The following is a 124,629-nucleotide window of genomic DNA, read 5'->3' as shown; positions in this document are numbered from 1 at the left end:
GTGAAGAAATTATGATGACGAATGCTGTCTGTTGGTCTGGTCTGGGAGGACGTGCTGTGGTCCGTGCAGAGGGAGACTCAGAGGATGTTCCGTCTCTGGCACAATCCCATGCGGCCTGATAACAGCCCCCCAGATTGTTCCTAGGATGAGACATCTAAAAATATGCACAAGTTGAATATGATTAGACGAAGAGACAGGTAGAGAGGATGAGGGGATGTTGGGTTAAGAGAAGGGAGCAATGAAGGAATGTAGGGATTAAGGAATGAAGGAATGTAGGGATGAAGGAATGTAGGGATGAGGAGATGAAGGGATTGGTGGATAAATTGATAAGGGAAGCGACAAATGAAGGGATAAAGGGATAAGGGGATATAGGGATAACAGAAGGGAGAGGTGAAGGGATGAAGGGGTGTAGGTATTGGTGGATGAAGGGATAAGGGAAGGGAGGGATGAAGGATTAAAGGGATGAGGGTGTGTTGGGATAAGGAATGTAGGGATGAAGGGATTGGTGGATGAAGGGATAAAGGAAGGGAGGGATGAAGGGAAGAAGGGATGTAGTGATGAAGGGATAAGGGAAGTGAGTGAGGAAGAAGAGATGAGAGAGTAAGGGATGAATGAATGTAGGGCTGAATCGATGAAGAGGGTCCATGGGTGAGGGGATCAAGGAGTTTGGCTAAGGATAAGGTAGAAAAAGGAATGTATTGAGTGGAAGGGAGAGGGAGGGTGGGTTGAGAGAATGGAGTCAAAATGTGGCCGGATGTTTTGGCCGGATATAAATAGATCTTGCAGTGATTAGAGATGGGGTTAAGGGGTGGCCATGCTCCTGAACCTTAGTTAACAAATTAACTTCATATACATATATTATCAGCATTACCACAAGTTTGTTACAGTTACACTTATACAATATACATTTGTGTCAATACTTTTATATCACATTAGTTTACCTGAATCAAGCACAATCACATCACTGCACAAGGCTGCATACACTCGGCACAGTCTAATAAGTTATGCCTTTACACCTTTTTTGTTTCTCATAAAGAAGCTCTGAGCTGTCCTGTGAGAGCTTTACTCATGTAAATGTAACTTCACCTTCTTAATAATAAAATTGGCATTGCACATGAGTCACATGAATCATGAAATGACAGGTTAATTAAATACAAGAAATACAAAAACATATAAAGTGCTGTTGCAATGTTGGACAATGTTATCTCCATTACCAGGACCAGTATTACTTTGGATCCCACAACAGATACCTCCATATTGAACAATAGGCACGCTGGTTGAAAGTGCAACATACCGGGTGTATTCGATAAATAAGAAGATCAGAATACCTTTATTAGTTGATTTACATTTTTACAGTAAAATTAAAATATTAATTAAGAGGCTTGCATACACAAATTAGAATCTACAAAAGTACCCATCCAGGTGGACAACATTGAAGGTGGAGTATGTAATTCTGGAGAAACCAGCTCGTGTGCGCTAGAATTTGAAAATACACAGCCGGAACAAATCTGCCACTTTCTTACAGAGCCCCTCCTCCAACACACACACTGTAAGAAACGTACCGTGAAATTCACAGTATTTAACTGGCAGCAATTAATAAGTTACTTACTGTAATTCATTTTACAGTATTTAACTGGCAACACTTGACAAGTTACTTACTGTAATTCATTTACAATTGCTGCGAGTTAAATACTGTAAAAATGAATTACAGTAAGTAAATTGTCAAGTGTTGCCAGTTACTTACTGTAAAATGAATTACAGTAAGTAACTTGTCAATTGCTGCCAGTTAAATACTGTAAAATTAATTACAGTAAGTAACTTGTCAAGTGTTGCCAGTTACTTACTGTAAAATGAATTACAGTAAGTAACTTGTCAATTGCTGCCAGTTAAATACTGTAAAATGAATTACAGTAAGTAACTTGTCAATTGCTGCCATTTAAATACTGTAAAATGAATTACAGTAAGTAACTTGTCAATTGCTGCCAGTTACTTACTGTAAAATGAATTACAGTAAGTAACTTGTCAATTGTTGCCAGTTACTTACTGTAAAATAAATTATAGTAAGTAACTCGTCAATAGCTGCCAGTTAAATACTGTAAAGGAAATCACAGTATTTACAAGTTTTTATTTAAAGTAACAGTGTAAAATGAAACACAGTAACTTCCAAGTATTGTATTTGTCTTTACGGTAATAGTGTTTTAACTGTAAAATGAAACACAGTAATATTTAATTACTTTATTTTTTGTTACAGCAGTAGTGTTATAGCTGCAGAATAAAACAGTAATTTCGAAGCATTTTATTTTTGTTTAAGCTAATAGTATTTTAACTATAAAATAAAACACTGCCATTTAAAAAGTACTGTATTTTTGTTTACGGTAATAGTGTTTCAATTGTAAAATAGAAAGACTAAATGAATGCTAAAATGTAAAGTTACAGTATCAGTATCGTAACTAACATTTATTATAGTATACTTCATGTCATGCTGGTAATTTACAGATTACCAGAAATTCTTGACAAAATGTTAAAGCTCACCGATAACTGCAGGGAGACAGCAAACAATACATTTTAACAATGTGTTCTTAATTGTTGAACGGTATCAAGACCATGTATTTTCTTGTGCTAAATTATAAATATTTTCATCCATAAAACAATCGATATTAATATCCAAAAACATGGAGATTGCATTTTTAAAACAGTGTCGATAACAAAACACAAAGAATATGAAGCCATTTCTTCTGCCAAGCCATTTTAGAGACGTGCTGTAGTTGAAAAGGTGTCACGACCTCGACACAAACTGGAGAACCCAAATGCACGACCCAGAGACATTTTCTTGAATGTAACAAACATTTTCTTTTTAATGTCATTGAACAGAAATTCCCTCTAAAATAAACTTAAACTAACAAAACAACAGAACCTGACAAGACTGGAAACGATCCTCTCTTTGCTGAGGCCTGGCACGACCACATGTGGGAAGAAACATGAACTGACACAGGACAGGGGGGAGACAGGACTATTTAAACATGAGGTGAGTGGGAACAGGTGGAAACAATCAGGGGCGGGGCAGACACTGATGATGGCGGGAAAACACAAAAAGGGAGGAAGTAAAAGGGCCTGAAATGAGAGACAAGAGGTAAGTAGAAAATGAAACAGGAAATGGAAAACGAGACACGACATGAAACACAGGGACTTAACTAGAGATGAATGACATAAATAGACAGACCTGTCATGACGTGAATAAACATGAAAATCTTACGAAACGTCAAATGGCAGACATAATACATAAACATAACCAACACATTTGACGAGACACAACAAAAGGCACTGTTTGGCAAATACATTATCACTATTCTTATATAATACACAATATTTGAAAACACTTTGAATACAAACAACCAAATGCATGTAGGAATGGACCCAGCACACCAACATCAAAACCTCATCCCAACTGTGAAATATGGTGGAGGGAGCATCATGGTTTGGGGCTGCTTTGCTGCCTCAGGGCCTGGACAGATTGCCATCATCGACGGAAAAATGAATTCTCAAATGTATCAAGACATTTTGCTGGAGAACTTAAGGCCATCTGTCCACCAATTGAAGCTCAACAGAAGATGGGTGATGCAACAGGACAACGACCCAAAGCACAGAAGTAAATCAACAACAGAATGGCTTCAACAGAAGAAAATACGCCTTCTGGAGTGGCCCAGTCAGAGTCCTGACCTCAACCCAATTGAGATGCTGTGGCATGACCTCAAGAGAGCGATTCACACCAGACATCCCAAGAATATTGCTGAACTGAAACAGTTTTGTAAAGAGGAATGGTCCAAAATTCCTCCTGACCGTTGTGCAGGTCTGATTTGCAACTATAGGAAACGTTTGGTTGAGGTTATTGCTGCCAAAGGAGGGTCAACCCGTTATTAGATCCAAGGGTTCACATACTTTTTCCACCCTGCACTGAGAATGTTTACATGGTGTGTTCAATAAAAACATAAAAACATATAATTGTTTGTGTGGTTTTAGCTTAAGCAGACTGTGTTTGTCTATTGTTGTGACTTAGATGAAGATCAGAACACATTTTATGACCAATTTAAGCAGAAATCCAGGTAGTTCCAAAGGGTTCGTTCACATACTTTTTCTTGCAACTGTATATAGGTTCCTTGGGTTTTCATTTTAGCAGGTCAGTTTGTTGAGTTAACACCTAAGTGTTAAGTTGATGCTATGTTTCTTTGAAGTATTGTCTGTTGACCTCTTTTATAGGCCTAGTTATTAGAAATGATTGGTTTATGATGTTTTCTGTGGACTTTTGGGTAAATAAAAAACCCTGACCCCACAATAATAATACAAATGATGATTATTACCTTACTTTTGTCTATTTGTATTCCTCTGTGTTGCGTTTTTAAGGTGCAATGCCAAGACACATTCTTTGAATCAGCACCACATTTGTAGTTCTTCCAGTTTTCGAAGACATAGGGTTTTACAAATATACAGGGGCGCCGCCAGGGATTTTGGGCCCCATGAAAAGATATCACATTGGTTACTTAAACATTTTTTTCTTAATGTTCTAAAATTGTTTGGGCCCCTGTCAGTCACGGGCCCTTGAAATTGTCAAGATTATATATATTAAGAAAAATATGTTGGTTTATTTAAGATATTTTAGCTATAAACGGGTTTTTTCGGTTGGTTCTTTCTTTTTTGGTTACTGTGATGTTCTACAGTACATTCTTGGTTACTGTGAATATCTACAGTACATTGTTGGTTACTGTGATTATCTACAGTACATTGATGGTTACTGTGATGTTCTACAGTACATTGCTAGTTACTGTGATGTTCTACAGTACATTGTTGGTTACTGTGATGTTCTACAGTACGTTGTTGGTTACTGTGATGTTCTACAGTACGTTGTTGGTTACTGTGATGTTCTACAGTACATTGTTGGTTACTGTGATGTTCTACAGTACATTGTTGGTTACTGTGATGTTCTACAGTATGTTGTTGGTTACTGTGATGTTCTACAGTACATTGCTAGTTACTGTGATGTTCTACAGTACATCGTTGGTTACTGTGATCATCTACAGTACATGGTTGGTTACTGTGATCTTCTACAATACATTGTCGGTTACTGTGGTGTTCTACAGTATGTTGTTGGTTACTGTGATCTTCTACAGTACATTGTTGGTTACTGTGATCATCTAGTAAAGCGGTCGGGAACCTATGGCTCGCGAGCCATATATGGCTCTTCCGGTGATGGCATATGGCTCCCAGACAATTTTGAGTTTAAAAAAAAAAAAAAAAAAAATCAGTTTGGAACTGATTTTAAAATACTTGTGATATTTCTTAATAATACTGTGTAATTTTAAAGTAAACAGAAATTAGTTTTGAAGATAAATTTCACGGGTCACGGGTCACCCGTGGGTCGGGTCGGGAACCAATGGCTCGCGAGCATGCCGGGTCATTGTAAAGGTGAAGAAATCAATTTGATCAGATAGCCAACTAGTTTATCCGCTTCAACCCTTGAAACGGAAAATATGGCGAAAAGAAAAAAAGACGATGATTACCGTGCATTCCAGGCTGCGTGGACAGAGGAATTTGCATTTGTGGAGAGAGCAGGATCTGCGGTATGTCTAATATGCAATGATAAAATTGCATCGATGAAACGGTCAAATATAAAGTGGCACTTCGATACGCACGTCGCACCATGCTTCATTTGCATCGAAATATCCAGCGGGGGACAGCAGGAAAAGGGCATGCGAGGAGCTAGGGCGGAGAGTGCAGACGAGTCAGCAGCAACTACGTGTGTGGACCAAGCAAGGTGACGGGAATTCCGCTAGCTTTGCGGGAGCTTTGGCAAAAGTAAGGGATGGAAAGCCATTCACAGATGACGAGTATGCCAAAACATTCATGCTTGATGTGGCCAATGAACTGTTAGATGACTTCCCAAATAAAGACAAGATAATCAAACGAATAAAAGACATGCCCCTGTCAGCAAGAACTGTGCACGATCGTAGCATCATGATGGCAAATCAAGTCGAGGAAACACAAATTAAGGACATAAATGCCGGGACATACTTTTCTCTCGCGTTAGATGAGTCAACAGACGTTAGCCATCTATCTCAGTGCAGTATAATTGCCAGGTATGCTGCAGGTGACACACTGCGTGAGGAAAGCTTGGCTGTTTTGCCAATGAAAGGGACAACAAGAGGAGAGGATTTATTCACGTCTTTTATGGAGTTTGCTAAAGAAAAAAAACTACCGATGGATAAACTTATTTCTGTCTGTACTGATGGTGCACCCTGTATGTTTGGGAAGAACAAAGGATTTGTAGCGCTTCTCCGTGAACATGAAAAGAGAGCCATCCTAAGTTTTCATTGCATCCTGCACCAGGAGGCGCTTTGCGCTCAGACGTGTGGCCAGGAGCTTGGTGAGGTGATGTCGCTGGTCATTCGAGTGGTCAACTTTATTGTTGCCCGAGCTTTAAATGATCGCCAGTTTAAAGCTCTGTTAGAAGAAGTTGGGAATCATTATCCCGGTCTGCTTTTACACAGCAACGTGCGTTGGTTGTCAAGGGGGAAGGTGCTCAGCCGTTTTGCAGCTTGCCTGAGTGAAATCCGGACTTTTCTTGAAATGAAAGGCTTCAAGCATCCCGAGCTAGACAACACTGACTGGCTCCTGCAGTTTCACTATCTCGTGGACATAACTGGCCATCTGAACCAGCTCAATGTGAAAATGCAAGGTATTGGAAATACAATCTCATCCCTTCAACAAGCAGTGTTTGCATTTGAAAGCAAGCTGGAAGTCTTTCTCAGGGACATTGAAACAGGTCGTCTTCTGCACTTTGAAAGACTGCAACAATTTAGAGATGCATGCTTAGCAAGTGACTCCACTCAACATCTGGATCTCCAGCAGCTAGCTGGCTTTACGTCCAATCTCCTGCAGTCATTCAAAGCACGTTTTGGAGAATTTTGTGCGCGCACTGGTCTTTTCAAGTTCATCACTCATCCACATGAGTGTGCAGTGGACAAAATCGACCTGACATGCATCCCCGGGGTCTCTATCGGAGACTTTGAGCTGGAAGTTGCTGACCTGAAGGCATCAGACATGTGGATGAGTAAGTTCAAGTCACTTAATGGAGAGTTGGAAAGTCTTGCGCGACAGCGAGCAGAGCTGGCGAGGGAACACAAGTGGACAAAAATGAAAAATCTTCAACCTGAAGACCAGCTGATTCTTAAAACTTGGAACGAGCTTCCTGTGACATACCACACAATGCAGCGTGTGAGTATTGCCGTATTGACCATGTTTGGCTCTACATATGCATGTGAGCAGTCATTCTCGCATATGAGGAACATTAAGACCAACCTACGCTCACGTTTAACTGATGGAAGCCTCAACGCCTGCATAAAGCTCAACCTCACCACGTATGAACCAGACTACAAGGCCATCAGCAAAACCATGCAGCACCAGAAGTCGCATTAAAAGTAAGACATATTTAATTTATTATACGTTAAAAATACTATATGGCTCTCCATGAAATATATTTAGAAATATTTGGCTTTTATGGCTCTCCCAGTCAAAAAGGTTCCTGACCCCTGATCTAGTACATTGTTGGTTACTGTGATCTTCTACAGCAGGGGTTCCCAAAGTGGGGGTCGCGAGACCCCGAGTGGGGGTCGCGAGATTATTACAAAATAAAAATGGAAAATTAAAAAAAAAGAATTATAAAAAAAAATTGATAACATTTTTTTTAAAATAATTTTTACAAATTATTATTAATAATAACGTTTGCATAGAATTTTTTTTCTTAGACAATCCACTAGAGCAGTGTTTCTCAAACTATTTTTTTTTTTCTGAAATGTATTCACTAGTTATAAAGCGGTATATATTGCACATGAGTGATAGTGCGCAACATAGATTTTGTAGTAGTCTTTGTTGTTATAAAGAATACATAGTTAGAAGTTGTGACAAATCAGTGTTGGACAGTTACTTTTTATACAAGTGATGTACCTTACATGGATTTTTATTTTCCTGCTAGAAATACAAATATTTATATTCTCTGGTGGTACTACTTTTCCCAAAGTATATAACTGGCTACCTGCTCCACCACTGTGATTAGGCAATCCCTCTCATAGAACAGCAACAAATCCTAAGTGTATTCCACTGACTGCATATGACTTAATGTACACATGTGAGCATGTGTGCATAAATCCATCCTGCACATGTATGCAGCAGTGTGTTTGAATATGCTCTCATGGGTGTACTGTACATGTATAATGTGATTGCCTGTGAGCGTGCATTGAATGGGAGGAGAAATTAGGAAAAGATTGCATAAACCAAACACATCATTTCACCCTGCTGCCCGCTTCCAAAGTGGCCCAATCGCAGGAAATGGGTGTAAAGGAATGACTCAGCTTCACGTTGACCTCCACCACCCCTCAACTCCCTAACGCCCCCACCCTCTCCTTCAGGGCGGCTTTAATTAGAAAAGCAACTTGTTTGTTTTTCTTCGTCTCAACACCCAGTCTGCCCCCTCTCTCCGTCTCTGCCTCTTAAAACGAGCGCATCCCAAATTTGCCGATGACTCATAGCTTTCTCCTCCACCCATCGCTGTCGTGCACCCTCGCTCTTGCTCAATTGGCCTAGATTCCGCATTTGGTGTTGGGGTGGAAGAAAAAAAACAGCTGTCACACAGATGTATGTATCATACCTGCTCAGGTGTGTCGGATCAGTAGAACACTCGAAGCTCCAACTTTGATACCGTCATGCTGAAACGTTTACGTTTTCACCCGGGCTCGGTTGCTCAAGACCAACACAGTAACACACACTCATGCGCTGGGCTCATGCACGTACACAAATACTCAACTGCTTCAAAGGATGCAGTGTCATAAACAGAGGGACTGAGAAGGAGGAATGTGTTGTTCATTGGGGAATTCAGAGCCAGTGGGGAGAGGAAGGAGGGGTGGGGGCACACTGACCTAATGTCCCTCGGAGTAGAGGCAATGGAGGAACAGGCTTATTCTCTGCTGTCATAACCCTTGTACGTCCATCAGTACAGCTGAGAGCCCCACTGACACAGGACATCATGGCTAATCCAAAACAGACCCTATACCAAGCTAGCAACCCCCTTACCTCCCATGTATCCAATAAGGGGAGTCAGGTTACCATGCGATGCAGACAATGTGTGTGAATGTGTGTGAAAGTGCGTGTGTGTGTGTGTGTGTGTGTGTGTGTGTGTGTGTGTGTGTGTGTGTGTGCGCGTGTGTGTGTGTGTGTGTGTGTGTGTGTGTGTGTGTGTGTTAGTGTGCATTCACAGAGCAGGAGGATGATATTTCTTCCCGCTGTGTCAGTTTAACCCAATGTGTGTGATTTGGAAATGCCCTGAGGTCCTCTTCAGCTGGCTTTTTAAAAATTCCCAAAGTTCCCCAAAATAAAATGGGCGAAGCAGCTTTTATGAACAGACTACAACTATACATCAGAGAGGCCAACTCAGTGGACAGCTGAAGACAAATCTTTTAGATTAGCTTTTATTAGCGACACCCCCCTTTTAACTGATCTTCAATTGGACCGCTCAGACATGTGTAACACGATATAACACAGTACAGGAAAGGGAAAACCCCAAAAAGCATAAAAGGGCCTCTTTAACAAACCTAGTTTCCAGAAAACCAGAAACCTTTTAATAAAAAAAACATTTAGTTACACACTAGGGCAGTAAAGGCTAGCGAGGTTCTGCTAAAGAAAGTTATTGGGACCCTCAAACCTCACTAATTCTCCCCCCCTCCCACTGTCACCATCACCCTTGGGGGATGTGAGAATAAACTGCTATTTAGGATATGCCTCTCCCCTGGGTGTAATCTCAACAGGGCCAATGTTGTCTTTTTATTACCGGGGACGATGGTAGCTGTTTATGAGGGTATATGTGTCCCCTTGTGTCCATGGAAAGGGAAAGGGAGAGAGTAACAGAGAGAAAAGATAGAGACGCAATCAGAAAATAGGAAACGGAGCGGGGGGCGGGCCTGTGAGACGGAGCCTGTCCAGATATACATTTAGTACCTTTCCTTATTTAGGAAGATGTTTCTTACTTACTGAGGTCCAGCAAATGAGTCAGGGCGCAGCATGTTTTATAACCACACTCACATGGTTCATCATACTTTCCCTTTGTAGTTTTCACTTTGAAGAGTTTTTCTCTTTCCTCCTCGGCGTACGAGGCTAAGATGTTAGCTACTGGTTATGTGCATGACAAAAGAACATAGCCAGCATTTGGAGAAAAGGATTTGAGAGACTCTCATTTGTGAAAATGTTGTTGTTAATGCTAAAACACTTAAGTTAAATGGAGAAGAAGTGTGTGGTCTATTATTCTCTGTTCATTCAGTCCCACATCTGCTTTCTCCCCTATTACCTGCCTTGATTGGTACAGGTGGTAACTCCACACGGCCAGGGGGGCTTCAAAGCGCTGGCAGGGGCTAAAGATGAGAGAGGACAAGTGAGAGAAAGGAAGAGACAGAGCAAGAGATATGGTCGGCTGACTCAGACTGTGATAACCATCTCGGCTTAAACTGCAGGTGTGAAGGGGGAGGCACGGCGGTAAAGGTGAGACAGGTGGAGTGGGGGGGGAACCTGTCAACTCACCGTTGACCTTTTTTGCACATTCAGCAGTTCAGCCTCCACACAAAACTTCTCAATAATCAATTAATGTGTAGACACTGCTACACATTTCCAAAGCCAAGGTAATAAGGTGTGTGTGTGTTACAGTTCTTATATTGCTATCTTTGTGGGGACCAATCCAAAGTGAGGACATTATTTTTATCCGGTCCCCACTCCTCAAAAAGGTGTGTAGCCTATGTGTGTGTGTAAATATTCATGGTAGGAAATATATGCCTTATACTAATAAAAAGCGTAATGAAATAAAAAAACAACATCAATGAAAACAATAAAGACAGCATTTGAACCAAAATATATATTGCCAAACAATGACATGTAGTAAAACGTAATCGTTTTTTGTAAGGATAATTAATAAGATAGGAAAACAAATGTAGTGAAATTACTCAGTCTTCATAAACATTCAAATGAAAAACGACTCAGCAATCAAAATAAATAAACATTTGATAATAATAATAATCAGAGCAGAGTTTTAACAGAGAGTAGGAAGCCATGTTTGTCGATGTGTGAGTATTTGTGTGTGCATGCACAGAATCAGCACCTGGAGCAACAATGGCTGTGAGCAGCTGTGTGTTTGAGGAGCAGCAGCAGGACACCACAGTGTGTTATTAAGGTCGCAGTCAGCTCTGTCTGAGCCCACAGGAATTACACCAGGTCGCTTCAGAGATCTACTTTTAATAAACAGTTGGCGCAAAACATCAGTGGGCATATAATTGCAAATGTCATATGTGTTGTAATAAGATAGAACCCAAAATAGCATTTCAAGACGGGCGGCGTGGCTGATCCACTTAGATTGTAGCATGTGCATGTTTTACGCAGCCTAACATGAAACAAAGCTTTTACAGATAAAAAAGCATGTGCATGCAATTAAAGGGTGATTTATAACACAATTGACTTATTTGCTCTGAGGAAGTGCAACAACAGAGCAATTTTCGTATTACTCATGAAGTCATATAAACTCTGCACGTGGATCGCATTAACAGTAGGGGAACACCTGCTTGACCCTGAAATGCTGCAGGCACCTGTCTTCACTTTTTCTCTCTCGTGTAACACTCGGTAAGGAAGATTCAAGTGCCTTTTTTCTTTGGATGCAGCATTTTTTAGGAAGTGCTTCAGTATGTAGCAGGAGGTGTCAGCAGCTTGCTTCAGTCCCATAAAAGCCAGAGGGCTCGGGAGGAAGCAGCTGCCGAGAAATGAACATTGGTTTGAAGGACAAGCCTACTTGAGTTTGACTTCCCTCTGGGACTGTTCCATTAACATCCTGATAGATTTATGAGCCTCTTCTTACTCTTTGTTTGGTCATTACAGGGAAAGTAAAGCAGGTGGAAGTGCTGGCATTTTTAGAAACATTTTAATGATCTTGTCTCCTCCAACACAACTCATGTTTAACTTGTTTGGGGTTAGGTAATGATCTTACTTTCTTGCAGAAAAAAAACCTTTTAACATTCCAATTACATCTGCTCTGCCAAGATAAAACAGTACGTACTGTGCCTCGGCACCATTAAAAATCAAGACCTGGCAAGGGATCTGTGTGGACCACGTTGAGAGGTGAGATAAAAAGAGATTCAATTATGTTGATCATGTTTCATTTTTACTTTGTTTATCCTCCTTTAGAGAGCTCTTTCCAAACAAGGGATCTCTGTGTTGAAGATTCTTGCACTTTGCAGAAGAACCCTGGGTAACATGACCAGCTTTGGAACAAGATAGCACAGATCACTGTCGCTTTGTTTGCAGCATCCCCCACAACCCTCGGGAGCACAAATCTTATGTAAAGTATTTGACGTGTTGTGCTGGAGCCGCGGCTGTGTGTCAGTGGGTTCAGTGTTTTCATGTGCATGTGTACAGTATGTGTGTTTAATTTTCCATGTAGTCACTGCCCTTAAGTCTGGGACTTACCAACGGGTCTGGACCTGCTTTCCTCACTCCCAATTCAGCCTCGTGGGCTGCCAGTAATCCCTTGAGTACTGAGGGAGAGGGGTGGGGCTGGCAGGGTGGGGGTGGACGAGGTGCCTCGAAGATAGTTAAAGAGATGTTGGTATGGTGTGCATCCCTACATGTAAAAGCAGTGCCAAGAACGGGGCTTTGCGTCCGGGAATTGGAGCGCTGCCTCAGGTGCTGCTCTTCTTCAGTCAGTCCACAGCCGTCCAGAGTAAACACACATCCACTGCTGCCCAGAAATAGACCACACGCACCTGGCATTCACCAAGCTTTTCCACTGGTAGATCTGACATTGGACAGTCATAAGCGCACAACCTGGTTTTATAGAATTTGCTGAAAGAAACATAATATTTGTTCTGTGCATGCTGTATGTCCCCACCAGCAAAGGAAATACACGAGAGATGTTTAAGTAGCTGAAAAGTTGTGGGATTTGTTTAAGTCACAAAGCAAAACATCCCAAACACTGACAAGATGAAACATTTCATTCATGTTCCCTCATGATGATGAAGACAAGAATGCATGTCTAAATGTTATCGGTTTACACACACTTCACAACACAGCTCTCTGACGAGTGATACATTGCATGTGGTTTTATTCTTCTTGGAAAAAATATTCCACCCTAACGTGATAATTTAACAACAATGTTTATTTAAAATTGTTAAAATATTTACAAATACAAATTTCAAATGGTAAGTGCACTACAAGAAGAGTATTTTTTTGAAGTGTAAAACAAGCTGAATTCGTTCTTGAGTTGTGCGAAAAGCATCACACTACAGATTAAATGAAAAAGAACTGTCCTGGAATAAAAGGCATACATTGCCTCTTATTATAACTTACTATGGCGTTATAAAAAACAAAAACAAATCTCTGTATTGAGTCTGTATGGCTTCCCTAAAACCAACACCACAACCACAGCCCCTGACCCTCACCATCTAAAGACAACAAGCTGGCTGTAAATCCTGAGAGAGAAAAACAAGGTGTCATCACTCTTACAACCACTGATATTACTCATGGCTCTGACAGCACAGGAGGCTTCATGAGGAAAGACTGACATTTAACTATGTATTAAAAAAGCATTTTACAAATCACGTGGGCTGTAGAAAAGTAAAACTGAAGAACGGTTGTCGTGAAAGACTTCTCTGTTTGCTGATGACTCCAGATTCTTGGTTGGAGGGAGTTCCCAGGCTGGACTGTCTGTTCACCTTTACGGTTCTCCAAAAACACCTGGGGCATTGCTTTCCAGGAAAACCCCAACACCTGGGATTTAGCACCTTAAACTGAGACCCCATTAGGAAGATTATATGGAAATAACCACTTATCCCAGACAATCATCAAGGTCATTTTGGTCCTCGTATCCTTTGGAATTCTTCCTTCTTGTTTTTATAAAAATCCTTTAAATCTGTCCAACTTTTACACATGTATATCACTTCTTTAAAGATCTGTCCCTCCAACAAATAAATTAATTCATTTTAAGACAGATATTTCAACTACTGCAAGGAAAAAGTATATACACATAGAAAAGAATATGGATAAAAGAAGTCCATGGTTTGTGCGTTCAACATGACAATGGTGGCTCTCAGGAAAAAGGTTGGACCACAAAGATCCAGAAGACTTTACATTTGTTGTTCTCCATGTCCTCATTATTCTGCTCCTTATTCACCTCATTGTTTCCGTTGCATGCCCCTCTCTGTGGCCTCAAACACATCTCGGTTTATGTTTGAAAGGACGCGGAGCAGTGTGCCATGTCATATTTTTTAGCTACACTTGCAGGACTTCACAACCATGTTGGACAGCTGCTCCACCTGAAAGTGAAAATCAACAGTAATGGGTTAACTCATTGGCAAGTGTGGCTTTCACATGAAATGTTCAGTAAATACTTCAGAATGGAGGCTACATGGCTGCGGTATGGATACCTTGTGTTGCCTGCCCACGTAATAGAGGATTGGCAGTGGCTCCAGGGCCTGGGGAACGCAGCAGGGCTGAGCAGAGGCTCCTGGGTTGTGATGCTTGTACAGGGCCAAAATCTGCAAACAATTATAACAAGGGAAGGACATGAGAACAGCTGAATGGTTACAGCGCATACCACATAACCGCAACCCTTTCCATTCCAGGACCTTTGTTTTGCGTGTCATACTGGGTTTCCATTCTCTTTCTATTTTTATTCCGTCTCTGCCAAATAAAGGCAGAATGCCAAAGAATGATCCTCAAAAAGTGATCTCAGCTCAGTATTTCATAATCCCACAATGCATTTGTAGTAAAAACTGATTGTTACAAGCTTAAGTTACCAGAGTGTTTATGTTAAAATATTGGTATTGGCAACAAAATGTTGAATGGGAAGTATTGTAAATGAAAACATTTCACATTGATGTCATAGTAATCCATCTCGTATGTGCTTTATTATTAGAAATGGGCGTGTAAAAAATTATTTATGTCATTAACAATTACAATGATATATATTTGTTTACGTTTTGTATTGTATAATCTTTCAAATGTGAAAAAAAAATCATCAATGAAATGGCCTTCCATCAAAATCATCGATCAGCAAATTCTATTTGGAAGCTCGAACCACTAAATGTTTGACCAAAAATAATTATCAATTATTAGAATTGTTCCTTTTCTGTCTACCAACTAATGGAGGATCGGCTCAGCAGTAATTTTAACCCTCTTTATGAACAGTGACAACACTTCCACAATCCTGGTGTGTGAATCAAAGCAGCCCTTTAGAAGCCATAAACGGAAAAACATTAAGTTCTAAGAATTATTGCGTCTGAGCTGCCGAACCTTAACTCTGCTGTGCCTTAATTTAGCCATGGAATCAGAAATAGATAGTCCACTACTTTGAGGTGTATACCTGAGAATATTTGTTTTCAGCATTCCAGATGTAGGTGCAGGACCCCATGCAGTAGTTAGCATTGTAGCCCGTTGGCTTATGAATCCACTTCCAGCCTAGATCTTTCCTGAAGTCGATGTACAAACTTCGCACGCAGCAGGTCTCCGTAGTACTGCGTAAAGTAAAAAAAAGGAAACTTTTTTGATGAGAAAGCGTAGCAGTTTTCAGTTGTTGCTGAAAAGTTGCTGTGGCAGGGAAATCTTCAAAATCAATTAGTTTTTAAAAAATAACAATTTAATATAAGATTGCTCTCATCCCATCAGTGTACACTTTGCAGGCACATAATGAGAGGTCTATCCCACACTAAGTTAGGGTTTAGTGTCCAATAAAGGGCAGCAAATCTAATCAAAAGTGTAAAATACGATGTGCTCAAGTGCAGCTGGGGTTCAGTAAACGAGTAGTTTGCAGGAGGAGTCTGGACCCCAGTTGCTCCTAAAAGCCAGACAGTGTGTGTGGACAGCCTGGTCTCATAAAAACAACATTCTTGTACAACAAAAATGCGTTTTCAATAACGTTTCAAGGCAAACCTATTTTCTCCCAGATGAGGCTTTGTTTTTGATTGATGGAGTATGTTTCTAATCAGTGGAAGATGCTGTTGGGGTGAAGTCTGGTTTGATGGATGGATCAAACATACACAGGACTTTCACCCAGAGTAGGAATATACTAGCCAAACCGTGATCTTTCCCTAAAACCGAACCAAGTACTTCTGATGCGTATTTAATTTGTTTCAAGTCATAACGTTAAACACATGTTAATAACTGTGACTGTAATCCAGAAGAAAATATGTTTCCCTTGAAATGTAATTGAGAGTGCAGTTAAATTGCATCGGACCATCATTTGTAGGAGACAGGGTTGGTGTAGATAGATTAAGTACTGAGGCCTACTGGGGTTGAGAAGCGCTGTACAAATACAGTGTATTTACCACACAGCTTTGAGTTGTGCTTTCACCTGTCCCAACGTGTTAAAACCAAGCCTCCAGGAAGTGCTCCGGACGTTGAAGCAAATCTTTGTAGTGGCCAAACGGTGGTACTACGACTTGTGTGTTAGTCTGTGACATCATTGGGCCCGAAAATACTTTTTCCCATTGACTTACATTGAGTAAGAGACGTCTGTTAATCAGCGGGTAATATATTAAAACAAAATCAACCAAGTGACCGCTTTTATAGCCCTTTAAAAAAGTCATTAGGGTCTAAAAGTTTTCTCTCTACATTCATTTGACGTAGCCGAGAGCGGAAGATTGGAGGCGGGGCTTGAAGGGAAAGCTAAACTTTGCACGCTCAATGGGCCCAGGTCCGGGTACTTTTGCTCTCAAGAGTCCATGTGCCACTGAGCAACTTCCATAGGTAAGAACGGGGTCCCGCCTCCAACACTGTATCCAGTTCTCTTCATACATCCATGGTTAAATCTCACAATGGGTAGCAATGCCTGATTCAGCTTCAAACATGTTATTGAAATAAATGACAACAGAAAAATTTGCTATCTGCAGGATTGCTTACGCTGTACAGATATCTTTGGTGTCCGTGGAGCGTTTTCGGCGCGAGGTGAGGTGGCTGCTGCTGTTCTGAGGGATGGACATGGTCAGGATGTAGGGTGGTTGCTTTGTCAACAGTTGCATAGTTGATTTGTCTCCCCTACTGTTGTCAATACCGGAGATTTTAAAACCAAAGACTTCGGAATTGTTCAGGCCGCATTCACAGAACAGCCGAAGTTCGAAGCCCTGCTCATCGTCTGGTGAGACAGAACAGTTACAGCTATTCAAAACTTTATTGGTTAAGGTAGACATCATCTTTAGTATCTGCAGACAGGTGGAACTAAAGAAATGAACACGCGTCATATCAAGTGCAAATAAAGTTATTTTTTCTCACCAGTCCCTTTGAGCCATGTCTGCAGGCTCTCAGTGACATCAAAGGACATCCACTTGTCTTTCCAGTGATTGGAGACGAAGCGGGAGACGAGGTGGCGACGCGCTTCCCCCAGACCCTGGTACAGCTCCACCCGCTGCTCCTTTTCTATGCTGGTGCTCTTGATGAGTATCCGTAGCTCCGCACTGGTCAGCAGGCGATAATCCCCCACACTTTTACGTATCTCCGACAAGTTGAAGATCATCTGGATCATTTTTTTTGTTCCTGTCCCTGTGTCATTTTTTTCTGTGGGATTTAAAACAGTAACTGATGATGAGATTCAAAAAACAAGAAGGAATCTTATCACCAATAAGGACTTTGGATGCATAAAAACATAACATGCCATGTTTAAAGGCGGAATATAAAAGGCACTGTATGTGTTACTGGCTTTCAGAAAGGTAACTATTTTGAAATGTAATTAAACATTTTAAAACTGCGTCTTTTTATGGAGGAAAATATATAATTGGCTCGTTGTCAGCAGATAAATATTAAACATTTGAATCTGATATTAAGGCACAGACAGGTGTTGCTTCCATTCTTTCATTATCCTTTGCTCCCTAATTTACGAGAGATGGTGGAGATCTGACATGTTATTCTTATATTCAGTGGGGGAAAGTAACATTAACTCAAGTACTGTACTTAAGTACACATTTGAGGTACTCTGAGTACTCTGAGTTTACCCAAGTATTTTCATTTTATACTTCTACTCTACAACACTTTGGAGGCAAAATTTGTACTTTTTACCCCACAATATTTATTTTAAAGATGTATTCACCAGTTATTTTTAGGGCTGTCAAGTTAACGCGTTAATAACGCGTTAACGCAAAAAAAAAAATGAACGCCACTAATTATTTTAACGCGATTAACGCAAGTGTATTTTTTGTCCTCGGCCGCCCCGTAGTTTCAGAGCGCATCGAGTTTAAAATACCGTCTACAAGCTGATGATGCCGTCCGCTTGCGGCAGACCACACTTCCACGCTCACCGGCAGGCACCGACTGGCCAACGGGAGGACCGGGAGGGTGTCTGTATGTGTGGCGCGAGAGAGCGAGGCACACCTTACGTGTATTGCTGTTGTTAGCATCTGGTGCTAGCTAGCTGCGCTAACGGATATAAGGAGCTGTTTCAATGAAAACAGAGGAGCGACATTTCGCTGACAACTGCGCCGACCACTTGACTTTATGCAGGCAGCCAGACATTGTGCGAAAAGTCAGCACACTCAGCTCGGATAGTGCAACATGATTGCAGCGTCCAGGCAGCTCCCGTTCGAGCATATGCCTTGAGTTGCACATAGCTCCAACGATCCATCACGCACGCACGCACTTGTTATTGTATTATTGTATTGTAGGTTCCAGGTTGAATTGAGGCGAATATTTGTAATGTTCAGAGGTTGTTGTGTTTAATATTCATGAGAATATTTCTCAATGTTCAAATGATAATAAACATTTGCATAAAGCATATTTGTCCACTCATATGTTGATAAGAGTATTACAAACTTGAAAAATATCCCTCTAAGGTAAATTTAGAACAGATAAAAAGTGTGCGATTCATTTTTAATCGACCGACAGCCCTAGTTATTTTATAAATTCGGATTTTGGCTCACAATACTTGGAAGAAATGTTTAAAATAGGATTTTTTGGTATAGATTTAACCCTCCTGTTGTGTTCGGGTCAAATCTGACCGATTTACTACTTTCATCAATCATAATTTTTTGTTTTACATTCGATTTAAGGCTTTATGATATCCTCCACAGTAGACATTTGAACATATAACATTGCTGATCACCACTTTCATTGAATTTTACACACACACACACACACACACACACACACACACACACACACACACACACACACACACACACACACACACACACACACACACACACACACACACACACACACACACACACACACACACACACACACACACACACACACACACACACACACACACACAAGATGTGTTTCCCCCCCCACATGGATCACACCTGGCACACACAATACATGTTCAGTGTCTATCGATGATCATCATATTTAGGTTACTAAATAAATAATCTAAATCGTTTTTAGTGGTGCTTATATAGTTAAGCAATAGCTCACGACAGGCCGTGGCAACATGAAAGAAAAATACACACTCTAATTTAAATAGTTTTTATTAGTAAATAATGATGTTCAAAATAAAATAGTCCCTCCGTTGCCTTCTGCACAAAACATAATGCGAGATGGTTGCTATGCAACAACACTAACAGCTTACGAACATATTAGACAGAGAGCGTTGATCCATTATTTGGCTATTTATTTACATTCATTTGTATGTTGCCGTTTATTGTGCAGCCACTGAAAAACTGTCCAGCATCAGTTGAATGGCTTACGTGGTCACTTGTATAGGTTGAGGTTGTTCTAGGCTGTTGCTTGGCGTGGCGAAAATATTGCTCCACTTTCTCCGGTCCCCGAGATTCGGCTTCCAGTAGCTCTGGAGAGACCTTTCGCACCTGTGGCCACTAACGGTCATAATTTCTCTGCTTTGTTTCAAGACCCGCATCAGAAAGCTTTTGAATGCGGGTACTTTTCCAGTCTTTGCTCTTCACGTAGCTCTGCATGTCGTTGTTTAGGTGCTTTTTTTTCTGGAGATAGGCACTGCTCAATCCACTCCTCCATAGTAAGACCCCCCGGATGTCGAAGTTAATCTTAAATGTTTCCATCTTATGCTCTGTAAGTTTGTTTCGTAACAGAAGAAATGTAAATATATTTATAAAACTGACAAGTCAAATCAAGCAATCTGATTGGTCGATAGTGTTTTTGCAGACCTCTTTGATTACAGATTTGAAAACATCGTTGCTTGCTTTAAAAGTAGCACAATTCATTATGTCAAACCTTGGAAAGTATCTAGATATCCCTGCCCTAATGCCAAAGGAACTGCACACTGAATATGTTTTGCCGTTTGATGTTTATGTCTGGACCGCTGCGTAAAAAGGAGGTTTTCTGCCCCGTTACTTCTCCGCTACTTTCTTGTTCCAGTATGAAAAGCAAACTACAAGCAGTTTGCTTTTCAGCCCAACGGTATACTGTTTTTTTCAGGCGCGGAGGGATACTGACTTGTTGTGAAAAGTACCTTACAATTCTACCCGTGGTATACGCTCAGTATATCACGGCTAAGAACCAATCAGACTGCTTGATTTGACTTGTCCGTTTTATAATCATAGTTATTGCACAAAAGATCATTTGCTGTACAGGTCATATCTCTTTGCACAGAAAATGTTTCATTTTTTTCCTGGACTCTTGACACTGCAGTTACCACATAATTGAACTACGCAATCTTTATTATTCAGAATGATGTACTACACGCACTAATACAATTCCATCCATCCATCCATCTTCTCCCGCTTATCCGTGGTTGGCTCGCGGAGGTAGCAGTTCCAGCAGAGTGCCCCAAACTTTTCTTTCCTTGGCCACATCAACCAGCTCTGACTGGGGGATCCCAAGGCGCTCCCAGGCCAGCGAAGAGATTTAATCCCTCCACCTGGTCCTAGGTCTACCCCTTGGTCTCTTCCCAGCTGGACGTGCCTGGAACACCTCCCTCGGGAGCCTCTGATCCCCCCTTCTGGCTCAGCTCTCTTTTTGTCACAACGGTGCTGTAAAGCGACTGCAGTACCGCTCCCGCTGCTCCGATTCTCCGGCCCATCACAAGCTCCATTGTTCCCTCACTCAAGAACAAGACCCCGAGATACTTGAACTCCTTCACTTGGGGTAAGGACTCATTCCCTCTTTGGAGTGGACAGTCCATCGGTCTCCTGCTGAGAACCATGGCCTCAGATTTGGAGGTGCTGATCCTCATCCCAGCTGCTTCACACTCGGTTGCGAACCGATCCAATGAGTGCTGAAGGTCGCAGACCGATGAAGCCATTAGACCCACGAATATGGTTACAAGCCCTGGCGGAGGCCAACCTTCACCGGAAAAGTGTCCAACTTACTGCCGAGGACCCGGACACAGCTCTCGCTTTGGGAGTACAGAGATTGGATGGCCCTGAGTAGAGACCCCTCACCCCACACTGCTGCAGCACCTCCCACAGTAACTCCCTGGGAAACAGGTCATACGCCTTCTCCAAATCTACAAAACACATGTAGACGGGATAAGCGTACTCCCAGGCCCCCTCCAGGATCCTTGCAAGAATAAAAAGCTGATCCGTCGTTCCACGACCAGGACGGAATCCGCATTGTTCCTCCTCAATCTGAGGTTCGACAATCGGCCTGACCCTCCTTTCGAGTAGCTTAGAGTAAACTTTCCCGGGGAGGTTGAGTAGTGTGATGCCTCTGTAATTGGCACACACCCTCTGATCCCCCTTTTTGAAAAGGGGAACCACCACCCCGGTCTGCCACTCCTTCGGTACTGTCTCCGACTTCCACGCAACGTTGATGAGACGTGTCAACCATGAGAGTCCCTCAACTCCCAGAGCCTTCAGCATTTCTGGGCGGATCTCATCCACCCCCGTGCTTTGCCACTGTGGAGTTGTTTGACTACCTCAGTGACCTCCCCCCGGGAGATTGGTTGTTTCTTCAATTGTGCCATCGACTACTCTCTGTGATAAGTGTCTTACATTTTTTATCGAAAAAGTATCTGCACTTAGGCTAGCCCACACTAGTGCTACCCCAGATCCTGTTCCTTTTCTGTGCCCTGCTGTCCTCGACCACTTTGAGCCTGTATCCCTCTCTTCTCCCTCGGATGTAGTCAAGCACCTGCGACCGACAAACTGCACCTCAGACAGCATTCCCTCTCGCCTTCTCAGAGATGTTTTTCGATTCAGTTGGAGCAAGTGCTTTATTGCTTATAAACACCTCTCTTAGCTCAGGATGTTTCCCAGCTGCCTTCTAACATGCCGTGGTGCAGCCACTGCTTAAAAAGAAAAATCTCGACCCCTCCATTCTAGCAAATTTTAGGCCCATCTCCCAGCTACCTTTTTTTATCTAAAGCCCTGGAGCGAGTAGTCTATGTCCAGTTGCAGTCTTTTTTAACCACGCATGGCATTCATGAAAAGTTTCAGTAACCACAAGGTTGGATTATTGCAATGCTTTGTATGTGGGTATGGACCAGGCGTCAATTAGAGGACTGCAGCTAGTGCAGAACGCAGCTGCACGTCTTCTGACTGGCCACAAAAAGCGTGACCACATCACCCCAATTCTGGCCTCACTGCACTGGCTTCCAATTCGGTTCAGAATTGATTTTAAAATCCTTTTCTTTGTTTTTAGAGCACTAAATGGGCTGGCTCCGGCCAATATAGCCGAACTCCTCCATAGCTACAACCCAGCCAGAGCTTTAAGGTCTGCTGACCAGCTGTTGTTGATAGTGCCCAAGACCAGGCTCAAAACCCGAGGGCACCGAGCCTTCGCAGCAGCTGGCCCCAGGCTCTGGAACACTCTGCCATGTGAGGTCGGCCCAGACCCTAGGGGTTTTTAAATCAACACTAAAAACTCACTTCTTTTCCCTGCGTTTTAGTCAGAGCGGAGTACGATTCCTGACATTTCCCTGTGTTTGATTTTTATATTTGCTATTGTAATTTATTGTTTTCTGTTTTGCTATTGTAGTAATGTGTTATTTATTATTTGCATGTAGAGCACTTTGGCTCGACCAAAAATCGTTTTAAAATGTGCTTTATAAATAAAACCTTATTTGATTTGATCCCCCGTCATACTCCAGCTCTGCCTCTACCATAGAGGGCGGAGTTGTCGGGTTCAGGAGTTTCTCAAATTGTTCCTTCCAACACCCTAACACTCCATCAGTTGAGGTCAACAGCGTCCCATCCTTACTGTACACAGCTTGGATGGTTCCCTGCTTCCCCCTCCTGAGGTGTTGGACAGTTTTCCAGAACAACTTTGGTGCCGCCCCAAAGTCCTTTTCCATGGCTTCTCCGAACTTCTCCCACGCCCGCTGCTTTGCCTCGGCCACGGCTGAGTCTGCTGCCCTTCGGATCTGTCGGTATCTTGCAACTGCCTCAGGACTCCCCCGGGATAACATATCCCTGAAGGCCTCCTTCTTCAGTCGGACGGCTTCCCTGACCACCAGTGTCCACCAGGAGGTTCGAGGGTTACCGCCCCTTGAGGCACCTAAGACCTTGAGACCACAGTTCCCAGCAGCGGCTTCGGCAATAGAGGCTTTGAACACCGCCCACTCTGGTTCAATGTCCCCAGCCTCCACAGGGATACCCAAAAAGCTCCGCCAGAGGTGTAAGTTGAAGGCCTCCTGAACTTGGGCCTCCTCCAGATGTTCCCAGTTCGCCCGCACTACACGTTTTACCAGGTCTGTCCAGAGGCTTCCCCCACCACTCAACCCAACTCACCACCAGATGGTGATCAATTGACCACTCCGCCCCTCTCTTTACCCTAGTGTCCAAAACATACGGCCTCAGGTCCGATGATACGATAACGAAATCGATCATGGACCTTTTGCCTAGGCTGCTCTGGTACCACGTACACTTATGAGTAGGAATGGGTATCGTTAGGATTTTATCGATACCGATACCGATACCGGTACTGCTTATCGGTATCAGTATTTTTCGATACTCTTATTGATACTTTTCAATAATTTGGTGCTCAAAATTATAGACATGATTACAAGATGTGAAGATTAAACAACAGTCATTTTATTGTAATTTATTTGTATTTATTATTTAATGTAACTTTTTCAATGTCATACCAAGCAGGTATGAGTGTGTTTGACAGTGTGTCTCTGGAAGGGGGGCGGTAATTAGGGGCAGTGCATAAATTCATAAATTCATGTAAACATGACCATTATTCAGTTAAAACGAGACGCTGCGTGCGCACCTCCTAAACCGGAAGCTCGGGTCGGCTAACCATTATATTGCATTCATTATTTATAATTGTAACCCCTAGTTTCCACCGGGTCCGTCTGCGTCGCGTTACCGTTACGGCCGCGTTACGGCTGCGTTACGGCTGCGTTACGGCTGCGTTACGGCTGCGCCGCGGTGTCCACGAGGATCGCGGCCACTCTAGTCAATGGGTGCTATTCCAACAGACGCGCCGCGTTACGGCTCAGAAGCGTCCCAGAAGCGTCTCGCCGCTGGGCTCCGCCTCGAAATAGGATTGAAGTCTATTTTTCGACGCGACGCAGCCGTAAGGTAATGTCGGGCAGGCAGGAAGTGGAACGTTCAGAGCATATATAGCATATATAGATATATATATATATATATCTATATACACACACACAAACTAATTTTGCAGACCCTATCCCTCCGTAGTATTTCAAGTAGGAGGAGAAATGCCAGCGTTCTCCTCCGGTTTACAGGCACTGTGTAAATATATATTGAATAATTATGATGATGAATGAATTTTTTTAACACTAAAATACAGCATCACATCTTTGATTAATGTCGTTTATAACTGGGATATTACAATTATGATTAACTTTGTCTGTACAAAGTAGTCTGTCCAGGAAATATGCCCAAATCAACTAAAACTGCGAGCCGGCAGGCAAGACGCTCCGCTTCTGAAATGCTTCTGAAACGCGCCCGGTAGGGTATGACGCCGGAGGAGGCCGGACCAAAACCGTGGCGCAGCCTTTACGCGACGCAGACGGACCCGGTGGAAACTAGGGGTAATGATGGATTATCAGTAATCATTTTAAAGTTACACAGAGACATTGGATTAACTGTTTTTATGCCCTTAAACACAACTTTTGATCACAAAACAGCAAAGGTAAGACATAACTATCATCATGGCTACGTAAAGTGAAGATGTTTCTCTTGCTCTTTCCTGGCTGCTAGTTCAGTGAGTTTTGGTCGTACAGTGATGAGACTTACACCAATCGAATCAGCTTTCATGTGATATGTTCTTTGTGCAGATAAAATGACGTAGAAAATATCGCTTTTGCCAGTTATGTGCTAAAGTAGCCGTTAGCCCGTTTTGCTAAGTGTTGATTTAGACTCTTGATGTTGGACTTCGGTTCCGTGTAGCTCAAATGGTTAATATCGTCTGTTAGCTGAGTTTTTCCCGTTAAGTGGGTATGCATCATTAATATTTTGTTAAATGTTAAGAAGCCTTGAGACGCGGTTTCTAGCAAGATGTTGCGTCTGTCCCTATGGTCTGCCCCCGGGAGTCTCACAATAAAAAGAGCACTGTTAGGAGAGATGACGAGTGGCATTCACAGTGGCCAATCAGTGGTATACGTCACACAGGATGAGGGTTCCCAACCAACCAGAATTGTTTAAACTAAGGAAGTAGCATAATTGATATACCGATAGCAGCACCGTTTGTCCAGTGGCTTAACGGTATAACAATACCGTCCAATCAGGTACCGGTACTGACTTAGGTTCTCGATACCCATCCCTACTTATGAGCATCCTTATGTTCGAACATGGTGTTTGTTATGGCCAATTCATGACTAGCACAGAAGTCCAGTAACAAACCACAACTCCGGTTCGGATAAGGGGGGCCGTTCCTCCCAATCACGCCCCTCCAAGTGTCTCCATCATTGCCCACATGTGCGTTGAAGTCTCCCAGTAAGATTAAAGAGTCCCCTTCAGGAGCCCCATACAGGACTCTTTCCAGGGTCTCCAAGAAGGCTGAATACTCTGAACTGCTGTTTGGTGCATAAGCACTCACAACAGTCAGAGTTTTCCCCACCATAACCCGCAGGCATAGGGAGGTGACCCCCTCGTCCACTGGGGTAAACTCCAACAAAAAAGCACCCAACCGGGGGCTTGTGAGTACCCCCACACCCGCCCGGCGCCTCACACCTTGGGCAACTCCGGAGAAGAATGGAGTCCAACCAGAAGTAAGGTTCCAGAGCCGACGCTGTGCGTAGAGGTGAGCCCAACCAGATCCAACTGGTAACGCTCCACCTTCCGCACAAGCTCAGGCTCCTTCCCCCCCAGAGAGGTGACGTTCCACGTCCCCAAAGTCAGCTTCTGTCGCCCGGGTCTGTCGAGACCCTCTGCCTTCACTGCCACCCTTCTGGCAGCGCACCCGACCACATCGCTGTTTCCCGTAGGTGGGGGGCCCTCGGGACGGTGGTGTGGCCCACGTAGCCTTTTTGGGCTGTGCCCGGCTGGGCTTCGTGGCAAGCCCGGCCACCAGACTCTCGCTGACGAGTTCTCCTTCTGGGCCTGGATCCAGAAGGGGACCCCGGGCTTCCTCCGGGCCGGGTATCCTGACTTCGTGTGTCGTCTTTCACGAGGTCTTTGAACCAATCTTAGTCTGGCCCCTTGCCTGAGACCAATTTGCCATGGGAGACCCTACCAGGAACACAAGGTTCCAGACAACACAACCCCCAGGTTCATCAGGGCACACAAACCTCTCCACCACGGTAAGGTGCTGGTTCTTCAGAGAATAAAATTGAGTAGCCAAATTCACAGTGTTACTCAATAATTTAAACTGCAGCCAATCATTCATCCATTCCAGCTGCTGCAAAGTTGACCATAAAGAGCATTTTGTTTTCTTAGTTTATTCCTGCCCATATTTGCAAGTTTTATACCTGAGCCTGCCCCATTCCATGACAGCAGGAACATTGCCCATGCACGGGCTGCCAGAAAACAGAGCCAAGCTACTGAAGGCTTTAACACCATAAATCTACCGGCGTTACATTGCAAAGGATTAAGTCGGACGGAGACGTGCAAAGATAATCGGAAGATGGAAGAAAGATGACCCAAGAGTGAAAGGAGGTGTGGGAGGGGTAGTTGTAACAGGCAAAGTGAAGAATGCATATGAATATCACTCACAGTGGTGAGGAATGGAAGAGTGTGAGTGAGTGAGTGGGGGTGCGGAGAAATTGGAGATGTGTATCAATGAAGCCGGGGCCTGGCGCTGGCCCAGGCTAGCTTCCACTCTGCCTGAGCCTGCCAGAGCCGGGTTCTCTGCTCCCAATCCGGGAATTACTCTTGGACCTGACAGGAGCTACAGGGAAGCCCTGCTACAGGATCAGCCTGTACCAGGATCCTACATGGCACCATGGTGTAAAGTAACTCAGTAGATTTAACAAAGTAGTGTACAATATTAAGTGACTTGACTCGAATATTTAGATTTTCTTTGTACTTTTACCCCACTACAATTCAGCGGGAAATCGTGTAATCGTCCTTTACTCCACCACATTCATTTAGTACCTTTAGTTACTTTGCAGATTGGGATTAATGATATGAAGTATAATCAACACCCGAACCTGGGGGGACGTTTTATTTTCTTTGAGCACCTGATAAAGCACTTGATAAATAAAATGTATTATTATTATTTGTATTATTTAATCAGACTTTAGTAAATTCACAAGCTACCCTGCAGTATACAAAGTCATTAAAACTAGCTTCACCTTTACCAACTTTAATAACACTTTAATGATCAATGTTTATAAAACATATCATATATATTATTCTGAAATGGACCAATCTGCACAATGACTACTTTTACTTTTGGTACTTTAAGTACATGTTGATGCTGATACTTTTGTACTTTTACTTGAGTAACATTTTTAATGCAGGAGTTTTACTTGTAACAGAGTATTCCTACACTCTACTTTTTCACTCTACTTTTACTTCAGTACAAGATCTGAGTACTTAATCCACCTCTGCATGTCAGGGCTGCTTGTGTATCATTAACCAGTACCACCATCTGTGTTGTTGCTTAGGTAGTGTTTCACGACTTGTAGGAAACCAAACTGAAACTGAAAAGAGCTGTCATGGGGTTCAAAGGGAAATTAAATTACATTTATACTGGTCCCACCCAGAGAGTCTTCAAAAAAATGTTTGAATGAAAAGCACAGAGCATCACAACCCGTGAGAAGAGCTGTGAACGGTGCAGGGAGCAACACCATGCACGGAAAGTAATCGTCTCCTTCTAGTTTAAGTAAACTGAGATAGATGTGTTAAGAGAAGCGTTTGGGAAACAGGAAATTACGTCACTTCCACTAAAGGTCCTCCACATTTTGACTGCACTACCAACAACTCTTTATCCTCACTTCTACTTTCCATTTGACGCATCTTCTCCCTATCACTTAAATGCTTATCTGATCCAAATACAAGACTTTGGAGGAGACAAAGCGTACAGCTTCTTCTCCACGCTCGGCTTAGAAAGGGCCTTGCTCTTCCGAATGGGGGTATAGATAGCACCCAAGCCTGCATACTAACATGGGTGTGGGGGGGGGATTTGTGTGTTGAATCAGGGCCTATCCACAGGTAAGCCGGGGACAGCTGTTGTGACAGGTTGGGAGACAGCTCTGTAATTACCAGTGGGAGGCACCAGATTCCAGCAACAGGCTAAATACCTGCCTCCTTCATACGTTCAGCTCCACCCTCCAATGGCCCACTTGTCAATGTTCCCCCCACCTCACACTGTTTACGCACCCCAGTTGCTGCTTCTCATTGTAGCATGGAAGCAGCGTATTAATCTGCTGTTGAATATTATACATTTCTCAGTGAGCAGTGAACCCATTTAACTCTGGAACACCACAAATAGGCATGTTTCCAAATAAGGGGGGAAAATGGTCTCTCTGCTAACAAGCTAAATTAACATTGGACCCATACCACGTCTAATGGGAGAGGTGAATATGTGTGGGCTTTAAGGGAAGGATGTGCTAATTTACTGAAGGAATCTAGCTTAATTCACCACTTAATTAACATAATGGTGCACACAAATATGCATCTCCCTAGGCTGTGTTGGGGTATCAGGAAAGTGTGACTCGCCCAATAAATAGAACCACAAATTGAAGTGACGAATAGGCTATGCTGATGGATAATGTGTAAAGACTTGTTGTCCACACGCTCTGCTCACAATCTTTTACTTCTCAATGCAGAGAAGAAGCTCCCACACCCTGTTGTGTGATGTACTTTTAAATAATTGCAAAACACTTTTTGCTAGGCCTGCACACGTACGCTCCTGCACTTGAATTTCTTGAGTATGTTTTCAGAAGCCGTCCTGAGGGTTATTAGAGCGTTATTGGGAGTATCTGAGTTCCCAGTCGTGACATTTTATCTGGAACGCCCCCTGAGGTCAGACTTCCTACTTGGAAACTTTGAGCTGATTATTATTAGAATTCTTCTGATGTCAGAAAAGGGGTGCTCCGCCTATATGGGCAACTCTCCACCTATCTGAGAGACCGCTCGAAAGCGCTGGAGACGCTGTAGTACATATGCCAGGCCTGTAAGTGGTGCTGTAGTCTGCCACAAAAGCAGAATCAGCCGTTGCAAAAACAGGGCTGGAAAAGAGCAAATAGAGAGAAATGAGGCATGGCTAAAATGCATGATCTGTTTGGTATTTTGAAAAAAAAACTTCACAGACATGTTCTATATAGGTATGGCCCTACAATATATGTTTAAAGCATGATAGGTCCACTTTAAACAAAAGTAGCACTAAGAGTTTAACTTACAGTATGCACCGGCACTTACTATGGTCTTGCTTGTCTGAAATTATTATGTCAGCACTTTTCTTGTTGTCCTTCATTTTAATCTTTATGGTTTATTGCACTCATTGTAAGTCGCTTTGGATAAAAGCGTCAGCCAAATGTAATGTAATGTAATGTATTCACAAAATATGAAGTAAAGCGTTGTTGTCAACCGGTATTGCTAACAATGGCTGACCCAAGTTTGCTGCTAAAGCTGTAAACAAGGCGAACAACTTTCCTGCAGGCGGCCATATTTTTCCTACTTTTGCCACTGGAGCGCAGTCAACTCGGATGTGACATTCCGACCTCCGACTTCCAATGTAAATGGAACGCAGCATTAGACAGTGGCTGGGTGTTCTCTGGCATTCCACAGAGGTAGGAAACACATGTTCCCCATGGGCATCGCTTGCACCGGACCTGAGTCACTCAAGATCTCAGTGGCCATCAGCCTGCTTTCCTTCCTGCCAAGCAGACCCGTCAAAAACATGCTGCAAACACACTGATAATAAGCTCAGGAAACCCAGCAGGGGGAGACGGCTAATTATTGGCAGAGAGATATGGGAGTGAAATGGGAAATGGTCAGGGAAGGAGAAAGAGATATGATGGAGAACAAGTGACAGGATAAGCAAAGGAGAACCTGATGCTCAAGTTACAGGAAACCCCCAATCCGGGAAGGAGAGGATAAAGAAAACGAAACAGACAGGGTGAGGGTGAAGGAGTGCATTTCATGTCGTCCCTCATCCCATTTCCCTCCCCCTGTTCTTTTAGTTTTCATCTAAGCAGAACAAAATCATGCCCCTTGGTTTTGAACGTGTCTTTCTTCTCCCTTCAGGACTGCACACTCCTGAGCAGCGTCCATCCACTTTCTTTTGAAGTGGGGGATAAAAGAGGGATAGTGTGGATGCCTGCCTGATGGGGTGAGAAGTATAGGCATGTAGAGAACAATAGACCAAAGAAACCAAACCGAGAAAGGAAAAAAATGTCTGTTTATCATAATAATGTGGGAGTCGTTGCAGAATTAAAGCCAGAAAACCATTTAGCTGAACAAACAGCACAGGCATGCCAGCCAAACAAACAGCGCTAATAAAGCAGTAAAAATGCCAAAGATACAACGAAAGCAACACGGAGAATGGGACCAGATGCAACACACCATCCTGCTAACGCGTAACACCTGTGATCTCTGAACTCCTCAAGCTGCCTGAAGACGTTGGGTGGAGATCAGAAGGGGTACACGTGTTTAGGGAATTTATGGAGGAGATTGGGCAAATACTGATTGGCCTGGTCTGAGTTTGACTATCCCAGCAAACTGCTAGAAACATGTTGTGCTCATTTTCATACTTATATTTGAAATTTGGGGTGCAACTATAGCATCTTTCATAATTTGATGTTCAGGAAACAGATAATGACTTGTACTTTCTGTGGATCTCCTTAAGGCACTCTTCAGAAAAGCAAAGTCTGATTTAAAAGGCTTCCAAAAAAATTGAATAGGTAATTCTCAAGCTTTCGTGGAGATACATAGATGGGCTGAATAAAGCAACACTGATGTGAATTTGAAAACCAGGAACCATACATAATGAAATGATCTTTTTAGGTATTTTCTGAAGCAATGCAGCAAGGTATAGTTTCTTGTTATGGTTGGAAGGAGTCAAATCTGATTGGCATGTTAAAGTCCTATGTTTTCTGTCCAAATGTATATGCGCACATGCACTGAAAAGGTGAAATGTTTAACAATTGTTCCCTGGCTTTTTTATGCAAAATTGTAGTGGGTCAAAGAAAATTCATTGTTAAATGTTGTTTTTGAACACCCTACACCTTTTCATCTCACCTTCTCACCCCTGCCACTATAGCAACTGTTATTGTAAGATCTGAGGAACGACAATTTTCCAACACGGAAGCAATCATGTTCAGCATCTTTGCTTCCATGTGGGTTTGTCTTCGGCAAAGTGCCTTCAAATGTAGATAAATTACAGTTTTACGTGACACCCTTAGTGCTGTAGTTAAACCATCAGCAATCGCCCTTATCCTTGACAACGGGCATCCACATGTGTACCACCCATGACTGATGTATTGCCATTTTATTGCTGGTACTCACCTGTCATGTTGAACTTGTGCAGCACCTTGGCGAAGTATTCCTCCTCCTCCTGCTCCGTGGAGATGTCAGTCTGGACCTCGCTCTGCTGCTCTGTCAGTATCTCCTTGGTGCTGTTGTAGAGGGACAGCAGGGGGACGGGGATCTCCTCGTCGTCCCCCGTCTGATCCGGCTCAGGCTCTTTGGGCATACGCAATTTGCTAAGGATCTGGCTCCTGATGGCTTCAATGCGCTTTTTCTTCACCATCTCCAGGTCCAGCGTCTTACATGTGGACATGCTGCTTACGTTGCCCACCATGTAGACGACCATGAGCATCAACAACGCCAGCTTCATGGTGAATGTTTGCAACTACTTTTGGGCTCTGGTTCTCGGCGAATCCTCCCTTTCACTGTCTGCCACCGACCAGGGATGCTTAGGGAACAGTGAATCACTCCGTGGAGAGGTGTGAGTTACGCAAGGTGTTTACAGACAGCAGAACAATAAAAGCAGTGTGGAGAGTCCTCAAAGTTCAGGAGTAGTGGTGCCACCGCAGTTGCTGCCTCTGCTGCTGCTGTGAAAACCACCTAGCACTTGTGTCTTCTTGGCATGAAAACCAATGTAGAGATTCCCAGTGGGCGGACAGACCTGAGCCAGCCTCTGACTCAGCCACACGGGTAACACAATGACGTCCCAGACGCTGTCAAATGCTAACAGAGCCCAGCCTAACGTGCAAACAAAAGCACACACCAAGATTCAGAAGACCCTCAGTGAGTCACAACACACCCAAATACTCCGGTTAAAATAAATCTTGTCTTACTCAAAGAAACTTCCACATGTCAAAACAAAACGTTCTTTAGCCCTTAACGTTTGAGTCTAAGATTTTTCAGCTGACTCTGCTTCCTGTCCTTCTTCACCCCGAGGTCTCTTCACAGATCATTCAGGACTACCCTGTACACGGATGTGAAGTAAATTAAGCCCTTTCTAAATATGACAAAGAGAAAGAAAATAGCAACAATTCATACTGTTCTTAAAGTTGTAAAAAATAGCTTCCTATTTCTCAGTGTTTAAAGTTTGACCCCTGGGGCGTTGAGTCAACCCGGAATAATCAAGTATCCTCGGGGCCAGAGGAACAAATGTATAATGTAGTATTTAAAGTTCCAATAACTTATTCTGATGCAGTTAAGCCATCAAGACATGTCCCCACAAAGACACATCTGATACACTCAAACACTCTCCGCTCTGACTACCCCTTTTTAGCATTAATAGCATGTGATCCGTGTACAGCTGCTAGAAAAATGATTTCCGACTCGTGCCTACTTGACACACTATGACCAGTTTTCTGACACTGTCTCTTTATTCTAAAACACAATAATGTTATCCCTGTGTTTCGAGCCTGAGATTAAAAAAAAACAGCTCAGGCAGGGGATGCTTTAAAATAACAGACTGCCACTCCAACTCTCGTAACAATATTTGCTTAAGTTTGACACACCTCTTTACATGTGCACCATCCAGACCCAGCAGCAGCAGCAGCAGGAGTAACAGTCCCTCTTAAAAGTTATGAGAACCGGATTGTAGTCTTGTCCTCTCTTCCCTCTATCCATCCATCTGTATCACCTCCTTTAAGCTCCTTCACACCTTCCCTCTTTCTCTGAAACTACTCCCTAGTCGCACCTCTATTTAACTCCCCAGTCTCTCTCCCCTTTCTCCCTCTCTCCCGATGCTTGTCAGAGCTTGCTGGTGACAGAGTGATTTGTGGAAGCTCGGCTAACTTCTCTCTTGCACTCCCCTCGCTCTGGCTCTCTCTCCCTCTAACTCTTCTTTTTTTTTCTGGTTCCTGTTACTCGTCTCATAGAGCGAGGAGCTCTCCGCCCAGGAAATGAGGGTAACGGCCGCAGTGTAAAACATCTGCTGTTTAACAGAGCTCTGCTGCCTGCCTTCTGTCCACATCAGGAAGCCAGCAGCTGAACACTGCAGAGCCACCAGAGCTCTCACACTATCTGCTTTCTCTGCCACTGGTGACTGACATGTCAAAGGGCTCTGCAGTGGTGCTTGTTTGTGTCAGAGGTTGCTAAAAAAGTGACAAAATAAGACTGCTAAACGTCATCACGCCGACCATTAGCAGCCTTTAGCTTAGCCATGGTCAGTGGTGTATACTCAAGTAATGCACTTCCTGTACATCTACTCCCCAGAGGTGAAGAGTGTACTTGTTACTCCACAGGCCTACAGATTTGGATTAATAATATGAAATACTGTATAATCAACACTTAAATTAGACTAGACCTGTAGAAGAAACTGAACCCAAATCTCTCATGTATTATTTTATCAACCATTCAAATTTAAGTTCAGAAATATTTTTACTAACATATTATACGAAATTATGTCTACCACTGATTCAACTATTGTCTTTTATTAGTTCAGCTAACCAATAATATTATGTATTTCTAGAATATAAAATCGACATTTCTTTACTCTTTCTTTTCAATTTCTAGTAGGCTACTGTATTATTAACAGAGTATTCCCACACTCTGGTACTTCTACTTTGACTTAGTAGAAGATCTGAGTACTTTTTCCACATCTAGGTCCCTGTATGACACTGGTTTGCGGCCAACCACATTTACCTGGTGGCTGTGAAGGTGAACGCCTAGGCAAAGAACTGGGCCCGGCATGTCTAAAAGTAGAAGGGTGGTTTTGAATGGATGGAGAGCCAACAGGGCTGGGCCGTGTGGTGCACTGACCTACGTCTGAGCGCTTTTTAAAGGTACAATTGTGTATTTTCAAAAGAAAGGCTACATTAAAACAAACCAGTGATGGTTTCAATCATTGTTGTCTCTGTCTGAGGGGTGATTCATCAAGGAAGTAAATATAGTACACTGAAAAAACTGAAACGTTTACTTTAATACAATTTAAAATGCTTTCAACTAACCTAATACAGTTTTGTGAAATCTGTTGACATAATACATTTTTATTAAAGTCAACGTTTTAGTGTATGTGGCCAACAGTTCAGTTGTTGGTCTATTTAAGGTTGTGCCCAAACTGGGTTTTCCATGGTTATTTATTGTCTTCCACTCTGTCCGACGGTTACAAAGAAAGAGCTGTTCATCAAACACTGGTAATAAACATGACGTTTAACATGGGGAAACTCAAGCAGAAACCCCCTAAAATACCAGCAATTATAACAACAGGAAATAACGATTGCTCAAACAAAGGTACTATAGACAATTTGCTACAGACTATGTCAACAAAGACACATCTCTGATTACCATTAATGATAAGAGTGGGAGGATAATATGGGTCAACAACTTTTTCTTGTGTTGGTGTGTGGGAGCTTTGATGGGTGTGCACCGCTCCCTGGTGGACAAACATAGGTAACATCTCTGCCATCTACCTGAATTACCTCCATTTTTTTTTACGATGCACCCATTTTAGTGTGCACTGTAAATATATAAAACCATCACCAGTCATAAATTGAGGTAGAGAAGGATCTCAACAGAAGTAAATATTTACAGATCACTGTGTATCACTTGCCTGAGTGATACATGATCATCTTTCTTTGGTTACATTGAAGTCCCATCGATACAGTGTTGGAAGAAATACTCAGATACTTTACTCAAGTAAAGTATGAATACTATGGTCTTCAAATATTCTACTACAAGTAAAAGTTCTGATTTCAAAATTCTACTTCAGTAAAAGTACAAAAGTATTAGCATCGAACTGTACTTAAAGTACAAAAAGTTAAACAATATTCAGCTAAATGTACTACAAGTATCAAAACTGAAAATACTTGTTATTCAGAGTAGATCATTTCACAGTACTTTATTGTGATACTTATAAGAGCATTTAAGTATTGTAGTTTGTCAATTTGGACCACATGTAGATACTGTATAGATTAGTAGTAAATACGTATGTGTTATTTTGTGTACAAAGTAACTAGTTACTGTGAGTGTTAAAATACAGGTAGTGGAGTAAAAAGTATGATATTCCTCTCTGAAATGTAATGAATTATAAGTATAAAGCAGCATTAAATGTTATGTAAAGTCAAAAATAAAGCACAATAATTGAGTAAATGTACTATCCACCACTGCATATGGGAACTGAAGATAATGAGCATTTCCTCTTATAACCACCGCTGCATCCTGTGGTGAAGGTTAGGATGTTTAGGCACTATCAGTAAGGACACTATAAAGCAGTTCTAACAGTAACAACTGAACTAAATGCATCTCCAGCAACACATGAGTTCTTGTTGTGCAAATGAGTCGAAAGGTCCAAAAATCATTTTATGATTTGTTTCACCTTCTCTCTATTCCAACTTACTTCATGGACCTCTGAACACAACCACCTCCCTACCAGCACGTCTTACCAGTCTGTCATGGGGCATTTCATACCTTCCACCACAGAGCCTCAACGCCAGCACCTCAAGGTGTCTGTCTGTCTTTTCTGAGCAACATGATCTATTGTTTTCCCTGTGAAGTCCTAAATGCGTCTCTGCCAAGGATCCCAGAGCTGTGAGGTGGAAGTAGTACTCAGATCTTCAGGTAAAAGTAGAAGTATCAGAGTGTAGGAATACTCTGTTACAAGTAAAAGTCCTGAATTTAAAATCTTACTCAAGTAAAAGTACATAGGTATTAGCATCAAAATAAACACAAAGTACTGAAAGTAAAAGTCATTATGCAAATCACCCCATTTCAGAAAAACATATATTATATGTTTTGATTATCGATAACTCTTCCGTCTGGCAGGCGGTCCCGCAGCATCAGGAATAAAACCACCATACTCAGGGACAGCTTCATCCCACAGGCCATAAGACTATTAAACGGCTGAGCTTGCACTATTTTTTATTTTAAATGTAGTTGTTTTATATATTTTGTTTTATATCTTGTAAAATTGCAATGTTGAGAACCTGCAATCTAAGTATTTCAAACATTACATAATTACACCGTAGTTGTGTATATGTCATAACAAAAAAATATTTGAATTTGAACTTGATGCATTAAAGTGTTATCAAAGCTGGTAAAGGTGCAGCTATTTGAATGACTTTGTATATTGCAGGGTAGCTTGTGAATTTACTCCAGGTGGAACTAAAGTCTGATTTAACACTTGATTATATTTCACATCCTTAATCCACATCTGTGAAGTAAGTAAAGGTATTAAATACATGTGGTGGATTACAAATACACAATGTAGCTATGTTTGTAATGGGGTGGAAGTACAACAAATTGAAATACTTTTAAGTAAGTAAGTAAATTGTACTTAAAGGTAGGGATAGGTAATTCATTTCAGAAACACTTTTTGTTATATTCCATGGAATGCTATTAACATCCCGATAGCAATGAATAAATTAAATTCTTTGACAATATACAAATATTTCATCTGTGGAAGCCGTGGCGCTGTAAAAAGCAAGTCCAATCATCTGCCTCTGCCCGCGGCAGATAATTGGATGGCCTATACCTGCTTGTCAGCCTTCCATCTCGTGCATAAACTTATCTCGTGCCCTCATTTTTTTTCGGTTGTGTACTTTCAAACTCTAGCTTACTCGAACTGGTTTCTCCATTCTTACCTACCCTACCTTTAAGTACAGTACTTGAGTAAATCTACTTAGTTACTTTACGCCAAGGGCTGTGGCAATGCAACAAGTCTCTGAGCACTTGCAAATTCTGGACGGTGAGGGAGAGAGAGAACAGAACAGGCCATAAATCATGCTACCACATCAGAGTTGGTCCTGCACACATATCGTATTGGTGGCAAAGTGACATGATACTGCAGCTTTGAAACTGCTGAGATGATTTTGCAGTGGAGTGATGCTCAGGAACTTTGGATAACAACTCAAACATTGAGTCAGACAGGACATATTTACTGATTTATTTCAAGGAATATAGGTACAGGTTCCAGGTAACAGCATTAGACGTAAATGGATCAGCGGCTCAAAAGCAAATGGCAAGAAACAACATGCAAGTTAAAGTACAGAGATGTCCTCAGTAAAGTACTTGTGACGCATTGAATGGGTGTTGTCAATGTAACTTTAGCATATAGCCGATAATTATATTATTATTGCATAGTATTGCATTTGTGCTGTTGAGTATTTTATTGTAGAGTTTATATATATTGGATGTATAATTCTACATATTTTATGTTAGTGTAACTCCTAAATAAATTCCAACAGTGATGGAAAGTACTTACTCAAGTACTGCACTAAAGTACACATTTTGAGGTACTTGTACTTTACTTGAGAATATTCTTTCTGTGGCACCACTACAGTTGCTTCACTAAATGTATTCAACAGCTTTTGTTTATTTCATTTTACTATGGATAAAGGTTATTAAACATTAAAAAATATGATATTTTTATAGATCAGATGATCCATTAAGTGCCTAAAACAATGTTGGGGAGACACAACATTAATTGGAAGCAATTTAGCTAATTGTTTAAGCATTTTTGTTATGTAAAACACTTCATAGTTCCAGCTTCTTAATTGTGAAGATTTTATGCTTTTTTCATTTACATATATCTATCTCTTTTTAATATTTTAGAGGGTTTTTTCTCTGTGATGAGTACTTTTACTCCCAATACTTTTAATACATTTTCCTGATTAAACTTTTATTTGCAACGGAGTATTTTTACAGTGTAGTATCTTAACGTAGGATAAGTATTACTGAAGTGAATACTAACGTTATAAAAATATACTAACTTTAAAGCTAAGAATAAAACAATGGAAATTGACCTACTGTGTTAGGTTTCTTCCTAAATACCAGACAACGTGGAGCGGTTTAATAGCCTACAACCTGATTGTAAATAATAAACTGAATACACAATAAATCAAAGCATTGTTAGATAATCAGTCATTAGTAGCAGTAGGCCGTGTGACGGTTAACGCTGCTTCCGGTCACCTGTCGGCCACCTGTCTCCTTGGTTACAACGAATGTGTACCCACGTGAGTGTTTTAACCTAGCCTTATTTGTGAATTATTTATATATACAGTCTATGGAATCCCCTAACGATGTGTTTCTGCGCAGTTCTCAGGGGTAAGTCAAACTTCCTAATGCTTAGTTATTAATTATCAATGACGAGGCGTCGTGGTAATGTGAAAATAGACTGAAAATGAAGAGTTAGTGCTGAGGGAAAATTATAACAAAGAGGGTTACCCTGGTAATGACGACGCACAGGGCAGGAGGATAGAGGAGGGGGGGGGGGGGGGGTATAGTATTAACAGACAGAGACCTCTGACATCCTTCTTACTGCTATCATAAATCAAACTCACCTTATGACGACATAGCCTACATGTATCTCTGCGGACTGTTGACGGACGGTTTGTTGACGGACTGTTGACGGGCTGTTGACGGAAGGACCCTCCGCAGATTGACTGCGTCTGGCGAGTTCACCGCGGACAGGTGAGTGGGACACTGACGGCGGTTTAGGGTCGGCATCATGAGTTGTGTTTGTCTACAAAACACACGTCTTCAGGACTGGGGTAATATCAGTGGGCTTAAGTAACTAAGTACATTTACTCAAGTACTGCACTTCAGTAGAACTACTTTGTACTTCTACTCCACTACAATTCAGAAGTAAATATTGTAATGTTACTCCACTACATTTAGCCTATGCAGTACCTTTAGTTAGCCTACTTTGCAGATTTAGATTGATGATAAACAGTATGATCTACTCTTAAATCAGACTTTAGTTCCACCTGGAGTAAATTCACAAGCTTCTCTGCAGTATACAAAGTCATTCAAACTAGATGCACCTTTACCAGCTTTGAGAACACTTTAATGATCAATCATTATTAACATATATATTATTCTGAAATGGACCAATCTGCACAATGACTTCTTTTACTTTTGGTACTTTAAGTATATTTTGATGATAATACTTGTGTGATTTTACTTAGTAACATTTTGAATGTAGGACTTTTACTTGTAACAGAGTATTCCTACACTCTAGTACTTCTACTTTTACTTAAGTATATGACTACTTCTCCCAACTTCTGTCAAATGGGTAGAAAGAACAACCATTAAGTCACACAATTCATGGATAATCGGTGTTTAATTATGGAATTGGCTGAGTCCGAATCTCTCAAGGATTGTTTATGATCAACAATCCAAATCAAAGTTAAGGAATATTTGACTAGCAGATTATAAAAAGTTATACCAACCACCAATTGACTTTAATTAGTTCAGCTAACCAATAATATGCATTTCTAGAATAAAACCAGACATTTCTTTTTTACTCTTGCTTTTCATTTTCTGGTACTGTATTATTATTTCAGCCCCTACAGGATGTTAAATGTATACCCTGAGAAATGAAATAATTTGCATTTCTATTCTATGCTTTTTGTTACTATTTTAATCATAATGTTTGATCTTTCACCAACAACGATATAAATGGGTAATTCAAGGGAGGGCTATTATTTTATATATAACGTCAACTAACTTTGTTTTCTTGTTTCTTGTACCTTGGCTTTATATATTCATATTGAAAAAGTTATTCATTTACTCACTATTCTGAGGTTTTAAAGTAGAACACATGGAAAGGTTAGGGTACACTTCACCTTAGAGATTCCTCCTTTAAACTTCTCAAGGTAATTGTACATTAAGGCAGTTATATTGTAAATTACTAGATTAATTAATTGTTTTCTTATAAATACGTGCTAATGTGATATAAATCCAAACATTCGATAAAGTCAGTTTAAAAAATAGTTGTTCACTTTGTTGACTGACTGAAGACATTTAGGAAAAATCTGACACAAATGGATCAAATAAGCCCAAACTATCAAAATAGACCAGTGCTTAAAAAATATGTCTTAGGTGTCTTTGATATTTTAAGGTGAATCTTTTACATCTCAATGAGGTGCTGAGCTTGTGATAAATGTTACATTTTTTGATAGGTGACTAGAAAATGGAGAAATATGAAAAGCTGGCCAAAATCGGCGAGGGTTCTTACGGCGTGGTGTTCAAATGCAGACACAGAGACACGGGCCAGATAGTTGCCATCAAGAAGTTTGTGGAATCCGAAGATGATCCTGTCATTAAGAAGATTGCACTGCGAGAAATCCGCATGCTGAAGGTGACACAAGATTAGTAACACCCAATAGTATCAAGTTGGCTTACATTTAAAACCACACGTTGACACTTGCAAGCACACCGGTTCATATGCACTCTTTAGGTTATATGATGCTAATCCACTATTGTAAGGAATGTGTCCGACACAGGTATGTATACTTGTTGTTCCAAAGAGCTATACAGACATTTCAACTTTAAAGGGATGGGAAACAAGCTTTAAGAGACTGAATTAAACAAAGAGTACAAATTTGGAGGCAATTCTGATGCAACATTTTGGCCAGACTCAAGATCCTTAATAGGTTGTATGTTGTTCAGTATGATGGTGAGTTCTGACACAATGTCCTTGTTATCTGTTGGTCCTGCAGCAGCTGAAACACGTGAATCTGGTCAACCTGCTAGAGGTGTTCAGGAGGAAAAGACGGCTCCACCTGGTGTTCGAGTTCTGCGAGCAGACAGTCCTCAACGAGCTGGACAAACACCCTCGAGGGTAAGGGAAACACGTCTACTTTCTACTTCACTACATCTTAGATAATTTAGCAATTTCTACAAGTTAAAACAACTCCGATGTATATAAATTGGTTAACATAAGCACTTGACCCGCTACAATGTTAAAGTGCTGCCTACTTATTAACGCATCAGTGATTATCATCAATTCTCTTGTTCAGTATATAAATGTAACACTAAAAGTTTCAACATTAGAACTTTTACTTTTGATATGTTTTACACTATGCTGATGATACTTCTTTCTACATTACTTTCAGTTTCATTGGAGTATCTATATAGTTTGTATATGTGGGCCTTCTTTTTGAGGGATTATCATGTTTAGTTTAGTCATGTGAAGTCACACAGCAAGACGAAGGGTTAGTGGCTGTCGGACCATTCCCTTCTCACAAGGCAGTGCAGCAGAAACTCTAGCTGCTCCTGAAAACAAAGGCGCTGTTGCCGTTAGAGACAGTCCTAAGGTTACCCGGGTGACAAGAGGGTGCGTAAAGCCACACTTCTTGTATTTTATTTTATAATAGACAAGGAAATCATGACTGGTAAATAGGTTTTGTTTGTCTCTGGTCCTCTGCAGGGTTCCAGAGGCTCAGCTGAAGAGCATCGTGTGGCAGACTCTGCAGGCGGTCAACTTCTGCCACAAGCACAATGTCAGTATATTTCAACTGCTAATATAATGTTTTTCTTTGGTCATTTTCATGTGTTTATTTTTTGATTTTCCACCCTCGGTATTTGTCCTTCTTATTTTCTAAAAGGATATATTAAGAGTTTTTAAGGCTGCATTAGAAAAATACTTTAAGCCATATCTACAGTATTTTAAAGTTACATGTTTGTGTAATATTTTCCCTCTCCTACTGTGACAACATGTAAAGAGATGGGGGGGCTAAATAAAGTGGTTTAAGAAAGATTTTGTATTTACTCAATTTAAACTGTGTATCTTTTCCACTATATTTTACAGTGTAGGCCTACATATGGCAGCTGATTTTTTTTCAAGATAAACTTGAACACATATATAACTATCCTTACATTTGTATGTGTTTTACAGTTTACTATATTATTTCATACAAAACCTTTGATACAATACAGTTTTTTGCTTTAATATTCAGTTTAACCCTTATTCCAACATTGAATTATAGTTACATGAGCATCATGCAGTATACAGAATAATTGTATCACTGTTGCTGCTCATAGCATTGCTTGGAATATATTATACTAATTCCCAGAATCTGGCAAACCATCTTATTTCAATAGCTCAGTTTTTCAGCTGTCCATCAGGCACCTGTAGACAGTGGATACTGAGAAGGATTGCATTAAACAAGAAATGTGCACCATCACAAACCACAGAACTACTCCTACTTACATAATAGAGCGGTGCAGTGTTGATATATTTTTGTAGGCCGGACCTGGAATTTAGCATCACACATTTATGATGCCAACAACGTTTTGTTCAGCAGGACAATCTCCACATATTAACACCATTTTGTTTTGAAGCGTAAATGCAGAAATAAAAAGCTAACGTAATGGCTGCGCCTCACCACCACTAAGCTAAAGGCGGAATCGTGTCGGCGTTATGACATTTAGTATTCTCATTTAGCCACTTCTTAGCTATTGTTATGACACATAGATGCTTCGGACATTACAGAGTTGAGTATCTACTGGCGTGTTTTATGTCGTCAAACAAAACGTGAAAAATCTTTTTTCCACGTACCTTATTTCACCATAAAACACGTTTAAAACCATTGACTTCGTGCATGGGGACAGGAAGCGGCAAATGCTTTTAGGGTTTAGGACTCACTGCACCACTCTTTTCTCACTACAGTTAAGAATAATTCCGGAACTCAAACTTTGCCTTCTACTCCCCATCAGGAGTCATTTAAGTCTGCAATGCGGTATTCAGTTTTCAATATTTGGTGTCTGATCTCTTGCCATTGTTCCTCCATTGCTAATCCCCCAGCCTTAATATCCGCCTCTTCCTATGTCACTAAGAGACTGTGTATCACGTTGCCAAATCCTTGATACTGAGTGTTTATGTTGCAGTGTATCCATCGTGATGTGAAGCCAGAGAACATCCTCCTCACCAAAACCGGAGTCATCAAGCTCTGCGACTTCGGTTTCGCCCGCATTCTGAGTAGGTCATCCAGAAAGCGAGTGCATTTATGTGCATTTAGCGTCTACCTCTAATGACTTATTCAACAAGAAACCGGAATCATCCTCCTGCCGACGGCCTCCTCACTTTCAATGTTTTCAATGAATGCTTTGCATAGGGGGACCGTTCAGGCAGTTAGTGCGTCTCTGTGTAGGGTGTCTCTGTTTACCCTTCGTGCATTAGGTTTCAGGGTTGTGTTACCATACATTAACATGTACTCATTCAACATGCCTTATAATCCCCTCCTCAACAATGTACCCTATTTAGTATTCATTATTCTAAGTGTATGTGTGTCCATACAAGTTATCTCTATCCACCTACTCAGCAGGACCAGAGGACGACTACACAGACTACGTGGCGACTCGCTGGTACCGGGCCCCTGAGTTGCTGGTCGGAGACACTCAGTACGGGCCCCCTGTGGACATGTGGGCCCTCGGCTGTGTTTTCGCTGAGCTCCTCAATGGGAATCCACTCTGGCCCGGGAAGTCTGATGTTGACCAGCTCTACCTTATCCGAAAAACTCTAGGTATACTGAGGGGCCACGTAAATGGGTTCTTAGCAGGAATAATCTGCTTTTGGGTGCCAAACTCAACATGTGTTTATTCAGACATTCATTAATTGACAGTTAATACGATTAGTGAATGGATTTAAGGGTAGTTCAGTTCTTAAGTTGATGAAGAAATCCGAGATAATTCAACAGTTAATGATGGATTTGTCTTGCTTATACTCCACAGACAAAGATATCTACCTTAGAGCAGACTTGGTCAAGTTGATTGATCATTAATACAATAGCTTTCACACCAGTATAAGCTTAGTCAAACTGGCAAATACATCAAAGGTTGTTTGAACTAAAATGAACTATAATGTAAGAAGAGCAATATCTCTTTCCAGAAGGATAACCCTCAGACCTTGGTGTGAGATACCTGCCAACTGTCTCACTGCACATAAGGAGAGAGACAGGTTGACATGTTTAGTTTGGTCGAAAGAAAATGCTTCCTACATGAAACTGCTCACAACAGGTCTGTGGACTATATTTAGTATTTGGGTCAAAGTGTGTTTTTTGGGCGATGTAAGAACGGCGTATAGTTACATTACATATACTTTCATCATATCGGAGAGAAGTCCCACATTTAAGGCCAATAGAGTGGTTCAGTAATTAGTCCTGAAACCAGGAAAAGACAGCATTTAACCTCTTCCGGTTCCCTCATCTCAAAGTCAACAGTTTATTGAACGTGTTTTTTGGTTAGAAGCCTGAAATAAGGTCTGTGGTTAACACGAGCTGAAGAGATTTGTACGTTTTGTTTAACGACATAAAATACCCCAGTAAAATACCCCACTTGTGAATGTCCAAAGATTTGATGTGTCTTTAAAACGGCGGTTGCTAACAAGTGAGTAAATGATCTACTAAACGTCATCACCCCAACATAATTCCCCCTTTAGCTTAGCGGTGGTGATTCACAGCCATGCAACTGTGATGTAGTTTGTTTATTGCCTAATGTTAGCCATTTATATATGCCAATCGCATTGACGCTTCAACAATCCCAAAGGGGTGTTAATATGTGAGGATTATTCTGCTGAACAGAACGTGTATCATAAACCTGTGTTATATATATATATATCTCCAACACAGCAAAACAATCTACTTTGATAAATAAGACTACAGGTAAGTGGAACAGTATGTATTTTTGATTTGGGGTTGAACTGTTCCTTAAGAAAACCTCACAAGGAAACTTGGCTTTTCTTCAGTGGACTTTGCTCTACATGGTTTGTTTAACCGGCATAGATCTTGGTTAAACATTTTTGAAAAGTCTCTTCAGCTTAGTTAACCATTTACTCCCAGAAATGGACACACTGAATAAAATAATTGGTACTGATTGATGATTTTGTTGATCTCCTTTCTGACCTCAGGTGACCTGATCCCCCGGCACCAGCAGGTCTTCCGCTCTAATGTTTTCTTCAGCGGAGTCAGTATTCCTGAACCTGACACAACGGTACGAATCCTGTTACCATTGAGAATGCACATGTTATTATTCGGGAGGCCAAGGGTTCTTGACGTCATCATTTTCCATTTATTTCTGCTATTAGGAGCCTCTGGAAAAGTGCTTCCATGGCATGTCTCTTTATGCCCTCCAAGTTATGAAGGTATGTATTCTTTATTATATACATATATAATACATCGTTTTCTTTTTTAACCAGATTTCACTCCAGTTTTCCCCTTTCATATTGTACTCAAACTCTACTTCATAGCATTTCCATTTATTTTGTATACGGTTTATATATTTTGTTTCAGTTTAAAGATGATTTATTACAGTGTATCCTAACTTATTCTTTATATTTTATATTGTGATCAATAGATTCTCTATATATACTGTTGATATGCAGGTTTGTGTTTATTGCTTTGTTTATTATATTTTTAACTCATGTGCAATGCCCTGTAACAAACAATTTTACATTTTCAGATCAATAAAGATAAATCAAGAAATGGTGCTACAGAAAATTAAGGCTATTATGTGTGAGCTCATTTTAACAAGTGTTGCCATTACATACTGTAGTTTGTCCAATTCTTTGAAATAACTAATATTTTGAAAACCAACCCTCTATGTTCACTCTGTGTGAGCAGTCCTGCCTGGTGATGGACCCGTCATTCCGTCTGTCCTGTGAGGAGCTGCTGGAGCTGCCTTACTTCCAGGAAGATGGAGTGAACTGGGGCCGTGAGGGGGAGCGCCTGGGGAGACGACATGACAAAGGCTCCCGACGCAGACAGCCTGGGGTAAGTGTGGGGAAATCCTCTCATGACCCCAAATTGACAGACTGTGCATGCTGCTTCAGCTACGCATATCACTGTCCCTATACAGACTCAATGAACACACTGCTATAGGTTAGTTTATATATTCTTAGTATGTTCCTAACAATAATAATATCATACTCATCTTTGTCCGACACAAAGGCTGCTTTCATGAAATGACTTCAACCAAGGGCAAAAAAGAGTCGGATCTTGTACTTGAGTAAACATAAAAATACCACAGTGTAGAAATACTGTTGAAGTTTGAGTCCTGCATAAAGAATGACTTAACAAAACATTTATCGGCATCCAGATATACCTAAGGTACAAAAAGTCCTCATTATACAAATTGGCCACTTTCAGAATAATATACGTTATATTTTTGGATCCTAATTATTGATTACATTAATAATAATAATAATAATAATAATAATAAATTCGATTTATAAAGCACCTGCAAAATAGACAAAAGTTTAATCAAAAGCTTTTTTTAAAAGAAAGGTTTTTAAGCCTTTCTTGAAGGCATCAGTGGTTTGTGGAGTCCTCAGGTGGTCTGGGAGGGAATTCCACAGACATTACATTACATTGCATTTAGCTGACGCTTTTATCCAAAGCGACTTACAATAAGTGCATTCGACCAACAAGATACAAACTTGAAGAAAACAGAGTCATATAAGTACATCAGGTTTCATAGACAAACATTTCAAGTGCTACTCAACTGGCTTTAGATAAGCCAGTCCTTTATTAGTATATAAGTGCTTTGTTAGTAATTGTATTGCTCTAAGTGGAGTCGAAAGAGATGAGTTTTTAGTCTGCGCCGGAAGATGTGTAGGCTTTCTGCTGTCCTGATGTCAATGGGGAGCTCATTCCACCATTTTGGAGCCAGGATAGCAAATAGAAAGTTGTAGTTAATTGACAAGGGTCGGACTCGGACCCTCTCCAAGTTACCCTGTAGGTGTGGTCTTTGAGGTATGAGGTGAGGAGGGGAAGTGCAGAGCCTGAAACTCCAAGTTCTTGGAGAGTGCGAAGGAGGATCTGATGGTTCACCGTGTCGAATGCAGAAGACAGGTCCAACAGGATGATGACAGAGGAGAGGGAGGCTGCTTTAGCCGTGTGCAGTTCCTCAGTGACAGCAAGGAGGGCAGTTTCTGTTGAACCTGCCTTGAAACCAGACTGGTGCGGATCCAGAAGGTTGTTCTGATGGAGATAACAGGAGAGTTGTTTAAAGACAGCGCGTTCAAGTGTTTTAGACAGGAACGGGAGGAGAGAGACAGGCCTGTAGTTTATAACATCAGACGGGTTGAGAGTGGGTTTCTTTAGGAGAGGGTTTACTCTTGCCTCCTTGAGACTGTTTGGAAAGTGACCAGAAGGTAGAGAAGTGTTGATGAAATGGGTGAGAAACGGCAGAATATCAGGAGCGATAGTCTGAAGGAGGTTTGAGGGGATAGGGTCCAGAGGACAGGTGGTAGGACGGGCAGAGGTAATGAGGGTAATAACCTCACTTGGAGAGAGAGGGGAGAAGGAGGTCAGTGTGTGGGTGAAGGGAGGGTCTGGTGACCCAGCGGTGAGTAAAGGTGAGTCAGAAAAAGAAGAGCGAATATCATCAACCTTTTTTTCAAAGTGGTTAACAAAGTCGCTCGGAAGAAGGGAGGAGGGGGGAGGGGCTTTGGGGGGGTCCAAGAGGGTGGAGAAGATAGAAAATACTTTTTTGGGATTGGAATAGGAAGATTGGATCTTATCTTGAAAGAAAGTGCTTTTTGCCTGAGAGATGGAAGCAGAGAAAGAGGAGAGGAGAGCCTGATAGGTTAGGGGTTCGTCATGGTGTTTGGATTTCCACTATTTCCGCTCTGCTGCCCGAAGGATGGTTCTATTAGCACGCAGTGCGTCATTTAGCCAGGAAGCAGGAGGGGACTGACGAGCCTGCAGAGATGTGAGAGGACAGAGAGAGTCCAGAGAGGATGAGCGAGTAGAGAGGAGAGTTTCTGCAGCAGAGTTCGGAGGCAGGAGTTGGAACGAATCAGAGGAAGGGAGGGCTGGGAGCATCGATGAGGCAAAGGTAGAGGGGGAGAGGGAACGAAGGTTAGGGCGGACAGGTGCAGAGTTACAAGAGATTAGTTTGTTATGTTTGGAAAGGGGTAGAGAGAATGATATGAAAAAGTGATCCGAGCAGGGCTCGAGCTTAAGGACGTCCCGCCGTCGAAAAAAATAGGGTCGGGGGGGATAACAAATAATTTTGGGATGAATTTGGGACGAGAATTAAAATTAAAATATCCTGCTAACCCTGCACGTTTTGTGTAGCACACAGTTATTAAACCTCCTTGTCAACATAAACACACGCACAAACCATTTAGCAACCCGCACAATACACACACACACACACAGCTGTGCCTGCAAATTTGTGGATCTAGCTATGTACTAAGTGTGTGTATTTCGCAGGTTGAGTGATGTACAATGACAATGGCATCTCGTGGAGGAATTCTGCAATTTTTTACCGTTACAACACGAAAACGCACAGCAGAACCAGACCCTGGAGCGCCGGCCTCTTTATTTACTTACTCCTCTTCATCCCCTATGGGTAATAAGGCTGAGATGAGAACTCTCCATCGTATTTAGTCAGGGTTGCCAACTTTGGGTACCTGGCTGGAGTGAGATTTTGATATCATGGGTTTAATTACACATTTGCGCAATAAATGACTGCTATCGTGTCAGTAGCGGGACCTTAGCATATATATAGGATGTATATACAATATATACAAATACACAATATTGGACAGAGACTATAAAGGGCACAAAGTTTCATTCACTAATGAAAGTCAAACACATGTTTGATTCCACTGTTTTATTGTGTGCCTGTCACGACAAACAATAAAATGACTTATCGTACGATAAATAAAAATGAACTCGATAAATTTCCATTTACATGAGGATGTGACTAGCAGTTTGAAAGGATGTACTTGAATTATTATTATATATTATCATTATGTCAGTAGTCTAAAATGGTCATACAACGGTGCCGACAATATTATCGTCTATCGCAATAATTTCCGGGAAAATGTATCCAACAAAATTAATTATTGTGAGAGGCCTATACATGAAACACACACACACAAACAAATCTACTCCAAACTGCCAAATATATTAATTAAGACACTCTCACTCTCATTATACTCTTTGACTCTATTTTGGCCTAGTAGAAAAATAAGCAGCAGACTTTTACTTTTTTATCATTTCTACTGGATCTTAGATCTGCGCATGCGCAACAGGGGTCGGGGATTGACCAACCGGCTCCCACTGCTCTGCTGTCTGTTAACGTTGTTAAGAGTGGTGGGGGTGGGGAGGGAGCGGATCGACAGCTTAAGCAGCTGTCAACTCAAAATTGTAAATAACCAACCAAAAACAATCGCCGGTTCATCTTGTTTTTGGCGTGAGAATAGTTTGGGCAGCGTGAGCGTGAGATTGAGAGTGAAAGCGTGTGTCGCATGCCAGATGCGTGAGAGTTGGCAACCCTGATTTAGTCCTTAGCAATATGCTGCTCCTCTCCCCATGTAGGGATGGGTACCGAGCCCCAGTATTAAGTGGGCCAGGGCCGGAATGATTAAAGACAGTGGTACTGTTAAGCTCCGACGTTATCTGACTTTTTATTTGTACTGGAGACATTTAAAAAATATATTTCCTATATATTATTGCTACATAAACATTATATTGCAGTTTTAGTTTTGTGAACTCTAATATGCAATAAGACTACAAAATGCGTCAATGATGTATTTTCGATCTTATTTTCGATCTTTCGAATCCATACGAGAGATCTCTCACTCCCGTCTGTGTGCGAGGGGGCGTGGCAGTTTGTAAAGGTCTCCTGACTGTGTTACAGACTGTCATCCTGGTTAGTGGTTACTCTGGGTTCTCTCTTCAGGACAGAATGTTGGATTTGTTAGTTAATTGGATGGGACTTGATTGGATTCAATATTAGAGTAACTTTCTCGTTTGTGTGTTTTAAAAAAATATATATTTGGCCTTTTTTTATGTGATTGACTGATTTACTCAAATAAAAAGGTTGATGAATTATCATCTAATGATTTGTATGATGTTTTATTTATGTTAAAGGTCACTTTGAATGATTTTAACTAATGATAATGTAGATAAACTAATATTTTAAATTCGGGATGGTCCACATTAATTTCGGGACGGCTTAGATTGTATTTTGAGACGGTTCCGGGAGGATGGTGATAAAAGTTAGTCGAGAGCCCTGGATCCAAGGTGTGAAGCGGGTTTACAGAGAGGTTAGGAGTAGAGCAGTTCCTTGAGAATATGAGATCAAGGACATTGCCAGCTTTATGTGTTGGTGGGGATGGAGACAGTGAGAAAGCAAAGGCGGTTAAAAGAGATGTTAGTTCAGATATTTTCCCTGTCTGGAGGTTGAAGTCTCCGAGAAGTACAGCAGGAGGGTCAGTTTCAGGGATGTGTGAGAGGAGATGATCTAATTCCTCCAAGAAGTCCCCCAAGGCGCCTGGTGGAAGGTAGAGAACAACAATGGTTAATTGTATAGGATAGGTTACTGTGACGGCATGGAATTCAAAGGTGGAAGGAGTGAAGTTAGGTAGCTTCAAGAGGGAAAAGCTCCAGTTGGGAGAGAGCAGGAGACCAGTGCCACCTCCTCTGCCAGTGGGTCTGGGTGTATGGGAGAAGGAATATGCTGTGGAGAGAGCTGCTGGAGTGGATGTGTTAAATGGAGTAATCCAGGCCTCCGTGAGAGCAAGGAAATCCAGAGACTGCAGGGAAGCGTAGCCAGAGATGAGTCAGCCTTAGGAACAGCTGACTGGCAGTTCCACAGGCCCCCTGAAACTAGATGTTGGATCTCAGTGGAGCATGTGGGATAGACGAGAGCAGGCCGGTTATAACGATTAGGAGATGCACGGGGCCAGTAATACTAATTGCGAAGGGACACATATATTGATGCATTCATGTATTTTTTGCAGGTAGTAAAGTGGAGCTAATTCAACTACTTTAAGCATTGCTGTGATTTTACTTTACAGGTATAACTAAATCTAATGTACAGATGTAGCACCTCATTTCAGACGCCCCTACCCATGTGGGGCTGTGATCGGCACGGGGTGGGCCCTCGCTGAAAGGAAAACCCCCCGCATGACTTGATACGCCCCCTTGATAAATGATAATGAAACCAGCTGCAATGGATCATGGATCCACCAGGAGGAGCAGTTATTAAAAAGCTGCCACACTGGAACTCATGTGAAATAAACAGCTGATAGGTATATCTGATATAGCGGATCGTCACGGATAGGATCATATTCTGTGCTAAATAAGAGACAAGTAATCATTTAAAAAACATCACCTTGTTTTTAGTTAACAAAATAATGTTGTTTAATCAGTGTTGTGCTAGTTACTGAAAACCAGTAACTAGTTACATTACTAGTTACTTCATTTAAAAAGTAACTCAGTTACTTTACTGATTACTTACACCAAAAGTAATGCGTTACTGTGAAAAGTAACGTTTTAGTTACTTAAAAAAAGGGCTCCCAATAAAAAAAGCTCCCATTAATGCCCTTATAGCAGGTGTCTCAGACTCCAGGCCCGCGGGCCACAGACAGTTTCTCATGGCCCCTTTGTTGATATCATGTAATAGTGTTAATCTGGCCCGCGCGTTTACGTTTGCGCTTTACATTTCAATTTTATTTTTCCCGCTGCTGCTGCTGCTGCTGGCAGGGAACTGCTGCGCGGAGTTCCCTCGCCCCTCCCCCCTCCGAGGGAACTCCGCAACACGTCAATCAAATGCGCGCAGCGGAATCAATCCAGAGTGATCCAAAAGTGACACAGAGTGGAAGCAAAATATATCGCCATGTCTTCATCAAAACTTTCAGGGAAAAGAAAAATTGATGATGACCACAGAACATTTCAGGAGAAGTGGGAGACTGAATATTTTTTTGTTGAGTACATTGGAAACGCAACGTGCCTTATATGCACAGAGAAAATCGCTGTATACAAGGAGTATAACGTCAAACGTCACTACTCAACTAAACATGCAGAGTATGCAAAATACCTGGGAGATGAGAGAGAGAAAAAAGTCACAGAGCTAAAAAACATTCTATGGAAGCAACAAAATCTCTTCAAGAAAGGAAGCAATGAGGCTGATTTAGCAGTCGAAGCTAGCTATGTGGTGAGTGAGATGATTGCTAGAGCGGGAAAGCCGTTTACGGAAGGCGAGTTTGTAAAAAAATGCTTGTTGCAGGCTGCAAGTATAGTCTATCCGGAAAAGAAGGGTCAGTTCAACAACATCAGCCTGTCAGCTAACACAGTGGCAGAGCGCATTTCTGACTTATCAAGTGACATATATGAACAGCTGTGCGACAAAGCCAAACTTTTCCGTGCATACTCTGTGGCTCTTGATGAGAGCACAGACATCACTGACACCGCTCAGCTCGCAATGTATGTCCGTGGTGTTGATGACAATTTTGAAGTGACAGAGGAGTTGCTTACAGTGAAACCAATGCATGGCCAGACCACCGCTCAGGAGATATTTCAGCAACTGTGTGATGCCATTGCGGATATCGGTCTGCCATGGAAGAGGTATGTTGGAATTACGACGGACGGAGCGCCATCAATGACAGGGAGAAAAAACGGGCTGGTGGCACTTGTTCAAAGAAAACTGGAGGAGGAGGGTGTGGAGGAGGCTATTGCTCTGCACTGCATTATCCATCAGCAGGCCCTTTGCAGCAAATGCTTGAAGTTTGACAATGTGATGTCTGTCGTTGTGAAATGCATCAACCATATCAGATCCAGGGGCTTAAAGCACCGCCAGTTCCGTGCTTTTTTGGAGGAAATTGAGTCAGAATATGAGGATGTGCTCTACTTCACAGAGGTACGTTGGCTCAGCAGGGGAAACGTCCTGAACAGGTTTTTTGAGCTGTTCCCGAGCTGAGTGATCCCAAATGGCTCGTGGACTTAGCTTTTCTTGTTGACATCACGCAGGAGCTGAATGCTCTGAATTAGGGCTGGGCGATATGGACCAAAAGTCATATCCCGATATATTTAGGTTGAATATCGATATACGATATATATCCCGATATTTTTTCCGCAAAGTGAGAGCTGTGAAATGAAATGCTCAGTCAAAGTCAAAGCCAAATACGAGTAGTTTTATTGAAAACTCACTATAAAATGTAAACATAAACACTGTATAACAAAGCTCCGTAAGGTGCACTTTTAAATAAATAAAATATCTTAAATAAAATTAGCCTATAAAATAAAATAGGTAAATCTTTTTCTGAGGGCAGCATTTATATATAAAGAGATAACAAAATAAAGTGCTCGGTTTAAGAAAAACTTGTTTAAACATCAGCTTGAGATTACCTGTTTTTTTTTTTACTTAATAGCTTATCTGAACTCTCTCAACCAGTTGCACAAGAAAAAGACTGTAAACTCAGTAAACATGTTATTTTTTTGACTTCGATAACAGTAGTGCTGTCTTGAGGTAGACATTAGAAGACAAGCGTGTCCTCCTTCATTTAGGCCTAAAGGTTTTGTGCAAGAAACACTAGCCTGTCCACGGCATCCGGCTTCAGAGATGCTCTGTGGGAGGTCACAATATTCCCACTGCAGCTAAAAACCCTTTCGGAGGGTGAACTGGTAGCTGGTACCAAGAGATACTTTTTAGCCAGGTGGCTCAGAGCTGGAAAGACAACTGCATGTTCCTTCCACCACTTGAGTGGATCAGTGTCACTCTCCACACTTGCTGACTGCAAGTAACTTGACAGTTCATTTTCAATAGCGCCCCTCTTGGTTGGTGCAGTGGTGGTGGCTGTGCGCTGCTTGAAGAAGCTTGCCAGTGTCCTCTTAGCTTTTGGTGCACCTGCTGCTTCTCCATCTGCAGGCTCAGGCACAGTGGGCACATGTAGGTCAGGCGTCAGGTGACCGCTGCTCTGATCAGCCAGTAGTGTCTCCACCTCCAAGACAGCTCTGTGCTTCAATGCATCGACTTTTTCACTCGGGATGTAGGTGGCCCTGAACCGTGGATCCACAAATGAAGCCATCTCCAATAGGTCAGTAGTGGCTGGGTCAGAATACTTGCTGTTGAGGTACTCAACAATGCTGGTCTTGATTGATTTGCAAAGCTCACTGTCACCCTCTTCACATGCCAGGAGACTTTCTTTAAAAAGGTGCAGCACAGGTTTCACATAGGATAGAGTGACGTATTCCTCACCTGATAAAGCATCGGTAAAGAGCTGGAGAGGTTTCAGGACCTTTTGGACTGCTTCTAGGACCTCTAAGTCCTGCCAGGTAAGGATAAGATGCCTGGTCTTGTTGTCACCAGACAGGACTTTTGCCAGTGCGCCCTCCTGCTCCAGGACTCTCTGGATCATCTGCTGCTTTGATCCCCAGCGTGTGGCAGACTCGGTTATGAGTTGGTGACTTGGCAGACCCAGCTGAATCTGGACTTCAGCAAGCTGTCTCCTTTTCTTCCAGCTGTACGAAAAACAGCTTACAATTCTCTTGCACAGAGAAATGGCCCGGGTGACGCGCTTGTCATTCAAGCCATGTCCTGTCAAAATCATAAAGAACTATTAATCAAATGGGCATAAATATCAAATATTAGCCTATAATCAGTTACTTTCTGAATTTTAATCCTGTAAGTGATTTGTATGTATTATTATTTTTGTATAATTTATAAATTAGATTATACTGCATGTGCATTTACTCATGTTTTGTTCTTGTTGTTGTTATTTATGCTATATTTTAATGCTGCTTCATATTTCTACTCCACTAAAACTCCACAATGTTTAGGCCTACGTTTAGTCACTTTGCAGTGTGCTCTTTCAGGCCAGAGAAATCATAATAGCTAAATATTACCTTGATGATATCAACAGGCTAACCAGCATTTTAAAGTCATATTACCTCACCTTTACCAGCTGTAACATTAAAGTGGTAAACACATTAATGCATCCCTCATTCTTATCCAATAATCTAATAAATATGGTTCTGAAATCTACCTGTAGGCCTATTGTAAGTGATCTTACTTTTAGCACTTTAAGTTATTATTAATTTATTTAACCTAGCCTGAATGATTTTTTTTAACGGAGACCTGGCCATTGACCAAGACAGCAGCATAAAACACAAAGTTGCAGACAGACACACAAAGGAAAATGAGGAAAAACTAACATTTCAATATTTTTTTGTTTAAGGGAAAATATACTCCATTGCACTCACCGATAGCCAAGTGTAGTCTGTGACCGAAGCACTGCATCCTCAGCCACTTGTTCAGCTGAACTGCTTTCACGATGTTGCTCCCGTTGTCGGTTGTTATAGCAACCAGATGCTTTTCTTGAAGTTTCCAGCTTGCGATTGAGTCCTGCAGGGCCTCAGCTATATTCTCACCGGTGTGATCGTCGGGAAAATAACTTGTTTGGAGACAAGCTGTTTTCATCTCCCAGTCTTGCATGAAGTGAACTGTCACGCTCATATAAGGCTCACACGTCCTGCTTGACCACATATCGCTGGTCAGCGCAAAATGGGTGACGTTAGCGAGCCGGCCTTCAACGTTCTGTCTGACTTCATTATACATTTGCGGCAGTGCTTCTCGTGCAAAATAGTTGCGACTGGGAAGCTCGTATCGCGGGTCCAGCTTTTTAATTAGCTCTTTGAACCCGACCTGTTCCACTGTTGCAACAGGGACCATGTCTTTGGCAATGTGAAAGGACACCGCCTTTGTTATTGAACGCCACTTGTCGCTTTTCCTCTCATACGGCACACAGCGGGAAAATGAAGCTTGCAGTGAGCTTTGTTTTGGGGCTGGAGCTTTATCGGGTTGGGGACGGCTTGTGCCTGTGGCTTCTGCAGCGCGCAGTTTCACACACTCTTCATATTGCACTTTGTGCCACGTTTTTAAGTGATAAAAAAGATTCGTAGTGCTTCCACCACTGGCTGCAATGTGCTTATGGCACTCCCTACATATAGCTTGGTTTTGTTGCTCGTCTGACAATTTGTATCCGAACCATCTCCAAATGATTGAGCCACTGCTTTTTCTTTTACCAACCAAGGGGCTATCCTCCGTACGCTCTGCAGACGTTGTTGCCTTCTCCATGTTTGTTAAAGAGTGCCGGAGTGTCCCTCCCCCTCCCCCTCTGTGCATGAAAGGGGAGGGGCGGAGCTGGGGCGCGGGAAGCAGTGCAGAGAGTTCCTATCAACGGAACGGCTTGCCTGAAGCAAGTATTACAGCGCAAATTTGAACTATATCGATATATGCGATATGGTCTAATTCCATATCTTATTTTTAAATATATCGATATATCTTAAATATCGATATATCGCCCAGCCCTACTCTGAATAAGAAGTTGCAGGGCCAGGGCCAGCTTGTTAGTGCAGCATATGACAATGTCAGAGCATTCTCTACAAAACTGATGTTATGGAAAGCCCAGCTCCCTCAGAAAAACCTCTGCCATTTCCCAGCATGCAAGGCTCTCATGGACAGGGGCACAGCATTCAGTGGTGAGAAGTATATTGATGCCATTGTGAAGCTACAGGAGGAATTCGATCAGCGGTTTGCAGACTTCAAGACACACAGAGCCACTTTCCAAATGTTTGCAGACCCCTTCTCCTTTGATGTGGAAAATGCCCCTGGTGTGCTTCAAATGGAGCTCATCGACCTGCAGTGCAATTCTGAGCTCAAAGCCAAGTTCAGGGAAGTGAATGGGAAAGCAGACAAGCTTGGACAGTTCATGAGAGAATTGCCCCCCTCCTTCCCTGAGATTTCCAGGATGTTCAAGCGGACCATGTGCCTTTTTGGGAGCACATATATGTGTGAACAGCTCTTCTCCACCATGAACTTCAATAAGTCAAAGTACAGGTCCAGACTTACTGATGCACATCTTCAAGCCATACTGAGGGTTTCAACTGCTTCCTCCCTCAAACCAAATGTGGCTCAGCTGTGTGAGAGGAAGCGCTGCCAGGTCTCTACCAGCAAGGAGTAGGCAAGAAAGAGCAACTGTACATAGTTATGTTGTGAAGAACAGTTCATGTTAAGAAGATGTTGAATAACTGTTAATGTTGTATTTTTTAATAAATGTTTTGCGGAATATTTGAAGCGGTCCAGACTTGCCCAGACTCTACGTCCAGCGGCCCCCAGGTAAATTGAGTCTGAGACCCCTGCCTTATAGCCTTCATTTAAGTACTGTTATTGCATTGGAGAATAATACAATCTGTTGATCAACTTGACATGCATTTGCATCACTGAACTCTGCTAAGCAATGTGGTCTATACAAACACAAACACAAAGATATGTTTCAAAGTGCCAATTTATTTCAGGCCAGAACAAATTGACAAAACTTTAGTTGCCTGCAATCTACAGGTCTAGTTTGCCATAATTAACACAACATAGCTGTAAACCTGTTATGGTGGATCTGAACACACTCAACAATACACACACTAACATTCCCAAGATCAAATACAATCTGAATATATTATTCAGAATCAAGTTGGAAAAAATGAATGTACTTTCACACCAAATGCTGGTACAGACAAGACAACCATAAATGCATTAAAACAAAAAACATCAGCTCCTCAAAAATGAAATCTACGAGCAATACCATAAAATAAGAGTTGTATGCCGGCTTTTCTGAAACTAATGGAGAGTAAGCTGAATATATTGTTCAGAATCAAAGTGCAAAAATGAAAGTGCTTTCAGCACCATATAGAGGCAACTGCTGTTGTAGTCCAACAAAATAAGTATAAAAAAACGTCAGTGTTTTTCCTTTAGTTCAAGTCTGAAGTCCAGCAAGCATACAATAAGTGTTGTGGAATATATATAACAGAAATTAAAGTGCTGTTGTGTCACTGTGGCACACACACACAGATAACAAATGTGGGCCTAGTTAATCAAAACAACAAAAAGTGCTTATTGGCAAAGACCTGAATTAATGTTTGAGTGGAGGTTTAGCTTTCGAACCAGTGGTTGTACCTCATGAGAAGCAGCTTCTCAAACCTTTGGTCAGACAGCCTGTTCCTCTTTGGAGACAGTACCAGACTTCCCAGACTGAAGAGTCTCTCAACTGGTGCACTGGATGGGGTAGCTGCATTTAGCTTCAGACAAATTGCCTTTATTGTGGGAAATCTTTTGAGAATCTCCATGCCTGTTTCGGCTGTTTTCAAGTAGGCCATTACCTCAGTTTCCACAGTGCTGAAGGTTTCATCGTCATCCTCAAAGCAAAAAAAGTCCTGTTCCTTGTCTTTGGAGGAGCCTGAGGCTGGTGGAGTTGTTGGAGACACAGGATTCCTGGCTGGTTGCTGCTCAGGGCCAGGGAGAAACTTGTGACACTCTGCTGCCAGGATTCCCTTGACCATCTCTTTCTTCCTCTGGTCTCTCACCCACCGTAGCTTAAACTTGGGAAGTGTGACGGCTGCCAGCATTGCATCGTTGCTTTCCAAGACGGATGCAAATCGTTTTTTGATAGCCTGTAAAACATACACACAGTGACACAGACATTAGAATAAGTGAGATTCCCTTTTATTTATTCATTTTATTTGTGTACATTTCCATGAAAGCTGCACACCGCCAGGTGATTTTGAACTATTGTTATGAGTTATTAAATAATTTAAAACTAAAACTTTATTTAGCCAAAAAAAGTATTACTATTTATTTCTGTTGCACCCTGGAGTAGAGTTTATACATTTCAGTCAGTTTATCAATATGTTCAAGACTTATTGTGTCCCTTAAATAGAATGCATTGAAAACTACTTTTTGCACATTTCATCAATTTTCTTTGGCTATATTAGTGCTCTCTTTCAGCTAACAATATTAATGACATCTATTCTATAGTTAACAATTATACCACGTGTGCTGTAATAAAAATGAGTGGTGTTGCTGGTGCTGATTACATGCAGTCTTTCTCTACAGTGAAGAGGGAAAACCAGATAATTACAAAAGTGTTGATGAATGTTTCTTACCTGAACTATGGCTTCAGGTAGGCCAGTTGCTACAGTCAGACTGTCTTTCATCTCCAGGGTCTTTGACATGAATGTTTCTAGAGTGGGCAGGAGGGTGCCAAAGTAACAGTTGTCCTCTCCTTGCAGGATGTCCAGAGCAACTGTGAGTGGCTTCATTATGGCACAATATTCCTTCAGAAAATGAAGTTCCCTGTCGCTAATAGATTTTAGCTGTAAACGATCAGAGATGGCACTCAAGTCAATCATAGGCATTTCAACAATTCTTGCCACAGCATCATAAAATGAATTCCATCTTGTAGTGCATGGCACAAGCAGCTTTTTGGTGAACACGTCGCTCACTATCTCTGAGGCCACTGTGGACCTGCTTGCCTTATTCCACAGTGCTGTGCACTTAGCTGTAGAGCTTCTGTAGATTCCTTTAGTCCCAGGATTTGAAAGGAGCCACTTCAGCACGTCAGCGCATGAAATTAAGTTTAGTGTGTGAGATGCACATCTTTGGTGCGGAGGTAAAACAATCCCTTCCTCTGCGGCGGTGTTAAGCACGTCTGCAACGTCAGTGAAGATAACCTCTTCTTCATCATCGTCGTCAGAGAGCGATTCCGGTTGATACATGGCAAAGGCTTTCACAAAGTTAGAGCCGTTATCAGTAACCGTGGAGGTAACCTTTATTGACACTCCATACAAAGAGTGAATGTGGTCAATCTCACTAGCAATAAGATCGTACGTGTGCCTACCCTTTATCCTTTTACAGGCCAACGCAGCTTTCTGGCGTTGTAAAGTGGTGGGGTTTATCCAGTGAGATGTTATCCCGAGGAAGCTTCTGTTGTGGACAGACCAAATGTCTGCGGTAGTCGAGATGTATTCCAGCCCCTCAAATGTTTTCTTTAGCTCGCTATCCATTTTGGTATATTCTTTCTCCAGGTAGTTGGAAAACGTTTTGCGTCCCATATGCCGTGTGCCGCCCGGACATGGTATCATGCTTACTAGCTCCCTGAAAGCGGGTGCAGGGCTTGACATTAACTTTTTGAGCCACTTGTCCTTCGGACAAGTGGCTCAGCCATTTTACTTGTCCGAAGGCTAAACCCACTTGTCCGAAATTTACTTGTGAAAATAAAAGCCTATTAAAAAAAATGAATAAAACCGACAAGAGATTTGGACAATTAATATGATTTAATAACTTAATCAGGCACATTTTATAACATAAACAGTCTGGCATAAAACGCCATTCGATTGCATACCCAAAGTAATTAGCTATTTATAATACTTTATACTTATAGCACATGCATAAGATGGTCTCTTTTGAAAGGTAACATTCTGAAGTTTCTTACACAATAAAGAAAAATCACTTTGGGTGCTTATAAAAAATATCATGCTATGTAATCATGTTAAACATTTATGTTTAAAAATATCACTTTGAGTGCTAATGTAAAAGAGAAACAGGTTTGAACACACTGAAATAAAATAGTTGCTCCTTACTTTTGTGTTCTGAGAGGTAGGAGCTGGAAAACATAACGGTTCCATAGCCTGAAAACTTAATCATACAGGTCCAAAGTCTATAAAAATCCCATGGAAAATTTGTGTATTTTGTAATGTGTGTACCGCAATAATTCCAAAATGGCCTTCCGCTGCCATTCATTCAGAACGATTGAAAGGCGGCAAATTTCGGCTGCCTCCAAATGAGTTTACAAAACGAAATGAAAAATAAACGTTCTTCAAAAATGTATTGGTTGCACGGCAAAAAATGCAGTCCGGAGCCGGGCAAAGTGCTCACGCTGCTGCCCTGTGTTGAAAATAAGTCTTGTGCCATAATACTGATTGATCACTCCTCCAGCTCATCTTCACTCCCCATCAACACCAGCTCATCCTCCTCATCTCCCCTCTCTCTTGACGACCAGGGGTTAAACCCTGGTCTACGCCTGCGCAGGCTTGATGTCCACCATCGCTGGGCAGCTGAGGCTGCATCAAAGTCTTCCAGAGCGGGACCTTGGATGGAGATGAACATGAGCCTCTGGAGTTGAGCGGTGGTAAGGCTTGACCTCCAGTCGGTCTTGACTCGCTTCATTGTAGAGAAGCCACGTTCGCACACTGCAGTGGAGACCGGGAGAACCATATAGATCTCCATCAGATGACATAAGCAGCGGAACATGGCTCTCCTCTCCTCTGGGAATACAATGAGACAAAAATATATGAATTAATTTCCTTCAAGAAATTCTACTTTCTGCTTTTTTTTGGTAACTTTTAAAATACACACTTAACATTATACTGACACACACCTGATTGCAGGACACTGAGAAAAATGTCCCTCATTGGAACAGCTGACCGCCTGAGAGCGAAGCTCTTATACTGGGCATACTCGGCTATAACCTCCTCTGGTGTAATCCCTGCCTTGGCCAAGAGCTCCTTGTAAAATCCAGATAGGCTCTTCATTTCTTCCTGACCATGCTGAGTGAAGGTCTCTCTTGCCACAGCATCAGTGTGGTCATACTTGGGCCAGCAAGAGGGATCTAGTGCCCTGAACTTAGCTACTATGCTGTCTTGATGCAAGTCCTTCAGACGCTCATCCAAGTGACTGATGACTGCATCTGTATGAGAATAAATGCACAATCACTACACTGACTTTGACACCTTTTAATACACCAGACACTATATATATATATATTTTTTTTTTTATTTAAAAGGTGTCATACCTATCACTGCTGCCCTTTGTGGCTCAAGCGTGGAGGAAGAAGCCCTGTTCAGTTGGACACCCTTGTAGCATCCGGATCCATTGCTCTGCTCCACAAAGGTCTCCATGTACAGCCCCATTCTGGTCTTAAGGGAGGACAGGTTCCAGAAACACCTCTCCTGGCTCTCCACCGCCTCACACACTGTCACACTATCCTTTTGAAAAACCTTGGAAAGGGTGGCAAGGTGGTCAAGGACATCACAGAGGAAGTGGAGGAAGAGGACACTGCCGTAGTCCTTCAAATAGCTGGACACCTTCTTGGCCCTTCCTGTCACAGCAGCCGATGGTTTGGGCCGACGTTCGAGGCTTGCCATGTCCTCAAAGTGTGCCAGGATCACAGGAAAGCTATCACACAATACCTGAAATGGTTAAAAATATATATATATATATATAGTTTTAAAGTTATACTGACAACACGGTTTGTGAAAACAATTAAATAAATAAAATCTATAATATTAAATATGCCACAATACTGCACATGTAACCACTGCATCTACCTTGGCTGCACGGTGAACATAGGGCACCCAGCGGGCCCCATGTAGCGTGGTGGGCTTCAGTACCTTCTCCTCCATGGCCTCCGCAATCATCCGGAGCTCACGAAGTGCTTTTGGAGCATAATGGTACTGCTCATAGATGCTGCATAGGGTCGCCTGAAGCTGTTGCATCTTGGGGTTTTCTTTGATCGCAATGACCACGCCCAACTCCAGACGATGAGCGATGCAATGGATGGGTATGAGATGCGGGACTTGCTCTTTGAGGCGAGTAGCAACACCTGTCCTGCATCCAACATTGACTGCTGCACCATCACTCCCAAAGCCCACCAGACGCTCCCTCCAATCCACCAAGCCAGCCACACTAAAAGCTGAACAAAAGAAAAGACATCAGCATAGAGAACACAGAAGCAATAACTCCCAATACAGAAGCAATAATGAACTTATATGCTACAGTACCGTAAAAAAGGTTTGATAAAAAAACATTTCTCACCTGCATAAACAGCTTCCAGCACACCAGCTGCATTTGCATGCTTAACGTCCTCAATTTTCAAATATGAATTGATGGGACCCTCCGTGTCCATGTATCGAACGTACACCAACTCGTTCTCTAGGGTGGCTGTATCGGTGGCTCCATCAATCATAACTGAGAAGTATTTAGCCAATTTCAGCTTCTGCAGTAGTTTCTCCAGCTCCATTTCATAAATAATAACAACAAACCTGATGGGGGAGAGACAGCAATACAAATTGTTATGGTGTTGTTTTGGAAAGTCAGAATCAAAGCAAGACGAAAAACACTGAAATAATGCATCTTTGCTTGTTCTTTTTGACTGCCTATAAATGAACATTTTGTGAATATCATACCGTTCACAAGCCTTGTTGGACGCATAGCAGTTGGGAAGTTGTCCTCCCGTCCTGTTTATTAACCCATGTAGGGTTGTGAAGTGGGTGAAGGGCTGTTCTGTTCTGGCTACATAATAAGCAGCATGCATTATGTTGGTCATTTTAACCAACATTGTCTCCTCCATCCTGTGGAGCCCTGTGAGGACAGGTGGCAGTGGAGCATCAGGTCCCCTCTGTCTGGCTCTGTCTGCAGCTTCAGTAAGCTGGTGTCGCTTACTTAGAGCATGAGTTGACAAGGTGTCATATCGGAATGACCCGGTTCCTTTAAACAAGGACGAGGACCTGGATTTGAAAAATGGAAATGAATTAACATAATTGAACACACCCTACTGGACTATAATACGGGGATAATAATACGGGGATCCGTTACAGTCATTATTATCTGAATTTCATTGGCTACACAAACGGCCAATCATTTCCAGCGTCAGTCGGATTGATGATCTAATGTTTTACACACAACGATAACCATTTTTGCATAGCAGCAGCTTGCTCTAGCACAGTTATTAATGTCTCGAGTCGTGACCGTTAGCTTGTGAGAACGTTAGGAATAGTCTGCCTATACGTTTTACACTATAGTCAAATCAAATCACGAAAGACTTGATATCTGATCATCAACATAACCACTCCTTCCTCTGTCCACTCCAATAACACAACAAACGACCACCTAATAATAACGTCGACATCAATAATATCATAGAACACATTAAATAGCTTACGTTATCTAGATAATGTTATATAGCATTTTACACAACGTTTGTCAACTGTGAACGTCAGTCAGGATAACTAGCTAGACTACACAGTTCAGTTTATTTCGAATCTCATCATCTTCACACATCAGATAAATAGTCAATTATCTAACGTTAGCAAAAATAAAAGTTGTCACTTACGTGTCTGCAATGTCGGGCAAACTGCGGCAGGTTGAACAGTACATGATATGCTCTTCTCCTGCTTCTTCGGTGTACCGGAGCCAAGGAAACTTCTCGGTCCATGATGGAAGGAAGTTTCTTTTGCGTTTTGTTTCATAATCTAATTTGGAGGCAGCCGATTTTTCAGGATCTCGCCTAGGTCGCTTTCCTGGGGCTTGGTTTGCTTTTGGCGCCTGCAGCCAGGACATCTTGAACTCATTACTCACTGACTGGATATCGAGGATAGATGAGTCGCGAGCGTGACAGCGCATACACACCAGCCGCGCAAGCAGGCACTCGCGGGTTCGTGTTCACACCAATTTCCCGCGGGTCAAATATTTCTACCAATCACTGCAGTCATAATATTGACGTACAGGTACGGAGATTGCGACACTGCGAGACAGGCACTTCAGATGGAATAACGTTACTATTTCGTTTGGGTGATTTCCCCCCCCCCCCCAAAAATGCACTTGTCCGTTCGGACAAGTTAAACTGTATTATGCTTGTCCGACCATTTTTTTTACTTGTCCCGGACAATCGGACAAGCCTTAATGTCAAGCCCTGGGGTGACTCCACTGTAGAAATAGCCTGCACGTGTTCAACAACATACCGTGCAATGGCTTTATCCACTTTCACCTGACTAGCAGTCCCTCGGTTGAAATCTAGCCGCTGTTGCTTGGGTGGAGGTGGGGTGGCGTCGGATGGCTCTGGGTCTGTGGTCAATAGCTTCGTCCCAGCATGTTGTTTTTGCAGATGTTTTAACAGATTGGAATTGCTGTTTTGAGCAGTAGATAGGATCTTTGACCCGCCAAGACACAACTTACACTTAACTAACACATTCTTTTCTTTATGCTCGAGAAAAGTAAAATAGTGAGCATATCTCCATGCGGAGAAACTCGACTTGTGTTCCGCCGTCGCCATGATAGTATTGTTAGTAGGCTAACCAAACACAAACACGCCCACAAAGCGTCTCTGCATGTGACACAGGAAGTATCTAAGTACATTTACTCAAGTAATATACTTAAGTACAGTTCTCATCTCTGTTCGCCTCGCTGTTGGCGCCGCTCACCAACGTCTGGGAGCCGAGACTTTATAAAAAAAATAACGGAGTAACGCACCATGTAGTAACGGTAACTGAGTTACTGAATTTAAAAAATAACGCGTTAGAGTACTAGTTACTGCAAAAAATAACGGCGTTACAGTAACGCGTTACTTTGTAACGCGTTAGTCCCAACACTGTGTTTAATCCACGTTGGCGTACTACGACTACAAAATTAATCGGTTTGTTTTTTCATCAGGAAATGCAGCCCTGCTCAAACAAACAATTTTAAATCATCATCCTCACGATCATTTAATAATAATAATAATAATAATAATGCATTACATTTTTTATTAGAGCGCTTTTACAGGTGCTCAAAGCACTTTACAATTACACATTACACATATTAGACATGTAAGAGTCATTACTGTGGACATTACCCACAGGAGCAAATAATAGTAAAGTGTCTTGCCCAAGGACACAACAATGTAATGTATCATATGTTCGCCGAATTGACATGAAAGCATTAAGAAATATGAATTTGCTGTAGTCAACTTCATTAAAACTTTATTAACGTGCCTAAACTCAGTAATTCACTAAAGATAGGTTTATTTTTAATGGAGCCTTGTCGCCTCGCAAGTGTGATTTATCTTGTATTACTATACTGTAGCATATCGTTTTGTATTCCCACTGTCACGGATATAATCATATTCTGCATTGAATAAGATACATTTAAAATAAATCGTATTTTGTTTCTATTAACATATATGTGGTTTAATCCACGTGAGTTTACAACTACAAAAATAATCGATTTGTTTTTGTATCACATCCGACGGGAGGAAATGCAGCCCGGCTCTCACTACCGATTTGTAATCATAATTTAATCATCTTCACGATCATGTAATGTAGTAGGCTATCATATGTTCGCCGAATTGACATGAAAGCACCAACACATATGAATATGCTGTAGTCAACTTCATTAAAACTTTAACGTGCATAAACACTAAAAATAGGTTTATTTTGAATGGAGCCTCGTCATCTCACCACGGGCAAACAATAATATTTACAGTGTTAATAGTTTACTGTATTATTTATTAGTGTTTAATATTACTGCTATACAGTGTTGGGCAAGTTACTTTAAAAAAGTAACTAGTAATAGTTACTGCTCTCAAAAAGTAACTAGTTACTTTGTTAGTTACTAAATTATAAAAGTCACTATTAACAAGTTACTTTACTTTCAAAATAATAACAATAAAAATACCAATAAAAATACAAGTTGTTCTGTGGCACAGTAAGAGAAAAGACAACTCCCCATAATTGTAACAATCATTATGAAATGTAGTGGAACAATAAAACACAAAATATATGTTTAGACATTTTGACAGGCATCTTTATTGTAGCCTCAACAATCAGGTGGACAATGCTTTCTGTCCTGCACACTGTTTACATTTGACCGTAATATTTTTTGCGTCCTTTATCCCCACAAACTGCAAATAGTGGTTATATTTAGCTGATACTTGCATCTGCCATTGTGTGTGTGTGTGTGTGTGTGTGTGTGTGTGTGTGTGTGTGTGTGTGTGTGTGTGTGTGTGTGTGTGTGTGTGTGTGTGTGTGTGTGTGTGTGTGTGTGTGTGTGTGTGTGTGTGTGTGTGTGTGTGTGTGTGTGTGTGTGTGTGTGTGCGTGCTGGTGGTGAGCGTTGCAGTGTGTTTGTGTGTTAACATTAGCAAATGTTTGTGTGTGTATTTTCCCCATAAGGCAAGACCCGCCCAACTCTGTCTCTGATTGGCTTACCCTGAAATGTTACCCCGCGTTAACCAATCATCACTCCTCTCTGGTTACTTTCACTTTTCCATGGTGCTGTGAGAGGACATCGCTGTATTCGCCTGTAAGTTACATCCGCAGGGAGATTCGGTTCAGTTCCTTCACATGCAGTAACGCACCCATTTAAATCACAGTAACTATAACGGCGTTACTTAATGGGAAGAGGTAACTAGTAATTATTTACCGCAAAAAGTAGTTGCGTTACAGTAACGCGTTACAAAGTAACGCGTTAGTTCCAACACTGCTGCTATAACAATCACACATTGAGTTTATTGTTGTGCAATGATAAAATCAGCCCGTTAATTTTTTTAATAGTCAGGAGGACGGGATTTTAGGCTGACAGCCCAGGAGCACAGCGGAGGAACCGGAAGGGATCTCGGCGGACGGCCCGGGGGCAAGGCAGAAGCCGAGAAGGGGGACTCAGGCGGACGGCCCGGGGGCAAGGCAGAGTCCAAGGTGGGGGACTCGGGCGGACGGCCCGGGGGCAAGGCAGAGTCCAAGGTGGGGGTCTCGGGCGGACGGCCCGGGGGCAAGGAGAGTCCATGGTGGACTCAGGGGGCCGAGCATGAGGGCGAAGGCAGCGGCAGGAAGAGTCAGGGGGCCGGGCACGAGGACCGCGGCAGGAAGAGTCAGGGGGCCGGGCTCGAGGGCGAAGACCGCGGCTCTCAGGGGGCCGGGCTCGAGGGCAAAGACCAGACAGCTCCGGAGGCCGGGCCGGACCCGGTGTCGGACGAACAGGAACCGGAGCCGGTGGGACAGGCTTCGGCAGGATCCCCCACGGAAGAGGGCCAGGAGTTGGCAGGACCCCCGGCGAGACAGGTGATGGCGGGGCCTCCAACGGAACAGGACAAGGGGTTGGCAGGACCACCGGCAGAAGAGTTGTCGACGGGACCCCCAGAGGAACAGGACATAGGATTGGCAGGACCCCCGGCAGGAGAGTAGTCAGCGGGACCTCCAACGGGACTGGACATGGAGCTGGCAGGACCCCCAGCGGAACCTCCAACGGCACAGGACATAGGGTTGGCAGGACCCCCGGCAGAAGAGTAGTCGGCGGGACCCCCAACGGGACAGGACATAGGGTTGGCAGGACCCCCGGCAGGAGAGTAGTCGGCGGGACCCCCAACGGGACAGGACATAGGGTTGGCAGGACCCCCGGCAGAAGAGTAGTCGGCGGGACCCCCAACGGGACAGGACATGGAGTTGGCAGGACATGGAGTTGGCAGGACCTGCAGCGGAACCTCCAACGGCACTTCAGTAGGGACTTGAGTAGGAACTTGAGTAGGGACTCGAGAGGGGACTCGAGAGGGGACTCGAGAGTTGACTCGAGAGGGAACTCGAGAGGAGACTCGAGAGGAGACTCGAGAGGGGACTTGAGAGGGGACTCGAGAGGGGACTTGAGAAGAAACTGGAGAGGGGACTCGAGAGGGAACTCGAGATGGGACTAGAGTTAGGACTTGAGATGGGACTAGAGGAGGGACTGGAGATGGGACTAGAGGAGGGACTTGAGAAGGGACTTGAGAAGGGAATTGAGTAGGGACTAGAGATGGGACTTGAGAAGTGACTAGAGAAGTGACTAGAGGTGGGACTAGAGAAGGGACTAGAGGAGAGACTAGAGAGGGGACTCGAGAAGAGACTAGAGAAGGGACCAGAGATGGGACTAGAGGAGAGACTAGAGAGGGGACTCGAGAAGAGACTAGAGAAGGGACCAGAGATGGGACTAGAGATGGGACTATGGCTGCTGGGGCCGGAACCAGGGCCGGAACCATGGCCGTTGGGGCCAGAACTGGGTCTGGGACCATGGCTGCTGGGGCCGGAACTGGTTCTGGAACCATGGCTGCTGGGGCCAGAACTGGGGCCGGAACCATGGCTGCTGGGGCCAGAACTCGGGCCGGAACCAAGGCTGCTGGGGCTCGAGCTGCTAGCCTGGCCTTGCGACTCCTTCTTTTAGGAGCCGTTTGGAGGCTTCGTGGACCTCCAAAAGCCAGACGAGTTCCAAAGAACGGCTCCTGGACAGGAGCAGGAGCTGGGGCAGAAGCAAGGGTTGACTCCAAACGGACCACACCGATGTGTGTGGTGTCATAAAGGGAATTGAGAGGCATTGAGAGCTAGCATGCCTGAGGCTAGCAGGCAGGGGATAACACACCGAAAATCCAGCCAGGTAAGAATCTCACCAAGCCTGGTTTCTCCAGTTATCTGGCGCGCCTCTGCCAGAGCAGCCTCTTGCTGCTGAACCCCGGACGCTCCCATCCATCGATCAGAGCAGGTAGCCAAGGAAAAGGTAAAATCCAACAATTCCTGCTCAAAAGGATCTGCTGGGCCCATATTTGGTTGGTTCGTACCGTTACAGTGAGTGAAGCAAGCAGGACCCGCAGATAACTCTGATTAACCTTTATTTCAAGAATAAAAAGAAAATAACTTGGACAAAAAACAGAACACTCACCGGTGAACTCATTCACAAACAAAAGACGAACCAACACTGAACACAGGAAGAGACAAGACTAAATACAGGGAGGGGTAATCACAAGACGAGAAACAGCCGGGCAGGGGAAGAGAAACACAAGGGCCACACAACACAATCAGACAACTAGACACACCAGGGAAACTAACGACAGGAGGAAAAACACAGGGAAAAGGACCAGACAATATACCCAGAGGAAAACATGACAGGGAGAAAAGCAAAACACCCAAAACAAGACATACAAAAGCGTGACATAACACAACAATCGTAACAATACTGTAGCATATCGTTTTTGATTCCCACTTTCACGGATATAATCATATTCTGCATTGAATAAGATACATTTAATCATTTAAAAAAAATCATATTTCGTTTCTTTTTAACTAAATAAATGTGATTTAATCCATGTGAATAATCGGTTTGTTTTTGTATCACATCCGACGGGAGGAAATGCAGCCCGGCTTTCACTACCGATATATTTAATCATAATTTCATCATCATCTTCACGATTATTATAAGTTTCACTTTCCTTTTTATTTAAATTCCAACCTTGGTAACGAAGAATATGTTTCTCTGTTGTCCACGTTTATAAAGCATAAAACAACACCACCAGAGCGCGGTGCAAAGTATCTAGATAGAATATGGCGCTGGGTTTACAATAGTTGTTTTTCTTATTATACATCAATGTAGTCCGCTGTATAGAAAACTGTAGTTTCCCCACAGCGGCAGACAGACGCACATTCATGACATCCGCTGGCGCATCATAAATACGTCGATAGTGTAAGTGCTGTCGGATTCTCAAAGCACTGCAGTCTCTTCTCCTGAATCCTTTTGAATTCTCCTATCCACTATTCATTAACCCTGAAAGGGTCTGTCGGCCATCATACAGTAGGTGTGACAAAGCTCTACCATCCCCCCTCTGTTAACAAGAGATAGTATGTTGCGGACTCTCTTTGTTTAAAATAATGGGAGACTTTTGTCACATTCCGATGGGCAATCGGATTTACATGCAGGGCAGCATTGCCGGTCTGAAAGGGTCTCTGGAAATATCAAACATTTAATTAAAGTTTTAAAAACAGTGACAGGTTAAAATCGGAGGTGGAAGAAGTATTCCGATTATTTACCTAGGTAAAAATACGTGTTAGAAGTAAATGTCCTGCATTCAAAATTGTTAATTGCCCGAGTGAAAAGTATTATCATCCGAAAGTAAAATGAATCATTATGTTATTAGTATTAAATACATATAAGTATTTGTACAACTTGTATTTAGAAATACTCCGTTGTAATTATTGATGCATAAATGTGTTCATCCATTCAATGTGGCATCTGCTATAATGGGGTTAATGTATGATATTACTTAATAATACAACACATTACTGTATAATACGTGATAATGTATGAGTTGATTTACTTCGATCTACTGTACTGTGTACACCACAACAATATTACAACAAATATGCTACACATTGAACCAAACTATTGTAAAGGTAAAAGTATGAGCATAAAAAATAAATAAGTGTAAACATTTACATTATTATTATTATGATTATTTAATATATAAAGACTATATATTATTAAATTACAATTAAGATAATAAGATTAAATATACTTTATTTATATATATATATATATATTATACTGCATCGACAAGGGGAAATATACACTGGAACTTATTGACATGCAGCGCACTAACGGGCCAGCGAAGTTTTGGAGTGATGTCAAAAAACAGCAGTTCCCTAACGTTCAGAAAGTAGCGATCTGTGTGCTCAGTATGTTTGGATCAACATACACATGTGAATCAAGCTTTTCACACATGAACTCAATCAAAAGTAGCACTCGCTGCTCCCTGACTGACAGCACTCTTCACCAATGTCTTAGGATTGCATTGACATCCTATGAGCCAAAAATCACTGCTCTTGTTCAAAACTAAAAATGTCCCTTCTCCCATTGAGTAAGTCAGCGATGACAAATCACAAATGAGGTGATAGTAAGCACCTAGTTTACTATAGTAGGCGTGTAGTGTAGTATTCATTCATATAGTTACCCGTATCCCTTGTCATGGGTTTGTGCACTGAAGGGTTTGACAGTTCTTTCTGTATTCATTTAAATGCACTTTGTAATGTGTCTGGATCAAATGTGACCAAAACGTATGATTTTTTTGCTATTACTTGAAAAGTGAAAAAATAGTTTTGCTACAGTACTACCTCTTTGTGTTGCATTGGAGCTCTTTAGCTTTTTTTTTTGTATGTGAGGACATTTATTAAGACTGCTATTATTGTATTCAGTAAATGCACTTTGGGATGTGCCTGGTTCAAAAAACATAACCTGAATATTTGACTTCTAAAGCAAACAAATGTAATGCTACAACTGTGCACTTTTTTTTCAGATTCTGTTAAATTAATGCTAATTTGTTGTGTTTTTATGCACTTTTTGACCTACCTTTTGTTAGATGAACAATGAATAAAAATTGCATATTTTTCATCGCAGTAATATGTGTTGGTTTAAAATGTGTCACTACCCGCTTTTTACAGGCCGCTGAATGTCTGGCCCAGCTGAATTTTGTAATTATAACATCTGGCCCAACTGAATATTTAGTTGAATAGCCCTGATCTACAACATCCAGTTGTCTGTGTATTTGTGAATGAAGCGCCATCTCATGGTTAAATCCTGAAATTGAACAAATGGGGAAATTTGGCAACGCCCTCTTAGGAAATAGTGGGAGGGCTTTAATCTCCCAGCTACTGGGATCCGCTGGGTTTTTAGTTGGAATCCGCTGGGTGGAGTCCTATCTGGAGCGCTACATCTGTATAGGTTGATTATATTTTATATCAATAATCTGAATCTGCAAGGAAACTAGTAACAAAAGGTATTACATTTATGTAGTGTGGTAAATAGTACACTGTTTCCCTCTGAATTGTAGTTGAGTAGAATAGAGTGGTGCAGTGATTATGTATTTGTTTATGCCGACCCGGAAGTTGGATTTCAATGGATAGCAAAATAAGATCTGTGATTTAAAAAAGGCAAGTGTTTATGATGATTGACACATTTTATTCATCAGGATAGTCTCCACAAAAACATTAAGGCTATAAAAGTCTTCTCATTTTGTCACTTTTTAGCAACCTCTGATTTTATGACACATAGAATCTTCGGAAATTGACCAGTGGGGTATCTACTAGGGATGTAACGATATACCGAATATCGCGGTATCGCGGTAAATAAACTTCCCAATACCGTCGTGAGACTGACAAAATCTACCGCGATTTTTAAAAAAAATTAATTTTTTAAAAATACATATATTTTTTAAAACACTTTTTTTTAAAAACCTTTATTTAACCAGGTGGTCCCATTGAGATCATCGATCTCTTTTTCAATAGAGACCTGTCCAACATGGCAGCAAGTAGGTTACAACATGAAAATAAAACAACAGATAACACAAAAGGACATCGTATTTACAGGGCCACATTTATACACCTAGAGACATTTACCAACCATATATTTATATCTCGCCATGTCAATAAGCCTGGCGTTAGACTTTTTCGCTGTCCGTCATTTTGACAGACAAGATCGTAAAATATCCGTCATAATCCCTTATTACCCGTCGGGTCTGAACAGTTCACGATAGAGCATGCTCGTGAACTGTCAACGGGGCGGGGGGGGCGGTGTTATGCCGTGTTTGCATGCACCTCGCGGGACGCGCACAGCGTAAAGCAAAACCTCCCAGACATGTATTGATCTGTACGGCAAAGTACGGTTTGGAAACTATATCATTTCCTTTTGGAGGGCATGCATAACACCAGAGCCTGGCTGCGGGGAAACGTTGGCGCTGTTCCGAGTTTGTTCTAATCTGTCAAAATGACAGACTGCTTTCAGATTTTTCCGTCATTGTTAAATAAAATATTCGGTTAACGCGATCACTGGTGTCCCAGCAACATCAGTACCAAGCGAGAGAGTTTTTTCCAGAGCAGGGGATATTGTAAATGCCCAAACATCCCAGTTTAACAACCTGGAAATGTGGACATTCTCATATTCCTAAAAACCTGTCTGATGATGCTGAGTGAGTGACTAGTGAGTTTGAGTTGAGTTACTTGAAAAACTAAAGTGAAACTTGATTTATTTTATTGCAGGGTCTGATTATTAAATGTCCTTGTTTATTTGTGAGATGCAGTGGCATAAAGAAAATGCTTAGGCTACTTTGTTTGGTAGTACTAGTAGGTACAAAAACACTGGTTTTCTTGTTCCAGTCTGTTACTGTCACTTTGTTTTTGACACTTTAAAATACTGCTATCCTACAAAAATGCTGTAAAAATCAGATTTATTATGTAATAAAAAAGAAATTCCGAGAAAAAAATGTTTTATTGAAAAAAAATATATGATTTTTTTCCCCCCTTCCCTTTATTATTCAATATCGCGATACATACCGTACCGTGGACTTGTTATCGCGATATTATCGTACCGTGAGTTTTTGGTATCGTTACATCCCTAGTATCTACTGATGTATTTTAACATGTAGCGAAACACTCTTGGACTTATGTAAACAACAGACCTTATAACCAAACATCTAACCAAACACATGTTTAAAAGACAAACATTTACTTTGACACGAGGAAACAAGAAATGCCAATGTCCTTGATCTCATATTCTCAAGGAACTGCTCTACTTCTAACCTCTCTGTAAACCCGCTCCACACATCCGATCACTTCTTCATTTCATTCTCTCTACCCCTTTCCAAACATAACAACCTAATCTCTTCTAACTCTGCTCCTGTCCGCCGTAACCTCCGTTCCCTCTCCCCCTCTACCTTTGCCTCATCGGTGCTCTCAGCCCTCCCTTCCTCTGACTCGTTCCAACTCCTGCCTCCAAACACTGCTGCAAAAACTCTCCTCTCGACTCTCTCATCCTCTCTGGACTTTCTCTGTCCTCTCACATCGCGGCCGGCTCGTCAGTCCCCTCCTGCTCCCTGGCTAAATGATGCACTGCGTGCTAATAGAACCATCCTTCGGGCAGCAGAGCGGAAATGGTGGAAATCCAAACACCATGACGACCTCCTAACCTATCAGGCTCTCCTCTCCTCTTTCTCTGCTTCCATCTCTCAGGCAAAAAGCACTTTCTTTCAAGATAAGATCCAATCTTCCTATTCCAATCCCAACAAAAACTATTTTCTATCTTCTCCACCCTCTTGGACCCCCCCAAAGCACCTCCCCCCTCCTTCCTTCTGTCAAGCGACTTTGTTAACCACTTTGAAAAAAAGGTTGATGATATTCGCTCTTCTTTTTCTGACTCACCTTTACTCACCGCTGGGTCACCAGACCCTCCCTTCACCCACACACTGACCTCCTTCTCCCCTCTCTCTCCAAGTGAGGTTCTTACCCTCGTTACCTCTGCCCGTCCTACCACCTGTTCTCTGGACCCTATCCCCTCAAACCTCCTTCAGACTATCGCTCCTGATATTCTACCATTTCTCACCCATTTCATCAACACTTCTCTAACTTCTGGTCACTTTCCAAACAGTCTCAAGGAGGCAAGAGTAAACACTCTCCTTAAGAAACCCACTCTCAATCCGTCTGATGTTATTAACTACAGGCCCGTCTCTCTCCTCCCGTTCCTGTCTAAAACACTTGAACGCGCTGTCTTTAAACAACTCTCCTGTTATCTCCATCAGAACAACCTTCTGGATCCGCACCAGTCTGGTTTCAAGGCAGGTCACTCAACAGAAACTGCTCTCCTTGCTGTCTCTGACAAACTGCACACTGCTAAAGCAGCCTCCCTCTCCTCTGTCATCATCCTTCTGGACCTGTCTGCTGCATTCGACACGGTGAACCATCGGATCCTCCTTCGCACTGTCCAAGAACTTGGAGTTTCAGGCACTGCACTTTCCCTCCTCACCTCATACCTCAACGACCGCACCTACAGGGTTACTTGGAGAGGGTCCGAGTCCGACCCTTGTCAATTAACTACAGGGGTCCCTCAGGGCTCGGTTCTTGGTCCCCTCCTCTTCTCCCTGTACACAAACTCGCTCGGGTCTGTCATTAGCCCGCATGGTTTTTCATACCACTGCTACGCTGACGACACCCAACTAATTCTGTCCTTTCCCCGCTCAGAGACCCAGGTCGTCGCACGCATCTCTGCTTGCCTAGCAGACATCTCTCGGTGGATGTCTGCTCATCACCTCAAGCTCAACCTTGACAAGACTGAACTGCTCTTCCTTCCGGGAAAAGATTGTCCCACTCTTGACCTAACAATCAACATCGGCACCTCTGTTGTTTCCCCGACTCAGACTGCAAGGAATCTGGGTGTGGTCCTAGATAACAAACTGTCCTTCACTGCAAACATCGCTGCTACAACCCGCTGCTGCAGATACACGCTTTACAACATCAGGAGGATACGTCCCCAGCTGACCCAGACATCAGCGCAGATTCTGGTCCAGGCTCTCGTCATCTCACGCCTAGACTACTGCAACTCCCTCCTGGCTGGTCTACCTGCATGTGCCATCCGACCTCTGCAGCTCATCCAGAATGCAGCGGCTCGTCTGGTCTTCAACCTTCCCAAATTCTCCCACACCACACCGCTCCTCCGCTCCCTTCACTGGCTTCCAGTAACTGCTAGAATCCACTTCAAGACACTGGTACTTGCGTACCATGCTGCGAATGGATCTGGCCCTTCCTACATCCAGGACATGGTTAAACCGTACACCCCAGCACGTGCACTCCGCTCTGCATCAGCCAAACAGCTCGCTGCACCCGCACTGCGAGGGGGACCCAAGTTCCCGTCAGCAAAAACACGTGGGTTTGCTATCCTGGCTCCAAAATGGTGGAATGAGCTCCCCATTGTAATCAGGACAGCAGATAGCTTACACATCTTCCGACGCAAACTGAAAACTCATCTCTTTAGACTCCACTTCGAGCGATAGAATTACTAACAAAGCACTTATATACTAATAAAGGGCTGGCTTTCTAAATGCCAGTTGAGTAGCACTTGAAATGTTTGGCTCTATGAAACCTGATGTACTTATATGATTCTGTTTTCTTAAAGGTTGTATCTTCCTGGTCGAATGCACTTATTGTAAGTCGCTTTGGATAAAAGCGTCAGCTAAATGCAATGTAATGTAATGCAACTAATTTCCACGTTTTAGGACCCATTCCTGCAACACTTTATTATTACTTAAGTAAAATACTTAAATAAGTGCTCAATTACATTCTACGACTGATTTTAACTTGCATAGATCTAAACGAACCTTTCTTTAACGGACACCTTAGTAAGTAGAAAACATATTTTTTATGATAGTTCCCATTTCCTGTTTTCTAAGATAGACATCCTGAAAAAAGCATCAAGTTAACCTTTTTTTTTTCTTGTCTTCCCCTTTCCTTTCTCTAGGCTCAGTACCTGCCTCAGTTACCCAACAGCAACATCTCACCAGCTCCAGATGTTAAGAAACAGGTGAAGCATAAATATCACCTGCCCAACATTTAACAAAGCAACACGTGTGGGCTGAGCTGAAAAAAGGCTTACTCATGCTAAGCTTTGTGCGATCATTTGAATACAGTAAAATATATTGTTGTTGTTGTGATGGTGAAAATGTGTATTTTGAGTCTGTGATCACGTCGTATTTTTGGCATTATCGCTTAATATTATTTACTCGACAAACAATTGTTAGGTCATTTACAGATGCAGGTGCATCACTCCCTGATAGTCCAATAGCGACGCTATGTTGAAGCCAAGTGCTTCAACATAGTTAACATTGCAGGAAAGTTTATTGTCAAGTCCCAAAACAAACCATGCAATATATTAGACTTTAAGTACTTTGTCAGGCTTAATATTTATCTCTAGATACCCCCAAAGCTTTATGCTTATATGTATTTAAAAGAAGACCTCAACCTAAAGTATTATTTTATCAAATATAACACATTCAACAAAACATGCAGCACACCTTAGGCAAGGCAAGTTTATTTATATAGCACCTTTCAACACAAGGCAATTCAAAGTGCTTTACAAAAATGAAAGACATTAAGAAAAAGGCATTTAAAAACAGTCATTAAAAAGCAACACAATCTTCCTGCATTGCAATTACTCTAAACGTGTAATAACGTGCTTTAACCAGTAGGTGGTTCTGGTTAAAAAGCTGTCAAGTTTACAGTGTTAACACAATAAAATATACTGCTGTTTCCGGTTTAGTTTACGACGGATATATTTTGTTATCCACAGACGACCACACATATATTGTTTTGATATTTGTAACACAAAAGCGATGGGAAAAATCCACAGCAACACAGAAAAGATGGTCTTAACATGACCCAGCAGCTGTCTAGTTAATAAAAGACAATAATATCGAACAAGATAATACCATTAACTTTATTGTGAATTTAAAACAGAACGGTAAAAGAATAGTTTCCGGTCTATTCTGAGGCCCAATCTCTGCAGATAAATAAATAACTAAGCCAGATGTGTAATATTTAATGCAGCCGAACCATTTATTACATTGCATTTATGTGATGACTTTCAAAGAGTAAAGCAAGCACTAGATGAATAAAGTATGATTTTGTCTTTTACGAAACGTTTTTTTCATATGGAATACCGTCGGAGGTCAACCAAGCACAGAGCTTGAGGACTAATCACGGGGTTTGTCGAGCAAAGCACATGGTGTAGTCTCAAACGATAGCTGAGGATTATGGGTAGTGTAGTGTCTTCGGTCGTCCTAAACTCCGATACAACTATTTGTTTCTCAGAGTCGAAGGGGAAAAACACAAAACCATTGTACACAATTTAAACCAATCAATGTTGTGTAATTAACAAGGATAATCTGGTGTTTTTGAGTTGATGAGTAGTGCAGATTTCACTGTCAAATCAATCGACAGTAAGGAGAATACTTACTTCCGGGTGTAAAATTCTCCGTTATCCAATGGGAATGGACGCCCACATTGCCTTTAACTGCCGCCGACATGGACCAATGTGGTGCTTCCCTGAGCGTCAAATACCACCGCCGATGGGAATACATTGCAATCAGTTGAAAGCTCTTTGCGTCCATTTATGAAGCTGAAGGAGACTCGGTGCGTCACAACTGCACGCCAAAGGACCCTGACCAATCGTCGCTATTGGACTATCAGGGAGTGAGACTGTGTTGGTAGGTTATGCAACACACTTACAGCACTGTTAGCAAAGCATACAGCAAGTGTAGGTGGACAAATACTGCACTCTTCTTCTCTATGAAATGTATTAAATAGCTCATTAAAGTCAGCCATCATCACTTGGACTAAAGTACTTTTCTTCTTATTTCTTTGTACTAGTTTTATAGTTTTCTGTTGCAGTCAATGACACAAACTAAAAAATATGTACACGTTAGAAATAAAGGGGCCCTATTCTGCTTATTTTCAGGTTCATATTTGTATTTAGTGTCTCTACTGCTACATGTCTCCATGCCTTAATGATCAAAAAGCTCTTTATTTTTCTCATACTGCCTGTGCTGCAGCACCTCTTTTCACCCTCTGTCTGAAACCAGAGCCCAGTCTGCTCTGATTGGTTAGCTGGCCAGCTCTGTTGTGATTGACCAACCGCCTAAAGATGTCCCGCCCCTTAGCCTATCAAGTACAATGTGTTAAAGAGCTAGGCTTACCTAGTGATGTCACCATGTTACGGAAGTAAACACATGACTACAAACTGAGGCGTTTCAGGCAGGGGGGGGGGTAGTGTGTGGGAGAGAAACTCCCTCTGGAGGGAACATAGGGATTTTAGCCTTTGCAGACCATTTACATGCACACAAACCTATGTAACACTACAGGAAAGAGAAAACCCCAAAAAGCACAATAGGGCCCCTTTAATATATTTAACAAGATGTTCCTGTCCAATTAATCACAATTTTACAATAAGAGTAATACTACAATAATACAGTAACCATGTTGTGCTCTATACTTGACTCTTAAGTAGTGTGACGGGTTGCAGTCTGTAATAATACAGCCTGTCTTTGACAATAATCCTCACAATATGACTGATGACATTTGGACCAAACATGTATTTACTTTGTTCATCAATAAAAAAAACATTGTACAATTCTTGAAACGTTTTTATCATGCGATCCATGAATTTTACTTATTATTCTTGTAGAAAATCAATCTGCGAAAGTGCATATAATTGAGGCAACAAAACACTTATCAAAAATGACCTTATACACCCCTAAAACCAATACAATAAAGACAGGAATATTGATTCAAACTGTTGTTCAAGCGCCCTCTGGTGGCATATACACGCAGCTACGTGTGCTGAACCCTGCCCAAACATTTACTAATATGCAAACTGTAGCAAGAAAGTAATAGTGAGCAAAGTCAACTTCACTGCATCCAAGTGGAGTGTGTTCTGCATATCTCTGAAAGTAACATTTTATAATAGTATGTTGCTGTAGCTTTTTCCTGTCTAAAGTGTGCTTTTACAAAACAACTACCCCATAAGACAACATTCTGGTATAAGGTATGTATGTGTTGGTTTATATGAATGATACATAATTGACACAAAGAGGGACTTAATCTGCTCTTTGGGATCATTTAAGATTTTAGGTTTAATTTTTCCATTTGATTTATTGATTCAACAACAACAATTGGATCTTTACGGAAGAGGATTAGGGCCACATGATTTTTTTTTTTGGGAGGATTTGAAAAAAAAACGTATTTTTTTGTTCTTAGAGAAAAGTCAGAATTCTGACTTTAATCTCAGAATTCTGACTTTAATCTCAGAATTCTGACTTTAATCTCAGAATTCTGACTTTTTTCTCAGAATTCTGACTTTAATCTCAGAATTCTGACTTTTTTCTCAGAACAAAAAAACAAAATCTTCCCAAAAAAAGAATTCATGTGGCCCTAATCCTCTTCCGTACATTTAAATACATGTTTTCAAAGTAATAAATACCATAAAGAAGATCAATAAATATGTTGGGGTATGTGTGTGAGCCTGAGCCCAGACAGCCCCGGCTCACACACGCACACACACACACATATAGCATAGTTAGCATGTACGCACAGAACACTAGTGTTGCAATACATAAACGAAACTTGAATAAACGTGTGTATATTGTGTTTTGAACGGTGCAAACAACCATATTCAACCATATATACCGAATTATGTCGACATTACTTAATGTACACCGTGCACCGTTAGCATGCAAGGGACTCTGTTAGCAAAGCAGAGCTAGCAAATCCACACACTACAATACAATGCTTATAGAGAGTGACTCACGTTTTTTCACTGCAAATACAGTCCTGAGCACGAATCCGGTGGTCCCTGGTGGTCGTCTGAGGTCTTCGTTGTTGTTTTCTTGTCGAGTAATATGTAAGCTCTTAAATTCGTTCTCAGTGCAGCAGAAGCGTACAAGAGAATGAGCTGCGTCACAGCGTCACAGCGTCACCCGTGTTGTCACCCGTGTTGTCGCCTGCACGTTGGCAGGGAGAGAGAGGTAAGCAGCTTCTTCATTCTGGCCCATTGATTATCGTTCCATGTGTTTTATAGATCTAATGTCATCCACCATCTTTGTTTGTGACGTAAAGGGTGAAAGAGTCACATTTCTGAATCACACTCTGATGGTTTGGTATCTGACGCGATGCAAATTTCAAACCTTTATTTAACCTCATTGTCCCTTGAGATCATACACTGAACAAAAATATAAACGCAACACTTTTGTTTTTGCTCCCATTTTTCATGAGATGAAGTCAAAGATCTAAAACATTTTCTATATACACAAAATAACAATTTCTCTCAAATATTGTTCACAAATCTGAAAAAATCTGTGATAGTGAGCACTTCTCATTTGCCAAGATAATCCATCCCACCTCACAGGTGTGGCATATCAAGATGCTGATTAGACAGCATGATTATTGCACAGGTGTGCCTTAAACTGGCCACAATAAAAGGCCACTCTGAAACATGCACTTTTGCTTTATTGGGGGGGTCTGGGGGGGTCCGAAAACCTGGTGTGATTAGGATTAGGATTAGGGTTAGGGTTATGGTAATGTTGTGAGTCGAGTGGCCTGTCATCATCGTCCATAACATACGCCTGCCCATACCAAAACCCCACCACCACCATAGGCCACTCGATTCACAACATTACCCTTACCCTAACCCTAATCCTAACCCTCACACCAAATACTGACTGGCTTTCGGACCCCCCATGACCCCCCCAATAAAGCAAAAATGCACGTTTCAGAGTGGCCTTTTATTGTGGCCAGCCTAAGGCACACCTGTGCAATAATCATGCTGTCTAATCAGCATCTTCAGTACAATACTATTACGTCTGGGTCTCTGTGTTTCATTAACCTCTTGAGCCCCAAGCCTGTTTTTCAGGTTTCAGGCTCAAAAATGACATTCCCAGAACAAATGACCATATCTTCCCTTCTAAAAGGGTTAAATTAATAATCTTTTTTCTCTCAAAGTAATGATAAACCTGTGAGTTGGATGTAGAAAAAGTCAGATTTAATATAGATGTTTTTTTATTTTAAAGAAAATTCTGATTGAACACGGTAAAAAACTGTAAATTATAGTGTCCGTCCAAAATATATGTTGTACTTATAGTGAAAACTAACCTTGGATGATGGGTTAGTAGACTAAAAGCTTTAGGAATCCAAAGTACAACATATAATAAGTACCCTGTATCAAGATTGGTGCAAAACAAGTGATATTTGACACAAAAAAAAACCTCTTCTGGGGCCATTTGGGTGGATTTTCCATATCTCTGGCCCCCCTTCTTCGATTTTGACATGTGACATCTCTTTCTGATCGTTAGAACCAATAGAATCGAAGGGAAATCGTCCCGCACACACTCATGTTAAAATAAAAAGATGGCGTCTTCGTGCATTCAATGAAGCTACAGAGCCTATGGCCTGCTCTACTTTTTAAAACGGAATTGCAGTTTTATTGCTTATAGATTATCAGAACATTTCAAAGGGGACACAGCCACATTGGATATTAACCTATGGATTAACTACATCATCATTGTTATCGTTTTAATGCCATTGAAGACCAGTTTAGACCAGACAAAGACGAAGGTAAGCCATGTTAGCGTTGTGGGCTACCTAGTGCCACTTGTTTTGATGTACGTTTTTGTTGATAACGTCGTTAGATTCTGTTTACGATCATAAACGATGTGTTGGATGTGCAGCTAGGATAAGTAATAAGGGAGCTAGGAGTGATTTTCGGTGCAGTAATAGGTTAGCATGTTTTGCTCAGGGCTAATTCAGAGGCTCACTGTTAGCATTGTGTGTTTTTTTGGAGAAAAAAAAATGAAAAAGATCAGTTAAATGAGTTTGTTCCCGTTATATGGATATAAGATATTCATAGTTTATTAAATACTAAAGTTCCTTAGACGTTGTTTCCTGCAAATGACGCGATTTCGGCCCCGGAACCGGGTCCGTGGGGCCTAGCTCGGCTCTGTGTGTGTGTGTGAAACGAGCCATTTTGTGTGCGAGCGAGAGAGAGCGCACCGGTACTGGAGATCGTTGTTGTTAGCTTCTGGTGCTAGCGAGCTACGCTAACGGATATAAGTAGTTTTTTCAACAACAAAGTGGAGGAGAGTCCTCTCCTGTCAGACTGAGAGACTCAGTGAACTAAAGCACTCTCTCAGTGTTATCTCAGTGGGTCTCAAACGTTTTGGTCACCATTAATGTAAACAATTATTTCCGAGGCACACATTTATATGATCATTATAGTTATAAAAAATAAGAGAATAAATGAACAGGTATGAAATACTATATGACATCCACAGAAACAAGAGTTTCAGCATTTGGGTCATACAGTGCTAGTCCCGGGGATGTCGTCAGATCCTTTTCGATGCTGTCAAAGGCCTGTTGCTATTGCCCCCAGGCCCACATGTTTGTTTTCTTGAACAAGTCTCTAAGAGGATGAGTTTTTTCAGCCAGGTGGGGTAGGAATTTCCCAAGGTGATTTTTCATCCCCAGAAAGCGTCTCACCTCACTGACATTACTGGGCTCTGTCATGGCTTTCACAGCGTTAATCTTTTCTGGGTCTGCGCTGACTCCAGATGCCTCTATAACTTCCCCAGAAACGTTATTCTGCTTTTTGAGAACTCACACTTGTCGTTAAGTGTCACTCCTGCTTCCTGCAGTCATGATAGCGTCCTCTTCAGCCTCTCATCGTGCTCTTTTTGTGTGGCTCCCCAGATGAGAACGTCGTCCATCTGACACACAACACCTTCCAGGCCCTCCAGGATACGTGACATTCGTTTTTGGAAGTGTTCTGGTGCTGATGATAGGAAGTGAGAAATGGATTTAACTTCTGTTAGACAGCCATATGCCATAAATGTTTGCATACATTCACAGTAAATATTTATTCAGTATGATAGCTGTCTAAAAGAAGTTAAATTCATTTCTTACTTATTCTGACAATGTACTTAACCCCAAATCAAAGAACCCAATAAAAAGAGTTGTTAAATAATAGTGAAGTCACGTTGTAATAACAATAACTCATCTCTCTCTCGTTTTATTTTTCAGCTTTGCCAAAAGCCACTGTGTCAAGTGTCCTTCCTGGGTTGCCGTCCGGAGTTCTCCAATATGGCGGACCATCTCGCACATGCGCACTGCAGAACAGGCAGAGTTGCAGATCGGGTAGTGATAACAGCGTCTACCGCCTCTGCGTAGAATAACAGCAGCAACAAGAACCTGTGGGCTCATCCAGTCTCTGATTGTGTTACGTTATTATGAGAGTGCTCTTATACTTGTTTGATTCTGAAATTGTATATATTTATATAAATATATGTGTGTGTATGTCCACATCTGTAGCCTGTTATTGTCTCATTATACCGCACTGTCAAAGTAAATATATAAGTCGTCATGAACACATCTGTCCATCAGACAGAGTGCCGCTGTGCCTCCTGTCATCATTAATGGACGTCTCTTTAAAATGATCGCTCAGAGGAGAGGATTTCCCATTTCTCTAGTCTAAACGCCTGCAGCTTCCACTCCTCTCTCCTCGGGTCCCCTCCCCGACTCCTCCGCTCACATCTCCTGTGGGCGGGACTAAGACACTAGGAGTCGAGCAGGGGAGTTGAGGAGGGGAAATTACAGAATTGAGAAGCCTTCATTGTGTTGGCAGGTGTTAATTAAAATCAATGTTTTATGGCATAATTTAGTTTAAACATACCGTCAGCTTAAAAGCTGTTTTATTCTGAAAAAAACGGAAGTTCTCGCAAGTGATGGCAGTTTGACACTGAAGCTTTGAACGGAGCTTCAACCCTGGACTCCCTATTCCATAGAAGCAGTGCTTCGAAGTTTGCTTCAAATCACATGACATATGACGTCCGAAGCATGGATGTATAATAAGAGGTCCGAAGCAGCAACTGCTTCAAATCACGTGACATGTGACGTCCGAACCAGCAACTGCTTCATTTCCTGAATGAATCAACTCACTGGTTCGCGGTCCAATCAAGCGATTCAATGCACTGCCTCGTCTCTATTCTGACAGGTGACGGGTTGAAACAGTTTCAAATTTGAGCGCTTCAACACTTTATAACCGCTCTAAACAATGCGCAATGTGTGGGTTGTTGTCGTAGTTTGCGTTGTTCCTGTTGAGTTGTTGTTGGTATTGCATTTGAATTGGATCTTTATAGAACAAGCCAGGAAGAAAGATAGGTCGATCTGGCTCGTGAAACACTTCGAAATGTGGAGAAGTTGTGACCAAAAAGACAATTATGAGTAATATAGAAACACTTCAGGAGTTAAAGGAATAGATAGCCCAGTGGATAGCCGGCGGCCAGAATGCGGCGATGTCCTCCTGGTTCAAGGCCCGGAATAGATACACTTTTAATCATTGCTTTTCAACTTTAATACTTTAATAACTGATAAAAGGCCCTCTCCGGCCCAAAAAATGTCCAGCAATCTCTAGTCTCTTCTCAATAACCCAATACACACTATTATCAATCATTAATTGCAAATAGAACATGATATTCAGTCTTAGTGTGTGTGTGCATCGAATATTTTTCAAGGCAAATATACATTAAACCCACTGCAGCCTTGCACTTCGCCAGGAGAGGTCGCTGTAACTGAAGCTTCGAGAAATGAACATATTTCCGACACAATTGTCCAAGTGGTTCGATGCTTCATTCAAAGCTTCATTTTGCCATCACTAGTTCTCGCACAATCTTAATGCCAAGCTTTTATTCTGAAAATCCTTCATCTCCGATTCACATTTAGCATGTGGCTAATATTACTTTGAAAATGACACGGAGTGTTGCACACCAAAACCTACTGACTTTAACACTACATCTATAGACGTTGAGATATTATTATTGCTGAATATTAAATGAAGGTACAGTTTATTTTAATAAGTTTTGTTTACAGACGTAGGTAGCTATGCAACCCTGTCTCCTAAAAATGACGTTCCCACAGAACTAAACTGCATTCTCAATTACATTTAGCGAGAAACGTATTTTCTCCCACGTTACGTTTGTTATGAACGTATCTCAAATACTTTTATTTTCTACATATCTTCTAGAAACATATTTTCTCCCACATTACGTTTCTTATGAACGTATCTTAAATACGTTTATTTTCTACATATCTTTGCCATTTATTGTCTTGCTTATAATAATGATAATAGTCATTTATAAATATCATTTTAGAGCACACATTTGAAATCAGTAGGCGAGGCTGTAATTTCGCCAGCTGTTACTCTCATCAGCGAAGGCAGAAAATAATAGTTTTAACATGCCAAAAAGCTGCTGTGTCGTTTATTGCACCTCAAACATTAAAACAAATCCAGAGTTACGTGTGTCTGTACTTCCTCCAAGAAGAAAGGTCAGTAACAGAAGATATCTGTGACGCCAGATGTGGTGTTGTTATTGCGATATGATATCCGAAAAATATGTCAGTTTAGGATGGCCGAAGACACTCCACTACCCATAATCCCCAGCTATCGTTTGGGACTACATTCCCGTTGACAAACCCCGTGATTAATCTTCAAGCTCTGAGATTGGATGTTGGAGTGGCAGTGCGCCAAGGTTATGCCGAGCGTCAAGCTCTTGGAAATGGAACGAAACCACGGCAGACTATTCAAAACTGGACTCGAACGCCCCCCGAGAACTACACATGCTGGCTATTGTGTTTCGCAACAAGTGTCCTCTATGGCACGTCTCTACTGGGAATTGTAGTTTTTCCCAAAATTAGAAGTTGAAAGTATTAAACTGTGTAGAGCCCTGGAGGTTTAGGCGATAGGAAACACATTGGTGTGTACAAATGTAAACATGTAATTACTAAATGGGTGAAAATCGCTTGTATCCATAATGGGCAGCATTAATATATACCCACATGACAGCTCATTGTTACTTTGTAATTCTACTCCACTACATTTATTTTAGTTACTTTGCAGATTCTGATTAATGATGTGAAATATAAACAACCCTTAAATCAGACTTTAGTTACACCTGAGTAAAATTCAGGGAAAATGCCAACAATCAGGAGAGATATTTGATTGTTGGTGCTTGAGAGGACTAAATATGTATCTGCAGATCTTTATAAAGTATATTCATTAATCGTTATTCTCTACTAATAGTTCATTAAAGACTGTATATAATGACTATTTTGCCCATCCCTTTCAAGATTTCAAGATTTTCGAAGGTTTATTGACATATCATAATACACAACTACGGTGTAGTTATGCAATGAATGAAAAACTTGGGTCACAGGTTCCTCAACAGTGCATGCAAGACATCTATCAATATATGTGTATACCTCCAGCAATAAACTGTCATATTCTGCACATTTCTTATACTATCTACTATCTATACTATCAGTCATTGGTACTGTAGTAACTCACAGGAGGCTTCTGGTGAGCATAGTGGAGTTTAATGGTTAGTGGCTGAAGTGGCAGAATTGACTGGAACCACATCCATCCATTTTGAGTGTTCATCGATGAGCACAAAAAATATCTTCCCCATGAATGGCCCAGCATAATCCACATGAATACGACTCCAGGGCTTATCAGGCCAATCCCAGGGGTGTAACGGAGCTGGTGCCGGAACATTTCGGTGCTCTTGACATGTTATACAGGACTTGATCAGTATCCTCTACATCCTTGTCGAGCTTTGGCCACCATACATAGCTCCTAGCCAGTGCTTTCATCCTGGACACTCCCGGATGGCATTGATGAAGCTGTCTCAAAACACTTTCTTGGCCTGGTTTTGGCACAATAACTCTTGCGCCCCACAACACACACCCATTTTGGATACTGAGTTCATGTTTCCTCACTGCATAAGGGCCAAACTCAATCTCTTTTAATTCTGATGACCAGCCTCTGTTTACCAATTCCCATAGCCGTGGGAACATGTTTCAAATGGGGGGTGCTGTGGGGATGACACCAGGGCCGGTTTTGACCAATTTGCTGCACTAGGCAAGATTTTAGCTGGCAATGAAAAACCTCTACAAAAGACTAATACACTACAAAAAGAGAAACGAATTGATATGGTGGACAGCTTATATAAAAAGGCTTCAAATGTATTTAGTATTGCATGAACATGTTGAATTGGGGGGTGGACTTCAGATCCTCTAAGGGGGTCCGGGGGTGTGTCCCCGGGAAGATTTTTTTAACATTTTAAAGTAAAATACTTCAATCTGGTGCACTTTGAGCGCCCAATTACTAGAGACTGATCTAGGGGATACAACTCTAAACACCCATGTGAAAAAGATCAGTTTGTATGTGAACATAACCAATAACCTACCATAGCCAATAACAAATAAATGTAGGCTAACTTGTTTTATTTTTGTGGTTCATTTATATCTTATTTTACCAGTTAACATTTATTTATGCATATTTTTAAATCTCTCCAATTTTAAACAATATTTTTGGTTTACTGTCCTATAGTATACATTGGAATGATTTCAAACCTGTTTTTATTTATCCTAATAATTATAAAGGTGTCCCTTTGAAGTATTTGCTTACATAAATTGTGATCAAAACGTTTGAGACCCACTGACAGAGCCGGCCCGACCCATTAAGCGACATAAGCGGCCGCTTAGGGCCCCGCAGCCACTAAGGGGCCCCCTAGCAAAAAAAATATATATATACATTTTTTTATTTTTTTTATTTAAAAAATACAAAAATCTCAGTACATCGTCGCCGTGATAAGTATGTTTAATTAATTGTGTTAATATGCCTAGATTGCCTACTCTCAAAGTCATGTATTATATTATTGAGTCAATAATATAATACATTAACCGTGCTTTACCTGAACCTCATCATGACACAAGAGAGGACGGCAGTATTGTAATTTCCCGTGTTCAGTGAATGCAACAGAGGCAAGACACCAGACCAACCAGAGAGTTGAATGGAAATAAACATCTGTCTTATTGGCTGACAGGTACCTATCATGTGAGCTGTGACAATGTTTAAAATAAACTGTCAGTCAGACTCAGAGTTTTTGAAGATGGACATATGAAAACATTTTCTTAAAAAATACGACAATTCTCAAGTGGTGGCTCACACAACAACCCCAGAGCCACCACTTGAGCCAGGTAAACAAGGTATGTAAATGTCAGTAAACTTCCAAGTTATGCGAACATGTAAGCAAAGCATAAATTACAGCTATGTTGACGTTACTTTGAATCGCGGGGGTAAGCTAAACCGTTAGCAAGTAGCTATAGCTAGCCAGGTATATTAAATACAGACTTTGTCATACAATCTGAATGTAATGTTTTTTAGCGTTACCTGGTGATTTCAAAGAAAGCTCTCTGGGAAATGTTGACTTACTGTTCGACATGAAGCTAGAAGCTACCTTACAGTAGGCCTACACAGTTGATCCGGAGTCCTGTCAGTTAACGTGTTTCACAGTTAGTTTAGCTAAGCATCAACCTAGCACTGAAATATATGGATGTTATGTGAAAAGGTCAGCTGAAATGGTGGCATAGTTGCCACTGCTTTACATGTCAACAGCATCTTTAAACGTATTTGAAGCAGTAAATGTGGCTGTTTGGCCACTGACGTTGCCATAACAACACCTGAATTTAAATGTGCAACCTCTTTTTGTGACAGATTTTTGCAAGAAATTATAATTCTTCTGAATGATATTCCTATTGACAGCTAGTTTCTATGTGAACATTATGAGATGGACAGCCAGAGAGAATAAAGGAAAAACAGTTATGAAATACTATATGACAAAACAAGAATACAGTTTAAAGTGGACCTATCATGCTATATTTGAAAAATATAGTGTAGGACCATACCTATATAAGGCATATTTATACTTTTTATTTTTCAAAATACCAAACAGATCATGCATTTTAGCCATTCCTCATTTCGCTCAATTTAACACTGTCTTTGCATGGGCTGATTCTGTGAGAACAGCACCATCTACAGGCCTGGCATATGTACTACAGCGTCTCCAGCGCTTTCGAACGGCAATGTCCGTGGCTGTCTCCTCCTGATTGGTGGAGTTGGCCCAATAGCCGTAGCGCCACTTCTGTGACGTCATAGAAGTGTTCAAATCTGGATCAGTCTGTATCAGATCCATTGCAGTCCCTTTTTAAGAGATTTGGGTATGGAGGAAAATAGAGAGGGTTGTGTTTTCTGACACTTGGTGAGTTCCCTGGAACACCGGGGACACATATTCATGAATAAAACATGTACAAAAGTGCATTTTGCATGATAGGTCACCTTTAAGTGATTTGTAAGATATCCATAAAGAAAAATCTGTTTACAGTTCTGTTTCATATGGGTGTTGAGAGATGTATCCATAGATCTCTTAATTTTTCTCTCGAAGTGCACCAGATTCATGCTTTTAACTTCAATATTTAAAAAAAAATCTTCCCGGGGGAACATGCCCCCGGACCCCCCTAGAGGAGGTGAGGACCCCCCTAGAGGAGGTTAGGTCCACGGTGTTTACATGCTTATTTATACAATATGTGTGTTTATGCTAACATCATAAGACAAAAGTTGGTTCCGTGTTGTATTGAGAACACGCTAGAGTGAGGGGGGCCCCCAAGCCAAAGCTCGCTTAGGGCCCCCAAAAGTCTAGGGCCGGCCCTGCCCACTGAGATAACTTGGACTAAAGTGAACTATCTAAACCCTCAGAGTCCTTTACCTCACTGAGCCTCTCAGTCTGACAGGACAGAACTCTCTCTCCACATTATTGTAGAAACAGCTTCTTATATCCGTTAGCGCAGCAGAAGCTAACAACAATCCCCGCCGGTACATCTTGTGGAAGTGCAGATCCTCTGTCCTCCACCAGGGGGTGCTGCAGCACCCTCAGCACCCCTACTTCCCACGGCCCTGCCAATTCCCGCACCCGTGAGAGCACTGGATCCTTGTCTGTCCATACTTTCACTTCATCAGCAGTCACAAGTGTGATGTCAGAACTCTCCAGCATGAGAACCCTCTCTTCTGGCTTCCCCAGGTCAGGTTTCTCTGGTAGGGGCAGTACTCAGCTCTGTATTGTTGTGGTACTTCCCTTCTTTGTACAATATGGTGTATTCATAGGCTCTCAAGGTCACGGCCCAACGTTGGATCCTCGGTGATGCCATTTGGGGTACTGCTCGCATCTCACTGAAAAGTGACAACAGGGGCTTGTGATCCGTCACTATATTAAACTTCCGTCCATAGATGTACTTGTGGAAGTACTTATTCCAAAAATCACTGCCAGTCCTTCCTTGTCAAGTTGTGAGTAGTTTTTCTCTGCAGCATTTCATGTCCGTAATGTAAATCCAATGGGTCTTTCAGTTCCATCTGGCATGCGATGTGAGAGCATAACACCTAATCCATATGGTGATGCGTCACATGATAGCACAATGTCCTTCTCTGGGTCATAATGCACTAACACTTCAGCTGACTGCATCATGTCTTTTGACTTTTCAAACGCTGTCTGTTGTGCCTCTTCCCTCTGCCACTTTGTGTCTTTTTATAGCAGTTTGTGCACTGGAGCAAGGGTGGTTGACAGACTGGGCAGGAACTTGTTATAATAGTTTAACAGTCCTAGATATGCTTTGAGCTCTGTCACATTTGAAGGTGTGGGTGCATCCTTGATTGCTTCCACTTTCTCATGCACAGGGTGCAGTCCTGTGGCATCCACCTTATGACCTAGAAACATCACTTCCTCACTCATGAACGAACACTTGGTTCTTTTGAGCCTGAGACCGGCCTCCTGTAGCCGTTTCAACACCAGGACCAGAGTCTGCAGATGCTCTTCGTCGTCTTTCCCTGTCAGCAGGATGTCATCTGTAGCAGTCCCTCCATGGTCCGTTGAAAAATAGCTGGGCTAGATGATACTCCAAAAGGTAACACTTTGTACGTGAACAAGCCCTTGTGTGTATTTATGGTCACATATGTTTTTGCTTCTTCATCCAAAGGGATTTGGTGGTATGCATGACTGAGATCTAGCTTTGTGAACTTCTGTCCACCTGACAGGTTGGCAAACAAATCCTCAATTCTGGTAATTGGATACTGCTCCAGTTTTGATATTCGATTTACAGTCAGTTTGTAATCACTGCACAACCTTACTGAGTCATCTGGTTTTAACACCGGTACCACAGGCGCTGCCCACTCTGCATATTTTACCGGTTCAATTATATCCTGGGCTAGGAGACGGTCCAGTTCGGCCTCAACCCTTCCTCTCATTGCATACGGGACCGGTCTAGCTTTAAAAAACCTGGGGGTTGCTTCCTTGTCCACATATAGTTTAGCTGGGGGCCCTTTAAATTTCCCTAGTTCCTCTTTGAAAACCTCCTCATATTCCCCAAGTACCTCCTCCAAGGTCTCTTCCCTGACATGGTGAATCTGGCTTTCAGGTCTCCACTGCAAACCTAGCTTCTTAATCCAGTTCCTGACAACTAGAATAGGGCCCGTCCCTGGCACAACTACCACCGGTAGTTCTTTTACTGACTTTTTGTGCTGCACTTTTACCATAGCTGCTCCCAAAACATTTACCCTATGTCCTGTGTATGTTCTGAGTCTCACTCTGCATGGTTGTAGGGCTGGTACCTCTCCCCCCATAAGGTTTTGTACACTGAGTGGTTCACCACTGTTACCCCACATCCTGAGTCTACTTCAAACTGTGTTTCAGTTTCGTTAATAGTCAGTGTTTCTAGAAATGGCTTCTCTGCCGGTATGTCTATTTCCTCCACTTTGTACAAAGTGAACATGACCTCATCTGTGTCTATGTCATCTTTTTCCCCCCTCCCCCTGGCTGACATAGTTTGCTCCCTGAGTTTTCACATGCTTATATCTCTGATATACTCCACCCCCTTTTGCTTGTGAAGCACTAACTGAGCCTTTTGACCAACACACTTTCTGAATATGGCCTATCTTCCCACACTTGTGACAGGTTTCTTTAATAAACCTACAGTCCCCAGCTATGTGCTGCTCACTGCCACACCTGTAGCAAGCCTTATGCTGGTGCTGCTGCTCACTGGGGCTCTGCCTTGCCGTCATCTTGTGCACTGCCTCAGGTGCGCTCATGTGCGAGAGTGCCGACTCCAATGACTGTAAGTCTCTCACATCCTTGCTGGCTGTCTCAATAGCCTGGGCCAGCTTCAGTGCCCTGTCGAAGGTCAAATCCGGCTCTGACAACAATCGCCGTTGTATGCGATCCTCCCCAATCCCACAGACCAGCATGTCACGCAGCATTTCTGTTAACTTGTCTCCATAGTTACAATCTTGTGCTAATTTCCTTAGCACAGCAACGTACTCCATGACTGTTTCTCCCAGCTTCCTACTTCTTGAGTTACATTTGTAGCGCTGTACAATTTCACTGGGTTTGGGGTTGAAATGGTCTTTCAGCAGCTGAACAAGCTCATCAAACGTCTTATCTCCTGGCCTCGCCGGGCTGATAAGGTTCCTCATAAGGCTGTAAGTCTGACTGCCAACTGAACTGAGCAAAATAGCTTTCTGCCGACCTGCATCTTCGATTTCATTAGCTTCAAAGAAATATCCGAGAACCTCACAATATTCCTCCCACGTCTGGGATTGACTATCAAAAGGAGCGGTGTTTCCTACCGTTGCTGCTGCCATTTTCTAGCTCACACCACTGTCAGGTGTTTTGTGCCGTTAACGTAGCCACTCAACAGTCTCGCTCATTTGCGTGCATTTCCACCAGGCATCTGCTGTACTTTTATCCTCGTCGCCATTATGTAGTAACTCACAGGAGGCTTCTGGGGAGCACAGTGGAGTTTAATGGTTACTGGTAGTGCCGAAATGCTACTCCGGTTCATCACATACTTAGCATAACAACATAGCCTCCATTTCCTCTTCTATGCTTATTGAACGGCAACAACTTCAATGTGAAAGTGCCACCTAGTGGACTGGTGAACTAACATGCAATATATATATATATATGACCTTACAACAGGTACACATTTATTTATAAAGCTTTGTTGGGTAAACTCCCTTATTATATCTACTCTCTGGTAGCACAGAGAGTTGCAAGCAGCTATTGTCTGAGATCGCATGATGTAGTGTTGATGTGCCAAGAGCAAGGACTGTCTTAGGTAAGACAGCTTTTATGTGCGCAGCTCCACTTGCTTGGAACAATCTTCAGCAAGAATTGAAACTGAGCAATCTCATTCCTCTGCATGTTTTTAAAGCTAGGCGAAATGAAATGCTCGTTGATACTATGGGCACTTGTAAATGTCTATAACTATGTAAATGTATCCTGTAAATAATAATGTATGATGTCCTTTATTATTTTATGTTTCATGTGGAACCTATATGCTACAGGTCTCCCTTGAAAAAGATATCTATGATCTCAAGGGACCAATCTGATTAAATAAAGGTTTGAAATGAAAAAATATACATACATAAGAGTATAATTAATGTGTATAATAGCAGTTAAAATAAGTGTTTCAACATAGTTAACATTGCAGGAAAGCAATATATTAGACGTTAAGTACTTTGTCAGGCTTAATATTTATCTGTAGATAGACACCCTGTTGGAGATTTGAGGATGTTTAAAACCAACCTCGTCTCCGCGTGTCGTTTGGTAAGCTGGGTAAATTCGTAAAAAGGAAGGGATTAAGAAACACCAGAATGCAAGTTAAACAATAATCTTGTTTTAATGATACAAAGTAACAATACAAATACAAAGGAAGTACTTCCTGCTCTTTCTCCTGTCTTACTCTCTGGTCAGCCTGAAGAAAAAGAGAGCGAACCAAAGGAAAACACAGGCTTTCATACTAAAAACACAGGAGGAGGTGTGTGGGTGCTTCCCCCAGAGGTCATCTTATTGGGAGAGACCAACACATGGCCTGTCGTACCCAATCAGCGCGACACAGCAGAAGAAACCCGGAAACAAAAAGTCTCTTTCAGTTTGACGAAAACCAGATACCTTTTGGTGTCTGGAACGAACCTGCTCTAAATAACAAGTTTCCTTATCTTATTTCACATCTTGCAGTCAGCACACACACATTCCCCCTTATGGCTCTTTGTCTCTGTGGCCACCTTCCCCCCCTCAGGTTACCACACACAAGTTAAAAATATGTTTTAAGATATAGTTGTTATAGTTGGCTAAATATACGTAATACATGTAAATTACCTTCATATCAATAATAATGAAGGAACACATTACCTATGCTCTTAAGCAGTATTAGAGATGCTTTTCAAATAGTCAAACTTCACACAGGCCCAATATAGAGAACACACTCATTTGTCCTGTAGCCTTTCCTGCCATTTGAGCTATTGTTCACATCTTTACTTCAAATAAAAGGTTTCACATTGCATATTTCCAGCTTCCTTTACACATACTGTTATTATTAAAACAAAGTAATTAACCACACACATCTATTTAAAACCAGTAGATTTCCCTGATAATTGACATGCTGAAAATCTTAGGAAGAATGTCCCCTCCCCCAGCTCTCTCATCCCTGTCATAAAAGCTGCTTCCATTTCATATAGAGTAATAAAACATGTTTAAGCTAATTTCTCCACAATGTTTGTAGCCATTTAGTAACCACACATGAAAGAATAAAAACAGAGGTATAGTTGAACAGTAATCACGCAGCACATATATTTACTGCAATGAAAACACACACACATCTGCCCTAACCATGTGTAACGCATCCTCTTTTTTACGATGGAAACATTCCATAGATTTGGAGCTATGCCCAAAAAGGATGTCCCCTGCTCACATCCCTCTCTAAACACAAAGACTTCACCTCAATATATTGGGGAGGAAAAATATAATTTGTCCCTTCAAATTTAACACACATGAATATATATAAGGTGACATTAAAATGAATATACCAGATTGAACTTTCCTGCCATAACACGTTACTTTAATACTTCAAATAATACTTCAACCCCCAAAGCTTTTTTCTTATTTGAAAGAAGACCTTAACCTAAAGTATTATTTAATGTTTAAATAAAGGTTAATTAGTTTGTCTGTTTTGCACATCCTCATATTAATATCTTTGTACATCCTGCACTAAACTGTTTTATTGTAGAGATCACTTATAGTTTCTTCTTGATTTTTTACATTCTGTATTTCTATCATTGACGTTCTACTTTGCCCTATGAAAGTATGTACTCTTAATATTTTTTTCATCGAATAACATTATTCAACAAAAATAATTCAATAACATGCTTTAACCACTAGGCGGTGCACACAAGGTACACACAGCATACTAATAATAACTTTGTATTATTAGGACACTTAAGCATGTATAACATCTGAAGATATTTAGTTTTATTCATGTTTTTACATAATTTTACAGGATATTGCTATACTATTTGTCATGTTTTACTTCTACACATTAATATCTGATTTGTAAAACATCACAGACAGAAAGGTATATCCGTCATTTAATGGTAAGCTATTGAAATTGTGATTCCATAGATGTGTCTCCCATCCCCCAAATCCCCTGATTATTCTCTCAACTCAGTATTTACATTCTTATATTCAAAGAAAATCAGTAATATCTTTAAAAACGTGCATTGCGGTTAAAACATCCAATCAGCGAGCTGAGGAGCATTCTACGTCTGTTTCCGGTATTGTTCCTGTAATGAGAGTTCACATTTATGCTACATTGAAGGGTGGAATTGACTACACATCTACAGAAACATAATTTGCTTCAGATATAACTCATAGCAAATAAAGTATACAGATATACAGTAAGTAATAAAAAGATAAAACACTGGCATGTAACTTACGTTAGAATAAATAGAATGGTTTTGAATAATAGATGAGAGTAAAATCTACGTCACTTTACAGCCCCGCCCACTTTTGGGGAAACCAACCCTGTCATTTGAACGGCGATCAAGCCTGAAGCCACAGAGATCTACTGTTACTGTAGATGAAGTACAGAAACACGTAACTCTGGATTTGTTTTAATGTTTGAGGTGCAATAAACGACACAGCAGCTTTTTGGCCTGTTAAAACTATTATGTTCTGCCTCGCTGATGAGAGTAAAAGCTGGCAAAATTACAGCCTCGCCTACTGATTTCAAATGTGTGCTCTAAAATGATATTTATAAATGACTATTATCATTATTATAAGCAAGACAATAAGTGGCAAAGATATGTAGAAAATAAACGTATTTAAGATACGTTCATAAGAAACGTAACGTGGGAGAAAATATGTTTCTAGAAGATATGTAGAAAATAAATGTATTTGAGATACGTTCATAACGAACGTAACGTGGGAGAAAATACGTTTCTCGCTAAACGTAATTGAGAATGCAGTTTAGTTCTGTGGGAACATAATTTTTAGGAGACAGGGTTGACGACGTCCGTGGGCGGGCTACCGTAAATGATAACTGCCGTAAAGTACTTCCAGTATTACTAAAGTAACTATTACAGCCGTTATAATGCATTAAATAAAAAGTTATGAAAGAGAGTAGGAGGAGAAAAGGTGTGTGGAAGTATACAATGGATACTCAAAGGTCATTTTTAAACGACGTCTGTTAATGATGACATGTGCACAGCTGTATCCCCTCTCATCGGGCTTAACTGAATAACCCCTTAGAACCGGCCCATTTCTGGTTAAATATTTATGTAAATGAATGAATCTTTCTCTTGTTAGTCAATGAATTCAATGTATGATGGTTGGTCCTGCTTTTGTGTTCCGTTTTGGTGTAAAATGTAGCCACATTTAAATAAAACTATAATTATAGCAATGTGAAAGCCTTTTAGAAATGAATTGCACATAATAATTCCCACGGAGCTGTGAGCACTTATACATTCATGTGACGCTTTTCCACTCGTTTTCCTCTGTTGAAATCGACCAGCTGTGAAGGTGGGGGCGGGGATTTTATACGAGAGTAGTGAAAACACTTCTGCGTGGTCTGCTCGCTTGTATCCTCCCTTTCGTCTCCTCCCGCACCCCTCCTCCCTCACCCCTCCTCGACTCCTCCGTGTGCATTTCAGCTATTGGGACATCCTTCAAAATGGCGTGTCTTGATCGATTTCCGGGTCAAGTCCCGGAGGAGGGCAAGGGAGGGGAAGAGAGGAGTCGAGGAGGGGTATTGGGATGAGGCTAGAGGCTGGCGGCCCCCTCTCATCAAAACCGGAAGAGAACCTGGAGGAGATATAAAGCATGATATAAAGCTGCAGGAGGGTTATGGCTAGAAAGGATCCGTCTTGTGTAAAACTCTCGCGAGAGTTTGTAAGTCACGTGGCTGAATGTTTACTTTTGGCAGGCAGCCTTTCAGTTACGATCATTACATCAGTGGGCCACAGCAAATGATGGTGAGAAGCTAAACTATCTATCAATGATGTCAATTACAGGAAGTGTGATTGTTGAAATAGGGTGTTGCTTATCGGTCTTGCTGTTCAAAGAACAATGACAACACCGTAGATCACCAACACTATGGTTTATTTTTTATTCACAGGCAAGTCAACGTTGTCGCAGTAAAAGTCCCAAGATAGCTCCTGGTGAAATACAATGTTCCCTTTCAGTGTTTTACTATTATGTCTGATGTTTCTCTATTAATCTATTAATTAATTAATAATCATGTTACTGCTGTAGATGTGTTTCCGAGCCGCTCCAATTAAAACGAGTTACAACGAGAACGTGACGTCATATTTACACAAAGAAGGGAAGCTGGCTCTCTTTTTACACGGTACCATCTGCGAGGCAACGCCGGCTTTTGTCTCCCCAACTTTCAACTACTCTGTTTGTTTTATTACCACGCCATTTAATTAAAGTACCCATTTGAACCTTTCTCAGAGACTCCATTGTCTCTTACTTTTAAAGCTTCGACTCTCCTGGAGAATAACGAGTACTCTAACACAGGTCAGAACATCCATTGAGAACTATTTTGACCTGCCATGCAAATGTTTTTCAAATACCAAAAACTGTTGAAGCTTACTGTGGATGTTTTAGAGCCAGCTTTTTTGCTTTATTTGTTGATATTTTTAATTGAAATGCTAAATTAAAAAGGCTATATCTTTGGCTGTCGCATCACTATAAGAAGTCCACCTGCCTACCTTACCTATGGTGTTTTTCGTTGGATAGTATCAATTAGTGATGGCGAGATGAAGCCTTATGAAGTTTTGAAGCTTTCCAGCCATGGTTCGCAAAAGGGTTCATCTCATGAGGCTTCATCATGGGCTTCATTTGAACACAAACCCCCTGTTGGTCAAAGTGTGTAAAACAGGCAGATTGGACATCTCAACAGTGTGCTCTATCTCATACAGAGTTCCCAATGAGTAAAGCCTTAGAATAACTCTAAACAACGAACATTAAATCATATTTTCATGTTAACAATATTGTATTTATTCCAGTTGAATGATTGTGATTGAAAAGCCTAAGGAGGCTGGTAAGCATTGCAAACAGGGATTTGTATTCCTTACTAATATTCATAAACTTAACCATGTTGTAGCCTGAGAAAAGCGAAACCATATCAAAGAATACATTTATTAACTACATTATCTCATTTAGCTGTAGCTTTTATAAACAACAAAAAAGACGTATTGACGAGTCGTTGAACCAGGGATCCTACGGTCGTGAGTCAACTGCTTTCCAGCTGAGCCACAGCACACACGCTGAATCTCCCTGAAAACACTGTAAAATATTTATTCCTGTATTTATTCATTCATGTTTTTATTCCTACATTTATTCATGCTTGTATCTATTTATACTTATGACATGTTCCGACCTCTATATAAGTGAGGTTCTGAGCTCTTTTAATTCCATCGTGTCACCAGCGGGCCCGGGTACAGGAGGGGTAATATGGTTCTTATTATACATCCATGGGTATTATGAGCGTTGTGGTTCAACGGTTCAACTGATCTGAATCGCTTCCTGAAGCAGTCACGTGGTATCGACAGGCAGCGAGGCTTCGTTTCTCATCGATGACGTCACTGGCCCAAAACGATACAAGCCTCGATACATGCTTCACAAAAAGCTTTGGGGATTACTCGACACACGCTCCGAAGCCTCGGCGCAATACGTAACATCAGTATCAATATCCACCAAACCAGGGGCGGACTGGGGAGAAAAAGCCAGCCGGGGATTAATTGACAGACAGGCCCACTTAATGCGTGCCATGTATCGGCCGGCCGGCGACGAAAGTATGTTACTTAACAAAAAAACCTATGCATTTTATGTTATTTTGGACAATTATTCATATAGTAATCACATTACCTGAGCCCTTGAGTTGCCTAGCAAAATAGTTACAGCATATATTTAGTGATTTTAATGTTAACAGATCATTGATGCAATAACATTTTGACCCAATTTGCCTGACTTGACACATGGAATAAAACATGGGCATAGGAAGCATCCTCAATGTGGGTGAGACAATTTAACAGGGGGTGTGGGCAGGTGGTGGACCTCACCTCCTCTGGGGGGGTCCGGGGGCAAGCTCCTCCGGGAAGATTGTTTTTAAAATGTTGAAGTTAAATGCATCAATCTGGTGCACTTTGAGAGCAAAATTAGGGACTAAATCTATGGCAGTCAGTAGTGGCTTGGACTGTGAGCCGTAGGGTCGCCGGTTCAAGTCCCCGACCAGACCTACATTTGGAGTGTGGACTTCTACTTGGAGAGGTCCCAGTTCACCTCCTGCCCTGCCGTGGTGCCCTTGAGCAAGGCACCGGACATCCCCCTTCCCCCCTCACTCCCATTGCTCCCCGGGCGCTGTACAATAGCTGCCCACTGCTCCTAGTACTCGACTCCTGGTACTAGGATGGGTTAAAAGCAGAGAACACATTTCACTGTGTGTGCTGTGTGCTCTGCATGTGTGACCATTAAAGAGGGTTTCATCCCTCCCAATTCTTCTTCTTCTTCTTCAACACCCATATAAAACAGAACTGTAAACAGATTTACTTTTTCTTTCAACATTTATTTGAACAGCAAGTGGAGGCAAAAGTGACTGCACCCAAAACAATAAACCTGCTAGCTAACTAGCCTAAACTCAGTAACAGAATGTGGGCAACACGTTCTTCTCCACAGCCGCGCGACCTCTGAGTCAGACGTCACTTCCCCCTTTTCTATCCTACGGGTACAGCCGTACAGCCACTCCCCCTGAACCCCGTTTCCCTGCCAACCCCGCCCCCCCCCCTCCCCTATGCAAGCCCCTCCCTCTTAATCCAGGGCTCGCTACAATACTGTATACTGTATACACAAACTATACAAAAACGCCTTTACGCTTTGGAGCTTGTTTATCCATATGTAAGCAACTGCCAGCTAGGTCTCTCAGTCACTCACTCCTGATCGTTCACTGCGTAGTGACAGCTGCTACGGGCCTGATGTGTGAAATTGAAACTGATTGATAGAACAAAAGGTAGCCTATCAAAACGGCCCAGCCCAGAACACTTACAAATGTGGGCCAGTAGGATTTATGTAAACAAAAAAACAAAAAAGGGAGTGGCCGGAACACTTACAAATGTGGGCCGGTAGGATTCAGGCAGATGATTTTTTTTGGGCCTCCGGCCCACACACAGCATCGGCCCAACTCCCGGTATTCCCAATGGCCAGTCCGCCCCTGCACCAAACCAAACTGAAGGTTCACTATTTTAGCCTGTTATGTAACATAGTCTGTGTTTACTTTGCACCAACTGCCATCAAAAAGAGATAAGGCTTAAAGAGTGCAGCTCAAGCAAGAGAGATGCATATATCCAAACAACTGAACAATGTTTCCACAGTCTCCCACAACAGCTGAAAACACACCTTTGAACATATTTACGCGGTCCCTCAAATGTTGTCTCTCCTCTTGAATCCACTGTTCCATGCCTTTGCGTCCCATCCCAAAGTCTCTTAAGGTTGTCAGTGTGAAACACTGAAGTTGGCGCCAGCGTTCCCCGTTACTGATCCCCAAACCTGACAAAAGGAAATAGTTGTTTTGGGACGAACTGAAGCCTTGTAGATACATGTAAATACAGAGACATTCAGACCTATAACCATTAGGAAATCATTAGTCCCATGACAAAGAAAAATTATTTGAAGTGATTTGTGTTACCATAACCATTGGTCGCTTTCATCAGAAACAGCAGTGGACCTCTGCCAGTGAAGTCATCTGCATGGTCCACCAGAGCCTCCTTCTCTGCATCGTATCCTACCAGAACAACCGTCCGCTGCCAGCCCAGGTACACTGTCATCACAGGACCGTAGGTTTCACTGAACTAGAAAAACACATTAGGGTAATTAAAAGCTGCAAATTAATTAATACTTTTTTAGTGCAAGTGTTTCCTTGTGATCAAAACAATCTGTTTGAGGTTATGCAGAGACGTCGTCTCTCATTATTCTCAGATTTCACAATGTTGTCTTACCTTGAGAAAGCTTTTAAAAGGTGCATTTTTGTCAAGCTGTGTTAGGTTTCCTACAAGAAGAAGCGCATAGGGTCCTGGAGGCAGACGATACTTTCTTCTGTTTTTGACATTAAACAGCCACAACAGGGCTACGATCAGCCCTGCCAAGATCACTGTTCAGTCAGACAACTCACGTGTTTCTTTAACATGTTTATTAGAAGCAGCAAATAGTTGAGTTTGGCGTCTAGGCTCTGGCCTCATCACTCCACAGATATACATAGCACGATGAGTGATGATTAAATAACTAACCCCTGAGCCACAGGTGGAAGCTGGGGTGGTGGTGGGGCAGGCAAGCAGCAGCGCCGTGGAACTCGCTGCAGCAATAGCAGCAGCAAGCAAAGCATAGAGAGAGATCTGGCAGGTTAAATAAAGAGCGGCATATTAAGGAGACTCTGTTAGGTTGGTTGTAGAGTGGCAAGGGGCATTATGTATGAATGCAGCATAAGTGCTCGAGTTGACTGCCTGAACTAGCTCGCAGGCTTCGCCCCATTTGTTGAAAAGTTCATAATACTCTTAACACTTCGTCCTCTTGAATCTCTGCTGCTCGACAGATCTCTCTTATGCTTTAATCCTTTCATTGGAGTTTATATTTAAATGGGTGTTTATTTTTTAAAGCGAGTTGGTAGTAGCACTGCATTAGGGCACAGGTCAATATCAGTGTCATGTGACACCCTGTACTATACCTTTGTACACCTTGGCATGGTTATTGATTTTCATTAACTGAAAGCCAGTGTGAAGCCAGGCTGACAACATCATCTGAATTGAACAATGGACTAGGAAAAGGACAACAACTCTAATGAACTTTAAATATTTTCCACGTTGATGTTGAAGACATTGACAGTAATAAACAAAATAATATCTTTCTGTGTGTAAACCTAGAACAATAGGCATGAGCTGGATATTTAATTTTCTTAAGAAATTTTTGTTGAGTATGTGTGTTCGATAAGATCGATACTTTATCATTAGAAATAGGTCTGCACTTTTGAATTGCCTTGTGTTGAAAAGTGCCTTGTGTTGAAAGGTGCTATATAAATAAACTTGCCTTGCCTTGCCTTGCACAACAATATTTCCAACGAATATGTAAAATTATGCCTGGTGGCTTATTGCCATATTCAATAACTACTCAACACCCATGCTCAACTAAAATGCAATTTAACATTGCATTCTGTAGTGTCAGCATGATGAATGGTTATGTAACATATTCTAATGTTTATTGCACATGCCATCAGAAGGAGATAAGGATTAATGGATGAGAGAGAGGGATGAATGCGCTGAGCAAACAGACAAAGCTCACACACTCTTCTTTGATTTGCTGGCAGACAAATAGCTTTTTGTATATCAGAATCAGAATACCTTTATTCTTCCACAGAGGGGAAATGTACATTGTTACAGCAAATAAAAATAGCCAAAGATAGCTTAATTATAATTAAAAAGCATGCATACAAATAAGATAAAGCAGAAATTACAAAATACATATCCAGTACTGATTTGATGAATAACCCAACCGTTGGATTGGTTGCTCCTCTCAGCTCCAGTCGTAAGAACGTAGATTCAGTTTGAGCTTGATTCTGTTTCGGGTTTGATTGGGATTGGTTATTTCACATCAAATCTGTGTGAAATATGTGGATTTAGGACAGCTGAACTACATGGACTGTACCAATGTGTTTAATCATCTCTTAGATCCAGTCCTTCACCCCGCTGCATATATCCCATAATCTCTTCGTGTTATCAGTGTGCAACATTGGATCTGCTGCTATACAGTATGTTGTCCAATGTGGAGAAATACATATGTTATATGAACTCTCAAAGTGTAATTTTATCAAGAGATTACAAAAAATAAGCCCTGTCCAGAGCACAGAGAACAAAACATAATAAATGATTATCAAGAGTTTAAACCTTTTATGTGAATTGTTTTTTGTGTAGGAGCATGGCATTTTGGAAGAGGTGGACTGCTTTGGTAAAATACTTGGGCACAATCAAACTTTCTATTTAAAAAAACACTTAAAAATATGTTTTTACCCTTCAAAACATTAAGGAGCAACAACACCCACACGCTTTACCTGAATCTGTACTGCTGTTATTCTTTAATACATTTGCATGTTTATGTATCTGAGTAACCCGCTTAACTTGTCTGTGAGGGGCGGAGCCTCAGCGTGACTGTTTGGCCTAGTTGTCAAGCATGGCAATATTGAGCAACAGGGCTTTGAGGTATTACATAACATTTATAATATGATAATACACATAAGTAATGTTGATCAAATGTACTTTCAACAATGATGAAAAATGACTTCCAAGCTGAATTTACTTATAGGAAGGGAAAATGTTCTCCAGGTTGGTAAAGATTGATTTTTAATATCTGTATGAAAATAACCATTTCTCTTCAACTGATCACAATCAGCTGAGTCATCCTTGCATGTGACAAAGGAAGACAGCAAGAAAACATGTGCAGCTGTTCCTCAGCGGTGTGTGAATCTCAGCACATGATTTCCAAACTGAGAACACACAAACCCAAATCCATATCCAGCACATGATCTATAAACCCAAAGGATTATTTTTTGCTGTGCTACAAAATCTCAGAAGGGCACACAGAGTGGTTCAGGCTCTGCATATCCCTCCCTCCTGCTGCTGCACACCAGCTAGCAAACAGCAGATGGATGTAGAGAGAAAGACGCACAGTCATGGTGACAGCAGGATTTATTTGGAGTTCACCTCTGCACTGCATTTCATGTGAGATCAACGATCACATAGGGACTCCTGAGAGCAGGGCAAAAGGAAGATGACAACATATTCACATAGGCCACATTTTAAAATGTATAAAATGAACTACGAATTTTGGGAAAACACAACTGTTAATAGACTTTCATGTCCTCTTAGGGCCTGTGTCCAAATAGCGCCTTTTTCTAAGCGTTAGTGTCTTTTTTTAAATTATTTCCGGTTTGATGTGAGAACAAGCTGTCATATGTGACGTCACATTTTGTGTGTTATGCGGCTGCTCCAAACACTTGAAGTTGATAACTTTTTAACTTTTCACAAAGGGGATAATTACGTGACTGCTGAACCTGTAGGAGAAGCTTGTTTTTCTATCATTTCACAGACAGAAAAGATCGATATGTTGGAGTGGATTGGCTGGACGGACACTGGAAGTTGCTGTCGGTGTTTTTCGTCATATGCAAATTATTCCCCACACTTTTCTGGCTGTCAGATTGACTGGTGAAGCAAAGTGTGAGAGCAAGCATCTTCCAGTTGGATGCAATGGTCATAAAATGATATAGTAGCACAAACCAAGTGGCAATATTGGTCTGTCATACAATCGCAGTGATATGTTGTCAGGATATCGTTTTCATAGAAGCAATAAAGAAAGTCCTTTTTGATGAAACGCTGGGACGAGGCTCTCACCGGCGCCCTACCAGTGCCTTTCACTCAAAGAAGATTCTATCTGAACAGAGGCCCTTAAACGTCTGTGTGGCTCATTACACTGCCATCTCAGTTAACCTCAGGCCGTCCTGTGGCATGGAAAGAGTGATACAACACACGGGCAGTGTTCACAAGAGTCAAGATCATAAATGATTCACCTGAGGAGCATGGGCACAAAGCCAGGAAAAACACCTTCATTCATTTATAAAGTAGATGACAGACTATTGATGACTTTATAACTATGACCTTTTATCATGAAGGAATACCAACACAAGGAGTTTGTCAAACAGCTGCTATGTAATCAGAACTAAAAAGCAAATCCTCCACAATCGAATGCATCAAAGTCGGAGTCTCCTTCAAAGTCGAAGCTGTTGAAGTGGGGGGAGTCCACGTCCTGGCCGCAGGCGTGGAAGGACCCCCCCGCAGGGGGCTCTGAGAAGCCCCCGGTGACGTGGGCTATCTCTGAGGCTCTGCCAGCCAGCGGGGAGGAAGAGGAGCAGGAGTTGAGGTAGCCCAGAGCAGAGGAGGCTGCCGCCCCCCCCATCATTAGGCACACGGCCCGCACCGCCCGGGCATCGCTGCTGTTGCCATGGCGAAGACAATCTGACGCACGATGAGGGGGGGCCACAGGGACACTGCGCAGCGGCTGCCGAGGCCCACCGGCTGTAAAGGTTATTTGAAAAAAATATATAAACATAATTATTATTATGTTTTAATTAAATGTATTCAGATCTCAACTTTAACCAGAGTTAGTACATCTCACAATCCAGGCACGTGTGTTTGATCAAGAAGAGCAATAGATCTCTTTATGAGATGGAACCGCACACAGAACAAACATCAATCTTTTCTATGTGTATTCGCTCATCAACACCTAATGGGCCAGTATCCTAGGACCTAGAGCACCTTTAAGCAATATTCATGACAATAACATTTAATCAATTTGCTATAAGCCCCCTACATTGCAGTTATTTGACGTTTCCGGCCTCTGCCAACCACAACTAAAGGTAAGCAAAGATAAGTTAAATTAGGTGTGTGTTAGCCATAATAACCTGATATCTCCATTGTATATCCAGCTGTGTCTGTGAGTTTGGTGAGCACAAACACTGTAACATTCAACCACTGCTGAGAGCGCACTACACTTCAGCCTTTGAGTACATACTGTTGGGCTATTTGTCACATTTAGAGTAAAAGAGCTGCAAATAAATAAAAAACAAGCTACAGTCATTTTGAATTTCTTCCTAGTGAGACACAAAAGATGTACTTCTGAGTTTCTTTATGCCATTAAGTTGTTGTCAAAGTCTTGCATTAGCCTGTTAGCTAACTTCCATTCTTCCATTTGTTGTTTTAAGGGCATATGTGCGTCCCAATATGGCAAAATGCAGTGCAGCATGAATACTTGGATGGTGCACCCAAATGGTCACAAAGTTAAGTGTGGAACGCTGGACACTTCTCACACTCAATAATCACCCTTTTTGGCTAAGGAACGGAAGTGGTGGGACCAGCCACAATTGCTGTTGCTCAGGTAAATACAGCACTATACAAATAGGTAAGACATTTGTTTTTTTCACTTCTTAAAGGTCCCATGACATGGCCATTTCTGATCATAATTCCATTGTTGAGGAAGTCTGTTGTTTAAATAGATTTACATTGTGCAATTTTCCAAACTCACGTTGGTTTTCATATACAGCATCTCTGTATCGCCTGTCAGCTCAACATGATGCGGTTTAAACAATATAATAATAAAGGGCGAGATACCTTCTTGTGCGAATGCTTTATTAACTCGTGCGCACAAGTTAATAAAGCGTGGCCTCGTTTTATTTAAATTGAGGGATTCCTCTCCGTGACTCACAGTATCTGCTGCCCACAGCTGTTTTATAAAAGGACAACCTCCTTCACTTTATGAAATCTCTGCGGCACCAGTGGCCTGTACTAAGCAGGATTTGCTATTTACACTATTCATTCATGAAGTATGACGCTGCGCTGTCATTGGTCAAATGTTACTAACCCCGTCCCTTTCACGTGAACGCGCTCTCAGCCGGACAGAGGGCATTTGTTTATGATAGTATCGTTCGTTCCGGTGCACTCCGGCAGGACTATAGCACTACATCGAGATTAAGATTAAACCAATTTCTGTCACTTGGAAATACACATATAACTATGGAGAATCAGATTTGTGTAAATTACTGTTCGTGGTAATTTGAAAACAAATGCCGGTGGTGTCGGACACCAACCCAGTCTCATGGCATTTCGTGTTCACCAACAAGATTTTTAATCTATTGATTCGTGTTCACCAACACCATTTTCCCCTTCTTTTCGTGTTGCACAGCACGATTTTAAAAGCAATGTATTTCTACTGGTAATGTGTTTCGTGCAGCACGTCTTTTTCTCCGGTCGGGTCGTGGAAGACCGGAAGCTGTGTGGTTCATAAAAACATGTTCTTACTCAATATCAAGCCACAATTATTGCTTTTATTTTAAATCGTATTTTCGTAATTTCAGACTTTTTGCCGTCTGTGAGGAAAATAAATGGGGCTCAGAGCCTCAGAATACTGAAATCTGTATTTTTAAAATATTTTTTCCCTTCTAATTTGTTATTCTTTTCAAAATAACACACTGTTATTTACTCAACAATAACACACAATTATCCTTGCTTTTATTTATTGGTTTAATTCCATAATCTCTGGCTTTTTTGGCGTCCGTCAGGAAATGTATTTCAAAATAAAAATAACCGGAAACAGACGTAGGCCTCTAGGAGTTTAAGATGGCCGAAGACACTACACTACCCATAATCCCCAGTTATCGTTTAGGACTACAGTCCCCGTGATTAATCTTCAAGCTCTGGGATTGGATGTTGGAGTGGCAGTACGCCGAGGCTACGCCGAGCGTCAAACAGCTGTTTGAAATGGAACGAAACCACGCCAGACTATCCAAAACTGGAATCGAACGCCCCCCCAGATCTACACACGCTGGCTATTGTGTTTCGCAAAATGTTCTATGGGACGTCTCTACTGACAACACACTCACTCCATAATCGTCCAGGAGCAACGCTTGGTCAGGGTCCCGTGGCGTGCAGTTGTGACGCTCGAGGCTCCTTCAGCTTCATAAAGGGACGCAAATAGCTTTCAACTGATTGCAATGTATTCCCATCTGCGGCGGGATTTGAAGCTCATGGAAGCACGGCATTCGTTTGTGTCGGCTGCCCTTAAAAGGCAATGTGAGCATCCATTCCCATTGGATAACGGACAATTGTACACCCGGAAGTAAGTATTCCCCTTACTGTCGATTGATTTTACAGTGATATCTGCACTACTCATCGACTAAAAAACACCAGATTATCCTTGTTAATTACACAACATTGATTGGTTTAAATTGTGTGCAATGCTTTTGTATTTTTCCCCTTCGATTCGGAGAAACAAATATTTTTTCGAAGTAAAGGATGGCAGAAGAAACTACACTACCCAGAATCCCCAGCTATCGTTTAGGACTACACCATGTGCTCTGTTTGACAAGCCCCGTGATTAGTTGTCAAGCTCTGTGATTGGTTGACCTCCAACTGCATTCCATTCATTCCAATGGCTGGCGTCTATGTCACGTGATCTTCAAATTTCTCCCTGCAGAAAAAAAAAAACATGGCCGAACTTCGTTTTATTCTCGATGGAAAATGCCTATTTTAAAGTTAGTTTGGCCATTAAAATGCCTTTTGATGTCATTTGATGCGCGAAATATGAGTTGTTATGATCTTTAGTTTGCTAGTTATTACGAAGATTACTTCAGGAAATTGTGTCCATACAACGTTTTCATTGTTACCAAGGTGGTTGCTAGGGACGCTGCTATCTATATTATTTCTGTTATGTTGTGTAACTGTTTAATGGTGTTATCTTTATTGCTACCCCCCTTCCCCATCAATGTATAGTGTTGGTCCACAGCGCAAACGTATTAGTTTAACAAAATATGCATCTAAAATTGTGGCATAGATACGTTATTTTCCCCTGTGCAATTCTCATTACTCGTTATTCTCTACTAATAGTTAATTAAAGACTGTATATTATGGCTATTTTGCACATCCCTTTCCAGATTTTCAAAGGTTTATTGATCATATACACAACTACGGTGTATGCAATGAATGAAAATCTTGGGTCACAGGTTCCTCAACAGCGCATTATAAGACATCTATCAATATGTGTGTACCTCCACCATTAAACTGTCATATTCTGCACATTTCTTATACTATCTACATACATAAGAGTATAATTCATATGTATAATATCAGTTAAAATAAGTGCTTCAACATAGTTAACATTGCAGGAAAGCAATATATTGAGGTTAAGCACTTTTGTCAGGCTTAATATTTATCTGTAGATAGATACCCCCAAAGTTTTTTTCTTATTTAAAAGAAGACCTTAATCTAAAGTATTATTTAATGTTTAAATAAACGTTAATTCATTTTTCTGTTTTGCACCTCCTCCTATTAATATCTTTGTACATCCTGCACTAAACTGTTTTATTGTAGAGATCACTTATAGTATCTTCTTGATTTGTGTATATTCTATATTTCTATCACAGACCTTCTACTTTCCCCCTATGAAAGTATGTACTCTTAATATTTTTTTAATCAAATATAAACACATAAAAACAATCATTCAATATTGTGCTTTAACCACTAGGCGGTGCACACAAGGTACAAACAGCCATAATAACTTTGTATTATTAGTGTAGGAAACTTATGTATGTACAACATCTGAAGATGTGTAGTTTTATTCATGTTTTCAAATAATTTTATAGCATATTGCTATATTATTTCAGCCTCAGTATTTACATTCTTTTTCAAAGAAAATCAGTAATATCTTTAAAAACTACGAGTCCTTTTATATCAGCTTTGCACCGTTATGGTGTAACTATGAATTAGATCAAATGTAAAAGTCAGCCGAATTAGTGTTGATAGTGCAAGGAGACGTATTGTGTGAAGAGAAATTGAAGATGTTGTTTAATTGTTGATATATTTATGATCCACGTCAAGTATTCAGTTTCGGCGGCATTTCTTCCAGTTTTTCCAAAGGTCTTCTCATCAGGGCTCTATAAATAAAGAACTACGGCAGATCTTTAATATGTAATGCAGCCGAACCGTGTATTGCAATGCCGTTATGTGATGACTTTCAAAGAGAAAAGCAAGAATACTCGGAATTAAGTATTATTTTATTATTTTAAAATGTTTTCCGGATTTCATATCATATAAACAACAAATCCCAGCATGCATTGCGGCTAAAACATCCAATCAGCGAGCTTAAACCATAGCTGAGGATCTTGGGTAATCACTCGAAATGCCTACATCCGTTTCCAGTTATTTTTATTTTGAAATTCAGTTCCTGACGGATGCCGAAAAAGCCAGAGATTATGGAATGAAATCAATAAATAAAAGCAAGGATAATTGTGTGTTATTGGTGAGTAAAGAACAGTTTGTTATTTTGAAAAGAATAACAAATTAGAAGGAAAAAAATATTTTAAAAAATACAGATTTCAGTATTCTGAGGCTCTGAGCCCCATTTATTTTCTTCACAGACGGCAACAAAAGTCGAAAATTACAAAAAAACGATTTAAAATAAAAGCAATAATTGTGGCTTGATATTGAGTAAGAACATGTTTTTATGAACCACACAGCTTACGGTCTTCCATGACCCGACCGGAGAAAAAGACGTGCTGCAGGCACGAAACACATTACCAGTAGAAATACATTGCTTTTACACTGAACAAAAATATAAATGCAACACTTTTGTTTTTGCTCCCATTTTTCATGAGATGAAGTCAAAGATCTAAAACATTTTCTATATACACAAAATACCTCTACAGACATCGAACTACCAGAGTATTCCCCCTCGTTTTATGAAGTAGATGTCCTGTCACCGGGGCGCATGATGTGTGTGTGTGTGCTCAGCTCCGCTCCGTGTGTGCATGTTCGGTGTGTTTGTCGAAAACCAGTCAGTTTTAACCCTAACCCTAACATGTCACCCATTGAGCATGTTTGGGATGCTCTGGATCGGCGTATACGACAGCGTGTTCCAGTTCCTGCCAATATCCAGCATCTTCGCACAGCCATTGAAGAGGAGTGGACCAACATTCCACAGGCCACAATCAACAAACTGATCAACTATATGCGAAGGAGATGTGTTGCACTGCGTGAGGCAAATGGTGGTCACACAAGATACTGACTGGTTTTCGGACCCCCCCCCCTACCAATAAAGCAAAACTGCACGTTTCAGAGTGGCCTTTTATTGTGGCCAGCCTAAGGCACACCTGTGCAATAATCATGCTGTCTAATCAGCATCTTGATATGCCACACCTCTGAGGTGGGATGGATTATCTCGGCAAAGGAGAAGTGCTCACTATCACAGATTTTTTCAGATTTGTGAACAATATTTGAGAGAAATGGTTATTTTGTGTATATAGAAAATGTTTTAGATCTTTGAGTTCATCTCATGAAAAATGGGAGCAAAAACAAAAGTGTTGCATTTATATTTGTGTTCAGTGTAAAATCGTGCTGTGCAACACGAAAAAAAGGGGAAAATCGTGTTGGTGAAAACGAATCAATAGATTAAAAATCATGTTGGTGAACACGAAATGCCATGAGACTGGGTTGCGGACACACACAAACCCACCGAACACGCACACACAGAGTGGAGCTGAGCACAAACACTCTATCTCTCTCTCTCTCTCTCACACACACACACACACACACACACACACACACACACACACACACACACACACACACACACACACACACACACACACACACACACACACACACACACACACACACACACACACACACACACACACACACACACACACACACACACACACACACACACACACACACACACACACACACACACACACACACACCCACCCCCCCCCGGTGACAGGACATCTCCTTCATAAAATGAGGGGGAATACTCTGGTAGTTTGATGTGTGTGTGGTTGAGCGTAGCAGCCTCGATCTCTATTCAGCTGTTCTAATGAAGGGAAACACGTGAAGTAAACAGTAAAAGGCACAGCTCTTTGCAGCTGGTGCTGCTCTTCTCAGATTCTGCTGAGTTACACGTTAGTGCCTCCAGTGCCCTGTACGACGAAGCCAGTTCAACAGACTCTGGATGTTTGATTTACCCGGCTTAACTAACCCTAAAAAACGCGATGTCGCTAAGCGGTCCTACGAAGCTGGTTATCAACTCAGTAAATCAACCAGGGTTTCTCTGTCCGGCTGAGAGCGCGTGCACGTGAAAGGGACGGGGTTAGCAACATTTGACCAATCACAAACATGGAGACGCGTGCTGACAGTGCAGTGTCATACTTCATGAATTAATAGTGTAAATACCAAATCCTGCTTCGTAGTACAGGCCACTGGTGCCGCAGAGATTTCATAAAGTGAAGGAGGTATTCCTTCTATAAAACAGCTGTGGACAGCAGATACTGTGAGTCACGGACAGGAATCCCTCAATTTAAGTAAAACGAGGCCACGCTTTATTAACTCGTGTGCACGCTTTATTAACTTGTGGGAACGAGAAAGTAAAACGTGGCCACGTTTTATTTATTTTTCTCTCTATGAACCCTCCAGGGCTCCGTAGATAACACTCGCAATGATTTTATATTTATTAGACTGTTAAAAAAAAATCATGCTTCAAATAAGTGGGGGTACGGCGTATCCCTCCGTCCAACGGCCACTACACCACTGGTATTCACTGAATTTCACTTTGTCCTGAACGCTTTGTTGAGCCCAGTGTGCTCTGATTGGTCAGCTCGCCCACTGGCTCGCTGCTGCGAGGAGCTGACAGTGTGAGCTGGCTTACTGGTGTAGTTTCCTGCTTGCTGCGAGACAGCGCGAATAGACACGGGAAGGGGGGGGGTGCTGACGGGGCTGCAGCAGCCCCATCTGCGAGGCTCCACTAGCACCCGCATCCGCACCCCCAAATGCGGCACACCTACAGTGTAACGGCCCCACACGGCGGCGTGCGTTGCCGCTTCAACGCTTCTGCCCATTCACTTTGAATGGGCTGAAGTCACGATTCGCCGAACTGCATTGTGGGAGCAAAGCGTAGCTTCTCTCGCGGTGCTCGCTGCAAAAGTAGAGCAATGTTCTACTTTTGACGCCTCGATGGAGGCGTCAGCCAATCGAATCATATGCCAGTGCAAGCTCTAGCCAATCAAACCGCGTGCTTGTGTGTCTGGGGCGGGAGATTCATGTGAGTGGTTGTTGGTCGAGTTTCAGCCCCCCCTGCCAGCAAGCGATAACGCACGCCGCCATGTGTAGGGGCCGTAAGCGTGCCACAGTTTCGCCGCGCTGCGAGGCTTCACTAGCACCCCCCCCCCCATGCATGCAAGTGCGCTGTTGTGAATTTGTACTTCTTCTCAAAATAACCCATGTTTTCAGTAATGGCGATTCTTCATTTGATTTTTTATAAACAGACATCAAGCTTTCTTAGCCACCATATCATAACCCCTAGCTTTTAGTCTTGTGATGTTACATCTAGATGACCACATAGCAGACCTTGGTTTTGGCCACTGTCTCTGAAGGAGCCTCCCCGCTCAGTGACACGGGACATAGGAGGGGTCCCCTCACTGAACCTGGGTGACCCGGGGTCTTTATCACTGGAGGAATCCGGCAGGGGGTCTCTGTCGGTGATGCAGGGAGTGATGCTGCGCTGTCTCTGGAGGGTCAGGGGGGACATGACACCCTAGAAAATGAGACATAGACAAATATAACGTTTCCATATAAAGTGTTTGGATGACATCTTAGCATCTCAAGCAATTACTTGAAAATGCATTGGAATTGTTCAATTAGGTTTCAGAATTTTGCATAAAATAAGCTTTGTGGCAAATACATTTATGATACAAATTTTGTTCAGCGTGATAATCTCCACTTATTAACAGTAGGTTTATGTTTTTTGAATTGTAAATGCAATCGGCAGAAGTAAAAACTAATGTTAGGGCATAACCGATCACAGTCACATGACTTTAAGTTGAAGACATGAAAACAAGGCTGAATGAAGCAACTCAAGTAAAAAATGCTGACTCACCTCCCTCACTTTCCTGATCAAATTCAGCCAGAGACTGTGAGGGATAAAAAAGACAAATCATTATATTTGAACCAGATCCAGGCATTGACATGTTCATGACAACACAAGAGATGATCTGGTAACCGTTTGCTGTAGTAAAAGTTAGTGGGACAAAGGAGACATCTGCATGTGTGTCAGTGTACTGTAACCTTTGCAATGAGTGGGGCAAAGGACATGTATTCAGTGTGTGACGACCCATCCACTAGGCGTTCCGTGGGCTCTCTCTCTCTCTCTTGTTTGCAGGTTCCAGTGCTGTGGGTGATCGTGGACTGACGAGCTGCACCTTCGCAGCTGCTTGAAGACAGCCCATCACGTTTCGGGAGAGTTGTTTGCAATCCGCCAAAAGCAAGAGAAGAACGTTTCGGGAGGCCCCTCTCATTCCTCTCGCACATTCCCCGTGTGAGCCTTGCGTCGCGGCTGTCTACTTTGGTGTCCACTAAATAAGGGATCGTTACACATTCATACCCCTCGTCTCGCCTCCCAGGTTTTTGGTGTGTGTGTGTGTGAGTGAGTGAGTGAGTGAGTGAGTGAGTGAGTGAGTGAGTGAGTGAGTGAGAGAGAGAGAGAGAGAGAGAGAGAGAGAGAGAGAGAGAGAGAGAGAGAGAGAGAGAGAGAGAGAGAGAGAGTGTGTGTGAGAGATAGAGACATACTTGCAGTCATCAGGGTTGTCAGAGAGCAGCAGCAGGAACTTGTTCAGCGGCAGGATGAGGGCGAAGCAGCAGTCCCTCCTGCCCCCTGGAGGCAGCTTGGGCAGGTCGATGATTTCCCGGCCCTCTACGATGGACTCACAGCTGCTGTGTAGGGCTACCCTCTGGTCTGGAGGCGACTCTGCATCACGGCACACCAACAGGCTCCCCTCCAGGGTCAGCACCAGGTACTTCTCCTTCCACTGCTTAAACATGAAGCCCCCTGCAGCGCAATGAAGGGATTAGATACTTCTGACTTTTCTCTACACTGAAAAAAATGATGCGTTGACTTTAATTAAATGTATTATGTCAACATATTTCACATAACTGTATTGGGATAGGTAGAAGCAATTATATCAAGTTTTTATTGAGTATTATTATCAACTAACCTAATACAGGTAAGTGACATTTATTGACATAATATATTTAATTAAAGTCAACATTTCAGTTTTTTCAGTGTAGAGGTGTGTTAGGAACTCAGACACTTAGGAGGTAGGACCCAATTTCACGACCCGGGAGACAGAGGTACAGTATTTGTAAGATACTTAATTTTTTCAAGAACAGCAAAAATGAACAACAAAAAATGGTCTCTACAAAAATGGAGAACAAAACGAAAATGCTCACGTAGTGTGGATCAAAACTTTCACAAGAGCACAGGGAGCATAGACCTGACTGTAGTGATGGCAGTTTGACACTGAAGCTTCGAACGGAGCTTCAACCCTGGACTTCCTATTCCATAGAAGCAGTACTTCGAAGCATACTTCAAATCACGTGACATGTGACGTCCGAAGCAGCAACTGCTTCAAATCACGTGACATCTGACGTCCGAACCAGCAACTGCTTCATTTCCTGAATGTATCAACTCACTGGTTCGCCGTCCAATCAGGTGATTCAATGCACTGCCTCGTCTCGATTCTGACAGGTGACAGGTTGAAACAGTTTCAAATTTGAGCGCTTCAACACTTTATAACCGCTCTAAACAATGCGCAATGTGTGGGTTGTTGTCGTAGTTTGCATTGTTGCTGTTGAGTTGTTGTTGGCATTGCATTTGAATTCGGATGATTATAGAGCAAGCCAGGAAGAAAGATAGGTCGTTCTGGCTCGTGAAACACTTCGAAATGTGGAGAAGTTGGGAACAAAAAGACAATGAGTAATATAAAAACACTTCGATGGTCAAAGGAATTGATAGCCCAGTGGATAGAGCCGGCGGCCAGGATGCGGCGATATCTTCCGCGCAGCTGGTTCAAAGCTCGGAATAGTTAAACTTGTAATCATTGCTTTTCAACTTTAATACTTTAATAACTGATAAAAGGCCCTCTCCGCCCAAAACATTTTCAAGCACTCTCTAGTCTCTTCTCAATAACCCAATACACACTATTATCAATCTTTAATTGCAAATAGAACATGATATTCAGTCTTAGTGTGTGTGTGTGTCTCGAATATTTTTCAAGGCAAAGATACTTTAAACCCACTGCAGCCTTGCACTTCGCCAGGAGAGGTCGCTGTAACTGAAGCTTCGAGAAATGAACCTATTCCCGACACAATTGTCCAAGTGGTTCGACGCTTCATTCAAAGCTTCGTTTTGCCATCATTACCTGACTGTGGCAAAAGACAAGAGCAAAGATCTGACTATGGCAATAGACAAAAACGAATTGACACTGGGAGACAGGGGAATTTAAACACAGGGTAACAAGACACAGGTGGGAACAATCAGGAGCGGGGCTGACGCTGATGAGCACAGGAGACACAGAAGGGGTGACAGGTGAAAACAATCAGGGCCGGGGCTAGTGCTGATGAGTCTGGAATGACAGGTAAACGGTGAGTGACAAAACAAAACAGGAAGTGGAAGACAATACAACCAAAAAACAACATAAATCTCGACATTTCTGTCGGTGCACAACAAGGTGTGTCCGTAGGTGGGTGATTTTGGGGTTATTTATGGTACAGATTTACACCACTGAAGATAAAAATGGATGTGACTGTGATATTAGTATTCTCTTCACCTTTTGATTGACTCTTACTTCTTTTAGCTTTTAAACAGTGCAAGATGCAGTTACGAAACTTTACAGATGTGTATTGAAGATCAAAATGAAGGCTGAGGTCGAAAAAGGGTGTGGTCCGGGCGCCAGAAGTATGGGGATAGAAACCAGGGAAGGGCCCATTAACCTTCCCCATGCTTTATGCCCCTGGACTAATGAGGCACAGTAGGCGGGTCCTGAGCTTTGGCAACAAGCTCACAATGACAATACTTAATATTTTTGACCATGTTACCAACCTAGCCTGCTATGTTAGCATGCTTAAATGTGCTAATTAGTGCAAAACACAGGCTGACTGTCAGTCTTGCAGATAGTCGATGCCAATTCAATGTTAATCCAATAGGTATTGAGATATTTCAATCTGGACCAAAGTGGTGAGTCGCATACATACTGGAAACTTTGTGATTGTTTACCAACATCAGTTATGTGCATCATGAAAAACATCTGACATTTTGAAATGTTTAATTATTGCCGAGTCATGCTTTAGTTGTGTCTGTGTTGAGGCTGCTCTCTATTGAAAGATGAACTAAATCCAGTCCAAATCCTTGATTTAATTGGACTATTCTATACCTACTGTACGTATATATCAATTCAACAGCAGCACAAAATGCTACCTCGAAAAATGACCTTAGAATCGTATAATCACAGCTATGTCAAAAACTATTAAGTAGTTGTTTTGCACTAGGCAAAAGGAAATTATTTGAAAGGAAAAAAGCTAATGCATGAGGCCTGAAAGCTAGAATAACTTTTAGAATGAGTGAATAATGTCAAATAACAGAGTTCAGAGCACCATTAAAGCTCTATATTCTAATATAAATCTCTCTGTCATTGCAACCAGACACCAAGGGCAGCTTCGACCTGTAGAGACAAACAGAAAGCTTCTGTTTTTGGAGCATTCTGGGAGTTTCTTTGGACAGGACACACATAATGCTCTTAGATTGTAAGTGACAAGGGTAATAATGATAACCCTTTTCCTTTTTATACGTGTTAAACAAATCAACAATTTGTTTGTTTTCCATTATATCTGGATAACAATGGACATACAAAACCATAGGTATTTATGTGATGCAGAAACAGTCCCCACTCTCCTGGTTTCAGGCCTAAATAGGGTCTGACTCTGGCTCATATCTGTAAACATGTATTATTCCCAAATGTATTTTATTTTATACATATTTACACTTTTATCTATACTTTTATCTATACTGACTGAGTGAAGTATATGTTTTTCTGCTTATTCAAATTGTTTTGTTTTTGAAGTACTTAAACCAATTCCCTTGCGTGTGAAAAGATTATTGGCAACAACTTAATTGTGATTTTGGTTCTGATAAAGTGAGGAGAGAAAGATAATAAAGAATCTTTATCTGAACTGCTGATGCTGTTGGTTAACTGCATCTCCCGCCTCTGTCCCCTGAGCCACCATGACGCCACTATCAAATTAAATTGATGGAGATATGAAACAGATGTAACATCGGCACAAAGACATGAGACACTGGCTGAGTCCTGGATCCTCACTTGGCTTCGAAAGCAAAACATCTCGTCATTCTGTAAAAACACATCTGGGGGAAATTATATATCAAAAAGTCTCTCTGAGATTGATGTCACTCATCTGAGAGTTGGAGTGCTGATCTCAACAGTATTCTTCTTAACCATTTTGTCAAGTACAGGCCTGAAATCCTTGAAAAATAGCAACTTTATTTTTTATTCTGACTGTCAAAAATGTTTGAAATACATATTTAGTTGTTTTTTGGCATATGGTAATGGCCATTTTAGGTAAAAACTCTCATAAATCTCCGATTCTTTCACTGTGCGCTAATCAGATAGCGTTAACCATGAAAAAACACACAAAACTGCAAACATAGAGAACTCACAACAAGTTCCGCCAAACACAGGTGGATAGGGAGTGTATTTAAAAACACAGCCCATCAAGTGACCTAAATGTAATACTACAAATTAATTTTCATAGAATAAGCACCAAAATGAAGCAAACAAAACAAAGTGATTTGGTCTATTGCCTATTAATAAAGGCAGATAATCATTGTCACACACAATGATGAGTCAGAGCAGGCCTACCATATTTCCTGAGGAAGCCTCGATGGACGCCTGCTGTGCTCATGCCTGTGGTCATCACAGCGACAGAGACTGAATGAGAGGCAGAGCTTTTGATGCAGGAAAATAGGGTAAGAGAGAGTGAGAGGGAGGGAGAATAATCCCCGCTATTTAGGCCTTCCTCTCTTAAACCCGTGCTGCTGTGAGTGGAATTGGAACCGTCAAGCGTAAGGCCAAATAATCTTAACAGCAATGGATAAATCCCACCAGGAAGATCCTGTGATTTTCAGATGCAGATGTCATGTTGGGCTTTCCCCATACTGCCTCTCTCAGGAACACGCACACTGGGTTTAAGCCCCTGTTTCAAGTCTTCCGCACATATGGGCCGATTGATAATAGCTTATCATGAAACTGCCATCAAACCGTTTTCCAAGTGCATGGCCTTGGATGGCCTCTGCGACCACGGCTTGGGTCCCCTCCCGCTCAGGCAGATTAAAACAGAGGGATTATTGTTCTTGCACAGCTGGAGGTCAGTCGTTGCAGTGCTGTGGATAGGCCCAACCAAGATTGTGATCTGCTGCCCGGACCTGGGATGCGTGCCCTTCTACGAGCAGCAACCTCCAAGATATTAACCGTTTTTCAATGTCATACAGCATCCAGCCGGGATTATACTTGGTTTATTGTCTCGGGCCTGCGCTTGCTTGTCACAGTTGGAAAAACATTATGTAACACTAGGGATTTAGAAGATCACACCACAATCAGATTCATGGATAAACAATAAAAGGAATAGAGAGACGGTTTCACAGTTTACAGGCGCTATACAACATGATATCAAATGTGGGAAGTTAACCACAAAAGAGATACTGTTTAGCATTTTGAACTGAAGGAACGCTATTTTTTTTCCACATTCATCCGAAGGTCAGAGGTCACATTCCACCAAGACCATTAGGATCTGCCCAGACCCAGGATTTCTCAAAGTCAAAGTTTTTCGGAAAGTTATTTTGTGGTTGGAAGCATGAAACCAAGTCTGTGGTGAATATAATAAGTTTTGTTCTACAACATAAAATATATCAGTAAATGCTCCACTGCTGAATATCTAAAATGTTGATGTTTCTTAAAAATAGCGGTTGCTAACAAGTGTCTAAAGAAACTAATAAATGTCATCATGCTGAATATTAGCTGTCTTTGGCTTAGTGGTGGTTATGCAGGGCCATGCAACTGTGGTGATTTATAGCCTAACGGTAGCATTTAACCTATGGTGATTGCATTTTCCCTTCAAAAATCATATGGGGATATGTGGGGAAGATCCTGCTGAACAAAACGTGTAAGTATCAGTAACGTGTGTTATTATTTTTGCAGTATTCCGAAATCGGTCGGCCTACAAAGGCATCACTGCAGACTATATACTCAGACAGTGATCATCTAAACAAAGTCAGATGCCTTATGAAGAAGACACTTGAGAAGAAGTTGAATTATCCAAACAAAAATCAAATCAATTGAATGCATCAACACATACAGTATTGTGTGCTTTTATAGCCACAGTATACACTTCACAGCCCTGATAAAAAAAAAGAGAGGAGACTGAAGAATTAGGACAGGCATGAAAAAGACATCTTTAAGTCTGTAAAAGAGGTTTAAGATAATACTTTGTTAAAGAGAAATGAACTGAAATGAACCGCATGACACCAGCAACATACCACATCTTTTGTGGAAAAGCTTTTTCTGTTTTGAGTTACTCGTGAAGTGTATTCCCAGTGATAACCTGCTGTGTTTATAGTTTATGACAAATCATAAACAGAGCTAGTTAATAAAGCCAAGAGTTGAAAAACAGGTTCTCATCTTTATTCTTTTCCGTCTGACAGATCTGAGCTATCAAAGGGATTTGAATTCACTTCGTAATAGCAAACAGATGTTAAAAACCCTTAGCAATGGTTGGGCATCATTGTGTTGTCGGTGGTGCTCAGTATGGACAGGAGGAACAATTGAAGCAACCAATCATTATGTCAATATACATAAGGGCATGTCCGCATTATGTTAAGGCTTACAAAAGTGTGAACCTGTTTACCTTAAACCAATGTATGTTCCTATTTTGGAAGCCAAAAGTACCAATTCACATATCTATACATATTTCATACAACTAAGTGGTTTTTATTGTCAACTTTATTTATTTTGAATCATTTATTACATTTGTATTTCTTTCTTTCATTATTTGTACGTATTCCTGTATTATTATTTTGTTTTTAAATGTATTTCTGTATTTGTTATGCATTTATGTTTACCTTTATTTTTCGTCTTCCATATGTGGGCTTTGCATTCGTCTCCAGCAGGGGGCGGAAGAGCCCATGTACATTTTAGTCACATGTCATTACAGTCCCTGTGATGTAGCAACAGGTTGGTGGAGGCAGATTGTCTGGCTGCAGAAAAAAGAAGAAGAACAACAACAACAAGAGTTTAGCTCATCGTCAGCATCCCGTGTTTCACTGGGAGAGCAGGAGCAAGGTGTTTCCCAGGTCCTGCAGCCAATAAGAACTCTCCTTTAAAACGAACAGGCTGTTTAGTTCAGCAGGCTACCAATGATACTTCAGTCTGCATATGTGAGAAAACTACTAACTGGTACATGAAACAGAATCCCAATTGTTTTCTTCAAATGTATCATCTTCTGATATCATCTTTTTTATGTAATGTTTTTTGGTATCCTGCAACAGAACATGAATGAATCAGAATCCTGTTACATATCCATTACTGCCCATAGTACTTGTTTTGCAGGTTTTATTCCTAAAAGCATGGTTCTTTCGACACTGTTAATCCAATTTAGCTTTGTCTAAAAAATCCCTTCATCTTTGAGTCTTGCTGTGTGGAGCCTCAGGTCTGCAGGATTCCTTGGTGGGACCTGCCCATCCCCCTCCAAACCCAAACACTCACTCCTTCCAGCCCCCAAAACGTTGTGTTTTGGAGTAGAACACCCCTCTTTCTTGTGCAGGACCCCCTGGGTGACCCTCTCCCCTCCTTCCCTGCCCTTCTCTCTCGCTCTCTTCTTCTATCTGGGAGCAGTGAGAGCACCATTGCTCAAGCTCCTATTGAAAAGAGAGCACATACAATGGGGTCTTTCTCAGTGTCTCCATTAAAGACCCTGGGAACACAACACTGTCCACAGAGCCACTCTTAAAGGGCCAGTGGGACCCAGGTCTTCGCAACCTGAGTCCCATGCAGCACCTCCCATCATCTTTTTTTTTTCATGGGAAAAGGGGAAAGAAACAGGAATCCACGCAGCAAATCAATTATTCATGAAGGCTATGTGAACTCTGCAGGAACTCCACACCAGCACCACCTCTGTCCAAATACACACTATCACCTCCTCAAACATCACACAACACAACAAGCCCCCGTCCCTGTCTGACGGGACGGCAGAGTTTATTTAGACTACGGCTGAAGGATGCTTCAGTCTGTTATGGCTGAAACTGAACGCTCAAACAAATTCCCCGACATTGTGATGACATCATAATTGCAATAAACACAAATAGAATTTCCTATTGTGATGCATGTTTGTATAACTGCTTTCATTGGAAACAAGACATTAATTTGGCTGTTTGACTATAGACATGTTTGGTTTATACTGTTGGGTTATGGAGGGCAGAAGTTTTTGGTAAACTATGAAGCCAGTTTATTTAATTTTAGGGTTAGGGGACATTCATTGGAAGGCAGAGGTTTTTGGAAAGTTATGAAATCGGTTGATTACATTTTCATTTGTTATTATACATACAAATCAATCAACTGACCCTAACTGTGATTTTAAATATGTCAAACCAATACCAAAGCAGTGAATTTAGTTTAGGGTGTGTTTTGACACTCCACACTTGTGTAAGAACTTGGAAGATGTCATCCAACATTATATTTAAGTACCTGAAACAACAAGTGGATTGACACAATTTGGCTAGCGGTTTGGGTCTCTTTTGTTACAAAGACATTACAGTTTAAGCTCCTCAAAAGTGAAGGTTTGCTGCTTTTGTTTTGAAATGTGTTAATACTTTTACTTAAGTAGACTACTATTCTCAATGCAGTACTTTTGTTTGTAATTCAGTATGTTTCAGTGGTGCACAGTAACTAAGTACATTTACTCAAGTACTTTACTTAAGTACACATTTGAGGTACTTTACTTAAAAATGTCCTTTTGGTTCTACTCTACAACTCAAAGGGACATATTTTGCTTTTTACTTCACTATATTTATGTTACAGCTTTAGTTAGTAGTTACCTTTTATATTCATTTATATCGTTTTTTATAGACATTTTTAAATAAAATGTTTGAACATAGATTACCATTTGACCATTTAAGTAAGGCAAAAAGCAAAAAGGCCTCTCAGACGCTCTTCCGTTTATGTGTTTAATAAAGAAAAACAATTGGACGGTAGATACACGGATTTAGATTAAACCATCCAAAATTGTATTTGTATTTGTATAATATAATGTAATGTATATAAGTAAACCACAATCACAAGGTTTGACAAACAATATATTGTCAGCAATTGTACTAGAATGTTTAATGAATTCTTTGTGTAAAAGTATTTCACAGTCCCAGCTTTTCAAATGCGAAAATATTCTGCTTTTCATTTTAAATAATATATTTGTTCTGCAATCACTACTTTTACTCCTAATACTTACAGTACATTTTCCTGACTGTGTTTAAATACTTTTGGCTTAGTACCATTCTTAAAGCAGTACTTTATCTTGTAATGGAGTATTTTTAAATTGAAGTATTAGTACTTTTACTTAAGTAAAGGATATTGCTGATATTTATACCTTTATTGTTTTTATTTGTATTTAATTTATTTAAAATTATTTTTTGTATTGTATGTATTTCTAATTAATGTGAAATGTCTTATCTACATGCTGCTGTGACAAAACATTTTCCATGCAGGTAAATCTTCCATAGACAATGATGCCAGCTTTGTAACTCCCTGTGTCTCGCAGCTTCACAAGTAAACAGAGTCATTCATACTCATTATGATGTTGATCTGTGCCACAGACTGACACTTCTACTTTGTTTCCAACGGG

At 41.6% G+C, this 124,629-nt stretch overlaps 7 protein-coding genes across 11 annotated transcripts; 2 read left to right on the top strand and 5 right to left on the bottom strand.

Annotated features, from left to right (window-relative positions):
• Window positions 1-13,157: 13,157 nt before the first annotated feature.
• tgfb1a (transforming growth factor, beta 1a) lies at window positions 13,158-33,527 on the bottom strand. Its single transcript, XM_079675868.1, has 6 exons — window positions 31,842-33,527; window positions 17,338-17,619; window positions 16,969-17,200; window positions 15,434-15,584; window positions 14,496-14,606; window positions 13,158-14,384 (listed from the first exon to the last, which is right to left on the bottom strand). The coding sequence occupies exons 1-6, from the start codon at window positions 32,170-32,172 to the stop codon at window positions 14,337-14,339; spliced, it is 1,155 nt and encodes a 384-aa protein (XP_079531994.1). The 5' UTR covers window positions 32,173-33,527; the 3' UTR covers window positions 13,158-14,336.
• A 743-nt stretch (window positions 33,528-34,270) lies between these two features.
• Window positions 34,271-84,252, top strand: LOC307035964 (cyclin-dependent kinase-like 1). Of its 2 annotated transcripts, XM_079675866.1 has the most exons (14): window positions 34,271-38,834; window positions 39,086-39,200; window positions 40,694-40,872; window positions 41,234-41,355; window positions 41,944-42,016; window positions 43,404-43,494; window positions 43,838-44,038; window positions 45,421-45,503; window positions 45,598-45,654; window positions 46,133-46,282; window positions 76,957-77,019; window positions 80,917-81,016; window positions 83,733-83,827; window positions 84,063-84,252. In XM_079675866.1, the coding sequence occupies exons 3-13, from the start codon at window positions 40,705-40,707 to the stop codon at window positions 83,786-83,788; spliced, it is 1,164 nt and encodes a 387-aa protein (XP_079531992.1). In that variant the 5' UTR covers window positions 34,271-38,834; window positions 39,086-39,200; window positions 40,694-40,704; the 3' UTR covers window positions 83,789-83,827; window positions 84,063-84,252. The 2 variants fall into 2 exon arrangements, with proteins under 2 accessions (XP_079531992.1, XP_079531993.1); XM_079675867.1 differs by lacking the exons at window positions 80,917-81,016; window positions 83,733-83,827; window positions 84,063-84,252 and having other exon boundaries at window positions 34,271-39,200; window positions 43,841-44,038; window positions 76,957-78,457.
• Window positions 50,813-57,852, top strand: LOC307035966 (general transcription factor II-I repeat domain-containing protein 2A-like). Its single transcript, XM_079675869.1, has 2 exons — window positions 50,813-54,601; window positions 54,634-57,852. Exon 1 carries the CDS (start codon window positions 52,149-52,151, stop codon window positions 53,226-53,228), a length of 1,080 nt encoding a protein of 359 aa, XP_079531995.1. The 5' UTR covers window positions 50,813-52,148; the 3' UTR covers window positions 53,229-54,601; window positions 54,634-57,852.
• On the bottom strand, window positions 53,578-56,432 carry LOC307035961 (E3 SUMO-protein ligase ZBED1-like; the record flags this gene model as incomplete). The annotated part of the gene is made up of 2 exons (XM_079675861.1): window positions 53,578-54,845; window positions 55,511-56,432. 2 exons carry the CDS (start codon window positions 56,430-56,432, stop codon window positions 53,818-53,820), a joined length of 1,950 nt encoding a protein of 649 aa, XP_079531987.1. The 3' UTR covers window positions 53,578-53,817.
• Window positions 57,577-80,950, bottom strand: LOC307035962 (E3 SUMO-protein ligase ZBED1-like). 2 transcript variants are annotated; one of them, XM_079675863.1, is made up of 3 exons: window positions 80,800-80,950; window positions 59,243-59,452; window positions 57,577-58,750 (listed from the first exon to the last, which is right to left on the bottom strand). In XM_079675863.1, exons 2-3 carry the CDS (start codon window positions 59,396-59,398, stop codon window positions 58,232-58,234), a joined length of 675 nt encoding a protein of 224 aa, XP_079531989.1. In that variant the 5' UTR covers window positions 59,399-59,452; window positions 80,800-80,950; the 3' UTR covers window positions 57,577-58,231. The 2 variants fall into 2 exon arrangements, with proteins under 2 accessions (XP_079531989.1, XP_079531988.1); XM_079675862.1 differs by lacking the exon at window positions 80,800-80,950 and having other exon boundaries at window positions 59,243-60,239.
• On the bottom strand, window positions 60,394-64,826 carry LOC307035963 (zinc finger protein 862-like). Of its 2 annotated transcripts, XM_079675865.1 has the most exons (6): window positions 63,323-64,826; window positions 62,952-63,178; window positions 62,465-62,829; window positions 61,930-62,326; window positions 61,516-61,824; window positions 60,394-61,402 (listed from the first exon to the last, which is right to left on the bottom strand). In XM_079675865.1, exons 1-6 carry the CDS (start codon window positions 63,484-63,486, stop codon window positions 61,062-61,064), a joined length of 1,803 nt encoding a protein of 600 aa, XP_079531991.1. In that variant the 5' UTR covers window positions 63,487-64,826; the 3' UTR covers window positions 60,394-61,061. The 2 variants fall into 2 exon arrangements, with proteins under 2 accessions (XP_079531991.1, XP_079531990.1); XM_079675864.1 differs by having other exon boundaries at window positions 62,952-64,826.
• Window positions 84,253-104,967: 20,715 nt separating the features above from the next.
• On the bottom strand, window positions 104,968-119,971 carry LOC307037916 (uncharacterized protein). 2 transcript variants are annotated; one of them, XM_079679133.1, is made up of 5 exons: window positions 119,604-119,971; window positions 115,462-115,720; window positions 114,773-114,806; window positions 114,244-114,430; window positions 104,968-106,368 (listed from the first exon to the last, which is right to left on the bottom strand). In XM_079679133.1, the coding sequence occupies exons 1-5, from the start codon at window positions 119,656-119,658 to the stop codon at window positions 106,013-106,015; spliced, it is 891 nt and encodes a 296-aa protein (XP_079535259.1). In that variant the 5' UTR covers window positions 119,659-119,971; the 3' UTR covers window positions 104,968-106,012. The 2 variants fall into 2 exon arrangements, with proteins under 2 accessions (XP_079535259.1, XP_079535260.1); XM_079679134.1 differs by lacking the exon at window positions 119,604-119,971 and adding an exon at window positions 116,122-116,812.
• Window positions 119,972-124,629: the final 4,658 nt, after the last annotated feature.

The sequence above is a fragment of the Notothenia rossii genome, assembly GCF_949606895.1.
Source record: "Notothenia rossii genome assembly, chromosome: 4".
Lineage (NCBI taxonomy): Eukaryota > Metazoa > Chordata > Actinopteri > Perciformes > Nototheniidae > Notothenia > Notothenia rossii.
Note: the sequence above shows the minus strand (reverse complement) of the source record. Positions and strands in the feature narration are given on the sequence as shown.

Coding starts and splice junctions, on each gene's coding strand:
- tgfb1a (XM_079675868.1), bottom strand. CDS start 32,172: ATGAAGCTGGCGTTGTTGATGCTCATGGTCGTCTACATGGTGGGCAAC. Junction 17,620..31,841: donor GCACAAGTTCAACATGACAG/GTGAGTACCAGC, acceptor TAAATCCCACAG/AAAAAAATGACACAGGGACA. Junction 14,607..15,433: donor CTGAAAACAAATATTCTCAG/GTATACACCTCA, acceptor AATTGTTTGCAG/ATTTTGGCCCTGTACAAGCA.
- LOC307035964 (XM_079675866.1), top strand. CDS start 40,705: ATGGAGAAATATGAAAAGCTGGCCAAAATCGGCGAGGGTTCTTACGGC. Junction 42,017..43,403: donor ACTTCTGCCACAAGCACAAT/GTCAGTATATTT, acceptor TTTATGTTGCAG/TGTATCCATCGTGATGTGAA. Junction 43,495..43,837: donor CGGTTTCGCCCGCATTCTGA/GTAGGTCATCCA, acceptor CCACCTACTCAG/CAGGACCAGAGGACGACTAC.
- LOC307035966 (XM_079675869.1), top strand. CDS start 52,149: ATGTCTTCATCAAAACTTTCAGGGAAAAGAAAAATTGATGATGACCAC.
- LOC307035962 (XM_079675862.1), bottom strand. CDS start 60,220: ATGATACCATGTCCGGGCGGCACACGGCATATGGGACGCAAAACGTTT. Junction 58,751..59,242: donor TACCTGAAGCCATAGTTCAG/GTAAGAAACATT, acceptor TATGTTTTACAG/GCTATCAAAAAACGATTTGC.
- LOC307035963 (XM_079675864.1), bottom strand. CDS start 63,486: ATGGAGGAGACAATGTTGGTTAAAATGACCAACATAATGCATGCTGCT. Junction 62,327..62,464: donor ATGTTCACCGTGCAGCCAAG/GTAGATGCAGTG, acceptor TAACCATTTCAG/GTATTGTGTGATAGCTTTCC. Junction 61,403..61,515: donor TCTCAGTGTCCTGCAATCAG/GTGTGTGTCAGT, acceptor TTGTATTCCCAG/AGGAGAGGAGAGCCATGTTC.
- LOC307037916 (XM_079679133.1), bottom strand. CDS start 119,658: ATGACCACAGGCATGAGCACAGCAGGCGTCCATCGAGGCTTCCTCAGG. Junction 114,431..114,772: donor TGATCAGGAAAGTGAGGGAG/GTGAGTCAGCAT, acceptor CTCATTTTCTAG/GGTGTCATGTCCCCCCTGAC. Junction 106,369..114,243: donor AGACAGTGGCCAAAACCAAG/GTCTGCTATGTG, acceptor TAACCTTTACAG/CCGGTGGGCCTCGGCAGCCG.